The sequence below is a fragment of the Teleopsis dalmanni genome, chromosome 1 (genome assembly GCF_002237135.1).
Source record: "Teleopsis dalmanni isolate 2A chromosome 1, ASM223713v2, whole genome shotgun sequence".
In the NCBI taxonomy this organism is placed as follows: Eukaryota; Metazoa; Arthropoda; class Insecta; order Diptera; family Diopsidae; genus Teleopsis; species Teleopsis dalmanni.
This window is the reverse complement of record NC_051846.1, coordinates 75,302,659-75,432,063: the sequence shown is the minus strand read 5'-3', so window position 1 is coordinate 75,432,063 and position 129,405 is coordinate 75,302,659. Positions and strand designations below refer to the sequence as shown.

At 29.5% G+C, this 129,405-nt stretch overlaps 10 protein-coding genes and 2 long non-coding RNA genes across 20 annotated transcripts; 5 read left to right on the top strand and 7 right to left on the bottom strand.

The window, feature by feature from the left end:
- Positions 1 to 17,177: 17,177 nt before the first annotated feature.
- LOC119671923 (protein I'm not dead yet-like) lies at positions 17,178 to 20,829 on the bottom strand. Its single transcript, XM_038082808.1, has 13 exons — positions 20,741 to 20,829; positions 20,560 to 20,680; positions 20,387 to 20,503; positions 20,178 to 20,326; positions 19,977 to 20,091; positions 19,861 to 19,919; positions 19,676 to 19,798; positions 18,382 to 18,714; positions 18,222 to 18,316; positions 18,072 to 18,161; positions 17,626 to 17,819; positions 17,423 to 17,560; positions 17,178 to 17,354 (listed from the first exon to the last, which is right to left on the bottom strand). The coding sequence occupies exons 1-13, from the start codon at positions 20,746 to 20,748 to the stop codon at positions 17,241 to 17,243; spliced, it is 1,656 nt and encodes a 551-aa protein (XP_037938736.1). The 5' UTR covers positions 20,749 to 20,829; the 3' UTR covers positions 17,178 to 17,240.
- A 2,729-nt stretch (positions 20,830 to 23,558) lies between these two features.
- On the bottom strand, positions 23,559 to 33,456 carry LOC119671909 (protein I'm not dead yet-like). Of its 2 annotated transcripts, none has more exons than XM_038082787.1 (15): positions 33,349 to 33,456; positions 32,786 to 32,972; positions 26,473 to 26,507; positions 26,239 to 26,362; positions 26,065 to 26,181; positions 25,845 to 25,993; positions 25,645 to 25,759; positions 25,529 to 25,584; positions 25,125 to 25,247; positions 24,710 to 25,042; positions 24,543 to 24,637; positions 24,397 to 24,483; positions 24,134 to 24,327; positions 23,936 to 24,073; positions 23,559 to 23,887 (listed from the first exon to the last, which is right to left on the bottom strand). In XM_038082787.1, exons 3-15 carry the CDS (start codon positions 26,478 to 26,480, stop codon positions 23,771 to 23,773), a joined length of 1,656 nt encoding a protein of 551 aa, XP_037938715.1. In that variant the 5' UTR covers positions 26,481 to 26,507; positions 32,786 to 32,972; positions 33,349 to 33,456; the 3' UTR covers positions 23,559 to 23,770. The 2 variants fall into 2 exon arrangements, with proteins under 2 accessions (XP_037938715.1, XP_037938723.1); XM_038082795.1 differs by lacking the exon at positions 33,349 to 33,456 and adding an exon at positions 33,189 to 33,308.
- On the top strand, positions 28,162 to 56,058 carry LOC119671901 (mitogen-activated protein kinase kinase kinase 13). 2 transcript variants are annotated; one of them, XM_038082763.1, is made up of 7 exons: positions 28,162 to 28,357; positions 51,810 to 52,274; positions 52,336 to 52,527; positions 52,599 to 53,252; positions 53,310 to 53,463; positions 54,403 to 55,373; positions 55,435 to 56,058. In XM_038082763.1, exons 1-7 carry the CDS (start codon positions 28,218 to 28,220, stop codon positions 55,901 to 55,903), a joined length of 3,045 nt encoding a protein of 1,014 aa, XP_037938691.1. In that variant the 5' UTR covers positions 28,162 to 28,217; the 3' UTR covers positions 55,904 to 56,058. The 2 variants fall into 2 exon arrangements, with proteins under 2 accessions (XP_037938691.1, XP_037938702.1); XM_038082774.1 differs by lacking the exon at positions 28,162 to 28,357 and adding an exon at positions 33,610 to 33,712.
- A 4,425-nt stretch (positions 56,059 to 60,483) lies between these two features.
- LOC119671868 lies at positions 60,484 to 64,007 on the bottom strand. The gene is made up of 3 exons (XM_038082692.1): positions 63,767 to 64,007; positions 63,597 to 63,706; positions 60,484 to 63,443 (listed from the first exon to the last, which is right to left on the bottom strand). Exons 1-3 carry the CDS (start codon positions 63,856 to 63,858, stop codon positions 60,625 to 60,627), a joined length of 3,021 nt encoding a protein of 1,006 aa, XP_037938620.1. The 5' UTR covers positions 63,859 to 64,007; the 3' UTR covers positions 60,484 to 60,624.
- A 395-nt stretch (positions 64,008 to 64,402) lies between these two features.
- LOC119671860 (histone chaperone asf1) lies at positions 64,403 to 65,611 on the bottom strand. The gene is made up of 3 exons (XM_038082681.1): positions 65,452 to 65,611; positions 65,351 to 65,394; positions 64,403 to 65,279 (listed from the first exon to the last, which is right to left on the bottom strand). The coding sequence occupies exon 3, from the start codon at positions 65,202 to 65,204 to the stop codon at positions 64,497 to 64,499; it is 708 nt and encodes a 235-aa protein (XP_037938609.1). The 5' UTR covers positions 65,205 to 65,279; positions 65,351 to 65,394; positions 65,452 to 65,611; the 3' UTR covers positions 64,403 to 64,496.
- Positions 65,612 to 65,941: 330 nt separating this feature from the next.
- Positions 65,942 to 66,590, top strand: LOC119671853. 2 transcript variants are annotated; one of them, XR_005251845.1, is made up of 3 exons: positions 65,942 to 66,045; positions 66,122 to 66,249; positions 66,428 to 66,590. It is a non-coding gene; the product is annotated as an uncharacterized LOC119671853 (long non-coding RNA). The 2 variants fall into 2 exon arrangements; XR_005251846.1 differs by having other exon boundaries at positions 66,425 to 66,501.
- Positions 66,591 to 68,372: 1,782 nt separating this feature from the next.
- On the top strand, positions 68,373 to 73,414 carry LOC119671842 (trafficking protein particle complex subunit 8). Its single transcript, XM_038082656.1, has 17 exons — positions 68,373 to 68,615; positions 68,687 to 68,848; positions 68,900 to 69,194; positions 69,245 to 69,386; positions 69,468 to 69,635; positions 69,693 to 69,899; positions 69,960 to 70,063; positions 70,125 to 70,209; positions 70,268 to 70,431; positions 70,492 to 70,954; positions 71,035 to 71,178; positions 71,267 to 71,417; positions 71,476 to 71,622; positions 71,690 to 72,154; positions 72,218 to 72,652; positions 72,716 to 72,754; positions 72,816 to 73,414. Exons 1-17 carry the CDS (start codon positions 68,447 to 68,449, stop codon positions 73,391 to 73,393), a joined length of 3,918 nt encoding a protein of 1,305 aa, XP_037938584.1. The 5' UTR covers positions 68,373 to 68,446; the 3' UTR covers positions 73,394 to 73,414.
- A 69-nt stretch (positions 73,415 to 73,483) lies between these two features.
- LOC119671835 (glycosylphosphatidylinositol anchor biosynthesis protein 11) lies at positions 73,484 to 74,401 on the bottom strand. The gene has a single exon (XM_038082645.1). The coding sequence runs from the start codon at positions 74,333 to 74,335 to the stop codon at positions 73,628 to 73,630; it is 708 nt and encodes a 235-aa protein (XP_037938573.1). The 5' UTR covers positions 74,336 to 74,401; the 3' UTR covers positions 73,484 to 73,627.
- A 2,668-nt stretch (positions 74,402 to 77,069) lies between these two features.
- LOC119671826 (acetyl-CoA acetyltransferase, cytosolic) lies at positions 77,070 to 78,958 on the top strand. Its single transcript, XM_038082634.1, has 6 exons — positions 77,070 to 77,252; positions 77,403 to 77,524; positions 77,592 to 77,704; positions 77,765 to 78,194; positions 78,254 to 78,439; positions 78,517 to 78,958. Exons 1-6 carry the CDS (start codon positions 77,204 to 77,206, stop codon positions 78,796 to 78,798), a joined length of 1,182 nt encoding a protein of 393 aa, XP_037938562.1. The 5' UTR covers positions 77,070 to 77,203; the 3' UTR covers positions 78,799 to 78,958.
- A 118-nt stretch (positions 78,959 to 79,076) lies between these two features.
- Positions 79,077 to 80,842, bottom strand: LOC119671820 (5'-nucleotidase domain-containing protein 1). Its single transcript, XM_038082621.1, has one exon. The coding sequence runs from the start codon at positions 80,784 to 80,786 to the stop codon at positions 79,245 to 79,247; it is 1,542 nt and encodes a 513-aa protein (XP_037938549.1). The 5' UTR covers positions 80,787 to 80,842; the 3' UTR covers positions 79,077 to 79,244.
- A 3,187-nt stretch (positions 80,843 to 84,029) lies between these two features.
- LOC119671814 lies at positions 84,030 to 84,784 on the bottom strand. The gene is made up of 3 exons (XR_005251843.1): positions 84,585 to 84,784; positions 84,284 to 84,475; positions 84,030 to 84,227 (listed from the first exon to the last, which is right to left on the bottom strand). It is a non-coding gene; the product is annotated as an uncharacterized LOC119671814 (long non-coding RNA).
- A 2,909-nt stretch (positions 84,785 to 87,693) lies between these two features.
- On the top strand, positions 87,694 to 90,236 carry LOC119672222 (tubulin glycylase 3B-like). 6 transcript variants are annotated; one of them, XM_038083224.1, is made up of 4 exons: positions 87,694 to 89,070; positions 89,137 to 89,903; positions 89,967 to 90,012; positions 90,091 to 90,236. In XM_038083224.1, the coding sequence occupies exons 1-3, from the start codon at positions 87,843 to 87,845 to the stop codon at positions 89,982 to 89,984; spliced, it is 2,013 nt and encodes a 670-aa protein (XP_037939152.1). In that variant the 5' UTR covers positions 87,694 to 87,842; the 3' UTR covers positions 89,985 to 90,012; positions 90,091 to 90,236. The 6 variants fall into 6 exon arrangements, with proteins under 6 accessions (XP_037939152.1, XP_037939150.1, XP_037939148.1 ...); XM_038083222.1 differs by having other exon boundaries at positions 89,957 to 90,012; XM_038083220.1 differs by having other exon boundaries at positions 89,137 to 89,906; positions 89,957 to 90,012.
- Positions 90,237 to 129,405: the final 39,169 nt, after the last annotated feature.

The following is a 129,405-nucleotide window of genomic DNA, read 5'->3' as shown; positions in this document are numbered from 1 at the left end:
CTACACCAATATCATTATAATCTCTTAGTAAATTATCAGACATTGTTTAAAGGATGCTACTTTCCAAAAATTAAATAGTTTTGTCAACGATGTCATATATGTCATATACACACCTAATAGTTTGAATACCGAAAAATTTTTATTTTATTCTTATTTTTGCATTGTCTTATAATGAATTTACGTATAGAGCAGCAAAATACAATTTGGGGAATAACCGGAATTTTTTATCAGTTTTTTCTTTATCAAGTTGTACTATTTATTTTGTGCTAAAGCCACTTTTTTCTGCATTTTTTGCATATTTAGAATTTTTACGATTATTTAAAGTTGTTAGACATATGATAACAGTTTATTATAAGTCGCATGTATGTACATATGTATGTAAATATGTGTTCTATGAAATAGATATACTATGTCTATTGTGTAAAAAAGAGTTGGGTCAAATATAATATACATAATTATGTATATAGGGATGTTGTCTTGACTGCGTGTTTATATTGTTTTGATTGACTGGTTGAAAAATATATGCAGAGACAGTGATATAGTCATGCAAATATTATATATTGGAAAACTTTTTTAATATAACTGTTATAATATAACAGTTTTAGGGTAATTGTGATGACAGTGAAAATGCATATAAGAAGATAATTTCGCCTGTATTAAGATATTTTTAACATTAAATATGTTCATATAGATGTTTTTTACAGAACTTTTTTAATTTAAACTATTTTATTAATGATAAATATTTCGATTAAAATGAAACCTAAAAAAGGACACCATTAATATCTGCTAACTTTCTAAATGTTTATTTGATTTAAAATATAAATTTTATTTAATTGACTTGAATGTGATTTTTTTAATTGATTTTAATTTTAATTTAATATTAATTTTATTTTAAGTTTCAATTTTAATTTTAATTATAATTTTAATTTTCAATCTTATTTTATTATAAATAATTTAATGTCTCAATAGTTTTTTCAACAGCAAGGGCCTAGGGAAAAAATAAATTTAGTTTTAAGATTTGATTCACTTATTGTTAGTTTCGTTTTTAGAAAGATCCAATAAATAATTTATAAATTGAAAAGAAAAAAAAATGAAACTTACCACTTCTTAGATTTCAAAGGTGTTTTTTTTTTGTGTAAATAAATCCAATAAACTAAGTTATACACCCAATACCTAACATTGTATTATTTTCCATTTTTATTTACAAGTAGCTGGCTCTTTGACTTTTGTTTTCTGATGTACATATATATTTGAGTTTTTTAGGCTTTGTCAGAAGTTCAAGTTAGTTTTTTAACCTAGCTTGAACTAATAGACCTAAATATACCCTTAGGATCGCCGGAATAATCTTTTTTAATCTAATCTATATATATTTAAAAAAATTTCAATTTATCATATTATGAGCTGAAAAGATCTGAGCACCTGAGCGCTTCATAGTTATAATCTAAAATGTGCAAATATTATTCGTAAGTGATATGAATATAATTTAGTAGATCAATTCACATGTAGTGTGATATATTCAAAGTATGACTAATATAGTATACCGAAGGTTAAAGATAGTTTATAATTCTTTGCATTTTTATACGATAATACAATACGCCAATAGGTTTCAGTGGATCCGTAGGAAGACAAGCGGATAGTGTGAAACATTCAATGCATTCCTAATAAGGTTTACTAAAAGTTGAAAATAGTTTTAAAACCTTTAAGTTTTTATATGCATTATGTTTCCTAAGTGGATTCTTAGGAAACGAAGGTCTTACTTTGTAATTGATGTGAAATCAAAGTATGCCTAATAGGATTTACCAAAGGTTTAAGATGGTTTCTTATACGGTAACACAATGCGCCAATAGACCACAGTAGGTTCTTAGAAAACGATGGGTTTACTTTGCAAATAATCTGAATACAACTTAGTAGGTCAATTCACACGTAGTCTGATATATTCACAGTATGCCTAATAGGAATTACTAAAGGTTTACGTGATTTTTTAGTATATTCTGAGGAAACGAAATAATTACTTTGAAATTGATGTCAATTTAGTAAGTCAATTCACATGTAGTGTGATATATTCAAAGTATACCTAATAGAGTTTACTAAAGGTTAAAGATGGTTTTTAAATCTTTGAGTTTTTATATGTCTTACATTTTTTCATTGTATTATTGGGGTCGCACAATGCGTTTATAGGCCTAAGTGGATCCTTAGGAAACGATGGAATTACTTTGTAAATGATGTGAATACAATTTAATAGGGCTATTTATACAATATAGTATGTACTGTGACATATTCAATGTATGACTAATATACTGTTAATTCTGGCGTATAGAGATAAAATAATATTGAAAATAAAATTAAAAAAATATTTACTTTTAAAAAAGGATTTAGAAACATGATATTCACATGTTCTAAGCTGCTATTTCGACCATAAAATCAATAATAAAAATTGTTTTAAATCACATCAGAGCAATCAATTTTATTGCCGCAACAATTGCGCATCATTATTTCATATTATATACATATATATGTATATAGATACACAATTGTTTTTCTACAAATCAATATAATTTTTGAATCTAAATTTAAACTGTATTTCACAGCAGTTTTATGGAAAAATAAAAAAACAAACAGAAGTGAGTTTCTGATCAAAACAGGCTTAAATCCAATTTGAAATTTATTCCCTTTCAAATCATAAAATAAAGATACACATTTCATGAAATCTGATCACTAAGGCTAGAAATCTACCTGCGTATCCGATATCAATAATATTTTTCTACTGCAATAAGTAAACCAAATACTCTACTCGTACGGGTATATCTCAAATGGTTGACTCACACATTCCGGCGGATAAGAATACAAGTCGTTAGAAGCCAGAAGCCAAGCGCATAACACGCCGTCGAAAAAAAAGACTACAACTTTGCATGTAGTTATGTGCACATGGGTTCCGACGGTTGAGGAATATTAATTGAACACCAAATACGTTGAAATCAAATTAAGGTACGAGCATGTATTCCTGGTATGAAGCATGGGTATGAAGCATTTATGCGACCGTTTATAGGCGCAATGGCCGAAACATGTGCGCATGTTTGTTTAGTTTCGAGCATCGTTCAAGCTATGAGTCATCTTTATTTACCCTGGCTAGGCGCGCAACAGTCTGTATTGGAATTCTATATCATTGCGTATGTGTGAGTGTTTTACCTGTCCATACTTGCCATTTATGTATACCAGGTAATTACAGGAATTATTATCGTTCTCTTTGAGTTTTATCTAAACATGACGATGCTGGACAGGCAGTTTCTCACATAAATCACAAATAATTGTGAAAGGGCCCATAAGTTAAGAAAATAAAATTATTTTTGTAAAGAGACATGCACACACTTGAAAGGGATTAAATACATAATAAACAAATAAAAACCAAAAAAAAAAAATTATTAATAGTAAAACACACAAAAACTGTATATATTATTGGTTACATAAACAATCCCTTATCTTAGTGTTAACATTTCTTTTTTAACATATATCATTAGAAAAAAGAAAGGTTTTACATATAATAAATAAAGAGAGCTACAGGTAGGGCAATGGAATACTGAAAAGTCACGTTGTAGTAACAAAAACAATGAAACAATCTAACACCGTCCATTACGACTCCGTTCAAATAGTCATATAATGCCATAGGCATATGTGATTAGTCCAGTCTTACATAAAAAGGATCAGAATTACAGGTAGAATACTGAAAATCTGGAAAAATTTTACTAAAAGAGGGACGGAATGCCCTTCCGTAAACTAAGAGACAATATAGAATCGTGCGATTTCAAGATTGCAACTTACAATAAACACATGAGAAACATTGAGTACCCTAGACGTTTGTGACACATATCAATAAACTGCATACTTTACTCCTACAACATATTATTAACCAGTAATACAATGTTCAAAACCCACTAAATGTACTATTGCGTCCATTAATTGGGTCCCATTACTTAGAACCGCTATACACATACGGTTCTAAGTAAGACATTACTATTTGGTTAGGGGTAAACTCCTATTTCGGCTTCTTAGTAAGTATAGGTAAGTTATGTTATCATAATAGTAGCCTACATATACGAGTATGCAATAGCTAAGAGAAATTTTTAGTGAAGTAGTTCTAAACATTCTCTTTCCTACAAGCAACTCATAACCGCAATTATAAGATCACAGTTATTCATAAAAGCTGCCGTGGATCCCTGGCCATAAAGGCACACCTGCGAAGAAAGCGGCTGACCGAGAAACAAAATCTCTTTCAAACTTGAATTACTTTTAAAAATTAACGTAATAAATGTTTATGGTATATTATTTATTATTACTGGCTGCAGAGGTCGTAGACAATAAATTCTTATCTCGAAAATATACATTTTTTGTCATATGTAACATTCTGATCAAAAAATAAGGTGATATTGTTTACAACTTTTAAAATATTTATTGATTCTTCAAAATATGTTTCATCACGTCATAAGTACTTCTCACCCGCCACTTACAATTCACTTATGCCAACTTTTATTCCGATCCTGAAACCAATTTTTAAGGTCGCTTTTCGGAATGGCATTTAAAGCGCGCTCCTTAATTGTATTTATTTAAAAATAAGTATATAAACCATAAAAACATAAATATTTACATAAGATAATAAGAATATGATAATAGTATTACTATATAAATTGAAAATAAAAATATTGACAAAAATCGATTATATTTTCATTAAGAAATCTGTTTAAAAGTAATCTAAGATAATGATGGGCCAAGATATATATTTAAATGATAAATAAATATCATCTTTATCTAAATGATGAAATATATCATATTATTTATTATACTATTTTCTAAAAATATGGTATTAACCTTTGACAACCAGAGCAGTGACGACTGCTCTAAGGTGCGGAGGTGTGCGGTGAACACCCTAATATAATTTGCAAAATGTTAAATAACATAGGTATATAAATTTATTAAGTATCTTTACATCAAGAATTATTATTATTTATTACATTTCCATATAAATATATATTTTTAAAGTTTTAGCAAAAACAATTAAATATAATTGTCTATGAAAACTCAATTAATTTGCTTCTGTTAGCCGCTATACTTGTTAGTTGTGCTCATATATTTGCAGCTCAAATCACAGAACATTTCTATTATATTTCGTCTCTCCCCTTTGTGTGCAAAGAAGTTGGCCGCACATTCATACGTTACATATGAACAAAATAATGTGCGTGTGCTCCCGTTCGTAATATCAGAAATAGAGATTTATATAGTGGGAATTGTATGAGAGTAATTTTCTGTTCTATTCGAATATCAACTGTATGCATACGAATCCAACATGATGATTTGCCAAAGTGGTTGCATGAGCGGCTGAAGTTTGCAGCTCATCTCACCATACATTTCTATCACATTTCGTCTCTCCCCTTTTAACAGCAGCACCCACGAATTTCTGTTCTTATTGTGCGGGGTACTTGTGCGCACATTGCAAGTGGTTTCGATTTTGTTTGATCACTGCACAAACATGTATGTTTCTAAGTACAAACTCTTTTGTTTGAAAAAATTTGGTTTGATGTTACGAGAATTATGTGAAAAGTTTTGTTTCTTCCATATTGATATAATATTAAACTTGTATATAAATTATTAATTTAATTTGTTTAATATGTTATTTTGTTAATGAATTGTTAATATAATATTGCGCGAATATATTGTTGCCTTATATAATATAGTTATTATTAATAAAAGATCTCATATATTTTAATATAAGTGGTACATGTAAAAACAACATTAAAGAAGGGCCGCACACCCTTCCAGATAGGGCACGCGTCGTCACTGAACCAGAGTTACATACAACTATTGTATGAGATATATTTGAATTAAATAATAGTAATAAATAATATTTATATAGAAGCTTTTGTTTAGTTAAAATGTATAATATTTTTAATAACAGTTTTGGAATTTTTTTTTTAATATTTTATGAATGTCCTATAAATTTAAAACTGGTCAGATTGGTTCAGATTTCGATATACCATTTTCTTTTGGCAGGCATGTTAAAATTCATTTTTGTTTTAATTTAGTTTATAATTTCTGGATTAATTTTCAATATCTTAATTATTACATAATGTATTATAGTGCTTTTAATTTCTTTTTATGTAGCAAAATATTGAAATAATTTTGAGTAGTTAAATAATCTTTATATTATTGCATAAAACAATATATATAATAATTTTTAATTATCAAAATTTGTATATTCAATTTACTATAATTAAATTAATATTAATTTTTGTTTTTTGAACATACAATATTCATTTAAAATAGGTTGTTTATTTAATACATTAATTATAATAAAATAATATTTTTAATATACAAAAAAAAATGCACACAATAATTAATTTACACAATTAATTAACACAATAATTTGTGTTAAACATTTTTTATTATTTTTTATTTTACTTAATTTTTTAAATTTATTTTTCGACCTGTTCATTACAATGATTTTTTTTTATATTCTTATTCTCGCTGTAGGTCCCTTCTTGTTAAATAATAAAATTTTAATATTTTTTATTAAACTCTATATTTCGACTCTCCTTGAGAGTCATCATCAAGATTACTATTATAAGTTACTATAATTAAAAATACACAAACGTCCTCCTTTTTGTTCTATCGTCTATATTGTACAATATAAAGGAGAGTCGAAATATAGAGTTTATTAAAAAATATTTAAGTTTTATTATTTAATAAGAAGGGACCTACAGCCAGAATAAAAATATATAAAAAAACAATTTTTTATTATATTTTTAAAACATATACATATATAGGACGTGTGCGAGTTAGGCTACAGATATTCGGGTCTATTTCGTACTTTCAATGCACTAAAGTTAATAACAATTAATTATTTATTTATAATGCAAAAAAAAAAAAAAAACTATAAATGAATTCAATAAATCAACTAAAAAGAACAAAATATTTTATTATTAACAATACCTAACAATAAAAAATAAAAAAATTATTCAAATCAATTGCACGATTTGTTTTAGAAAAAGAAATAGAATTGTTTGGAAATAAAGCGATAGAAACCTTTTAAACTGATATAGTTTTGTCTTATTTCAGTTTTGTAGATTTGTATAAACAGAAAAAAAATTATATCATAATTATATAATACATATATTATATATATTGCAAAATAATAACAAATATAACTTCAAAGACAAATCATACTAATAAATAGCTGGGGCAGTTGCTTTTCTAGTATCTACATATCGTACTTTTATACTTTTTATTAAAAAAAAGTTTTTATAATAAATAATACTAAATATTAATATTAATATTGAAAATATTAAATAATTATATTAATATTAAAATATTATATATCCAATTTAAAAATAAGTAATGATATGATATGATCACACATTTTTTATTAGCGATTTCCCTTAGATAAAATCGTTTCTTACAAAACAAATAAAAATTTTATAAATGATTTAGTAAAATAAATTAAAAGTTGCTAATAGAAAAAAAATTATATGAAGTTATAATAAAATAATAAAAATCTAATTTAATAATTTCTCATTTCCTTTATTTAATATATGGTTTTTCAAAAGCTTTTAATTCCGAAAATATTCAAATATATATCAAGACTGTTAAGACTACGTTTTAAAGTAATATTTTTATGTTTTTATTTTTTTATATACAAAAATATAAAAACATAATAAATAAACAAAACTATTTGCATATTTTAAGTTTTCATTAAAAAATTAGGTAAATTTAATTAAGTTAAAATACAAATTAAGTACAACAACAGTTTAAATTTTTATTGAAATATAGAAACTCACCTCGTTTCGGAGTAACAAACATCGAAACACATTTTAAGCTCAAAATATAAATGCAAAAAAAAAAATTTTAAATTTTTGCGGCGAATTTTTTAGAAACACTTGTAAAATTTTTTTCGCATCTCTGTAGATACCTGAGAATGGTCAGAAGAGAGAACTTTTTATGGTTGCAGTATAATTTCTGTAGAAACGTACAAAAATAGCTTAACATGTTGGTAAGCAGTTCAGGTTTTCTATTTAATTTGTTGAGTTATTGCCCTACAGTAGGTATTATATTGTAATAATTTTAAGTCACCCCTTATGTATCTCTTATATAAATAATTAATTTTACATATTATAAATATTTTTAACAATCTTTTTAAATTATTCATAACTATATTCTGTTAATATTTCTTTAAATTTATATTAATAAAAAAAAATACAACAAAAATATAAAATAATTCATTTAAAATAACCTTAAAGCTCAACTGACTGAGAGTCAGGGTTGTATCCTATTCTTTCCTCAAGAACATAGGAAATAATTTGTTTAATTGCAATAATATTGCATATGTTTGCAAATTTAAAAATATAATGAATTCAATATGTCAAATACTGAGTTTTGAATCCAATAAAGATTATATTTTATTTGATATTACTGTTTTTTTATATTTCAAAAAAACTTAAACTAATAAAAACTAGAAAAAGCAATAAAAAATTTAAGAAATTCAATTGTAAAATTAAAGAGAAACGTAAAATACAATATTTTTCAGTCAGTAGATTTATATAATACTAAACAGTACTTTAAGGAATTATATATTTTATTATTAGCAATAAGTGTCCATTAGTTTTTATAGAAACAAATGTTTTTTACAGTATATATAGTGAATATTAAAAAAAATAATATATTTAACAAATAAAAATTATGCAAAAGAAACTAAACAATACGTATATGCCTACAAATACAAATTACTTATAATAAACCAGTGGCTTCAATCCTAACCTCAACCAAAAACCAATAAAAATAAATATTGTATAACAGTTTATTTCAGCTGAATTCCGTATAGTTGTTGTTTAGTCCTGTTGTTGTTTATTTTAGCTTTTCTTTTTTAGTTGGTAAAAGTTTAATGGATGAAAGGTGAAAAGGTTCGTACAGTCCTGTAGTTGATTATTCTAGCGAATTTTTTTTAATAGGTAAAAGTTTATAGGATAAAAGTTAAAAATCTTGTTTTTTATGAAATAAATTCGTTAACAATGTTTCTTCAAAAGAATAAATATCAAAAACATCTTTTTTGGAACTAAACCAATAACTCTATTATTTTTGTCGGAGTGAATAACTGAATCGAACGGAACTGAAGCCCTGATATAAAAAAATAATTTATTCTTTTAATGACCAAATTTAACTTATGTATTTTTGAAGAAGCTAGTTGGTTAATGTTAAATAATACATAACTTTTAAAGTCAGTTTTTAAAAATACATTTATTAATAATTTTGTTTTTTTAACGGGCTCATTAGTTAAATAATAAACTTTTTTAGAAAATTTTATTTGTTTTTAAAAGACTTTATTTCAACCGATATTTCGACTATAATCTATAGTCATCATCAGGGTACTATAAAATTTTAATACAATGTAACAATATTTTGTACATATCGCAAAGAAACAATTATAAAATACATTAACATCGAAACTTGAATTATTATACAACATTTTTATAAGTTGACTATTGACAATTAACCCGTAAAAAAACCAAAATTATTATTAAATATCTTTTGGTCATTAAAACAGTAAATTAAATATATTTTATTGTTACTGATATTTCGAATATAGTCTGTAGTCATCATTAGCGCATATACTACAAATTTTTATAATATAGCAACAAATGCAATATTTCGACTATAGCCTATATTATAGCCATCTTTATGGCACTGATATACTACAAATTTTTATAATATAGCAATAAATTCAATAGATTAAATAGTAAATAATATATATATTATTTAATAAAATATAATATAATAATAATATATAATATAAATAATAAAATATATTTCTTAAAGAACTACAACAACAAAAATTCTTTTATATTATTTTAATTAATTGAATTTCAATTATAATATAAATATAATATAATATAATATAAAATAATGTAATATAAAATAATTATATAATTATATAAAAATATAATAAATAATAAAAATAATAATATAAAAAAACCACTTTATAAAATATACCAGTTTCAATTAAATACTTTTCCGTCTTAAAAATGATGTTAAATTACAACTTATATTCAAAATATATTTTTTAAAACTAATTTAAAAAGTTATATATTATTTACAATATAACAATTAACCCAGCCCGTTTAAAAATATATGAAGAAATAATTTATTTACGTGTCCTCACGCTATAATTTAAGGCCGTTTAAATTTCGTATAAGCCGACTTTAATTTCTGCTTGACTGAGACTGTATTTTTTTTTAATAAATCGTGGTTTTTCTTTCGCTTTTTGTTTGTTTTTGAGTTTCTGAGAGACCAGTTAGTTTAGTATCAACTGAGCACAAGTGTCGCTCAATGGTACTTGGGAAATACACAAAACTTGTGCTTGAAAATTGCAATGATGTTGTGTTGTTGGCGTAGATTTTATATTCGCTGTGCGCTGAACTACGGTTGTTGGTTGTTGGTAGTATAAATGGTGGTTGCTGAAAGCATGCTAAGACCATGTTTTTACCAAGTTGAGCAATGCCAATTCATGGTGGTGTTTTTGTATAATACTTTTTTAATGTTGTTTTGTTGTTGCTACACATTAGTTGTTGTTGTTGTTGATGTTGATGTTATTTGTTATTTGTTATGTACAATGTTTTTTGTATATATTTTTCCATTTTTGGTTTTTCTTTTTAATTTTGGTTTATCTTTATTTTTCTCTTGCATATCTCGTCTCAATTTTAATGCTAACTTGTTCTTGGCTCTTTAAACTGGATTTGAGCAAAATACAAAATATAACACCAGCAGCAACAACATTACAACAACAAAACAGCAACAACAACAACAACAAAATGAAATAACAACAACAAATTGAAAAACAGCAACAGAAACAGAAACAGTAAGAGCAAAAACAACAACAATATGCTATTAACTGCTTTGGAAAAATGTTGTTATGTATAAGAAGGTCTTTTTTTAGTGACGTCTATTTGATTCCACTCTACCTCTCAGCGGCTTGTAGTAATTCTATACTGGAGTATTTTGTTTTGTATCTACCTTTGGTGCGGTCGGTTGCTTGTTCAGTAGTTTTATACTGTGAAAAAGAATAAATTTTGTTATAAAATTATTGGTAACAAGAATTGAAAAGGTGAAACGCAACGCAAAATACTCGAAAGCTTAAAATAAATGACACAACAGTTTTATTGAAAAAAGAATTTATTTGTATAATTTTATATGTTAAATTAAGATAATATATTTATATTGTAATAAATTGTAACATAAAGAAAAAACGTATTTCAATTAATGTGAACGGAAAAAAGTTTATGGTTTTATTGATTTTATGTTGTGAAAAAAAAATACATATTAACCAGCGTGGTGGAAAAAATGTTTGGTTTCGGTTTTCGGAAAGAAGTCCGAATTTAAGTTTATACGTAAATGTTGAAAATCTTTCTTTGGTGCGCGAGTTGAATTTGCCCTGCTAAATATAAAAACGTCTTTGTTTAAGTGCGAGGATATCTCATATTAATTATTTAATTAAATTATATTTTATTTCAAAATAAATAAAAAAAATTGAAAACTGGTGTATTAACGAAAAGTCTGATAATTAGAAAAGTCCATATATAAGTTCTATATCTAGAATAAATTAATGTGAAAAGTGCAAATTGAAGTTTATAACTATATAATTATTATACATCAGATTTTTTTGTTGGGTCTAAATACCTTAAAATAAAGTCCAATTAAAACATGTCTTAAACTATTACCATCATTAATCTGGGAAGTGGGATTTATTTTTACATAGGTAAGTTCACAAATGCTTAAATGGCATAAACAATTCTTTTCTATTCTGCAAAATATTTATGTAAGTACAACTCAACTCCTTTTGCTTTCAAAAGGCGTTCCTAACAATTTGTTAGCGCTCCATGGCATACGAAACTCTGGTTGAAGTTCAAAATATACCAGTTTGTGTGCTTGTGCATATGTGTTTGCCTGAAAAGCCCGTATACGAACGTGCTTTTTGCATTCGTTTGTTTGTATATACACACCAACAAATGTACATACAAATTTATGTTAAATTATTTTTACATTCTATGAAGTAGTCTGACGCCAGTGTTCCTTCTCAAGTTATCGATTTTGAATGCGCAGAAAAATTCTCCTTACTCTGTGGCTACCACATTATCAAATTATTTCCTGCGGAGAAGTATTTTGTAATACTGATTTAAATTCAAAATATATAATCGAAAACTTAGTTTTTTATTAAACGGTAAAAAAATTTAAGGAGTTAACCTTAAATAAAAACGATAACTTTTTATTTTCCTGTTCGATAAAAGGAAGTGCTATCAGTGTTATCATAAGGAAGCAATGATAAATTTATTTATCATTTATGTAAGATAATTTAAAAAAATAACAAAAAAAAAAATTCTTAAAAATTTTAGTATAGGAATAGGAATAAACGGGGTACTAGCTCCCAGCGATCAGATTGATCTTTTGTGCTGCAACAGACCCTAACCGAACAGAAGACATTCCGCAGAATGGCTTTTCGAATGAAAGCTCAAATTTCAGCCGTTGTAGACCTCCCAATGTCAGAAGTGGAGAGTAGTTCTAAACCTAGTGACCTCCTCCTGGTCCAAATCAAGGCTGGGCAATCACAGAGAATGTGACTGGCAGAGAATGTGACTCTGCTTCTAAGCAGAGTCGACAATATCTCTCTTTGTACAGACCCATTTTGTTAAGGTGATAACGTAGTCCATGGTGACCCGTTAAATATCCTCCCAGCAAACTCGACTCTATTCTGCTGAAGAAGGATACCTTCCCATAACTGTAGGTATGAACCAGATCTTTAGCCTGATCTAAATTGGAAATTTCATCGTTTCTCTTGCATGTTTTTGGGTCTGTTTTGGGTAATATTTTGATATCTGCTTAAACTGCTATTATTATTATTATGAACATACTGTGCATGCGCTGCGACCTGAAAGATCTTTTGTGCAGACTTTCGCCCAACTAGTCCAATTCCAAACTTTTTAAGAATTTTATTGCAATTGTAGACCGCATTTTAAATAGGTGTTTAGGGCTCAAAACTACACTGCCTAGATAGCTGTGTCTGTATCTTATCACGGCTGGGCAGGTGTTTAGAACGTGGTTTACTGTTTCCTGTTCCTCTTGACAGAGTCGGCAGGAATCGTTTTCTGATAGACCAAACTTTTTCAGATGGTATCGGAGTCTACAGTGGTCTGTTAACAGTTCCGTGTGCAGTTTTGTATTTGTTCTGCTTAAGTTCAGAATAGTTTCAGCCTTTATACCTATGTTGAGGGATAATAAGGCATTTTAACTGCCGCATGCTTTTTTTGGGTGGTCCAAAAATCAGTTAGATTTTGTTTTTCGCTTTCACGTACTAGGCTGATTTTGATGCTGTTAGCACCGCAGAAAGGTTCCGAGCATACAAAAGGTATTTGCTTCCTTTTTGAGTCAGAACATCCGCCCTTTCATTGTCTTCGTGCCCCTCATTTCCCGGTATCCATAGCAGAGCCACAAAACTCATCATTGCTAAGATGTTGAGAAAATTGAAACAATCCCAAACCAAATGTGATTGGAACGTGAAGGGCTGCTTGTGATTTTAAAGCTGCTTGACTATCTGAAAGGATGCACATGCTGGTCTCGCGAGTGTCCTTGCGTATGCATATGCCAAATGGAAGCCACTTGACCCAATGCTGCTGCCTTCTGGAAATTTGGCCCTACAATTCATATTCCAATGTCGGCGTCTGCTATATACGCGTGGGTTAACTTAAGCTCTATGCTTGAGGGTGATGTAAAAAGGTTCACAATTGAACAATTCATTTAATAATTAATATGTATACAGTTTAGCAGTTGAATTTTCAACTGAAACTAAATCACGTTAGTAAATAATGTTATATTAATTTTTTTTATAGGTGAAAAGGATCAAAAGTGAGATTTTAAGCCACTAAAAATACCTCTTAAGAATACATTATAAAAGATTTTACCCATTGCTTCTTAAATGTTTAGAACTTAGAATTCTCTTCCATCAGACAAACCAAAAAAAGCAGATGTCTTACTGAATGTAGGGTTAATATACTGCATATTTTTAGATATTTTCTTATTTATTTTGTAGTGCAATTATTTAAATTTTCCCTATCCATCGTTGAAGTAAGATCTTGTTGCAAACAATACATTCCTTTGAAAATTTTATTTCATAACAAGATAGATATCAATTAATTTAATAACTCAAAAACCAATTTTTATGCAAACATTTTTAAAAACTAAAAAATGTCCCCGTTTTTTAAATTTTTATGTGAATCGTTTAACATATGGTATGTATGCTTATTTGAATAAAACTGAGCTGAGATATTAGATATTATTCGTATGTATATTATATTCAGTTTTAACTAAGAATCTGTATAAACATTAAAAATTTAATTCTAGTTTAATGTTTAGAGTCCACGTTAGAGACATAGCATTCAAAAAAATACAATATATAACTGGTGTCTATATCACTTTCCTTAAGTATTAAATTGAGGATTACAGGATACGGATACTTGCTAACATTATAAATATGAAGGACTTTATTTTTAATAAATTTTAAATTTTAGGGATATTTTTTGGGATATTTTGCATTGCACACATTTAGCCATTTATCAACACGTATCGATACATCACTACATTATAACTTAGAATTTCCCTCATTTAGAATGCAACTTATCCTAACTCGCACAAGTCCTTAATACCAAAATTAGTTTCACGTTTTATATTTATTGTTCTATATATTTTATAAAATTAGAAGATTAATATTGACATTTCCATGTAGACAAATATTTGTCAAAAATTTTCCCATGATTTATATATTTGGTTATACTTTTTTAATCGTAATCGTAAGAACGTCATCAAAAGTGTTAAAAAATATATTCCTAACTTCATTTGATATACATACATATATAAGAGAGTCACTATGTATATTTTGCTTTATTGTTTCTCGAAGTATTCTTCTTTATGATTAATACACTTTTGCATGCATTTAAACCATTTGTCAAAGCATTTTTTCCAATCTTTCTCAGACACCTCTAAAACATGGTTTTTAAATGCATTATATGCTTTATTCTTGTTCGGAAAGAAGAAACCATTGGGTGCCAAATCAGGACTGTACCATCTATTCAATGACCGACTAATTCGGTTTTTTTAATGTTCAAATAGTTGGTTGTTAGACGAGATGTGTGAACACTCGCATTATCTTGATGAAGATGAAGAATGATCCGACTCTTGTCTTGATAATCCATATCCAAAATCGTAAAATTTTCTCACGTTAATTCCATTTCTTCGCGAACACTCAATTTACAAATAACTAAATATTTGTAACATAAATAACGTTATTTTGATAAAAAGTCTAAAGTAGGTTATGTTTAATAATGTCAAACTTTCGTATGGAAACGTCAAATGACACCTGTACACAATCAGTGTTAATAAGACTCAAAATATAATGACCCTCATTTCTTCTCTTATTAGACATATATGTACAGAAGATGCTAGATTATGAAAACTATTTAAAATTAGAAATAAAAAATTGATCATTATTTGCAGATCAAAGTAAACCTAGCCTAGTCGTCATATTGAAAAGTAACCCAAATAATAATTAATCATTATGTTGAATTAAAAGTTATATATACAAGGTGAGATGAAAAAACTGCAACCAACTTCAGACTGCTGTCATTTCTAAACCGCTCGTCCCACAGCTGTCAGATTTATTCTAGTGACAGCTCATTATATTGTTTACAAGCGCACAAAAGCATTTTGGTGGGAATTTTTCAAAAAAAAAGTTATTTGTGATGGAATTCAAGCGTGATAGTGTGATTGCTTTGCATTTGGCTGGAAAACCACAAGTGGCTATCGTTAGAGCCCTCCAGCATTTAGAAGTGAATAAATGTTTTGTGTCTCGTACCATCGCTCGTTACCATGATACTGGTAGCGTAGCCCGACGTCAAGGAAGTGGACGAAAAAAAACAGCAACATCGGCAGAAATGGTTCGAAAAGTGAAAAAGCGAATTGAACGAAATCCGCGTCGCAGTGGACGAAAAATGGCTCGTGAGCTGAACATATCGCAATATGCCATTCGGCAAATATTGAAAAATGAGCTTGGACTAAAGCCATTCAAGTTCCAAAAAGTGCAAGATCTTACTGATGCGCAAAAAAAAGTTAGACTCGAAAAAGCTAAAGAGTTGTTTCGCTTGGCCGAAAGTGGTGAACTGCCGAATTTGGTTTTCTCCGATGAGAAACCATTCGTTATCCAGCAGTTTGTAAACAAACAAAATGATCGTGTTTACTTGCCAGAGAGGTCAGCTGAAAATTTGCAACTTCGGTTGGCCATCACAACTCAAAAGCCGGCCATGGTGATGGTGTGGGCCGCCATAACAGCCGATGGTCGCTCGCCGCTCGTATTCATCGACCGTGGGGTCAAATTAAATGCGCAAATCTATCGCGAAAATATTTTGGAGGGAGTTCTGAAGCCCTGGGCACGCAAACATTTCGGCCGCAGACCTTGGACATTCCAACAGGACTCAGCACCATCGCACTCAGCACGCGCTACCCAAGAATGGTTAAGAAATGAGGTTCCTCGCTTCATTTCCACCGCACAATGCCCACCAAAATCTCCGGATGCCAAACCGTTGGACTATTGTGCCTGGGGTATTTTGGAAAGCAAGGTTGGCACTAAAAAATACCAAAATGTCGATCATCTCAAGCAAGCGCTTCGCCGAGAATGGGACAAAATACCGCAGAGCCACTTTCGGGCAGCGTGTGATGGTTTCATTGGCCGTTTGAAGGCCATAGTTCGTGCCAAAGGTGCCCAATTCGAACAAATCTAAACCGATTCTCAAATTTGATGTTATTTCCGACATTTTTTGCTTTCATTCAATAAAATTTAAAAAAAATGAAAAAATTATGGCGTTTTACTTTGTTGCAGTTTTTTCATCTCACCTTGTACTTAGCAAGGATATTTTATTGTTTGATGCTTTGTGGTATTACGAATATAGATGTTTTCTTTTTCTTAGATAAAGTGAAAAGGTGATTTTTCATATATTTTAGTTAAATAATAATATTAATTTTAATTTGTGTTTTAATGTACAGCTTTCATTTTAACTAATAAAAATTAAATTAATAAGTTTAACTTGAAATTAAAAATTAAAAGTACTTCTATCTTGTAGTATTAATATTTTCCTTTATATTCCTTTATATTTGAATCTTAACGATTATTTAGCCCAACTTGGTAACTCTAATCCAGGATAGATAATAGAATGCCAAGTCAAACCGTTTATTGATAAAAGCAAAATTGAAAAGAATGTTGGCAGTAGGCCAGCTATAACCTATGTAATAAATATGTAAAATTTTATATTAGTTGTTTTTTTATTAAAAAATTTCATTATATATATACCATATCTTTAGTCTTGATATTTGCATATCCCGAGACAATGGCATTTGCTGGCGTACTAACAGGTAAAAGAAAAGCAATACTGCATGCTAATCCAGTAGGGAATACAAAATACAATGGATGAATTTTTATAGCAACAGCCTGGAGATCGATACAAAAAAATTAATTAAATAATATAATATTTACAATGCGAGATATTTTATTACCATTTCGCTTACAACAGGAATAAGTATATTGGCAATAGCAACGTTCGCACTAAAGGCGGTAAAGAACACACCCGTGACCACACAAAATAATTGAACTATACTACTTGGAAAACTTTGCGCAAATTTCAATGAATTTCCAAGCATCTTAGCCATGCCACTCTGCGTGCTACCTTCTGCCAAAGCAAAGCCACCACCTTAGAAATATGATTAAGATTATAAGACTATTAATCATCCTGATTAGATTAAAATGATATTTGTTGATTTGATAAAACTATTAAATATATAAATTAATGATTGGAAAGTGCTAGCAATACTAGTTCTTTACTATAGAAAGACTATTGTAGCTGCTATTCTACTGAAACAATTAAATTCTAGAATATCGTTTAATAATACATTCATTTTTAACTATTTGTAGATCTATATAATATTTAAGGAATTACACTTACCAAGTAGAAAAACTAAGCCCCATGGAGTTTCTTTGTTTAAAAAAAACCAACTGATAAGCGCTGGAAGTTGACTCTTTGGACGACCCTTTGCTGTAACAATATAATTAATTAATAAATTTTTATATTACATGAAATTTTTCACCAAAATACCCTTTGATTTACAAAACTTCAAACAGGCACAATTTATTGGAAAAATAAATAGCCAAAAGAGAACAAATACCATTGGAGCAGAACTGTTAACTGCCCTGTTAATTAATATAAATTAATTAATATAAATGCATAAACATGCTTTCTAATATGAAATGCATACTTATCAGTGACAACTTCAGCCCAACCAGTAACGAAACCAGGTTTGCGCGTGAATAACAACACAACCATCAAAATAAATAATATCACTACTTGTTTTTCATGGCATGACATTGGTCCAAGTTCTTCATAACGCTGGTCGATGACCTTCTTAACGACTCCAGCATTTTCAGTTGCATAAGTTACTTGCTTACCTATCTCACTATTTGGACGAAACATACCAAAATGACTTATTTGCATCGAAAAATATAGGAGTCCAGTCATGATAATTACAAAGGGGAGTGCATAAGCTATAAATCCTGGAAAACTGATTTCATCGGTGGCTTCTGGAAAACGTCTATAAAGAATTAAAATTGTTAATTAAATAGTTATGTGATATACAAAATTAAAGAATTTGGTTTTTTATGTGGACTTTTTAATAATATAAAACATCGTACTCTAATTATGTATCAAGCGACAACGATATATATTTCACCTCCCCAAATGATTTGATAAGTATGAAATTAATTTAAATATTCATTAATATTTGATGATTGTCACAAAAAATTTACAAAGATCAATCTTATATGACGACACTAATGTTGACCCTTTTCCGAGTTAGTGCATCTGGGCACTTTTACTCTTTGATAGCTCACTGACTAAGTTGTGTAATCCTCATAAGCTTCGTGATTATTCAATGACTGATCTAAGATCTGCGTAATGATTACTCTGAGATAAGACAGTGTTAAGTAGGGCAGTCTGTCGGCTTTCGCATATAACTTCAAAGCTCTGTCCCTTATGTATTTTTTGAGCGGATCTATTCTAAGGTCTCTTAGCATGTCATTAGTGCAGATGCACCATGACACTTTGAAGAGTCTTCAAAGAGCCTGACTTTAAGCACTAATAAAATACATTGTGGAACGATTACTGTGGTTTACACGGCTTATACATCCAAAATCGTTTGTTCAGAATATGTTTGACTCTAAACTTAAATATTTTTCACCTAGTCTTATAACACTTACAACTATAAAGCATTGAGCATTTTGCTGTTCAGATATACACAGTAATTTGATCAATAATGTCTGAACATCATATATTGCACGATATTCATATACTGTAATATCCTCTCAACTATTCGAGTATTTAAATACCAACAGATCAACTATTCAAGTATTTAAATATCTTTGAGCTTTTGAAATCTAATCTAATCTATCTAACTGTTCGAATTCGAATGTTCAACAAGTATATTATTTAACCCAAATATATAACTATTTTTAAATAATACAGTTTAAATATTACTACTAAATATCACTACTTACGTATCATAAATTCCTTTAAAAGTCAAATTAGTTCCGGTTCCAATGAGTGTACCACAACCGCCAACAGTAGTTGCATACGCGCTACTCAAATAATAACCCAAAGCAATTGGCGAGGGAGATTTACTTAAAGAAACAACAACGTCTATATAATATTGATATTTAAAGATGACTTAAAAAAATCATACTCTCTTTCATCCATTTGCTTCTCATTATCTGCAGAATTGTAGATTTCAATAATATTTTGCTGAAATGATAAGCTTTAAAATTATTAACAATTTATAATCATTTGATGTATGTATACCCCCTTTAATTCATCCAAGACGGCACGTATAACAGGACACATCATAGCAGTAGTAGCTGCATTTGAAATCCACATTGAAATAAATGAAGACACCGCAACAAGACCAAAATGTAAACTTTATAATTACAAAAGTACAAGAAAAATATATATTTATTAGTGTAAAAGTCATATATATATATATATAAATATATATTCCCATACCGACGTGGACTACAGCCTATTGCCTTGATAGTTATCAATGCGATACGTTTGTGCAAATTGCAATATTCAATAGACAAAGCTATCATAAGACCACCCAAGAACATAACAAGTGGATCTTTGAAGTATTGTTTGCAAACAGTATTTGAATCCTTCAATAGCAAAAAGAATTTTTTTAATTAATTCACATGAGTAACTACTCATAAGCTTACTAGTATTCCTAGTATTGGAAACACAAACACTGGTAGTAAGGAAGTTATGTATAGTGGTGCTACCTCCGTTACCCAATAAAACGCCATAACAATAACGACGTACAAGCATATAAACTCCTGTATAATTTATCAATATATATGTAAATTTTTTAAAAATGTTTTAAAGATATTACATCAGATCGAAGCAGCACGGGTAAAGGTAATACAATTAATGGTATTAGAACAGTAAATATACCCTTCCAGTGATTACCGCAACATGACCCACAAGCAGTGCCTATACCAATCCTTTCATTCCTAATAGTTTAAATATAAGAATTGAAAATTTGGGAATGAAATAATATTTTAAATATATACTCATCCATGGTTCCGAATTTTTAAACTCAAGACCTTATTAAGAGAAATATACTCTAAATAGAATTAAAATTTGACAGTATTTGTGAAATCAATATTTTTGAAAATAATATAGAGTTTATCTATATAATATCAATTTTTTTTTTAGTTTTGACATAACATAAAAATGTTACTTGAAAAGAAAAAATATTATGTTTATATTCTTCTAAGGATTTACAAAGTACAGGTGTTCCTCAGGAATCTCCACTTTCCTCCACTCTCTACAACATTTATAAGTCTGATATCCCAATGTTAGGTCCCTCGACTTTGGCATTATATGTTGACGATACGTATATGCTATACTCGGATAAATATGCCCTCAACATAACCAACACACTTCAACAGCATATAAACCTCATCCTGGCGTATTTCCAGAAATGGAAAATAAAAATCCATAATGAAAAAACTAAAGCTCTATTTATTACGCGTAAGTGGAGGCAGAACCCGTCGACAGTGAAAGTGGGAAATATGGTAATAGACTAGGAAGATAACATTAAACATCTAGCCATCATGATAACCAAACGATTCACATGACTTGAACATCTTCAATTGAAAAGAATTAGCTGTACCAAAATTCTTTATCACCTACAACCGCTATTCAAATATAAATATCTCAATGCTAAGAACAGGAAACTGTTATATAACCAAACAATTTTATCGTCATTTCTATGTGGATGTATGGATGTGTAGCGTTCAGTAAGACTTTAAACATTACTATTCGCCAGCTAGAAATTGCACAAAGCCAGGCTCTGAGAAGACTTTTCAAGGTGCCCTAGTACATTAGGAAGAATGACATCCTCAGGTATCTCAAGATTGATCCGATCAAAAAATACATAAAGGATAGAGCCCTGAAATTATTTACGAACAGTAACTGGCTTATCAACATCGCGTTATCAAATCTCAGATTTTTGCTATCTGACTCAATCTGATGCCAAGTTTTTTTAATCGCTCACGCGTAGCTTCATTAAATCTTATTTAGCATCATTTAGCCATCTCTTTATAGATCTGCCTCTTCTTCGGATTCCTATAAAGTTTTTTACAAGTGCTTCTTTTACTGATCGAACTCGGTTCATACGCTGTACGTGTCCTAGCCATCTTAATCGTTATGATTTTATATGTCGTATTACATTCTGCTTATCGATTAAGTTCTCTAATTCGTGGTTGTAGCGATTACGATATGTACCATCATCTACACGTATTAGAATAAAAATCTTTCTCAGTACATTCTGTTCGTGGGATAACAGTTGGCATGTTTCGTTTTGAGCGCCCATACTTCGCAGCCGTACATCAGAACTGGTCTATTTAGGCATGAGTTCGTGTTTGAAAGGAGGCATTTGTAGCTAATTTCATTTTTCTGTATAGGCAATTCTGTAATTTGTCGCTCTTGTTAAAAGTTATATTGAAATATCATTAGATGATCCTTTAATTAGGCTGCAAAAAATGCCAATTTATGCGGTTTACGATTAGGACGCTATGAGTGAACGCCGGGAGTGAAGTAGTTTGCTCGATGATCGGCTAGTTGCAAAAACACTCCATGAAATATTATGGTATCGGTGCTGACAAGTCACCGCTTATTTGGAACGCATACAAAGAACTGGGTATGCTAATGATTTTTATTGAGGTAGAGGCTTTGGGAATAAAAAGAAAACTGTATCGCACCTAATGTCCATAGTTAGCTATAGGAAGATTCAAACTCTTTATGGCCTATTTTTTTATTGACCTGACATTCTTCAAAATTTTAAAAACATCCAATAAACCTGTCAAATTGGTTTTTTTTTTACTCCACTTTTTAGGTCTTTCTGTCTAGTGTGCTATTAACTTATTGTTGGTAGCATAATGTGCTATTGCTTATTTAAGTAAGCTTTAGTGGTCAAGGCTGTTGTTTTCTTTGCTAAAAATTATATTTTATTATACTAAAAAGGACGTCCTCGTAAATAATTGATGTCATTACTACAGAAGTGTTATATATCAAAAATAATATTTCTTTTTATTGAGTGGTTCAATAGGGTATGAAGCGGTTTCGAGTCCCCAATATGCGATTTGGAAATAAAATCGTGTGGCAAAATTAAAACAAATTCTATTAGCACAAGACATGAGAATGTGCCTAGAAATTATATTACCACATTTTATAACTGGAAAAACGCATTGATGCTGCAGAAAATGGTGATTTAAGTACTCTTATTCACATACTTTTTTGTTATTCTACATAAATGTGTTTTTTTTTACTGTAAGTTTAATACCATGATTCCTGAAAAAGTAAATAGAAAAACGGGGATTTTAAATCTCTTCAGCAAACATTAACTGATATTTAGTCTCACCGATTTTCTCACCATCTTTTATATAGAAATTCATACTATAACGACACTTGGTTTGTAGTATACCCCGTAAGGCGATAAAAACGTCTGCATCGTTATGTGGATAGCAATATTGCTGTAGTATTGTTCCGATCTTATTAAAACTCACAAAAATGTCAAAAGAGATTGCTAGAGATATAAACAATACTTCTTCTTCTTCTTCTTGAGTTAGTGCTATTACGCACTTTTACTCTATAATGGCTGGGGGGCTTATCTCTACCCCACACTAGGCTTTAACTAGGCTAAAAAAAAAATCATATCATTTATTTGTCTTTTAGTTGATGACGGACCTTAAATCAGCATATCTTCCTGAGAGTCTAGAAGTGGACTTGAGGATTGTTAGAGCAATACTATACTATACAATACAGCAACAACAATTATTTTTTATTTTGTATTTTTCAAGAAGAATAATTCATTTTCGCAGTTAGTTAATTTTTAAAACATTTTTTTTATTAGTTATAAACACTTTCCAAAAACTGAAACCTAAACTAATCTTTTAATGTTAAGTGGATGTACTTTATATTTGAAAAAATTTATAAATTAAAATAAAAACAAATTAATTTATAAATACTAATTAATTGTGAAGTAAAAACAGTATTTGTTATTTTTGGTTTTGGTTTTGAAAAATTGTAGTATATTTCTAAGCCTCGGCCCAACCAGGTAGATCTGTACCACCAAAAATCAGTACATGTGCTACTTGTCCATTTAAAAATAATAGTGCAATGCATATAATGGTTGGTCCAATACCGCAAATAACCTATAAATATATAATTAAGCTCTGTGAATTATAAAATTGTATATTTACCATATCTTTAGTCTGAATATTCGCATATCCTTGTACAATTGCATTTGGTGGTGTGCTGACGGGAAGGAAAAATGCGATAGTGCAAGCAACGCCTGTGGGAAATACAAAGTATAGAGGATGTACCTTTATCGCAACAGCCTAAAAATTAACGTTTAAATTAATTAACTGGCTTTATAATATAACTGATGCTCAGTTTACCATTTCACATACTACTGGTACCAAAATATTGCATATTGCAACATTTGCACTGAAAGTTGTGAAGAAAACCCCTGTTACAACGCATATTAATTGTACCATATAGTTTGGAAAATTTTGTGCGAATTTCAGTGAATTTCCCAACATTACAGTCATACCACTTTGCTTACTTGCTTCGGCTAAGGCAAATCCACCACCTGTAAATTAAGTTTAAAGTTAGAGAAATAGGACTAAGAATGTATTTTTATAAGTACGGAGCTATGTACCTAGCAAGAATATCAAACCCCATGGAACCGATTTTTCCAAAAATAACCAATCAACCAACGATATAGTTTCTCTTTTTGGATATTTGGCTACAAGTAAAAAAGTGAAGTTGTTTAAGCATAACATTAATATCATACACAATAATTACCTTTCCCTTTACAAAATCTACCACAAGTGTATTTTATTGGAAACACAAATAAAAAAAATACCGCAAACATTGTAGGCATAGAGCTCTCAATTTCACTATAATAATAAAAATTTTATAATTAATGTAAATATTCATAAAACAGTACCGAGTAACAGTACTCTTTTTACCTATCATTTAAAATATCAGCCCATCCAGTAAAGAAACCTGGACTACGCGTAAAAAGCATAGTAATCATAATTAAAAATATTATAACAACTTGTATTTCGTGGCATGACATTGGACCCAATTCATTATATTTTTGATTCATCAGAGAGGATATAGCATCTGCATTTTGAGACCCTGCAGCGACTTCCTTACCCTCCTCACTATTTGGGCGACCGAAGCCAAAATGTGTGATTTCCGTTATGAACCAGATTAAGACAGTTGCAATAATGCACATAGGCGCAGCATACAACATATATATTGGAAAGTCAAGTTTTTGAGTAGTTTCGGGAAAGCGACTAAAATGTAATTTTAAATAAGAAACTTTATAATGAAAACAACAGAAGTGAGTTGAAAGCCAAAATATAACAAAAAACTTACGCTTCATAAATAGCTTTGAACACCAAGTTGGTATCCGAACCTATAAGAGTAGCACAACCACCAATCGAAATCCCATATATGGTACTTAAGTAATAACCCACAGCAATTTTCGATGGCAATTTTCTTAAAAAATGTTAAATAGAATAATACTCTCTATAACGCGGTAGATTGGTTCCGCATATAACGCGGTAGATTGGTTCCACGTTATAAAGGTATTCCCGTATACCACGTATACACACGTGCAAAGTTAAGCAAAGCTAACTATGAACTCTCCAAATCCCCGCGTTATATGGGGGAATGCCCGTGTTATACGGGGGTTTAAAATCGCGTAATTTGAAAAGGGTACCGCGTTATAAGGGGAAATACTGTAATTTGAAACTCTGTAAACTTTATATTTCACTTACTCTCTTTCATTAGCTACATTATCAGAAGATGAATGGTAAATGTTAATAATTTTTTGCTGTAATAATAAACTCTTATTATATACATAAAAAAATATAAAAGTAATTTATATATCTACATCATGAAGCTCCATAAGAATTGCTTTAATTATTGGGCACATCATTGCAGCTGTTGCTGAATTGGACATCCAAAAGGATATAAAAGAGGCAACACACACTAATCCCAAATGTAAGCTGCGATCAACAAAGTCAAATATATGTATATATGTTCACACATTTATTACAATTGGTATTGGTATTGGTATTAATATAAACTTACCGTCTAGGACTACAACCCACAACTTTAATCGTCATAAGTGCAATGCGCTTATGCAAGTTACAATACTCAATTGCGAGTGCTAGCATAAGTCCCCCTAAAAACATAACTAGCGGATCTTTAAAATATTGTGCACACACGGTGTATGAATCCTAATTTAGAAACAAAAACAAAAAACCAAGTATTATTTTTTAATTAAAATAAATTATGCAATTAAATTTACCAATAAGCCAACCATGGGTAGTAAAAAGGCAGGTATGATTGATGTGATATGTAGCGGTATAACTTCTGTTATCCAAAAGATGCCAATAACACACACAATGTACAAACAAAGAAGTGCCTAAATTTTATATATAAAAATGTCAGTTTATATATTATAAAATCTGCCAGAACTCACATCGTTGCCCAGATTAAAGAGAACAATGGGGGAAAACGCCAATGGAATAAGAATCATTAGCATTCCTCTCCAGTGAAAGCCACAACAATTAACACATGCCGTGCCGCATGAAACTGACTCAGAACTATAAAATATATATATTTACAATTTTTATATAAAACTTTGTAAACAAATTCCTTCCCTCAACTAGGAGTGCAGGAACTGACGACAATAATGAATTTGTAGTGTACTTACTCGTCCATGATGCTGTTTTATTTTTTATGCATTAACTAAAATAAAAGTTTGTAAATAAATTTTTTTCAAACTAATTTATTATATTTTTTTTTATTTGACAGTATTTTTTTTTTAAATTAAAGTTTACAACATTTAAAGTATATAATACTTTGTCTTGTCAAGTTTGTCAAAAAAAAAACAGCTGACTATATAGAATCCGGAAATAAAGACTGCACTCAGAAAAATAATTGGGGTTGATTTAACCTGATTTTAACTAAATTTCAGGTTAAATCATATTGATTCAACCATACAACAAGTTGGTTTTCATGTTTTCTTTATGTACCCATGGGAACTGAACACTGGTTCAGTAAATCCGTATACATCTCATTTAATGTCTATTAAGTACGCTTCAACAGTAGCAATTAACATAGAGTTAAAATTGTACTATTCATATCTCAAAGTGCTTTGGGTAACAAAGGGCTTTGGAGTAGCGTATCATTGTTAAAACTGGCGAACGACCTAGCTCTCCAGCCAACCTTCAATTCATCCTTTTCGAAGTCAGAGAATGCATAAGCAGCTGAAGGGCGTAAACTGGGATATGCAAGCAGCACCCGTGTGTCACAGCAGATGAAGATGGTGAGGGTCATGCATGTGTATGGCTTAAATATGACCTCTGTTCTACATATTACGGTGATCATAAAATACAGCTCCACTGGAACGGTTCCAAACCGAGTCTGTTCTTCATGTTAGAAGCGGCGGAAACTAATGTGCTCAGTCACTCAAACGATGATAGATCCTACTAAGCACCGGCTTTGTGTTTATACCTATCGTGCGAAAATCTATCCTCTTGAATTAAGAGTTTAGCAAAACATAGAACAAAATATCACGATTACAAAGTTTCCAAGGGGTAATCGGGATACAAGAAATCCCCCTGCCTCGACAGCCTGCACACCGGACATGGAGCTAAAAAATTCATGTTCTCTTAGCAAAAATTCAAATATACCAGAAACCTAGAGGGACGATGCTCTAATGGGAAATACAGAAACTGATAACCATGATAACTCATATATCACATAAACATCAGCTAAGATTTCTCTAAGAAAATGATCAGGTCAATTTAACTAGTTTGTGGTGAAATAATGTGTGGACCATATTTTTCAGAGTGTGAATATATATCTTAATTTAATAAAGTGCTATATTTCATAGCAAAAAATAAATATGGAAATACCTTCAAGAGTATTTCTAGTTAATAGGAAATATGTAACATAACTGTGTATAGGTTATTGGAAGGTTCACAAAGGTAATACCAAACTTTTTTCTTGTTTTTAAAAATATGTTTTTAATATTCTGTTAAATCGAAAAAGAATTTATATCACTTGATCTTTAAAATATGAAAGTTATAATTAGAAAAATAATATAACTTGAATACATTAGAGATCATGCTGGAATCATATAACGCATATACTAGAAAATGGAACTAATAGGCAATAATTATGTAAAAAGTATTCTAAAATTTTGAAAAAAATTTATGATGTATCATTATTATTTTGGTTGCGTGATAATATTTTGTTGATTGATATTTTTTAATTTAATATGAAATAATAAATTTATATCTTTACTTTTTATTATATACATATTTATATTCAAAATTTTGTTGCATAATAAAAGTCCATTTAATTTATTTATTATTTATTTTTCAGATTTTTAATTTTTTAAACAAAAATGGCATAACCATTTGATAAGCAGTAATCAGATAAAGGCATAACATGAAACCATATACAAACAGCATTAGTAAAAGTCGAGAAGATTTAGTAACTCCGTCAAAAATTAGACAACATACATTCATACACCATCATGGCAGTAGTCCAAATCTCTATCAAGATCAGACGGATAACATCAGAAGAAGGTAAATCGAAAACTGTATTTCTCTACTGTATATGTATATATATTGCATATTGAATTGAGTTTATATATTACATTAATAAAGATAGACAGTATTTAATTCGTAAAATTAACAGCGTTGCAATTAACAGATAATAAGAATTAAAAGTACAAGTACATTAGCTGCCTTTGACCAAATTCTTAATCTATGTTAAGAGTTGCATATGTTTTTCTATATTATAGTTCGTATAGAAAAACTTTTCAACGGTGGTACTATGTTTCGTTCAGCCTGTTACCATTTTTGGAATCGCAAACTCAGTGTCGTATTTAGGGTTATTGCCACAGTAATCACAGGTTGCCGCCAGTGAAAAATTTGAATTTCCAATATATAAAGAAAAGAGTCTGAATACTAATTTTAATGCAAATTTAAATGTATCTCTGGTTTTGAAATTCTTTTGGGTATCTTAACAGCTCTCCTATTCTGAAGGAAGAAGTGTATCGGTCTGGACACATCCATATATGTATGCACAAAATTGTCGTTAATTCGTTAACACAATTAGTCGCCATAATCATGTAATATGGTTGAGCTGTACGATCTGCCAGTTGCAATCCTGTACTAACTTAGTTTACTGAGATACGATACAAGAGTGAACTAAAACTAAATGTAGTGTAAAGAACAAAGTATTATAGCTACCTGCATTCCCAGCTCTACACTTTTTTTATTTATATATTCTTATTTTATTGGCATCCTTCTGTGACAGTCTAATTCAGTGTGATCTGCGCCCTTCGCACCCACGAAGCTACGTCACTATCTTAATCTAACAAAATTAAATTGTTTTATTTATAACATACATATATGTACTATATTCTGTATAAGTACTAATGATTATGTTTTAGAAATTGTGAATAACAGAATAAAACAAAACATGGAGATAATAAATATATTTAAATTTGTGCAGTATCGGTATCAGCACCAGTAAAAGAAATCGCTAAAGCCATAATTTTTTCTTTCTCAGTTGTAGAAAAACAGTATTAAGTCTCGTTGAAACAATTGGCATTACTTTTAAAATATGTTAAAAGCGTTTTTGGCATATGTTTTTGTTGTGTAAAATATGAAATATAAAAATTGTAAACACTCAAAATTATTTAATTTAAATAAAAGAAAACAAAATAAATAATAGAAGAGTAATAGTAAGCACTTTTTATTTTATTGTTTTGATATATTGCAATTTGTTATTTCTGCTCATATGATTTTAACGGTAAACTGGAATTTTGCAACATATTTCCATTGAACATTCACAATAGACTGATTTTCAGATTTGACTACACTGAAACTTAAAGGTACATCTACACCAAAGTGAACGAACGAACATTCGCAGGTAACCGCAGTTCGTTCGTTCGCAAGCGTTCGCTCTGGTGTAGATGCACCTTTAGACAAAAGATTTTTTTGCCACTAAAATTTAACTCTGAAGATTTTAACAGCATTGTTGTTGCTTCACGTGTTTTCTTTTGTAAGTTGCGAGTATTTTTTTGCTACTCTGAAAGAAAAAATTATGGCTTAAATAACAGAATGGTACTTATTTACATATCTAGATGTATATATCATTCTAACATATATGTGTACATATATAACTATGCAATTAATAAAGTATTCTCTTGATACATTGAAAAAATTATGAATAAAATGTTCTTAACAAAAAAATATTTGTTAAGTACAAATAATATTTTTTTGACAACATAAATTATTTAGTGTGAAATATATTTATAAGGAATAAAAAAATATACGCAGAAAATTTAGAAACTTAAGCAAACTTGGATAAAACATGATAGCGGTTTCAGTCGACAGAAAAAGTGGTATATTTATTCGATAAAAGAGTCTGCAAAAATTTTAAAATATTGAAGACTTAGCAGTAGCCAAGTTAATATTCCCACAGTTTACATAACGCTTGCACAAATCAAGCATTACTCTTAATAAAAATAGTTTTTAAAGTTTCTGTAAAGAATATATCGCAACAAATACCAAATGAATTTGAAATAAAGTAACACATTTGCATGTCGTGAATAAGAAGAGAAATTTGAAACCATAGGCGTACTCTTTCAAGGCGCACAATATATTATGTGTATGTGTACGTTGGAGATATCTTTCCATGTAATATTATCAGTTGCGAATTATAGTGATCGAATTAAAATATATAACAGTATATAATATATTAGGTTTATAGAAATGTTTATGCTAAATTGAAAAAACATACTTTATTATGTAGTGAAAATATAGACTATGATCTGTTAAGTGATTTTTCATTCCAACGACAATTTCCATATGTAATGCCCATTGATTTAACTTCAAGAATAAAATTAGTCCCATATTTTGTTACTACCTAGTTCTAGCAACCAAAAAATATTCACATCCACTAAGAATAGTACTGAAAAGAAGCAATTAGCCAGATATATAAGCGTTGTATACTACAGAAATTTCTAAAGTGCTTACGTTCAGTGGTTTGTTACTCTAAACCATTAGTTCAGTTTAAAAACCGATTTATATACCATTACCTTCGGTTCAGAATTTGCAAAACAAATAGTTCAGTTCATTGTTCCGCTTTAAAACCGATTTTATTTAGAACTAGTTTATAGCCCTGATTTAAAAAATTATAGGTTCTACAGTTTCATGTACCGGTACACAAATAAATTATCTATTATATCAAATATGTTTTGAACTTAATTCACATAAATTAAAAATAGTTTTATAATGTCATTTAATGAATTAAACGTATTTTTCTTTAAGGCATATTTTATTGACGTTTCAGACACAACATTACATACTGCTTCAAATTAAAATTAAGCAATATTCCAAAATTTGCAGTTATGGTGTTTTCGATTGGTAAATCTGGGGTAACTTTTTTATTCGAGACTCACTTTTAGTGCAATTTTCATTTTCGATTGGTAAATCTGTCTAACGCTCGAGATTGATGTATAACACTTGAGATTAATTTATAATACTCTAGATATTTTGCCAGAGTAGCAAGATTACCCTGAAATGAACAGCTTTTTTATATGACGACAAGTAAATTCTGGTTTGGGTCGATATATGCATTTATAAAAAATATAAATATCTACTTAAGGATTACAAAAATTTAAGATTACTTTAAAAATTTTTGATGGGGCAACAAAATTTGACAAATCGAGAGTAAATCTAGATTGAATTCAGGTTTACTAATCAAAAACACCGTTAGTGTTACACAGTTAGTAGACGATGTTCAGATTAAACTTTTATTATATTATAATACTATGTGTGTGTTATAGAAAACTAAACATTTCTGGATATTTTTATTTCTACTTTATGACGATATCAATATTTATGTCAACTAATTCAGTTTTAACAGTTTTGTGAGAAATTTAGGACTTGGAAAACAAACAAATGTTTGTTTAAATTCGGTCATACCGTGTTCTGTGTTTTTACATATATATTTCCTTTTAATTTTGAACACAACCAAAAAGTACAAAAGTAATAGTAAAAAAACGAACTGATGTGACATTTTCGATATAACCCGAAAGAGCCAATTTTGATGTGCTCGTGCTCTATATTACATGGGCGTAACAATGTAAAGAACCACCAACTCTCCTAAAACGAGCATAGATCTATCTGACACATAAAAACTCTTTCAAATGCATAAATCAACTTATGCCAATGGAAACAGCTCAAATCTTAATTTAATTAATATAAATTGATTTTGCTGCAGTGGGAGCATAAATTAAATTGGTAATTATGTTTGTATGTATTTGCTTACATATTTATATAAAAATACACTTACTTCGAAATTTGAAAATGCTACACAGACCTTAGTGGCACATTTTACCATATTTCAAGTAAAATTTGTGTGATGTGTGAATCAGCTGTTTTCGTTTGAATTTAAAGTTTTGGATTGTTTATTTGCGCGGCACTGGTGTTCTCTTCAATATTAATTTTAATTTTAATTTTCAATCTTATCTTATTATAAATAGTTCAATGTCTCAATAGTTTTTTCCAAAGCAATGGCAAAGGGAAAAAAATAAATTTAGTTTTAAGATTTGATCGAAATATTGTTAGTTTCGTTTTTAAAAAGATCCAATAAATAATTTATAAATTGAAAAAAAAAAACTGATGTTCTCACCAAACTTTACACAAAGCTGTTCCATAAAAATCTGTGTAAAGAGCGTAATTTGGCACTTTATTTGTGTTACGCTCTCAGTTAGTACTTTACTTGTGTTTTACTACGAGTACTTAGTGGAACATATCTATTTTTATGTTTTTTTAAAAAAAAAGTAGACGTGAAAGTTTCCCAACAGCCGGTACTGCGACCAGAAGAGTCCTATTATTCCTATTGTTTATTTTATGTTAATAAAATTGTTGTTTTTGAATAGAAATTAAAAAAAAATGAGTTTGTAGCCTTCATTTTAACCTTTAAAGGGGCCTTACCTTCTACACTTTAGTACGCTACCGTCTGTTTCTTCTTGGATTCTTCTCTATCTCAGTAAATTTGCTGGTTAACTGCTTTGAACGTTAAAATCTCTTCAGCGAAAATCAGTTCGCGAATTTCGATCGAATCGTGGAGTTGTCGGCTACTGCTCGCGTGTTCTGTTGTGTTTGCAAACGTGTGCGTTATCTACAAAAATCTGTGTTTAAATTATATTATTTGATCGACGGTGGATTATTAAAATACAAATTGATTTGTATTTGAAATTTATTCAATTTAAGGCTTAAATGTGTAAAACACATACGCGCAGAGAAAATTTCAAAATATTTAATAAGCTGTGACCACAAATTACAGTAAATTTGCACGCAGCTTAAGTCTCAATATCGATTTCGTGTTTTCTATCACCTTGACGTCATTTTTTATATTGTTAATACACCATCACATCGATTTTGGCGACAACAAACAAGTTAAAAATAATTTTAACCATTTACTACTACCAGTCAGCAGAAAAATTAACAAAAAAATTAACAAAAGAAACAAAAATAATTAAATATAAAAACAATACCGTGTGAAGATATGCCGCCTAGTGTTGATATCGATAACGAAAATGGATATTTTTATGTTTTACTTCTTCCCTATAAAAAGAAAATTTAAAACTGTCAAATTTTTCAAATATATTTTCAACTGTCATATGTCAGTACAAAGGCAGTGAAAATTGCTATAAAATACAAAATACAAAATTCAAATAAAAACGATTACTAACGTAAAAAAATAAAAGGAAGTTTTGAGTAAATAATAATTTTACATATAAAATATAATAAAAAATCAAATATCAGAAGATCGGAGTAAATATTTTCAGAAATGGTATTTTACATATCATTTTTCAGTAAAAATGCTGAACCACCTGACAAAATGAATACAGATAAAAGGTAAACAGTGAACATACCTATATACATATATGGAAAGAATGTAAGATTTTTTTTCTCAAATAAAATTGATTTTTGAGTTCCACTTTATACCGCTACTATGAAAAAAATCCACTCACATTCATACAGATTTTTATGTATTAACTTTTCATGTGTATGTTACGTGTTTAAATAAAGACCCAAAAACAAAGAAAAGGCATATGAAATATATTGTACGTTATTTAATATTTGAAATTCAATGGGTCCAATGGCCTTTGACCTAAGGTTATTATAAAATTATTATTATCTATTGAATATTATATATAATTATGATATTTATTAAATATTACCTTTAGTATGAAGAATGCACAATTTCGTTGGTTCCGCTTATAGTGTCGATTTGCTAGGGCTGAAAAGTAAAATGTATTTATATAGGCCGTGTACGAATTCAAGTAAATTGATGGTAAATTAAGAGGAAATAGTAAATTATGTTGGTATGGCAACGAAAGTTGGTATTTACCAGAGTAGGGTAAATTAGATAAAAATTACGTAAATTAGGTGTTATTATTGTAAAAATTTTATAAGATATTTAATAAATAAATAAATAAATTTGAAAACTTTTAACAAAAAATAATGAATTAAGTGCAATAAATAAATAAATAAATATTTACATAAGTGCAGTGCAAAAAATCCCTATAAAATTTCAATTTACTCGAACTCGCACACGGCCTTAGTATGAAGTATGCACAATTTCGTTGGTTGCGTTAAAATCTATATAGAAAGATTTTAAAACTAACTCCGTAAAAATTCCTTATAACTAATTTTTAGGAATGATAACAATTTTTAGGTTTCCATAATTTGACCTAATTTGATTTTGATGAAATAGCTATTATGAGAAGTACTTTCACTGCATATACTCGGCATAGCTTATAGAGCTTTTAAGTTGTAAATTTTGGTTCGATTCCTATTTATAGGCGCATCGATTCGACAACGCGCAGTGTGCCAAAACAGAAATTAGACGATCAAAATTCTGTTTTTTTTGAAGCAGTAGAGATATTAAAATGAAATTTTAGGGATAATCAGCCTATCTGAACCGCTCCCATTTTGGGCTCAAATAGGTTAATTTTTACATTTTATTAACATACTTACCTCAAAAACTATGAGAGGTATTCCTCTTTAATGTTAGAAATTTTTACATTTTTAGCGGTTTTATGGACTTATGGTTTAAATCTGCAAAATTTTTGTTACCGAATTCTAAATAACTCTATGTAAAGAAAGCTAAGATTTATATAAAACTTAACTTCCGATTCTGTTTTTGTTTTAAATAAGCGTAGCTTTTTCATATAATATTTTGCATTGTTTATTTTCGAGATTGTGCAAAACGAGATTTATATACATATAGGTTTCAAAATAGTTTAATTTTTTTAATAGAAAAATCGTTTTTCAATATTTTATGATACTCGTATCATAGCCCGGATATCCGGGTTTATGTTGCTGCTAACTTATGCAATGAATGTTTAATAACCAGGATGTCGGGGCAAGTTATAAAGTGATTTACACATTTTGTTGATTCAATTTCTTTATATACGGCAAAGAGTGTTATCATATCTTAATTAAGATAATAGCAAACTATTACGTTTTTACAACATTGATGTATTTTATGGTACAACTTTATTTTAAGGCCATAATACGGTATAATTGTGTTTTTTTTTTCTAGATAAATTACATTAATTTAAATTTTTTGATAGTCAAGAGGTCTTACTAATGTTGTAAGAAAGTGAACAAAAAGGTTTAAAATAATTATTTTACATGGTAAAAATTCTCAACTTAAGAGCAAAAAAATGTATATATTATATAAAATTAAAGTATATCAAAAGTACATATGTTATACATATAGTTTTGGTATATCTTAATTTGAAAAATAAGAAAGTTCTTACTCGAAAAGTATTATCGAGTATTACTTTGTCCAGCAGCTTCAGTAAACTTTAAATAAGTCATTTGTATAGTTAGTAATACTATCTTTGCCAAAGGTTCTAAGTGGTTCTAACCATTGAGTTTTTAAATATGCGATAGCACAATGGGCCTTTAGGCCTGAGTAAACCGCCGGTATAACCTAACGTAGTAATACTATATTTTCGAATATATATTAACAACAATACTAGTTTCCAGTACAACAAATTGTATTTAAATAATTTGTGTTTATAGAAGTTGTTGTTAATTTTTAACTGATCAATTTTAATAGTACAACATTTTTAAAATAATAAATAAATTATAAACATGAGTTTTAATTTTCTAACTTTTTATATTAAGAGTAGTTTATTAATAGATTAATTAAATTAATTATTTATAAAAAGCTTGAGATAGTTTTGCATATTTAATATCTACATATCTCTAAAGTTTGAAAGCTGATATATTTCTTCGCAATCTTCAGTTCGGTAGAATAATCAGTATGTCGTCGGTTTAAGATTTTATTTTAATATTTCGTAAGTTTATTAATAGATTACTTAAATTAATTATTTGTAAAAATTTTCAGACAGTTTTACATTTTTTAAAATCTACATATCTCCATAGTTTGAAAGTATATATGTATATATGTTTCTTATCTATATATGTATGGATCTTATCGGTTTAAGATTTTATTTTAATTTTTCCTAAGCTTATTGAAATAATATGTGTTTAGGTATATAACGAGCAATATATGACTTTAGTTGGAATTAATTCCTTGTTTTATGTTCCACATTTCGATTTATATAATTATAATTATAAGTATGTCAAGGTCATAAATTCTTCAAAGTACAATTTCTTTTTCACAGATTTAATAATACAAGAAATTACTAATTATTTTTTATACTATACATATTTAATTATTTCTGTGTTGTGTCAGCCATTCAATTTTTTAATCCAAACATTTTTAGCACATATGCAACGTTAAGGAAAATGCACGTAAGGCTACCATTTAATACATGGAAATGTAACTAAAATTCCTCTTTCTAGTATCATTAGATTATGTGTATGCATATACAATACAAATTTTGAATCTCTTATAATAAACTTTTGTTTTATATATAAAATTTGTAAAGGTTTATTACCTTTCCCGAACACACAGAAATGACTAAAGTTCAATAAATCGTGAGAACAGGCACATGTGAACACAATCATAGTTTTGTGTCCGCTCTTTCACACACACATACACTCCATCGATTTTATGGTAGCAAAGCACTTCCTCATTTCTATACCATCTTGCCTTAACAATTTGTTTTTTATTTTTTGTTTAAAAATAGACTCAGTAAATGACGCACTTCTAAAACTGGTAAACTAACTAGTATTGGACCCATTTAACTAATTATCAAATTGGTTCGCAAAACAACAGCAATAAAAGTTGTACGAATTGGAATCGTTTTTTGAAGTGACGATCGAAATTTGAAATTATTTTTATCAGTGTAAAATAAATATATTAGATTTTTCTTTAAAATAAATTTTGTTTACATTTCTACACTAACTTGTGTAATGAATGTATAACAGCAAGGTATAATCAGTTATAATGCGTTGCTAAATGGTAGCTATCAGTTATAATGTATTGCTTGAGTCAAACTTCAAACTATATACAAATGTTAAAACGTCGTCATATGACAGACTATTAGAGCTACTATTTTTACTTCCGGTATAAATGCTGGTTAATCTGACTGTAGTAAATGGACGTTTTACAATACTAAAGCAGATGATGAGATACTATTTTATCTATAAAAGAGATAGTAAATAAAGTTATATTTAGAACATATGTTAAGTGTCTAATAGTGCAGTTACTACACTAACAATAATCACATTTCCCTAAATTTTAAATGGAGAAGATTTCGTTAGTTTAACTAACTAGAGGTTAGTTTAACGGTTACCAAAACCGTCAGATTTTTATCGGTTAACGAATGTTATTATATGAAATTTTGATTAACATTGATTCAAATCAAATTAAAAATTCTTTTGAATTTTATAAAAAAATTTTTTTTAAATAAATAAAAAAATTTTAATAATATAAAACAAAAATAAATTAAGTCTTAATTAAGATTAATAAATAATAATAAACTTTATTAAGATTTTCATATAAGATATATTAAGCCTTTTAAAACAAAACAGTGCTAGCCATTTTGAAAAGAAGAAAACTACAACAATAGCTATTGTTAGTAATAACCATCGGTTAACTAACCAATGTGCAAAAGTAATGAATGGAGGCATTGGAAAACGGTGGTTAAGAGAATCGGTTCTTAGTTTGTTCTGTAATGATCAACTATTTGTCGATTATTTGCTGAGTTTAAATGTCATCGTATGGACGCTGTATATGCTATATACATATACTATATGTCTTAATGCTGTATCAAATAATGACTCGTACTTTAAATTAGACTTTAGAGAGTTTAAATTGTAATATTAACAATAAATCAAGGTTCACTACTACTAACATTTGCTTAAAATAGCTAACTTTAGAAAATGGACGAATTCAAAAAATCAATACCTGTCAATTTTACACATCTATCGACACAAACATTTTCTAAGGAAAGTTCCAATCGAATAGGTCAGTATTTAAATTGGGAGATAAAAACAAAAGGCATACAAAGAAATACTCAATCCTGCTATTTAATCCTGATTAAAAATATTTGCATTATTTATGTAATTTTTTTATGTAATTTTTGTTTTTAACGTAGGGTCGCGAAATTTAAATGATATTTATTATTAAATAATATAATAATTTTTTGTTAAAAATTATAAAGACAACACAAAAACATTTTATAAATCTCTTAACAATAATCTATTTATTTAAATTTTTACGAGTATTTAATATTTACTTTATTTAGCTATATATAAATATAATATTTATGTATTTATATTTATATTTGTATTTATATTTATGTATATGTATTGCATATTAATATATATATAGCGAGAAACAAAACATAAATAAACTATATTAATATATGATAGTTAAATATTGTGTTTCTTGCCTTCCTTATCTTATAATTTTCTACACGTATGTTATGTTGGAACCTGGGGTCCTATTGCCCATCTTAGCAACTGTAATGATCTTGCGAAAGCACCATTTATGTTCAATAATTATAGTAAATAACGAAAATCTCCTTACAACATAGATTAGTTATTTTATATCTCCAAGTTGAATATATTAATATATTATATTGTAACATAATAATTCTTTTCCAAGTTGAATATATTGTATTAATATAATATATTTTTTTCCAAGTTATATTATTATTATATTTATATATTATTTTATAAATATAATATATTATAATGTATTCTTAATAACGCTTATTTAAAGCTTATGTATAGAAATAAAATTCATTCAATGTTAATTTAAAGAAATTCTACTACAAATGTATAAACATCTTTTAATTAATATATAATTTTACAATTGAATTTTCTTATAACAAACAATAAGTAATTGTATTTCATTAAAAAATATTCTCATACATTTTCTTTTAGCTGAACAGATATATATATATATATATATATATAAACTCCGTATAACTATTGTTAATCCACCATGCATGATATTTTCACTGAAACTAATAAATGTTAGATTTAGAGTCTAAGCAACTGTTATATAAATTTGAATATTATAAATAGAATCTAAATATATTCTAACAAATCTAAATGTTGTGATGAAAAAGTTTTTCGTCTCAACCCTGCTACTTAGCACTTAGTAAGAGCGAAGAGAATACATAGATCAATTACTGGAGGAAAAGTAATTTTGGATTTTCCAATATAAAGCAATATTTATCTGTTTTTTTATGTATTCAATATATTTTACTTTGTTTATTACATTTTAATATACTTAGCAATTACTACGCCATTAACAGTAATCACAAAATTATTTACACCCAGCATTTTATTTAATATTATAAATATCTATGTTCCATGTGATTAAATATTCGGAAAGACTTTTGTACTTTTTACACATATAGTGTTTTTACACATATATATAGTGCTTGGAATATAGTGAAGGAGACCCTTTAATGAATATGTCTTATCGATTTGACAAGACCAATCAGTTGGCACACGACTGTTGGTCCGTCAATTTATTGCAATCCAATTGAGTCTGTCAGTATTTGGGCCAGACGAATGAAATTTTGCATATAAATTTTTAATTTAATTTTTAATGGAATGTATATGTTATTGTTGTAGAACAGATAGTGGAAATTATCTATGGAACCCCGATGGGTGATGGATGGGCAGGGCTTGATCGTTTAACTATTTCATCCGGGAAGTAGATCTGGCCGATTATAGAATCATTGCTTGAGGGAGCAAGACACCCTTGATAACTCAAAAACTGTTCATTCGAATACTGATATTTAATTTATTAAACTTTTATGAATAAATGTGAGATAAATGTTCCTAGATAAAAATCCCATTTTTCGTAAACACAAGAGGTTTATCGATGACAATCAAAAATATAACAATTGGTTTAAAAAGCTATCGTATAAACGACTGTTTAAAATAGCTGCCTCAGAAATATTACCATTGTGAATACATTTTTCATTATTACTAAAAGCTGAGCCGAGCGGTTTTAATCTGCGTATAGCTGTCTAACTATATGTCATTTATTAGAAAACTTATTTATATAAAAAAAAATTTTTATTTATTAACCTTATTTTATTATATATATTAGTATTATTATTATTTAATAATACTTTACCTACTGTAAAGTAGGTTCTTACTACTTTTTATTGACGCAATGGGACTTAGAGAACTACTCTAAACTCAGAAGCGTGCACAATAGACCCGACGGGTCTAATGCTTGCACCCACCTTATCGATAAACTTAATAGTTGCAGTTGAATTATATATTGTTTTAGAGTAGAATATTATAATTACATTCCACATACAAGAAAAATAGATAGACAGGCGGGCGATTTCTGCTTTTCGACTTCAAGAATCTCACAATGGAGGATATGGTATGATTTTTAGTGTCTTTAGGAGGGCGGAAGGAATGCTTACCGGCTAGTTATAGTACATACCCAGCAGTTTATAGTGATCCATGCTAGAAGAATGATATAATATCGAAATAATGATATCGAAACTTTATTAACTCTTTAAGTAGATTTTAGGAATTATTGTGCGAAATTGATTGTTTTATGCTGTATTTCACTTCAATATTTTGGTAAAAAAAATTTTTTTTTCTTTTCTTTCCTGGGATTAATTTTTTTTTTTCTAAATAGAAATTGCCAATAAATTTTCGAAACTTAAAAAAACTATTATGGTCGTGTGCGAGTTAGGCTAAGTTGATGCTAAACCAAATGGAAGATTTTTTGGGATTTTTTGCACGGCTCATCTTAGAATTTCCCTCATTTAGAACGCAACTTAGCCTAACTCGCACACGTCCTATATATGCTATTGAGCTCTAGGGTATTCATATTTATCAATGATTTTCTTTTAAGGTGATTTAGTGCAATTGCAGAATATAAGTGTCGAACATGATATTTTGAATGCTAGTTGAGTCTTTCTAGGAATTGAGGTGTATGGCTAATAACTTCTTCAACAGTTGGTAGATTTAGGACGTGTGCGAGTTAGGCTAAGTTGATGCTAAACCAAATGGGAGATTTTTTGGGATTTTTTGCACTGCACATATTTAGCCATTTATCAACACGTATCGACACACCACTACATTATCGGCACAACTTAGAATTTCCCTCATTTAGAACGCAACTTAGCCTAACTCGCACACGACCTTAGATCTTTGTGAAGGTTTTTGTTTTTGACATACCACGGAGCGCACGTAGCTTGTCGGACAATTTTATTTTTTAATCTCCGAATTTTTTTCTATATTTGTGTTACACGCTGAACACCACAATTCTAAACCATAGATCCAAATTGACTTTAATATTGATTTATAAATTGTTAAAACATTGTGTGTTTTTTCTTATATATAAAAATTTTATTCAGTTCTTTTTTATATAATATTAATTTAATTAGCATTTAAAAATAAATATAATAATAAAATATATATATACATATATATATTCCTCACAAATTTATGTAAATGATTTTTATTAAGAATTTTTGATTCTTTGTTGATACTTTTGGATGCTTTGTGTCAGCGATAACGATTCCTCTACAACAGGGCTGTTCAGACAAGATACGAACGTGGGCCAACACAAATTACTGTACAGATTGGAGGGTCGCAGAAACAAATACAAACGTTCACAGTTGTTATTATAAATACATTATAACATTATAAATACGGTTATAGTATTAAAATAATGTAGTTTTACCAGTACAGCAAAAGAAAATTTGCGTAATTACATTAGATTAAAAACATGCCGCTGGCCGTACTTTGGACAGCCCTGCTCTACAAAATTATATGGATTTCACCTCATACCTTCTTTTACTTTATTATATTTAATGCAATAATGCTTTTAAGTATTTCTTAGTATCAATAAAGCATCAATGGTTTTTCTATGACATGCAATGCACAAAAATGCATTTACTTGGTATGGTAGTTGCATTGATGATTGTTTCCAAAGTATCAATGCATTATCATTGATGCATCGATTGTTTCGCCTGCTGTGTATTTAACAGGTGCACAATATCAGTTATCTTGTTAACAATATTACAGCGGCAGATAGGCTTAAGCCGGTAATTTATTACCGTTTAAGAATCTTCTATTTACAAATGCTTGTGACGATAGATAAAAAAAAATATATATTATACAGCTGTTTTACATAAAAATTTAAATAAACATATATACATATAATACCATGTTTAGACAGCCAAATTTTCTTAATTTCGTAAAAATGAAATTAAGTTCATTGCGAAAGTGTTCATACTGTCCCAAATTAAAGAAATCATACGTTTTTTGTTTACACCATTTGTATCTGGAAACTTTTTCAAAGTTAATTATAATAAGTATAAAGGATGGCATTCAGTAGTTTTATTAGCTTTAGTGTATTTATATATTTATGCTTTAGTGTAGGTATATGAATTATTATTTTTCACTCTATTTTAAATTAATAACAGTTACAGTTTTTTCTCTATATTCAAATTTAAAAATTTGCTTTTCTTTCAAAATATTTTCCCGGTTTTATTAAAATCAACTTTCAATCACATTTATTTGAAAAAATGTCACTTTTTCGTTATCTCAACTTTATCTTTTGCTTAAAATTTATCTTACGCATAGTTGCATTTAAAATGTCCCTTAATTTCGTTCTAACCTTAAAACTGAATTTTGTTTGGAAAAAAACAACTTAGGTCGTGTGCGAGTTAGGCTAAGTTGATGCTAAACCAAATGGGAGATTTTTTGGGATTTTTTGCACTGCACACATTTTGTCATTTATCAACACGCATCGACACATACCTACATTACCGACACATCACTACATTATCGGCACAACTTAGAATTTCCCTCATTTAGAACGCAACTTAGCCTAACTCGTATAAGAGCTTAATTTCACTGAAACGAATTAAGATTTTTGTGAAATTAAGGTTTGTCTGAACATAGTATTAGGATTTGCATATAAACGTGTTTTAAATTTTTCTCAACGAGTAAAAAATATATTTGAAATATATATAAATTTACTATATGTATTATCAACTATTAAGTTTTGTAGAAAAATCTCCTAATTTCAAAGATTATTAAAAAAAAATTTCTCTGGTATAAAGAATATCAACTCAAATTTCCATATTTACACATTCTATTGTGAAATTAATTTCTATCGTGCCAAACACCGAAATCGCCAATTAACGATACTTGCCATTAAACCGCTCAGGTGATATTTTGTTCACCTGCAAAAACAACAAACAGTAAACAGAAAAAAGTATGCGAGTTATGTTATCTTATCTGAAAAAATGTCCCATGCCTCGTGCGTCTCTGCTTTGTTCAATACATCTCCCAACAAGAAACAAACAACCACGTACGTACCACGTAAAATAAAAACACGCAACCAACTGCGGTGTTTGTATCGCATATTCATGTGTTTGTGCTTGTGCATTGCGATTTTTGCCAACACCCAGCGGCACCATTATGCCAGCGCTGAAAAAGTAAGCGAGGAGGTAATAGCTCTTTGTTTTTATTTTTCTTTGTTTTCGACATTTGTGTTCGACATAGGCAATTTCGGGGTTGAAAATATAAAAGAATGAAGAAGAAAAGCAAAGGAGTATTAAGAATTTCTTGTTTTGCCTACATTGTATACATTTAGTCTGCTTTTGATTTTAGTGAAGTACGTGCAGTGAACAATTTTTAATTTTTAAAATCAAAATAAAATCAAAAATATAAATAAAATATAATTTGTGAATTTATCATAAACTCACTGTAAGTATATGCAAAATTAAGTAAATATATTTAAAATGATAATTGAAATTTTTGTTTTGTATTATATAGATGCTACTGCGTCAAGAACGATTAATTGAACAATGTGCTGCGAATGCAGTCATTCTAAAGCAAGGGGTAAAAGGTAGTCAGCTGTTTCAATTGGAAAATTTTACAATTCAAACTGAGGAGGATTTAATTCAATTTAATGAAGAAATCACTGCCGTTGTATTAGTTGTAAGTTAAATTATATATGTTTCTTACTTTCAATTTCAACTTGTTAATATATTCACATGTAACAATTTTACTAATTCATATATTTCTTTTCATCTATTACGTTATTTATAGACTGCATCAATGAGACGCGTTATTAAAAAACAACCAATTACGCGAAAGATTTCGTGGAAATTTGGAGAATGGTACCCAAGGCAAGAAGTCCTTAAGAGCGTTAGAGAATGTGACAGCAGCACTTTTTGGTATGGTATATTGTACATAATTAATTTTAGCGTATACAATAACATACTTTTGTATTTACAGATGCTTTAAGTACAGATGGTAAACCGGAACAAGTGATCGAGTTGAGTCTGGAAATCTCTTCAAGGTTTTAGTAACAGTATGTTATATTTTTTTATGTAAATATTAATATTTTAATTGTATAAAACATAAATATGAAATATAATTTATCCAAAAAAATTTATAGTATTTTATTTAAAAATCAATAGCATAGGTAAAATTTAAAAGGTAAGCGAACATGTCAGCGCTGATATGTTGCATTACAAATTCGAAAAGGTAAGCTAACATGTCAGCCCTGATATGTTGCATTACAAATTCGAAAAAGTAATCGAACATGTCAGCGCTTATATGTTGCATTACAAATTCGAAAAGGTAAGCGAGCATGTCAGCGCTGAAATGTTGCATTACAAATTTGAAAAGGTAATCGAACGATTCAGCGCTTGCCCGCAATGACATGTACGTGTTAAAGTAATTAGGAGTTTCATTTGAATAATCAGCGCTAGGCATTACCATTCAGCGCTGAGGGAATCGATTCCCTCAGCGCTGAAAGTCCCGCTGGGCAATTGCCAAATTGTGTTGGTGTTAGTGTTGTATTGTTTAGAGTTCCCCAGTAGCAGAAATAAGGAGTAAAAAGGCCTTTTTAAAGGCATTTTTCTGCAGTAAGTAGTACCTACACACTTGTATTTTTTACTATTTCTTTTTTGTTCTGGATGAGCCAATATCGGAGGCCTTACACACTCGCTGTGTAGAAAAGGCCTTTAAAAAGCACTGCAACACAAATTCTGAGGAAGGCCTTACACACTCGCTGTGTAGAAAAGGCCTTTAAAAAGCACTGCAACACAAATTCTGAGGAAGGCCTTACACATTCGCTGCGTAGAAAAGGCCTTTATACAGCACTTAAAAAATGCATATATTTGTAATTAATTATATTTATTAAAATTCCAATATCTTTTATATTATAATAAAATTTATTTAAATTAAAATTATTAACATGATTATAAATTAAATAATATTAACATTTTTTAAACTAATAATATTATGAAACTATCTATAACTATACCTAAAATTTATTTAAACTTAAATTAACATTATTATAAATTAAATAATATTTACATTTTTTAAACTAATAACACTATAAAACTATCTATAACTATACCTAAAATTTATTTAAACTTAAATTAACATTATTAAACTAATAATATTGTAAAACTATTTATAACTACATCTAGTTAATCTCTTTTGTTGATTTTTTTTGATGCAAGCCACTCTATAATATCTGTTTTTTGCAACCTTAAAACCCTTTTTTATGTCATTCCTATAATTTTCTTCACTTAGGACTTCAGTATCTGCAGCTTTTGTAACATAATGCAATATTAGACAATGTATATGTTGTTTAATTTTAACAAAAATACTAACTGAAAAAAATATGCACTAATGACAACTTTAAATATAATTCCATACAGGTATAAAAGTATACTTACAATTGTTTTGTTACAGTTTTTACGCACAATTTTCCACTGTTTTGCACTATTATTTAATATTTATGGTTCAGTTGTCTTTTCATTTATTTTAATTAGTTTATATATTTTTATTACTTTTAATAAGCACTATTTATAAATTATTTCACTCGTGATCAGCATATTTTCGAATTCACGAACGGACTAATTTTGCTAGAATTTCATAACTTGCAATAATTTAACTTAACAAAGAAGAGACAGTAGTCTAGACTACAACGAAATAAAGCAAAGGTAAGCCAAAACGAAAAAAAAAAACAGATATACTTAAAAACAAAACATGCAAATATGATTTGAACACCGCTTGCGTGTACGCAATGCGCATCAACTCCTTTAGTGACGCCTTCTTAGTAAAGGCCTTTTTGAAGTACTTTAACAAAATGCATGTGAATTTCATTACACCTTCTGATGGAGTGCTTTTAAAAGGCCTTTTTTTGACAAGGCCTTGAGTATTCTGCTACTGGGTCATTTTACTTTTTTTTTTTTTAATTTATAAAGTTGTTTTGGAAAACAACAAAAACTAATAAAAAATAAACTTTAAAAACTTCGCTTATGTTAACGTTTGTTAGTATTTGCTTACTACTACTTAGAAGCATGTGTACATAATTTGTTTATAAAAAAACATGTGAAGCTTTCGCATGGCAGTTAAACAAACGCAATAAACAAAGTTTGTTATTGTTGTAAATGTGCACAGTTGTTGTTGGTGCGATTTCGTATGTAAATAAAAAGACACAGTTATTATTGATGATCTTTGCTATGCACATACATAAATATGTGTTATTATTATCAATACGCATATACTATCCGCAATTTTCTATATTTGTATGTATGTATGTTTTTATTCGTACTCAAATTAATTTGTTATTGTTATTCATAGATAGATAGGCTCATTTCATTGTTTGATTTGGTTGTTTTTATCACCTATCAAATTGCTTTTCAAACTCATTAAAATATGTATGTATGTATGTTTATAAAAAATAATATGTACTAAATTCATAAATAATATATTTGTACATATTATTTTGTTATTATATTCTGAATTAGTAACAATCTACGATTGTTCGGTTTGGATTCTGCAAGTGCGAAACTGAGGTCAGTATAGTTCATCTTTGTTTTTCTTTCTTACTTACCTCTATGTTTATGTAAATGAATATACATACACATATGTATGTATGTATATCTAAATTTTTTTTTTGATATTGATAAGAGATAACATTATTCCATTAATTAAGAAATAACAAAAAACTCTTTAAATATTCAGATATGTTTTTGTATACGAAAATAGTTATTTAGCTTTTTGTATTGTTCTTCGAATATTCCTCTAAATAATCTAATTCCAATAATTAATAGTTTAATACAATAATGCTATGTTCAGACACACCTTAATTTCACAAAAATCTTAATTTAATCTTCGTTTCAGCGAAATTGAGTTGTTTTTTCCATACAAAATTCAGTTTTAAGGTTAAAACAAAATTAAGGAAAATACCCTTACTTTCGTTGAAACGAAGGATGAAATTAAGAGACATTGCAAATGCAACTGTGCGTAAGATAAATTTTAGGCAAAAGATAATGTTGAGATAACGAAAAAGGACATTTTTTTTAAAATAAATATCAGTAACAGTTGAATACAATGAAACTGGGAAAATATTTTGAAAGTAGTGCAAATTTTTAAATTTAAATATAAAGAAAGAACTGTAACTGTTATTAATTTAAAATAGAGTGAAAAATAATAATTCACATCCCTGAAATCCACTAACACTAATAAAACTACTGGATGCCATTCTTTATAGTTATAATAATCAACTTTTAAAATTTCCCAGATACAAATGGTGTTTGGAACATTCGATTTATGAACAAAAAACATATGATTTCCTTAATTTGGGTCGGTAACTTAATTTCATTTTTAAGAAATTAAGGAAATTTGGCTGTCTGAACATAGTATAAGGGATGTATTTTTTGTTTTCTATATTATTATGATATGTTCCAAGAGTATATACGATAATAAATTGATTTTATATCTAAGAACTTCGTCTATCTACAAAAAATTTCCAGTTTTCTTTACTCCATGTCATGTATCTAAGCTCTTTAAATGATTTGGATGTTTTGGTGAATACTATTCGCCTCCATATTGCTGTTGGACGTCCTCTTCTTGATCCAGTTGGATTCTATTCTAAGGCTGAAGAACCGAGCCAACGATATTTTCTTTTTTTGAAGTTGGTGACTCATAAACTTTAACATAACATAAATATCATATCATAACTAACAACCATAAACTTTAAAGGCAGATAAACTTTGACTGCAGAGACGCATAGCTTTTGATTTTGACGTATTAATTTTAAGACCTGCTTTCACAGAGACGTTCGTTAGTTCGTTAGTAAGCATCTTTGCATTTCACTGTGATTAGAAGAAAGCAACACAACATCATCGGTGTAAGCCAAGTGTTTTAGCTTTTCATATAACTTAAACTGTATATCTCGTTCTTTAAGTTCAGCCTCGTTAAAGATCATAACTAGTGTCGTTATGAACAGTAGTTGGGAGAGAGCACAACCTTGTTTAATTCCTGATATTGTTGGAAAATACACGCTTAGTTGACCCGCATGTAAAACTCTACTTGTACCATCAAATGCTAGTTTTCTATAATAGTTAGAAATAAATAAAAATAAAATTATATTAAAATTATATAAATAAAAATAAAATACTAACCTAAGAAGTCTATCAACTTGGCCAAGTCTATAATATTGCATGATGACAGCTTCGTCAGGTCGGTAAAAAAAGGAACACAAAAGTTTTAAATCGAATGATAGGCACTAATGCGTGAGGTGAAGTATAGTTTTCTCCTCATCTGCAGAGCCACAACCCCGACAAACTACATTATAAGTTAGTAGTTGTTATATCCTTTTATAATTAATAATTAAGACATGCCAACTTAACTGATTGTCTTCTAGTTTAGAATGTAGAGATATGACTCTTAACGAATTCATTTCTATACTAATATAATAAAATATCGATTGTGTAAAGTAGAAATATATGTCTTAATTTAATAATTAGGCCACAATAGTAGTCTGATACGCAGAGATCATGATATCTGATCGGATAGATCATTTGCCCCAGTTTATTTAGCAATAATGAATGTTTTTTAACTAAATACTTATAAATTTTTACGTCTATAAACGTCTATTTATACTGTTTTTAGAAGTAATGTATTACTTCACAAATACTATAGAAAAGGAATATATGAGAAAAAGATACAGCTTCCAAGTTCTCACCGTTGACCAATCATCTGGAATAATGCAAATACTTCATATGTTTGAAATAGTATTAAAGTGATTGAATGTAAGATATCGTATTTTCGTTTGCTACGTTGGTCACAATTAGAATACTTATATTATAGTGCTGGTTATAATTTTTAAAATAATTTATTAATTATAATCCAAGTTCCTCACATTTATTTTTCCCATACGTCTTTTTCCTATAAATTTACCATTGACATGGTAGACATGAGGTAGAATTTGAGGTTCTATGTTCCCCAATTAGATAAAGGAGCTAACAACACAACATATGTAGAGTTCTGAGAAGATTATTTAAAATGACTGCTAAGTTTAATGTACCATCCTTCCTCCCGTGATATTACTTAGTCAACTGCCTATTAATTTATTCGTTACAGCTTTACTTATTTTTTCCACTTTCAAGAAAGCATCATCTGCAAAATTATAATGACATGAAATATAAACAAGACACATTACTGTTTATTTATTTTTTTGTTTTACTTTGTACTTTGCGTTTTCTGTGCATGTCTTTTATAAAAAGGGCTGCTATTTGTAGTATATTATACAGAACTGTATAATATATATGTATGTTAAACATGCTGAGATCTGTAGATCTAAACCAGTTTAATTGCTGCCATTATCTTTCTGCTATAATTATTATTACTGATAATACTATTTGTAGTATCTAATAGAACAGAACTGTATAATATATATGTTAAACATGCTGAGTTCTGTAGATCTAAACCAGTTTAAGATATTTGAGGTGTTATAATCATGTTCTTTTTTTGTTAAATTATTTAGACAAGTTGAAAATAAACTATATACTTTTAGTTTTTCGATTCGATTTCATCAGTTTCACATCTAGTAAAGCAAAACAAGTTAAGGTTGTAACTTAAAATTATATTTAATGTGTGAGCTACATACCTTAAATCACAATTCCGCATTTGTTGTATTTTGTATAAAGAAGTTCTAACATAAAAACTTTTAACATATTTTTCATTATACTTTATTCTACTCATCCCTTGCTCTCGACATAGTGTAGTGTCATGCTATAAGTCATTTTGTTCTATCTCTTGCTAAGGTAACGCTTCATTTACATTAAGACTGAAAAGTTTTCGGAAATTCTCATTTAAAATTCGCGCGCTGTATATTTTTCGATATTTTAAGTTTATGTAGTTTGGCAGCACTGTCCTTAATTACTATGCCAAAAATGAGCTCGATCTGTCAGACAGTTCGTTTACGGCAGCTGTTGAAACCAGTTCACCTCAGTAGTGCGTTGCGAAATGTCTTCGACGGTCGTACGACCGTCCTGGAAGGCTTTGTACCACTCATAAACTTGAGTTTTCGATAAAACTGATTCCCCATAAGCCTTTTGTAGCATTCGCAACGATTCTGCACACGAAATTTCGTTCGAAACACAAAATTTGATGCAAACTCTTTGTTCAATATTTTTTTCCATTGTTTTTTTCGCAACGCCCTACTGAGGTGAACTGGTTTCAACAGCTGCCGTAAACGAACTGTCTGACAGATCGCGCTCATTTTTGGCATAGTAATTAAGGACAGTGCTGCCAAACTACATAAACTTAAAATATCGAAAAATATACAGCGCGCGAATTTTAAATGAGAATTTCCGAAAACTTTTCGGTCTTAATGTATAGCTTTTCCGAACAAAGATTGTGTATAATCAGCTGTTCTAAGATTCTTGATCGTATAACTACGCGACTAAATCCAATATACATTACGTATTATTTTTAAAAATCTGATTCTCTATGACATTCTTGACACTCACAGTTCTAAGTTTAATTTAATAATTATTATTTGGTGCTTCATCTGTATAGGTAGCTATTGTAAAGATAATCACTATTTACTAATCAAAGGTTTGTATATTAAGTGACGATTCTTTATCGTTCCATATTTTAATGCAATATATAACCTTTGTTTAAGCCTAACTAGATCATAGATCAAGTATATATATACATACATATATATGTATACATATATAAAAATATTTTCTTCGATAACCCCAAATGTCTTTCAATTTTAATAATAAAAATGAAAATTGTGGAGAGCATGTTAGAACCCATCGTACTTTAATTTTATACTAAGATCTTTTGTGCTCCCGTCATAAAATCACGTATTGTTCAACATTATTTCGAATATATATTTTTTTAAGTAATACTAAACATACTATGTCTGCAAAAAGTAATTGTTTATCTCAATGAATGTTATCTTAGCAAAATGTTTAAATATTCCCACAAGCATTTGAATGAACTTCTATTTGATAATTTTTTTCTGCCTTTAGTTTTGAAATTTTAAAATTATCTTTAATTTTTTTTAAATATTGTGGCACAGTCTATAAATGCGAGCCTTTTATTTGAAACCCAAAAATCATTTATCCTAAAATACAATTCTTAATTATCTTAATTATCTTAAATTTAATAAATAAAATTAGGTATTTGATTCATATTATTAAACCTACAAATTCCCTTATTTTTCATTAAAAATATTTTTTTCTTTCAGCATGGCCTGCATTCAAGATGAACTGGGACACTTAGGACTAGCCGCTACAGACTTGCCATTTAAAGCCGATACACCTCATTTACCACATACCAATATTGATATAGATGGAACAGACAGCAGTGCTGAAAATACATGTCAACATCGATGGCCTCCCAACTCGGGCACCTTCGGTCATAACGATAAGCCAATTGGTTGGATGTACGGATTACTCGGTTGCATGAAACCGGTTTTATCGTTTATAGGCAAAGCTGGTGTTATCGAAATTAAAAATCCGAAAAGTGAAGATTGGGAAATACCTTTTGAGTCTATAACTGATTTAGAATGGCTGGGTAGTGGCGCACAAGGAGCAGTATTTAGTGGTAAATTAAAAAATGAAACTGTAGCTGTTAAAAAAGTAAAGGAATTAAAGGAAACGGATATAAAACACTTGCGAAAACTAGATCATGTTAATATTATTAAATTCAAGTAAGTTATACTATAAACCAATATTATTACTAAAAACTAATGATTTATCTCGAATTCATAGGGGTGTATGCACACAATCACCAGTGTTCTGCATTATTATGGAATTTTGTCCATATGGTCCATTGCAGAATATTTTGAAAGAGAATGAAGTTATGTTACCCTCTCGTTTGGTATCATGGTCAAAGCAAATAGCAAATGGCATGCAATATCTGCATTCTCACAAAATTATACACAGAGACTTGAAAAGCCCAAAGTAAGTTATTTACTAAAATATATTTTATTAAATAAAACATTCTTATAAATATATTATTGATATATTTTTAGCATACTGATAAGTACAAATGAAGTGGTAAAAATAAGTGATTTTGGTACTAGCCGAGAGTGGAATGAAATAAGTACAAAAATGAGTTTTGCTGGTACAGTTGCTTGGATGGCACCGGAGGTTATACGCAATGAACCATGCTCAGAAAAAGTTGATATATGGTCGTACGGTGTTGTACTTTGGGAAATGTTAACCTGTGAAATACCATATAAGGATGTTGATTCATCAGCAATAATTTGGGGTGTAGGCAATAATTCACTTAAATTACCAATTCCCTCCAGTTGTCCAGAAGGTTTTAAACTATTAGTTAAACTTTGTTGGAAAACAAAACCTCGAAACCGTCCCTCATTTAAAGTTATTTTAAGTCACTTAGACATTGCCGGTCCAGAGTTATTACGAACAACTGAAAAGCAATACTTTGAGACTCAAAGATCATGGAAAGAAGAAGTTCGATCGCACCTAAAGGAAATTACACAAAATGGTACAAGCATACATAAATTTGAACAAGATTTAATTAAGCGACGAACAGATGAGTGGCGACATGCAAGAGATATACGTATGGTGTACGAGGATAAACTCGAAAAAACGAATCGACTTTATCTAGAACTAAGTGAATGCATGACACAACTACAAGAAAAACAAAAAGAAATTGCAGAGTAAGCTAAACATAATGAATAAATGCAATTAATTTTATAATAATTTCATTGATTTAGGCGAGAGAAGAAACTTCCAGGGTACAAACCAACAAGACGATTGGGAAGTACACTTCGTAAAATGCAGTATTATAGAAGGAGGCTTAATGGACCAGCAATCTTAAATAATGCTCAACAGCAATCGTCAACTCCAGACCCAGAAACTACACCAGAGGTATGCTAATTTATTATTACTGTAGCTAATGTTAGTGTTGTAACCCATGGAAATGTATATAGCAGATAACGTGAAAGGAATTACAAATACTTATAAATGTGTTACGATATGGTTAGGTAAACCAAGTATGAAAGAGGAGAGGATTATTTGTTATTTGTGCAACGAAAGTAATTTGGGAATGAGTGGAAATTGAAATAGTACCTTAATGGGGTTTATTTTCTGTCTTCATCGTAAATTGTTATATGTATTTAGATTTTATTTAGATAACGGGTAAATTAGATCACTACATAGTTATAAAATTCGTTTCATAACACTGTTTCATAATTTCGTGTGTTTTTCTCATGTTGAACGTCAATGCTTTATTTCAATTAAATTCAAGTCTGTGCGTCCAGTTAAACTTGAACGAAGCGGTGATAGTATAAAAAGTATAAACTTCACTGAAATCTCTTTTAAATTCTATATTTGTAAAACACATTTAAATCCCTTGTGGTCGCCGGTATAACTTAACCTAACCCAAAACACATTTAATATTGGATATATACAATATTATATTATATTATTTTATTAAATTGTATTTTATTTATTTTATACAATATAATATATTATATACAATATTATATTATTTTATTTTATTAAATTGTATTTTATTTATTTTATATTATATTATATATTACTTTATATTAGATTTTATATAAATTATACAATTTATATATATATTATATATATATATATTATATATATATATTATATATATATATATTATATATATATTATATATATATATGTATATACATGTATATAAAAATATGTTTGGTTTTATAAATTAATATTTTTTAATTTTGTGTTTGTACTTTGTAAATTTCTACTTTTAATTTCCATAAAAATTTCATTTTTATTTTACTTTGATAATGATTTTAATTTTTATTTTATTTCTTTCAGAGTCCTGTTCAATGCGTATTATACGCACAATTGGATAGTTCGAATCAACCAAAATCTTTTTGTTTATCTAACCAAAAACAGAAAAAAACAAGACACAGAAGAGTTGGTTCGGGAAGTTTTGCAGCCGTTCCAAAATATAGTCCTTCTAGAGATAGACGTTATCAAAGTGAACCGGAAAATCGAAAAGTTAAATTAGTTGATACAGAAACACAAACTGATGCCATGGACGTGAGTGAAACAGATGCAAGTCCAAGCGCATTTTATGAGTCACGCGATATATCTATGATGCTGTCGAATAGTGGTTTCGTATCACCAATTGATGTTCCATTATTAAATGAGCGCTTGAGGCAACGAATTGAAGCTCATATAATTTCAGCACCTAATCAACAGCAGCAGCAACAACAGCAGCATCAGCAACAACAACAACAGCAACAGCAATCGTCTTTTACCCCAACACCAACAAGCCCAAATGGAAATTCAATGACAACGAGTGATATAACATTTCAGGATGCCTGCTCTAGCCCAGATCAATTAATAGATGATGTTATGAACAGTAATGAAAGGCTCGACATAACGGAATGCTGTAGTGACAACGAAAATCTCGAAAGACTTGGACGTAAAGTGATCGAATTTATTACCGAAAATCGCTTATGCATACAGACAAACGTTAACGGACAGTCAACAACGATAGCTACTAATTCAATTGAAAATGGCAATGGTATGACACAGTGCAATGACGAAGCAAAAACAACGAATTCAATTTTAATAGAAGGTCAAAAAATAGAAATAAGCACAAACGAGATCAGAAGTCCACGTTCCCTTAAGCATAATCGGCATATTAGAGTACAAAAACAAAATAGTGATTGTGTATCGAATGCAAATGGTGAATCGAATGAAGAATTTTGTGATGATAGTTGGTCTGATGAAGAAGGTGAAGATACAGATTATAACTATGCTCTAAGAAGGCGAAGGTACATTTTACACAATTATTTAAAATAATTTTATTTATTTAATTTATAAATTTTTTTACAGTATTGGCCGGTTACCAATTGGACGTGGTATGAGACCACGACGCTCTTACAAAGCACCTCCAGCAGTAAAAATAGCTATACATAAACGATCTATTGTTATTGTGTCCGATGAAGAGAATACTTCAGAATACAGCCATTCACCCTCCAGTCAACATTCAACACTTGAAAGTAATCCTGATGTTCCAGAGGCATTAAAAATATTAAAATCTACAGCTACAAATACAACAGACTCAGAGGAATCCAGTGATCCAGAATCCTGTGGAGAAGATTCTGATGAGTTACCTACAGTATCGACCGTATCCAATCAATATAAAAAGAAAAACCAGACATCATTATCAACATGCAATTCAAATAATATATTACAAAATTCTTCCGTAACATCCTCGCCCATACCAATTAATAAAATTAAGAAAAGCGACATTATATCAATACAGACTTTTGAATCTGATGGTGTTATAAATATGGTTTAAGTTTTTAGTTATTTTTAGTTATTAGAATTATTATTAATATATTCAACGTTTACGTAGGTGTATGTAACGTTTATAATATATGAATTATATATACTCATTTATAGGCTATATTAGCAAAAAAAAAAAAACAAATAATAAAATAGATCAACTTAACTGGTATAACAATTAAATTTTTATATAAATAATTTAATATAAGTACATACTAGAAAATAATTTTGAATATTATAATTATTGATATTATCTTTATCTTCTACTTAAGATACAGGTAGAAAAATATGTATTAAAAAATTTATACAAAAACTTAATTGAGTTACGCTAACAGTTGGTTATATTATAATATAGCATAAAATTAATTATTGTATTGTACACCATAGCAGATTAACTTCTTTGCAAATATATATATATATATATATATATTTATGATTACACAAAATATGCATATAAAATATGTACCGATTTAATGCAAAATTATTTAAAGTAACATTACACTTTGTAGTGTAAACGAAAATTTGAAACTGGCTTACAAATTTTAAAGTATTATATTTTTAATATATTATGTATTTTAAGTAATGTAAATAAATATATATTCATTGTATATAGAATAGACATATAAAAGAATTGGAGCAATTTTCTTGCACGGGAAACGATTTAATATTGTTAAAAGAAAATACAGAAAATCCCGGGTACAAATAATAAACAACATATTTAGCTCGAACGTTATATATATAAAACTTACTTTCACTTAATTTTAAAATATGTTATTTACAATTTTTAAGAGATATGTATCAATAGTGTAGATAATACACTTCAGATAAACCATATAGTTACAGATATATAATTAAACATTTATGTATTTCAAATAAATTCTTTAAAAAGTTTATAATAATAGTGTGTTCTATAAATAACAGTGCGAAATTGGAATGCCCTGCGTAGAACACTACTGTAAACCGCTCCGTTTTGCGGTTGCTGTATCCAAGCTTATAACGATTCAATGCAACTACAAAAGTTCAGCTGTTTGAAGTTTAAATAGCAAAATGTTGCTTTTTTCGAAAAACATTCTTCTTCAAAAAAAACATTCAATATTTTATTACAAAATCAAACAATTACTTAAAATTATACATTTTATGAAAAGAATTTTCTTCATGTTCATTAAATCTGTTGCTCTTAACAAAGAAGTTCCATTTATAAAAATTTAACTATACATTAAAGACAACATAATATATTTGAATAATACTTTCAAATATTTAAGTTCTCATTTCATCTGTATCAATGTCTTGTTATTGAAGTTCTAAAAAATCAACATGTTAACTTATTCATCTGCGATAAGATATATACTCATTTGATACTTAACAAGTTAAACTCTTTATAAGTCCATAAGTTAAATATTATATATAACGAGCTAATATTAAATAAATAACTTAATAGTTTTGAACAATATACGACACTCTAAACATTTAAAAAATATTTAAAAGCCCATAAAACTGAATAAAACAAACCAAACTTTCACAATATAAAGAATCGAAAAATCAACTCTAAGAAACTTTAACATTGAATAATTATATATTTATTGATTATTGAGAAAGTAATTTAATAACGAGAAATCTAAAAAGTAATTAAAGACAAATTTCATATAAGTAAGAATACACAGTAGACACACATAGAAAAAAATTATTATAACGAGAAAAATCGTAATGTAAACATGTTTTTGTTCTGTTTTCTTTTGAAACTATAATTCTATGTTTGTTTAAATTATTTTTATCTACTAATTAACAACTTTCCAGTTAAAATTTAATAATATAATTTGCATTAACGAAATTATTTAGTTCATATTAATATTTCTAAAATATGAATAGTTAAAAATTTAGGAAGCTGCAATCTTTAATAATTTATTTTTAAAAATGTCAAAAACAATCTATTATTTTGGTCAAACTATTATTTAAGTAGAATTAAAGAGAAAATTATTGTTATATTTATATTGCTTTCAAAATATGTGGTGATGTGTTTATATAATATTATTCCTGTTATTAACCAATAAGAAAGTTCATTAAATTACATTTTTTAGTCATGATTAGTAATAGTTGTAAGCCTAATTTGCTTGTAAACGGATTTCGAATTTTTTTTTTTTTTTGAGGAAGTCAGTCGTTTTTTCACAATCAATTTATGTTTAAAACAAATTAAAATCACAGATTTACATTAAAAGAAATAAGTACAGTAATCCCCCCTATATTATCCCTCCTATACACACGTGCAAAGGTACGTGGAGCTGTATAAATCCCCGCGTTATATGCAGAAATGCCCCGGTTATACGTGGGATTGAAATCGTGTAATATAAAAACGCTTTATAAGGGTACCGCGTTATAGTGGAATTACTGTATTGTGAATTATTTGATTTAGAACTGTAATTATATAACAAAGTAAGTTTGATATAGCAAAGATAATAGATGAAAGAAATTTAAAAGTTTAAAATTAAATATATAATAAAAGACTAAGCTTTCTGTGGAGCTTATCTTTAACTAGTACTCAAAATCTTTGCTTACACATACACATACATATTATTTGCATTTGTAAGAATTTTAAAATACAAAAAGAAAACATACACTATATTATTTCAAAATTGTCTACAGAAAGGAAAATATTTTTTATTTATAAAAAAAAATTAATTTAGTTTAATAAAAAAGTCTGTTATATAGTTTTTTGTCAGCGTATCGATTGTATTCGATATCGAATTCAATTCTGTTAATTATTATCAATATTTAATGAATATATATTAAATCATTTTTTATATAATAGTTTTTGTCAGCGTATTGATTGCACATAAGTACAGCCATTAGTTTTGATATTTTAGTAATTTATTTAAATAATTCTGATTTTAAAAATTGTCTATTATTAAGTTATAACTCATACATGTAATGAACATCATATATATATACTATTATGAGAAAGTATATACTACTTAAATACAATATTATTAGGAAGAAACTCTTATACTCCGTAGATATATGAACGTTTATGTAAGTTTAGTATTAATTAAATGTTATTTAATTGTATTTAATGTATGTAAAATGTATGTGTTATTAAAAATGTAATATTGTTTAAAATTGTTTGGCTAAGAAACTCAGTCAAGTTGTTTATTATTTGCTTAAATTATAAATATATTTACGTAGCATTTTTATTCTCTGTATAGTTAAACTTACTCAATATATAGTAGAGACAGACAAAATTATTCATAGTACAGTTTAACTGAATTTGTTTGTTTAAATTTTGCACAAATTATGCTTCAGTGCCTTAATGCTAATACCAAGTACTACCTATCCCACAAAGCAAACAAAATATAAATATTTATACATATGTGCTAGAATTCAAGCTATTGTACATGATAGATATATATGTATTACCATCTAGAAAAATGCTTATTTTTTAATTAACTTTACTTTCTGCATATTATTAAGTTTACATTAATAATAATCTGTAAGCATATATGAAAATTATATATATAATATATATATATATATATACATATATATGATTATAAAAATAAATAATTAAAACAAATAATAAAAAAGTTATGTATTTATTAGTAATTGCTTTTCGAATGTTATAGGTGTATTGTTCCAATTGTATGAATTGTTCCAAGAAGTGAAGAGTTGGGTTAGATATTACAAGGAACAAATCATGTCATAAACCAATACGTTTAAATATACTGACTATATCATCATCATCATCCGTGACTATGCGATCCATGTAGGACGTAAACCTATTGTTAAAACAAGCTTCCATGCTTCTGTTTTTTGCTTCTGTTTTCCAATTTCTTATGTTAATTTCTTCCAAGTTCCGCAGCACAGTGTCTTTCCATAATTTTCTTGGTCGCCCTCTTCTTCTTTCGGTTCCTACTACGTTCTCATAAATCTTAAGCGGTACTCTAATATCCGTCCAACCCAACTTAATCATTGCTTTTTCTCGATTTTACACATTATGCAAAAAAAGCTCTAAATTGACAATTGATTAAAAATAAGTTTTAGTAGCTACACCCATTAAATCTGAATGGGTCTTCACTACATAAAAAAATAATATTATATAAATTGAAAAAACAAGTGTAAAAAATGTGTGGATATCAGTGGTAGTCTGCCCAAAAGGAGATAATCATACTTAGACTTAAATATGAACAGAGTGTATAAAGTTATCACAAGACTTGTATAAAATAATATTAAAAGAATAAATTTCCTTTAGCGATTGGACTGTTGAATTATTCTGTCTATTAATAATGGTCAATATTATGCCTAATATGGTATTAAATAGATAGTGATAATAAATAACTGTTATATATCCATTTACTGTAGAAGTCTATACATTATATGTACGTATTCTTCATAGAGGATATTGATTGGCAGATATTTATATTAGCAAAATAAAAATGCTTCTTTAAACTTGTCGAAAAAATATATTTATTAATTTTTAGTTAAGTTTAGCGTTTTTTAAATCATAACTTTCTTCAAAATAATATATTCTAAACTAACAAAAATATTTAAAACAAAAAATTTTTAATAGTTATCTACATTATTGGGATTTATAACAAAAAAAATATTTCTCAAATATATTACAATTATATATAAAAAGATTTTACTTTTAAATATGGATATCTTATTCCATATATAAGCGTGGGAAAATACAGATTATAACACCAATCTGAAATTCCGTTTTAGGTAGTTATTATTCTAAACCATTTATTTACAACAAAATTCATTGCAAATTTCTTGCACAATATCTTTTCGGCCTCTCTTAAGGCAATCTGGAACTTTTCTTGCGTCGATTATATAGCAAACGACGGTATGGAGATTGTTGAAATTTAGCAAACCTGCAGTACCACAAGCAAGATTTAAATGTCGGAAACGATTAACATTGCATGTGCAGCCGTCAAATAGAAAGTAGATCTTATCAAACATTTTATAGCCTCGAAATACAACATAATTTCCCCATGGAGTCATTGTTAAAACACGGTCTGCACATTTAAAACCAGCACGCAGAAGTTTACAGATACTTTCATATGAACCATTTTCCGAACCAACAACTGCCATTTGTTTTGGAGTTTTGCTAAATCCTGGATATGCGTTAGGATTATAAGTAATATCTCCATATTCACGTGGATCATATTCTCCGTCTCCTCTATAGTCGCCACCAAATCCACTTTTCTTATCTCCTTCACCTCCAAGTTTTGCAAATTGATCATCACCCTTGGACTTATCGTCATCTGATGACTTATCACCTTTCCTTTTTTTATCTTTCTTATCTTTCTTATCGTCCTTTTCGTCTCCCGGCTTCTTTTTCTTATCTTTCTCAGGTTTTTGTTTTTTCTCCTTTTTCTCCTTTTTCTTTTTCTCCTTTTTCTCTTTTTTCTTCTTTTCCTTTTTCTCTTTCTTCGGCTTCTTTGACTTTTTATCTTTCTTTGGCTTCTTCTCTTTCTTTTGCTTCTTTTTTTTCTTGTCTTTATCGGACTTCTTCTTTTTCTTCTTATCTTTCTTACCTTTTTTCTTACCTTTCTTCTTATCTTTCTTCTTGCCTTTTTTCTTGCCTTTTTTCTTGTCCTTCTTCTTCTTACCTTTTTTTTTGCCTTTTTTCTTCTTGCCCTTTTTACCCTTCTTCTTTTTTCCTTTCTTTTTGCTTTTACCTTTTCGTTTCTTACCTTTTCGTTTCTTACCTTTTCGTTTCTTACCTCTTCGCTTCTTACCTTTTCTTTTACGAGAACGAGAACGACTCTTTTTACCTCTTCGTTTTCTTGATTTACTTCTGCCTCTCCTCTTTTTTCTACCTCTGCTTCTGGTTCTTCTGCTTCTGCTTCTACCGCCTTTTCTCATCCTACCACCTCTTCTTTTTCCTCTACGTGAACGAAGACCACCGCCACCACCATCGCTAGTGTCAAATCCACCAAATTCATCCAGTCCGCCTTCTTCTTCACCCATTGGTGGTTCTTCTTCTGATTCATCTGTCTCACTCTTAGGCTCTTCGGTATCAGATAGAAGTGATTCATCTTCATAGTCACTAATCTCTGCAAGTTCTGGTAAGCATTCAGTTTCATCATCATCGAAGCAAATATTTTCGTTCAAAGAAATAGTATCACCAGTGCTGCATTCAACTGGATGCACTGCCGGTACTCCTTCAGTAAATACAACTTGCTGTATGCGTGATACTTCTAGTTTATGTATAAAAAACCTGGATGTTCGGTTTGATTCAAGCAATATTTGCGTTAAAACACTTAAGAATGTATCCATATACCTAAACATTCGTAAAGTAGCATATTTTTCACTTGGCGTTTCACTGCCAATTACTCTGTGACGGTATGGATCAAAGAAATAGATATAATTATTTTTTTTCATTATAGCATACATCTGTTGATTAATTTGCAGTAACAAATTGTTATGCGAATTTTTAAAACTTGTCTCTATAGCCGTCTTAAGTTCACTCTTTTCATATCTTGGTACACATTTCCATGTACCTTCCCACAGTTTAGGAGTTAAAGAGAATTTCAGTGCAAATTGTCCGATTTTAATTTCTTGAGGAAGTTGATCAAATCTTATTTCATCCGTTGTGTTTAAAGGTTGTGGCCAACAATATCTGAACAAATTCACACCATAGCATATAAGTTTATCTAGAATTTTTTCCTTCCATGTACCGGGATGATCTATTTTTCCTGCCAGCAATACTGCTATTCCCGTTGGAAAGGAACTTCGATTTCTTAATGGCGCATTCCGGTTGAGGGACAAATGGAGAGCAGACTTTAAAAAAGCATAATCAGAACTTATGACTTCATATTGATTTGGGCGAACGCCAATATCCATTGTCATAACTCTGCCATCTGGACTGACCAGTTTTACAACTTTTACCTCGCGTAAAGTAAATGTTGAATTTTCTGCCAAATTGCTTAAATTCGTTACTAAGTGGGAGATATTATCAATACTTTTTAAACATAGCAACATTGCAAAACCGTTATCACGATTTGAGACAAAGTTAACGGCATTCCTTCCATTGAAATCAAATATAAAATACACTCCTCTCGATTTCCAAACTAACAAATACCAAGAACGAAATTTAAGCAAACCATATTTACATTTATGAAAAAATGACTTTAAAATGGACCGAAATTCTGATATATTTAAATCGTTTTCTGGATTCTCCCCTTCTTCAATTTTGTTTACTGTGAATTTATTGTCTGGTTCAGTTAACTCGATATTGAAAACAAAATCACCTACGTTGAACGCCCGACTTACTTTTAATTCTGTTTCAGAATAGATTGAAGATGACTCGGCTTCATTATGCTCGACTCCACCCTTTATTGATTCCGTATATAATATTTGTCCTTCTTTTAAAGTAGCGTCAATTGCCGGAGTATTCCAATCGCTTTCAGGCATTATATATGTTTTCGCAAAAGCTTTTAAATAAACTGCAAAACGCTGTGCTTGCATTTTTTTGTCATCTGTAGTTTTGAGAAGAATTGATGATTTTACTAGACCAATAGGGGACCCCAATGAGTTGTCAATTCTTCGCTTTTCTACAATTGACAGAACAAGCGAAATAAGAGAATACGCAGTATATAATTTTCATATGTCATTTTTGTATATATATATATAATATATAGAATATACGATACATCAAAGACATAAAAGTACACGGTGGTTAAGATGTGATGTAGAAATATACTTACTTGCAGGAATGCATTTATTGTCTGGTTTATATTCGTCATGTATTCCAAATATATGACAGTTTTTCGGTGCACATATGGGAACTGGTAAATTTTTTGGTTCGAGCCGTATACTTAAATATATAACAAAATAACTTGAATATTACTAAAAAGGACACAATTTATCAACTTACTCATCGCATGTTCTCGGTGTTGTACAGGCTGGACAGCCTGGACACCCTGGTGTTACACATGTATTTCCCCCGCATTGATTGTCCGAATTCATTTTTTTTTAATTTATATTTTAGAATTTTGTTAGTTTTCTTTATTGTTTTACTTATTTTTTTTTTATTATATTTTTATTTGCAAAATATATGCTTTTTTCAAAACTTGTATTTACCCATCGACTTTAAATTTTTATAAGTAAAATTTTTTTTTTACTTTTATAACTAAGATATGAAATGACAATCTGACATTTATTTCCATGTCAATTGCTATAAGAAAATTAATATTTCTATATTCAATTTTAAAAACACACATAAACTGCTGAGATTAAAATGTAAATTTTATTTGACACCAAAAAAGAATTGTTCATCCGTATATGAACTCTTTGTAACCATGATGCCTCACACCAATCATAAAATTACACTTTGATCAAAATAACTCATACAGTAAAAGAAACCACTACGTGAATATATTTAAACAATTCAAGTTTATTTATAAAATTATGAAATAAATTTATTTCGCGGCAGCATAGTATGGCTAACCAATATTTTTATTAATTATTTTTCATTTGTATAATTTTAGTCTTTGTAAATAGTATTAAACTTAAATAAACATTAGTATGAACTTAAACAATTTTCAATTTCATTTATATTCAGTTGAGAACTTATTATTAAAATTGGCATATTATTAAACGACATACTAGCACTCCATTGCCAACGAATTAGAGTTGTCGTTTAAAGCAGTCACACCATTTTCTATTGGCATTGCCAAACTGTTATCATCCATTGTTCCATCCGGTGTATTAGAATTTGCATGTTCTCCTATATTTGTTATTCCAACGGCAGCAGCAGAAGTTGATGGTCCGTCTCCGCAATACATTTCATCATCGTCCATACAATGTGTATTAGTATGTCCGTTACCATTAGCCAAACCGTTTGTTGCATCGTCCCAGTTTATTTTAAAACGCGTAACACGTGGCTTCGTAGCAAGTATATTGCGAGTCAGTTTATCAAATAATGGTTTTGTTGGTGGATTTTCTTTTAGTTCAGGGTCAACGTAATCATTATTTATAAAATATCCTACTCTAACAAACTCTTGGCCGCGATATGAGCACGTTAATAACACTATTGTAACACCAACAACGTCCTGTTCTGGTATCTTTGTAACATCAGGTGGATCAGCTTGAAAAACAAATATATGACGACCTTCTGGCACCGGGCCAACATATATTGTGTCCAATACTTGGTCGTACTCCTCTGACTCAGCCGAACCGACGTAAATCATTTTCCATTCTAAATCCTCCTTCAATTCTTCAATGCATTCAAATGTCAATTCGAACTGAAATGGATTGAAAAAGCTGCTTGGATTGTCCAAAACGACAACATTTGTTATGTGTACTTTTGCCATCACAATTTCGCAATATGCGCTGCTGAGAAACGACAAAAGAAAATTCCGAGTACAAGCGGCGCGACAAATTATTTGCTAAAATAAATAAAGTTACAAATTATCGAAATTAATATAATTATTGTACTATTGATATTTCAAATACATACCTCAAGAGTTATTTCCAAGGATTATTTGTTGATATTAACAATTCCTAAGAATATAATATTAATAAATTTTATAAACACTCAGAAACAAACAAAACTTCTACTTCGGAAGAGAGATGCCAAATTGGATTCATTTTGGTGCGAAAAACTAATCGGATAACCTCATTTCCCGCCAAACAACACTGTTATCGATGTGATGCCAGACTTAATACTTCAAAATATGACAAGGTCATTCTTACGTTATGGCAGTAAAGTGGTGATACATTTTATTTATTTTTACCAAAGATTTAAAAAACTAATTGAAATTATTTTTGACTGTATGATTAAAATTTTTAACACAGTTTTTTTTCATACCAAGGGTATGTTCTGCAGAGTGTCTTGGGCACTGCAAAATTCGCTCTTTCGGGTTATGCCGAAAATGCATGTTATGCCGGGTGTCACATCAGTATTGCCAATTTTGTATTTTTCTACTTGATTGTACCTAAATTTAAAAGGAAATTTAGGTATGCTCACTTTCAATTTGTCACCAATAACTTGCAAGAAAAAACTCATAGGGGCTGTACTAATGTTAATTTATCATTATATTATCTTATATTAATTATTAACAGTACTTAACATGACTTACGCCTTGATGAAAGCTTCCGTTACGCTTACGGAAAGCTTCCGTATGAATCGCCAATGCTGGTGGTGGATTATAGGTAAAATTTAATTATATATATATTTATAGATATATATTATTGTTATATATTGTTATATATATATGTTTTTTTTCAGATATTAATTTATTTACATAAACGTCAGAGTGCCTGGCCGTTGCAACGACTCAAGAATTTTCAAAGACCTTTCCAATGACAACAACCCACAAGCAGAGGAAATAAGAAAAGCAATAGCTGATTATTTTGGTAATTTTTATTTTTTTTATTTTACCTTTTTTTTACATTTATAACTACAACTATATATAAAATATTTACATATTATTTACATTTTGTATCAACATTGTATCAATTTTTCCTCTTTCTAAAAGGATAGCTTTTTCTCCTTGTTCGAGCATTTACAATTTTATTTTCTTATTTCTAGCAGTTTCTTCACATGCATCTTCAGGTGGTTCTTCAGACGATTATGAAACGCGGATGGTAATTGATCCACTATCGATTGGAGATGATAAACAAAACCAATGATGAATTAACTGCAACAGACATAATAGTTTAATATATAAAACATTTTCTTAATACGTACTTGTAAACACTGTAACATATACTTATAAATTAAATTATTATTATAATTTAATTTATATAACTCCAATAGGTCGCATTCATCTTCCATCATCCACGGAGAATGGCGCTGTTTGTTATTACTCCTGTAAATTAAATTAGATTAAATATACATCTATATAAATATAATAAAAACCAAATAATTTTCATATAAATAAATTGAACTGAATTGTAAATTGAATTAGATTAAAAATATGTGTATGGTATATAAATATAATAAAAACCTAAAAATTTTCATATATTTTACATAAAAAAAAATTTATTTACATATTTCTTATAAGCAGACGTCAATACAAATTTAAACAAACAAAAGTGTGAAATGTCATTTCGCCATTTTAGTACTAAAACTTATCGATAACGCATCAAATTCAGCACTGTATTCAGGAAAAGGTATTAAATGAAGTCAACTTTCGGTCAAAGTTCGAGGTTTGTTGTGTCTACTTTAATATGGCAAAATCGACTTTGCTTGCTGGTTTTGCGCTCAAAGTCGATTCCAGCCAGCAAAGTTCGTAATGTAAACATAATATAACACTCTGTTCTTGTACAGAATAGACCTATTTTAAAAGTTAAGCCAATTTGTTTCAATCAGACTTAATGCAATTTTTTTACAACTCTAAAAGAAAATATTACAACTATTCAAATTTAATTTTTCTTAAGAGTTAAATTGTCATATATATATATATGATTAATAATAATATTAATTAAATTGGCATAATATAATTTTATGAATTTATATACAAATTTATGTACAAATTGCCGTCAATACTTTATGTAATGTGTTACATAAACAATGAAGCCATGTAGTCAGTTACTGTCTTAATACTTTATGTTAAATAATTATGACCAACAATAAAAAATAGTTAATAAAAATAATAAATAGTTTATAAAAATTTTGAAGTAATGTCGGTAAATAGTTATCAACGAGGTCATGCTCTTGTACGACTATACTATACTCTATTCAGCTTAAGCATGATATAGACGATGCAGATATGTACTGCACACCAAGTATGAAGTTCAAGTATTCGCTTTGCTATACACTTTGAAACAAGGTATGCAGACTTCAATTTGATTTATTTTCTGCAGCGTTCAGAACAAAAGGGGAGCAAGTACAGAGTGGAAATAGTAATCGAAACTGAAGGAATTGCGATGATGATAATAGCAACATGTTATTTATTTCATTATATAAAGATTTCATATATCTTAGAATTAAACATAATTTCTTATTTTAATTCTTAAAACTAAAATTATTTTTAATATGATTCTTTAAAGTATTGCATTTTAATAATTTTATTCACAAAATAATTTTTAAAATATAAAAACTTACTTAAAAAATGTTTTTAGCACAAAATAATTTTAAAAATATATAAACTTATTTAATAATTGTTTTCAAATTTGCTTCTTTTAGAGAAAAAAAAATGTCTAAAACTTTTTCAATTATTTCACAATTTTTTTCCGCAATTTTTGCTCTTCCGACGCTCACCAAAATTCTTAAATTATGAGAAGTCTGTAGATATCGATATACACAAGCAGACATGTGTGCAGACTTAACAAACAATTGAAAAGTTTTAATTTTACCGCATACATGTCTCAGACCGAAATTTGGTATGCAAACTTAAATACAGACGGTGAGATTTAGTAGCAGCATACCTTGTCTGCAAACATGTAGCATTGTCTATATCCTGATTTAACAATTTATAAAATATGGTTATTCCATGAACCGATTACTGAATTGTTGCAAGGAAAGTAAATAATTATGCATCACTCGTTGTTGTTTTGTTTTTCTCAGCTGGTTGAATTAAAAACTATCTATTGATTTGCGAAAAATTGTATGATGATACATTTAACTGGACATAATTATAATGCTCGTGAAACGATACAAAATATATTTTCACCATTGGTTGGTGTAATTACAAGTTCTTTAGCTGATGATGTTTGCTACAAAAATAATTTATCATTTGTTGAATTATTACAACCATTTACTAAACTGCCCAACGATGGTATGTAAATTGTAAATTAAAAGTTATTGCGTTAATGTGCTTAACATATATCATTTATTAATCTATTAAAGCACATTTTCGTGACGTTTCCGGAACAAGTGTTTCGATACGTGGATTGCGTCTTAACGTATGTGACGTCAACTGGCGGCCACCTCAAACAGTTTTAGCACGTAAAATGCTGAATGAGGCTGTGACAAATGCACATAATGACAAAACTAAATTTGTTAGCCTAGGTATTACATATATATAATCAAATGTTTTTTATATATATCGAAATGTTTAAGGATCATTGGATGTGGAAATACCAACATCTGAACCTTGGTTTGAACATTGGCGGGAGAGTTTTCTAACAGTACAATTTCCAGCTGACCACGAATTCACACGGCATTTTCTTAGTTGCTTAATTGTTTTGTCGAGTGCTGACCCCAGTATTGTTGACACGGCACATAAACTAACACAACGTGCGCAACAAATGCAGAATGTTACACCACAAAAACTTCCAAAGTGGTTTCATCCAAATGATGTACTTAATAGTTATGTGGTTTTACATGAAGGCGGTGCCAAAGGCGATTTATCTAAGTCAGTAAAAAATTAAATTAAAAGCATATAAACTAAACAGATTTTATTAGAGCACAACAAAGTTATGAACTATTGAAATCTACTTTCGGTGATAACAAATGTTTTCTAATACAAATAAACTCATTGGATGGCTCGGGAACAAGTGAAGTACCTGATTATTGGGCAACTTATTTAAAGCGTCATCCAAAGATTGTATGACAGAATATTTTTATAAAATTAAATAGGTATATAAAAGTGTTAATTGATATTTTTTTCGATATTTGAATTTTTTAGGATGCACAGTCAGAGCAATTTAGTGCGTCGAAAACTCCACAAGACTCCGTTTCTGCGATATCAATGCCTACTATGCAAATGTCTGCACTAGCTGAAGCTGCTGCTGAAATTGAGCAGTCAATTGTCCATCCACTAAGTCCTATACAGGAACATGCAACAGAAGCGATTGTATGTATGCATTTATCAAAACCATTTTTGTTCTCATAATTTTATTTATTTTTGTAGAACTCAAAATTTTCTACTAGTAGCGAAAGTATTGCCTCACAAAATATTAACCCAAACGTTTGGGGTACTGATTTGGATAATGACGCACCTCGTGGTTGTAGTCTTAATTCTATGGATGTAGAAAATTTGCGTCATTTTATACAAGACTATGCTGTACGTGCACTAATACCTTATATAGAACATTTAGTTGCTTTATTATCCGAAGCGGTATATGAAAAATGTTACACGTTTTTGCTTTCAAGATAATTTTCGTTTTTGTTTTTTTAGATAACAAATAAGAAAGGTGTTAGCAAATCATTGTTTAGCGCTACTAAAAGGTGGTTTGTTACCAGCAAACCAGGAGCTAGTACTAGTAATCAAAATGCTGTTATGTAAATATGTTAAATATATAAATTAAATGTTGAAAATTATATTCTATTATGTTTTTAAAAGTTATACTAGCGAATCTTCTGAATTACAAACACGAAAGTTAGGTGATCTTTACTTTATGTTTGGTCATTATAGCTTAGCTTTTCAGGTAAAAATTTGTTTAAAACTTTAGTTTTATTATAAACATTCGACAATACATTTTTTAGGCATATCATCAAGCTAAACGAGATTTTAATGCTGACTCAGCATGGCAGTATTATGCGGGCGCTTTAGAAATGGCAGCAGTTTCAGCCTTTATGTTAGGAACTGCAAATCGGAAAACATATGATTATATGGAAGATGCAATAGTTTGTTATCTTACTGTTTGCAAGTAACTTCTTATTATATTCATTGTTCATATTATTTGCTATAATTGTTAATATTTTGCTAGGTTACAACAATTTGCTACACGTGCTACACTCCTCAGCATGGAGTGCTTAAAAACTGCACGCTTATATGGAGAGGCAGCAAAACAACTTGTTCGAATGACTACGGAGGAATCTGACTTACGTTCAGCTTTACTTCTTGAACAAGCAGCGTACTGTTTTTTATCCTCAAATCCTATGATGTATAGAAAATATGCATTCCATATAGTGCTGTCGGGGAATCGCTATTCACGTGTAGGACAACGTAAGCATGCATATCGCTGTTATAAGCAGGCTTACCAAGTTTTTCAAGATCGTGGTTGGAGCTTAGCAGAGGATCACATACAATACACAATGGGGAAGCAAGCATATATACTGAAAAAGCTTGAAGAGGCTAGTCGCTCTCAAGCGCATCTTTTACGTCCTGGCAGTTTGCAAAATGCTTTACAGCAAACAAACTTTCTTAAAGAATACATACAAACACAAAATGTGCGTATTAAAATTTGTTTAAACTGTTTTAACTGTTAAAAGTGCAAAAGTAATATAATAATTTGTCTACTTTCATGTAGGAGTTTATTAAACGTAGTCCCAATTATGGTTTGCTACCTCATGCCGTACCTCAAGTACTACAGGATTCTATTAGAGTTCTTACTTCAGCATATTTGCCTGCTACTAATTCCAATTTCGAAGCTGCAAATAATATTGACATAAAGGTACAGTAATACATAGGAGAAATATATGTATATTTAATATCCAAATAAACTTATAAATAAATAATTTTTAATTTTATAATTCTTTTAGTCGGATCTATCTGATGAAAGTATTTGGCATAAATTAGAAGAAATGGCTTTTAACACAGCCTTTTTGAATAAGCCTTTAGTATTTAAGCCGACTCGTTACTTATTTACAAAAGATTGTCCTACTACCGAGCCACCTTTGGCTGTGCAAGGCGGTATTGTTATATATTTTAAAGTTTTATAAAATAACTCTATAAATTGATCCCCTTTCAGAGCCAATTGAGCTAGCTGTTACGTTGACGAATGCTGTTAAATGTAGTATAAGCATGACTGAAATTGATCTGCTGTGGAAATTGAAACTAGATAATGATGAGCAACTTTCGAATGAGTGCCTATATGAGAGTCCCAATGAAAGTTCAAGTAAGTGCGGTTAAAGTAAAATATTTACTTTAAATTAAATAATATTTTCTTGCATTCTGAAATAAAGATAAAACTGCCGTAACAGCTGCACTTAAAACAAGTTGCAGCCAATCGCTTACATTGGAAGAACGAGCGGAAAAGACACTATTTTTTAAGTTAACACCGAAATTACACGGTCAATTAAATATTATCGGGATTGTTTGTCAAGTTGCGAACACATCTGAGTCGAACGTAAAACTGATGGGCTCCTTGCAATTCGAAACTCAACGTATTAAAGCTATTGGAAAACAAACAAATCAAACTTTGTATGACAGCAAGCTTTCCATTAAAATATTACCACCACAACCATCACTGCATGTCAGTTTCTTATCGTTACCGAAAGATATTATTGTTGGAGAAGTGTTACCTGTGCAGATTTCATTGCGTAATTTAGGCATAACACCAATAACAGATGTATTTGTTGGTTGTGATAATCCACGCTGGTTAACATTAATGGATAAAAATGAAGACATTCCGTTATCGATTTTACGCTGTAAGTATTCAATTAAAATTAATAAATACTTTTTAATAATTATATTTGTAAATTTTGTTGCAGCTGTAAGAGATCTTTCAAATGAAAAATTAGTTAAAGATAAAGAAATTCGTCGTCAACATGTTTTTCGTATGCTAAAACCAACTGACGGAGTAGCTTTGAAAGCACAGGAGTCGACTATTATACCTATGCGAATACAAGCTCCTTTTGAAAAAGGAGAATTTACATTACGTTTACTTTTCTACTACGGACTTTCCACTTCAACAACCGGGGGTATGAAGTACCGAATTGTGCGACATACCTGGAAATTTAATGTTCATGAGTGCTTGCGTACAGATATTGCTTGTGTTGTTGCTAATAATGTAAGTGGTGAGTTAGGTTTGAATGTGAATGTTAAAAACGAAAACGAAATGCATCATCCAGTAATGGCAGAGGTATACATCGATTCGTTGGCATTGTACTGCGAGAACTTTATGCTTAATCCAGAGAAATTTTACGGTAAATGTTATTTAAGTATTTCTGATATAAAAATAAGTAATATTATCTTAAACTGTTTTATAGTAACAAACAATTTGGAACTTAGCGTTGGTCAGCTAGGAGGTATGCGATAACAAATATGACAACTTAAAACTGAATTCAATCGAATATTTAAACTTTTTAGATCACTGCTTGAAATCATCAAAATCAGCTAGTTTTCAGTGTCGGTTACTAAAATCATGTGTTAATGGCCAAGAAGATAAATCCTTTTCAGAATTGCTTAAGAGTAGATTTTCCGAAATTAATGTGATGCCAGTTAAAAATTATAAAGAAGGCAATCACTTACCACTTCTTTATGATACTAATAGTTTTCTCGTCAAACAAGAAACTGTGTTCTTTAATTCAAATATCAGCACAGAGGATTTTAACGCACTAACAACTAGACAAGATTCCCACAGTACTGTTGCAATTAACTGGACAGCAAGTATTGTACACAATTCTCAGCAAAGAATAGCACATGGAACACATTTTGTTACGTTGCGTTATTTACACGAATATGAATCGTGCCCAAGTTTAAGTCAGATACCTTACAGGAAACAGGAACACACCACACGTTTAATAGACTTCTACAATCAATTTAAACCGGAAAACGAAATCGAGATTGCTGAAATAGATGAAGATTACTGGGAAGAGAACGATAATTTTGTTGGCAGTCGTTGCTTATTAGAAGACGAAAATTTTCTTTTAACAGTTAAGGCATAAATAAATGAAATACTATAAATGTTTACAATAACAATAAAATTTATTATTTTTAAGTTATTTAACATGTTCAAAAGCTTGAATTATAAAAAAATTGTGTTTTAAACCAACGTACATCATATTTTTCACATTTATGTAATTAAATATATTTTATGAAATTTGGTAAGGATTTGGTTGGTTATTGAATGACTAGCATCGGTTCAGTGCGTACAGTAGCTGGATTTTTTTAAAATGTATTTAAGACCTCTTCATGTTAAGATACACTTTGGCAGTGGCGAGTAGGACATGAGAACATGCGTAAATATTACACAAAGCAGTGCCCAGTAATGCACCTACAACGTTTGGTACAGGATATACTTGCCAATCACGGTCCCAATCCAATGGGGCGACCACAGAACCAGCCCATGCACCTAGTATAGCACCAATTGCATTATATTTAAATAGATGCAATGCTGTCTCTTCACTTTTGGTAACAAAATCCGGTTTTTCACAAAAACACACCTGCAAAGCCCCGCCTGCACCCAGTAGCATGACCGTTGGTGAAACCGTCAATAACGTTATTAGAAGCGATAACACAAATGTTTGTTCATAGTTTTGCAAAACTGGAGCGCCTAATATGATGCAAAGAAATGATATCAAAAGAGTACTCAAAAATTGTAGTAGTAAGCCGCCAGACAGTTCTCGTATTGAAAAATATGCCGTTTTCTTCTGCCTCTGCTTTTGGTTTAGTACGCTATCTTCAAACTTAATATAATAACGTGCTAATATAACTTTTAATATTTCCCCAATGAAAATTACTGGTACAATTAAAGAGCTCCACAAGTTGCCGATCTGTGACCAATCATGCAAATAGTGCATATAAGTCATGCAAATAAGTATTATTGCGAAGCTTATTGATAGATGAAATAATTGCTGTTTTGTCTTTTGCTGATCAAATTTTGGCATGATTACTAATCTATATTTATACAATAATATCAAAAATTTACTAAAAATAATTTAATTCTTTCGATATTTAGCAGCTAACTAATTTTATTGAAGACAGTGTTGCCATGGCACAGCAATTTTACAAGAGCAATATGTTTAAACGGTGCATATCTTTGTTGTTAAATGTATATATTGTGAAAAGATAAATATGTTTTCCTGTCGACTATTTTTCACTCGAATAGTCTTTATTATTGCTTAGTATATATTATTAAAATAATTTTAACGCTCTCCATATCAAAATTTATTGTCGTACTTGCGACTGATAGGCTTTGAATTTCTAGTATGATAACTGTTTCCTGAGTACCTCAACACTATCGATTCAAAATATCGGATTCTTCAGATTTAAACTTTTTTAGCTTCCTAATTTTATTATTAATTTGCTAATACCTGAAGACAATTAAAATATCTACTTTGTTAGCAATTAAAAGACACTAGAGACAATCAAAATCAAAATGCGTTTTCGGCTTACTACACATACATTTATTAAATATTAATGGAAATATTTTTGAGTGTCTGTTATTGACTCGTGCCAAATTGTGCAATGAATTACAAAAACAATACTTAGGCACCATACTTGTTCTTAGCGGTGTACACAAATTAATTCCCACTTTTTGCTTTTTATTCGTTCACAATTTGTTAATTTGTATGTTTCAAATTGTCAGAAGTGAAGGTGTAACATGTTGTGTTGCTCATTGTGAAATTAATTTTTAAAATGATTATAGGTCTGTTCCATGAGCTACTTGTAGTAACTTAGACTACTACACGAGAGAGCGTAACATCCATGTCGAAATTTGAAAATGTTATAGATATTTTACTTCTACAGTTTATTTCAAGTAAAATTTGTGTTGATGTGTGAATCAGCTGTTTTGGTTTGAATTTACATTTTTGTACTGTTTATTTGCGCGGCACTGGTGTTCTCACCTGATTTTGGACAAAGCTGTTTCATGAAAATCTGTGTGAAGAGCGTAATTTGGCCCTTTATTTGTGTTACGCTCTCAGTTTGTACTTTACATATGTTTTACTTGAGTTTTACTACGAGTAGCTTGTGGAACAGACCTTATGTTTGAGTGTCATTTATTCTGCGTGTTATACCAGTGCTCTTACTTTTGAATTTATGTTTTGTGTTTTTGTGGCATGAATTGGCATCTGTCTTATGCCTGACTAGCATTCACATAAAAACTTGATTGTATATATGTACAGAACTAATTTTTTCTACCATATCTAAATGCATAAAAAATATTATAAAATCATATACATAATAGGGGTATTCACTCTCTCTTGTAAACTCATTGCAAGGAGCACGAAATGCAAGAATGCTATACAAAAACTGCAAGACTGCGAGAACACCTCTGTTGCAGAATTGCATCATCAAAATGAATCAGCTGTTTTTGCAGCCGTATCAAATTGAGCAAAGAAAAATAAAAGTATAACAATGCCGCGAACAAGTGAAATACAAAAATGTATAGATTTTTTTATTGAAAATAGTGCTTTTAATATTCTGATTGAAGGTATTAACATGTTGTTAATGTAGTTTTCACTACTATATAGTTTCTATTTGTTAGATGATACAAATTACTGGGAAGTGATGGAGCAATTAAATGAAGACCTTTTGCTTACTTTAGTAAACCATCACAGAAATCACCAACCCGTACCAAAATCTATTCAATGGAGATCTACCATTCTCTAAGAATTTGATGAAGGCCGTTTTTGTCAGATGCTTAGAGTAAATTGGAACGTATTTTCCTTAATAGTCTCACTAATAAACTATTAAGGATTGCTATTGTTTTATATCGTTTGGGTTCATCAGGCGAAAATGCGGCTATTCGTAAAGTCGCTACATTATTTGTTGTTGGAGATATATGTAATAATAATATAATATAAAAACAATTAGTATAATAAAAATATAACTAATTCTTAATTTATTATTGTTATTTGTTATATTTTTTATCGAGGGGGGTAGTGGGGCTTTGCACAGCAGAACGCACGACTTTCGGTGCAGAGCTGGATGATGTGTTGTCTGCAGACGATTCAATAAAAAAAACATCGTTGCCTAGCGCAGAACTAGTTGGTGCCTATGGCAATGTTCCCGTACAAAATTAGACATGCGTCCAAACACTTCATTCAATAGTTCAAAATGTGAACAAATTTTCGTAAGTTTCGCTGAAATTGATAAATAGATAAATTAATTCACAAATGTATATGTATATAATATTATATTTGTGAAAACTTAATTAATGGTCAAATCGATTTAAATTATTGAACGAAACGCATGTATATAGCATAGCCATAGATTAACATATCTCGAAATTTTACTAACAGTCAATTCAAATTTAAAAATGAGAAGCAACAAATGACAAAACAGCTGATTTCCGCCATTTCTGGTTTGTTGCAAGCAAATATACATAGGTTTCAGCATTGGAAGATTGCACGCAATTGCACGAAATTTTGTGCGTGTATTTTGTTGTTGTTATTTGCATTCTCGTACAATCTGTGCATTTCGTGCACCTTGCAATGAGTTTGCAAGAGAGAGTGAATACCCCTAATATGTGTATAACATACACAGCGATATGTAATTATTTAGTTCTAGAAGGCCTGGCAACTCTACAAAATAAGTATGCATTTCGTAGCTGGTGTATGCTTTGAACAGCTGATATTTTACGTGGTTCTTAGCTGTGCGATCGTAATGAAAATGTGAATAAGTAATTAAGAAAGTTTAGCTAGAAAGCTTCAATTTTATAGCATGGTTAGTTGATTCTGCTCCATCTGAGCGTTTGGTTGTGCGGTTTTTCGGTTCAGTATTTCTTAGAACTAAGTTCTTTTAAATTAAGTATGAATGCTAATGATGTTTATATTGTTGCTGCTGTGCGCACTCCAATAGGTAAATTACACTTCTATTTTACGTCATGGATAACTCAAAAAAAGAGGGATGGGCATTTTTGCTATCTTATCAAAACTTGTTTTTTTTTTTAATTTTAAATAACTTTCTCCACTTACATGTATTTTTTTACTACTTCTTCATATACGTAAGGTAATTTGGGTGGTACACTTTCCCAAATTAAAGCTTCCGATTTAGGCAGCATTGTTATTAAAGAAGCTCTAAAGCGTGCCGAGGTAAAGGGTGAAGATGTAACTGAAGTAATAATTGGACAAGTAAGTAATGCAGTCATGCAGTCTTCTTTACATATGAGTAAGTAAATATATGAATTGTATTTTTTAGGCCTTAACTGCCGGACAAGGACAAAATCCAGCTAGGCAATCTGCTCTCAAAGCTGGACTGCCAATAGAAGTGCCGGCATTTGTACTAAATATGCTTTGTGGTTCAGGACTTAAGTATGTTTTGTTAATTATTGTATTTTTGCTAATTTTAATTTCATTGGTTTTTTTAATTAGGAGCGTTACTTTGGGCTATCAATCTATACGTTCTGGTGACAATAAAATTGTGGTCTGTGGTGGACAAGAAAATATGTCATTAGCGCCACATGTAATACATATACGTGACGGTGTAAAATTGGGACCTGGAACTATGGTTGATTCAATGGTACATGACGGTCTTACTGATGCCATGTATAATATTCATATGGGCATAACAGCCGAAAATTTAGCTACTGAATATAATGTAAGTCGTTCAGAACAGGATGTGTATGCGGTACGTTCTCAAAATTTAGCTGAGGCAGCACAGAAAAATGGATATTTTAATAAGGAAATTGTTCCTGTTGAAATTAAAGATCGTAAGGGAACTATAATATTCGACAAGGATGAGTTTGTTAAGGCTGGCTGTACTGTCGAATCATTTCAAAAAGTCAAAACTTGTTTTTTGGATGTAAGTTTGAAACTGATTTTTTACATTTGTTCCGATATTTCAATATTTTTACTTATTAGAATGGAACCGTAACCCCTCGTAATGCCTCCGGTATTAATGATTCAGCTTCTGCTGTCATTTTAATGTCGGCAGAAGAAGTGCAAAAAAGATCGATTAAACCACTTGCTAAAATTGTTGCTTGGGCTCAAACTGGTATTTGTCCTAAAGTAATGGGTATTGGTCCAGTAACTGCTGTTAATGCTGTTGTAAGTTGTGAAAGTTATAAAGATTTGTATTTAAATCGTATTCTACTTACAAAGTTTTTTGTTTGTATTTATTCTAGTTAGCTAAAGCAGGCTGGTCAAAAGATGAAGTTGATCTTTATGAGTTAAATGAAGCCTTTGCTGCACAAAGTTTGGCAGTTTTAAAATGCCTACAGATTGACCAAAATAAAGTGAATATTCATGGTGGTGCTATAGCATTAGGTCATCCAATCGGCGCCTCGGGCAATCGCATTTTAGTAACGCTTTTATATGCACTTGAGCGTACAGGCGGTAAAAAAGGTGTTGCGAGTCTTTGTATCGGAGGCGGAATGGGCATTGCTATTGCAGTGGAACGCGTTTAAAATTTTAAACATATTTAACATATGTATGAATTTGCAAGCAACTATTGTATTGAAAACAAATTGTTTGTGTGGAAAACGGTTAAAGTTCAAAAGTATTTCATGGCCTTATATAAATGTACTTAAAACTATAAATATGCGACAAATAATATATTTATGTTAAGATGCAAAAATAAATATTTTTATTGTTATCAAAACAATTTAAACACAAAGGAAGTGTTTTTAAATTCAGACACGTTTTTTACTGACTAGTTCTATGAATATATAAAATTTATCTATAAAAATATAACTTGTGCGGTTAAAATATTGCATAACGTTGATAAATGAGATTTTACAATTTTACTTTGTACTTGAGCTAATTTACTTATACATACATAAACAATAAAGTGTTTTTATAACTTTTAATTGATACTTTTTGTTATATCACCACTTCGTTATATGTACTTAGTTCATTTTACTTGTTTTTCAAGTGTTAATGGTGGTTCAGGAAAATACCCGTCAGTATTATAAGAACAGAATACTCTATTTAAATCAGAATCAGCGATAGTATCGATTAAAGGTACACATAATTTTGCATATTTCTTGATTATACTCGACCAATATGTTGGTTTATCCGTACAAAAATATGAACCCCAAAATGCAGATTGTAAAACATTGCTATATTCGTAATTCCAACTAGTATAGTTATCTTCGACTAAGAGTTCTTCAGATAAACCAATGGTATCTATGTTACAACTTTTTATTGCTGTTGGAGCATATACATCTTGTGCGAAATTGTCGCCCATATAAAGGCACCGTACTTCATCCGGACTTTTGCAAAGCTTTTTAGCTAAGGCTGCTTTGAGCTGCAACCAGTTGCCTTGGGAGTAGACTGTATTTAAAGATATTTCTGCATCTGTACTGATTTCACTACCAGCCACCTCATCCAAGTCTTTAACTTTTAGATAGGGTCGTTCAGATGTAAAAAAAATAGGCTTCCTGGCGTAACAAACTACAGAATCAAATAATTTTTGCCAATCATTGCCAAGCGCATAAGATGCAGTAAAATTTGCAAAATCTATATTCGAACCAGTAATCAAAAATACTGCCTTCCCTGATGCTCTTAGTGTCTTTAACCATTGCAATACTTTATCACTGGTATGTAAAATATATCGTTCAGGTTCGGCACGTAGTGCATTAAAATATAGGCTTTGTCCATTGGAAAAGTTTTCACGTGCAAATGTATGCATAAGAGATTCTCGGACATCCGGCCATATATTATATACATCTGGCGGGCATTTGTTTTCTGTTTTTGCTTCGTCATCTAAGAAATCAATAATTTGAGCAAATAGCATTGCCGCTGGTGTGTCAAAGCAATCAGGCAGCATACGGAATTGTTTGGTAAGCGGACCGTTCCAGTTAGTCACTATGTCTTGAAAAAATTCTGTTGCAACACTCCATTGCCGTTTTTCACCATAAATATTAATTATTTCTTCTTCGGTTAGCAGTTTCGTACCATGAGTAGCTCTAAGTATTTCTGTTTCTTGGCCAAGTTTTAAGACATTTCCCCTTTCGCCATCTAAAATTAGTCCTTTTTGTAGAAACTCACAATTTAATTTGCACTTTAATAATATTTTAGGATACTTTTTTACATCCACTAGAAAATGCCTCAGACATTCGTACTCGAGCGGAAGCATCTCACTTAAATTGTAGCGCAGCAAAGTTGCATCTAAATCGAAGCCAATGACGTCATAATCGTTAAAGCAAAATTGTTTATAGTCCTTCATACCAGCACTATTTGAGTATTTATAATATTGATTTTTACTATTATTATTCTTATTAACTAAACGAATTGGTTTCCCATGCGAAGAAAATAAGGCACAAAAATTTCTACACGTGTGTGGCGCCAAAGTTGTCCTATATTCGGGTGCAAAATTACGTAGTCCAGCACATAAATTTTGATTTTGCTTGTAATGACTTAAAATTGACTTATTAATTATATTAGTAAACATTATAAATGTTTAATATTACATATTACAATATTAAAAAAATTTGAACTTTGTAAACTTAAAAATAACAAAAAGCAATTCTTATCAAATGTCAAGTACATAATTTATCAAGAAGTAAACAAGAGATGTGACGTCATGAAACAGGGTTGCAATAGTATAAATTTTACTTCATAAATTTATTAGGATAGTAGCTACGCATTAATATGCAAATAATAAAAATTTCAAATTATATATTTGTGACATTAACTATCATGTGCAATGAGAATAATTTAGTTAATTTATGCTGTTAAAATCATAGTTAATTTCATTCGTTTTTTATTTAAATGTGAACGCTGGACTATATACGTTTATTAATGAGATATAAAATAGATACATTTGGTGGTTGACAATACTTTCTTATGAAATTAGAATTACATTTTATAATAGGTATATTTTCGTATTTTCGCCAGAACAAATTAGTAGACGAGCCCAAATAATAAAAATTTTGAAGTTACGTGAAATAATTTCAATTGAAGGCAATCGGTAAAAACTAGAAAAATAAATTAAATAATTAAATTGTATCTGGTAAAAAAATGTCACATAACAAATTTAAAATTGGTACTGTCAAATTATTGTTATATTTTATATCCTAATTTAGTTTTTAACCAACAAACAATTTTAAATTCAGTGCTTATAAAATATTTCATCAACTTCATTTATTTGCTTTTTAACTTTAGATAAATTTTGCTAGTAAAAATATTGCCTGTAAAAATAAGCAATCTGCGGCATTTTGTCTTTACTTAACATTTTTCCGATTGTGTTCTCTTCAGCTCACTTTTGGTGTACGGAAACGGACAAATGCACAAAGACAATAAAAAAGTGTTACTAATGAGTACTTATTTTTCTATACCAATGTCTTTTGCGGAAGAGTACTGACAAGAAAATGTTTAAAACGATTTTATTTTAAATTATTTAACTACGTACCAATATTTCATAACATTTAACATTTCAGAGATTGAACATTAATTCAAATAATAGGCTTAAACGGGTCCATGAATAAAAACCGTAAAGAATAAAAAATGTTGGTATTTACGGACCTATTCTGTGAACTTGACAAATTTGTCAAGTATTGACAATTATTCACCATCTTGCTTATATGTCAAGGTTGACAATTTGGCAAAGTTTTGGTATTCTTACTATAAACAAAAAGTTCAGTTCTTCATAAATTGTCAAGATGACAAATAAAATATATACTCCTTACAAGCATTTTTTATTGTTATTGTATGCATGACAAAATTCAAAATAGCAAATAACGATTTAAAAAAAATAATAGCAATGAGTCATGATATGAATATAATCACTAATCGATACACTGCTTTTGATTTTGATACAAAACAGTTTTCACTATAGTGTGGTGAAAAGTATTAGGCACTTGAACTTTAAAATTTTTCAAGATTTGCCCAGAATAGCAAAAAGTTTTTTGGTTGATAAAAATCTTGACTAATTGTCAATACTTGACAAATTCGTTAAGTTCACAGTATAGGGGAGTTATTATATAGTAGGGGCGTGACAATAGTTGTTTATGACACAATTTGCTTTTAAAGGAGTAAAACGAATATTGTGAATATTGTCAGTTATTGAATTATTTTAGCAAAAATTTCAAAAGTTAAACAGACATATTTGGTTAAGACAAGACAATGAATGGGCCCGCTGCATTAATATTTTAAAAGCGATTCCAAACAAAACTCCTAAATTTTTAAGTAATTTAAATTCAAATTCAAAGATAAGAAATGCTCTTCGGTTAAAATAAATTATAATGAAATTTATCACCTGCAGCGCTATTAACACAATAAAAAGTGGTCTTAATTGTGCATTTAATTTTATTTTCTTTTTCTTTAATTGTTTCCTTGTAATTGTTCCCTGTCACGTCAAAAGACATGACAGCCGATATGCAAGCAGTTATCATTACAATAAATAAGTTTTCAATAACCGAAATCGATTTGATTTGATTAAATTCTAAATTCCTATATCACATCTCGAAGTTATCTGTTGATCTTTTATGTCTGTTTGCATTACTTATAAAAGGGCAGCTCTGTGGTTCTGTGCCTTTTTTTATCTTTCCATATAATATTCCATATGACAGGACAGGGAACATGATCGAAAATATAAGTAGTGTGTTCATTTTATTACCTTTAAAGTTCATACTAAGGTTTAAGAGAATATATAAAATCTGTAAATATAAATATATTATAATAAAGTATCACACCTAGATATTTTATTTTTATGTCACATGGGGTTTATATATTGTCAAGTTTGGCACAGCAGTGAAATTCGATAAAATAATGGCATTCGTTTCTTAGTGACGATAATGACGATAACGAATACTTTAGGGGTAAAGGTATAGTCCTTTTAAAATCAACTAAGCAGTTTGCATAAGACTATATGGTATTCTCTTAACTATTTTTAATGTGAACAAAGATATTTAAAGAGAAATTTATTGTAGGTTGTCCGTACTTGGTATGGAATATAATTTTTAAGCTATTATTTAAATGTTAGTTTATAAAATATAATTAATGCGCTAATTGGAATGTATAAGAACTTAAACCGGCAGTATGGAAGAATTAACAAATTACACTGTACTAAATATTTCAAGACAAACTAAGCTTTTGTGAATTCAATTGCAGTATCATATCAGAGCATCTGGAGCATCTGGAGAACTACTAAAGGAATTATTAAAAAATCCATTAACATTTGTTAATCGGTACCGGACATGAATTTTTAAAATTTTTTAATCGAGATATAAAAAAATTGATTTCAAGTGGATCTCACAAATAAAAAAGAAAGCAAAATAAACCCAAAAATATTGATTACGAAATTATTTGAAATAAATTGAGTTAAACAATTTATAACTAAGATCTTTCGCTGCAAATATAAGTCAGTGGTGACAACTCTGTATGTGGCTTAGTCTCTAAATAAGAGGGTAAAGTCTTTTGTTGCCAACAACAATGCAAATGTATAATAACTCCTAAGCTTTAAGCATTTACAAAAATTAGTCATTTAATTACATATATTCAATAGCTATTGAATAAACGATTGAAAGTAAAAGTGTTGATAATAAAACCTGTTTAAATCACAATAAAAAAAGTTTCATTGATAACAATTTCGCAAAAGCTAAAATTATATATTTCATATGCAATATGAAAATAAAAATTTACATTTTAACATATTTTAATCATCTTTTTTTTAGTACTTTTATGTAGTAATATTAATAATATTGGTAATAGTTTTTTTCGATTCGCCTTTAGAAAAACTTTAATCCATAACAAAAAACTTTATACCTATAATTCAATCATCATCTGCTTGCGCTTTTAGATGTGCTATAGCCTCGTCGCGTGAAAGGTTGAATTTCTTCATAAATAGGCGTAAGATCCATTCATCTTATATTTCACATATTGGACCGGGAAACTGAAGTGTTTAAAGTGAATATATGTTTTTAATAGAGAAAATTTGTTAGTACGAACATGTAAAGAACTCCCGTCATAATAAATGTCTTGCAGGATATCAAGCGTAATAAACCCTAATTCTCGATTTAATAGTAAAAAGTATTTCATATAAGTATAATTTTGATGCGGGTTCGCAAACACAGCATCAAGAACAGGTAGCAATTCATCCAGACTATCGTGAATATTATATAACGTTAATCCTTTAGATCTCTGATATATAAAATTCAATAATTGTATTTAATGGGAAAAAAGTATATATTAATATGTATAAAACATAACATAAAAAGCTTTTATGTAGTTGACACTGGTTTTTACTTACTTTTTTTCCACTTTCTTAGGTGTCATTTTCAATAGAAATATTGCTTATAACTTCACCTGAACAATTTGACAACACGATTTCTATTCTTATTTATAACTGATAATAACTGAGTACAATGAAGTATAAAATGTTCTTTGGTTTAGTAACTTTTGTATGAAGATCTTCAAAATGTTTGCATTTACACTGTAATTCTTGTCAATACCTTTAGTACATTTTAAATTGATAAAGCGTGATTGAATAAATCATATTTTTTTATTTTTATAAAGATATACTGACAATATTATTCAATTGTAATATTTGTAATTAAAGTTTTTTCTAAATTTTTTTATTATTAAAAATAATTTATTTTGTCTGTAATTTTTGTTTTTTCTCCAACTTATAAAGCAATAAAACTATTTTTACAACTTCATTTATTTATTTATCTTTTACTGTTTTTATTATTAAAGTGTTTTTAAAATAAAATCTAAAAATAATTTTTAATTTATTTAATAAAAATGTTGTAGGAGTTTCCTGTCATGTGAGAAAAACCTATATATGTATATATTTTTAAGTAATATTGGCTTGAGTAATATTTTTATTTATTACATATCTATATAAGTTTAGAAATAAAGTTGCTAATCTATTTGCATGTCTCTGCGTGACTTCTTCTTTTTTAGCATTAGAGTCGTATATTTTTACTCAAAATAGTTGAAAAAGTATGCAAAAGTGCGTCTACATATTCCGTATTTTTCTTGTAAACGCGCTCTGCAATTGTGGTTACAACAACCCTTTGCACAGAGTTTACTCTTAGTCAGTAATTACTACCTATCAATAATATCCTCCCTTTCTCCCTTCACTTATTAACAAATTTGAATTAGATATATTTGTTGTTTAAAAACTAAGCTTTCTGTACTCCAATGTCTATTTTCCCTTGAGAACTGGAATTGGATTTCAGCTTTTAATCTTAATGATCTAATAGCTGAAATTTGTCTATTTCGTATTCCTAGGAGGTGCTTGTAGTGGGTTCAAATCTCACACTGTGGCTTTGAGCTTTCCACCTACTGAGAAATCAAAAAACAAATGGATTCAAATAGATACGGTAAGGTACAATCTAAAACATTCCACGGTAATGATATCAATAAGATAATACTAATATTTATTTTAAAAATACTTTAATAAGAAAAACAACAAATGATATATGTATAAATAAATGAAGTTGTAAAAATTTTTTTTTATAGAATTATGTATATTTTATATATAAAAAAGTTATGCATTAAAAATTCTTACCACAAAATTATAATTTATGTAGTTTTGCGCTGACAAATGCTGTTCTGCAATTACAGAACATAGGGTTTTCAATGCTAATACCATGTTTCCACTGCTTACTTAGTAAATTATTTAAGTAATTTTAAAATTTTGTCGTATCCATTGACAGAAGCAAAAATAATAAATGCTAAAAGATGTCGCAAGCCACTCTTAAAAATTTAGAATTTTTACCCAAGTGGACAGTCCGAGTAAAACATGGAAATATAAGAACATGTAATTTGCCTTTTTTAGAAATATGATGAATTCTAAAAAGGTACACGCAATGGGAAAAACATGTCTGTTCAAACATAAAAACTGTCGAACTTATGTATGATCACTAATATTTTGTTAGTGGAGTCAACAATGATACTAATAGCGAACATAACATATTTTGCTTGCATAAAACCCTATAGAAAAAGCTCTAATATCAGAGCAAATGCACACATATGTTAGCTTCTAGTTCATGCGTAAAAAGGGAACCAAGGAAGAAGTAGAGTTATTTGGTTGTGAATGGACTGACAAACACCAACAATGCATAACTTTTTTATACAAAAAATATATAAAGTTTATTTAGCTCTGCCGATAAAGATATTTTTTAAAATTTAGAGAGTTTCGAATAGCAAAGAAAGAAAGGACAAATACAAAAATAATTTATTAAAATTTGGTGGACCATACAACGCTGTTTCGAGTATTGCCAAGTATTTATCATCAGCTCCATAAGGGGAGGTCCGCCAAGGTAGGATCGAGTGTCTCTAAACCTTTTGATACTGCTCGAGGCTTCAGACAAAGTGAACCCTTATCATGTGATCTTTTCAATTTCCATGCTTACGCCGACAACATTGACATCATTGGGCGTAGCTAGCGTAATGTTACAGCTGCTTTTGCTGCTATTGAAAAGGAATCTGCAAGAATAGGCTTAACGGTGAATGAGGGCAAAACGAAGCATATGTCGGTTACTGGTAGAAATGTGCGCCACTCGTACGTCGAGCTAGTGATTGGCGACTATACTTACGAATCTGTCTAGGATTTAATCTACCTTGCACCGCCGTAACGACCATAAATGATGTCAGCCTGGAGATAAGGTGAAGAGTCACCATTGCTAATTAGTGCTACTATGGGCTCAGTAGACAATTGACATGTAGAGCTCTCTCTCGACAAACGAAACTTACGCTCTATAGGTCGCTTATCCTGCTTTTGTATGGCGCAGAAGCATGGACGTAGAAGAATGATGAAGCAGCGCTAGAAGTGTTCGAGAGAAAAGTTCTTTGTTAGGTCTTTGGTCCTCTACGAGTTGGCGACGACTACCGCATACGAATGAACCACGAGCTGTACAAGGTTTATCATGACATTGATATAATTCGACGAATGGTTGAAGATGCTCCAGCGAAAAAGGTGTTTGAAGGAGTTGTTGGTGGAAGAAGACATGTAGAGGTACATCGTGTCTCCGTTGTAGTGATCAAGTTGAGCGAGCACTAACTGGACTTGATGTACGAGATTGAAGAAGGCATGCACTCAGCAGAGGAGCCTGTGGAGACATACTGCGTCAGGACAAAACTCGGCAATGTGCTGAATTAATAAAGTTAATTTATTATAAATCAAGTACGTATTTTTTTTATTTCCAAAAATACCATGACTTTTAAAGTTGTAGTTATTTTGTTGAGCTTTGAAGTAAATAAAATATTTGAATTTTGTTTTCTTATATAGTCAAAATCAATTTTAAGACCGATATGTATGGACTAAAATAGAATACACATACATATACATTTCTAAAGCATGCTATGCATGTTATGTTTAATAAAATTAATGTTTTCCACCTTTTTTAGATTTAGTAAAAATATATAAAAGAGGAAGAGCTTAAGTTTGTTAAATCTAAGTATACGTATTAATATATGTATATCAAAATTATCTGTTCTATATTTTTCTGCAAATAGTTGTTAAAAATTAAAAAACCGGTTTCAAAATTTTTTGTTTGTAATGGAAGGAAAATCATCAACTCGAAACTCAAAAAACGACAAAAACTACAATCATATTGGAAAAATTCAAGAAATTATCCACTACTTGGACGGCGAAATACATGATCTTGTACCGAAATATCCAATTAATACGGCCCTATTAGGAATCAGTGCACAAACGCACGAAAATAAAGATAGAAAAAATGTTAATGATCAGGAATGCCCACTCCCCATAAATATTGATGTACCCATTGATAAGACCGCAAAAATTGAGGTGCGAATGCTTTTAAGTTTCTATAGTAAACAAGCTCATGAAGCTTTTCAAAAGCGACGCCTTTTTATAGTATATGGAAATTTCTACACTTTACGTCACTCCTTACTAAAACGTCGTTGGGTAGAGAAACTATCACGAAATCGATATGCCAACTTGCAAGCTCTTCCAAATGAAACATTAATAAGATACGTGCGCCCTGGAAATGAATTTGAACAGGCTGTAATGTCGAACTTGGTTAGTCGTTATCCACCGTTCTTTATATGGCAACCTAAAGCAATGAAAGATTCCTACGCAGAAGAATTACCTTATCGTAACAGAATACGCCGTGGGCGTACATTAGATTTTTCTACAAAAATTGGTTTAATTGGTTGTTCCGAACAGGCATCTTGGTATCGAAAAGAAAACATATGTGGTATGAAATATCCAAGATTTTATCGCCTTGGTGGAACCTCAGCGGAACGTTTAGCTTTTATTGATGACTTTTGTCAAACACAATGTCGTAACTTTGTACGTTTTCTGTGGAATAACTTTTATTATATTGATTTACTTATTGACGAAGAACATGGAACAGAACCAGCAGATACAGTGAATTTCGCAATAAAAAATGTAGTGAAACAACTCAATGAATTTTCACACACGGATCTCGATGATGAATCTTGGAATCCTGAAAACGATAAAAATTTTCATATATGGCAAGATTTTTTAAAAAGTTCAAACAACATTATTTTTAACAGATCGAAATTAAAAATGAATCGTGTTGAATTTTCGGAAAGTATCAAAAGTGGTAAATTGTATCTGCAGAAAATATTTAACAAACATCCAGATTTTCATTGGGATGGGTGCAGAAATCTTTGGATACTAAAACCAGGATTTAGGGGTTGTGGCTTTGGCATTATTGTAAGAAACGATTTAGATGAAATTCTGGAATTTGCAAGTATCAATAGTAATAGGAGATATATTGTGCAAAAATACATAGGTAATTTCAATTTGACTATACATATTAATTTTTTAAAAATATTATTTTTGTTGTATATTAATACAGAACGGCCGTTGATAATATATAAAACAAAATTTGATATAAGAATGTATATGCTGCTCTCAGTTAACCAAAAAAATCTATCAATATGGTTGTATAAAGATTGTTATTTGAGATTTAGCTCTCAGCAGTTTGATATGAGTGATCTCAGAGAAGTAATACATTTAACTAATAACTCTATACAAAAGAGGTATAAAAATCCCGAACACAGAGATAAACGATTGCCTGGGAATAATATGTGGTCATTAGCAGAGTTTAAGAAATATTTGAGCGATCTACCAGAAACCGAAGAAATTTGGAATACGAAAATATATCCAGGGTTTGCAGCAAATTTAATAGCAGTGGTGATGGCTAGTCTTGAAGATACAACGTTCGTTGAAAACGCTTTCGAACTGTTCGGTTGTGATTTCATGTTAGATGAGGAATTTAATCCCATATTAATAGAAATTAATGCAACTCCAGATTTATCAAGGTCGACTAAAGTAACTGCAACCATCTGCCCAATGATGTTAAAAGATATGGTCAAGGTTGTTGTGGACTTACCGAAAGATCCATCAGTAGTACCAGGTTTATTTGAATTAGCTTTTAAAGTGCGTTACGCTCCAAGAAAGGATTTTCAACCGAATTATTGCTTAAGTGTCTCAGGTATACAGATGCAAGGGACTCAGAAACCAATCGAACTCAAAGTAAACAGCGTAACTACGCCAAAGTCGATGTCAAAGTTAACCCAAGCAAATAGCAAGCAAATTCGTTCACCATCGAAGATATCGAAAGTGGTAATTTTTCTATTTTAATTAATAAAATTATATATATATTTTTTTTTTAGGTTAGTTTAGATAACAACAGATCAATGACGGAAAAGGAATAACAAACAAATTGTATGTAAGTATTTATTTGTACATTTTATTAATGTTGTTTTTTTCGGTGTTGAGATAAATAATTCAATTTGCAACCCTGAAGTAGTTAACTAAATCCCCTTACCGCAAGTCATTTATAATCAATGAAACCAAAGAGTTGGATTTGGAAAATCTTTGTAGTATATTTGAATTTTTTTCTATACACTAATCGAAAATAAAATAATCAAAATTAAAGAAAGTTTTATGAATGCTGCATATATATATATATATAAATTTAAGTTATAAAGTTTTAATGGTTTATTTTTTTGGCACCTTATGGCAGTAATAAAGTAAATAAATACAAATCCATATAATTGTTTTCATATATTGAACTTATCTAGAAAAAAGCAAAAGTAGCCTGTAATTGAAGAGGTTTTTTATAACAAAACTGTTCACTAGAGTAAAATAGAAAGCAAAAGAAAAAGGGAGCATTACTGACTTGCAGCAGATCATGGTACTGTGACCATGGCTGATCTTTTAATTTTTAATGGAAACATTACGCCCTTTAAACAAAAACTAGAATGTCAACAGTTGGGAAGATTTTAGAACCAGATGAGATTGTTTCTCCCGATGCAACAATCTCCTCTTGTGAGAATGTGAATTGAGATCTAATTCACCTCCAAGCAAAGTCAACATTCGGTTTCTTTACATAGTGGCTCATTTGCTTAAGATGATAATACAGGTCATTATGACTTGTCAAATAACCTAAATATATCAGCTCTGTTCTACTGAAGAGGCACAACAAAATAGTAAAATAGAGGTGCAAGATAAACGAACACCCTTTGAACGAAAACTAGACTGTCAACTGGGAAGATTCTAATACCAGATGAAGTTGGTTCATCCGGTTCAACAATCAGCTCTTGGTTAAGATTAAAACCGGACAGTCATAGAGAATGTGAGTTAAGATCTAATTCATCTCCAAGCAATATTAGCATTCGGTTCCTTCACACTGTAACTCATGCTAAGATGATAACGCAGGTTATTATGACCTGTTAGACAACCTAAACACATTTGCTCTCTTCTACTGAAGATGGATAATAAAACAGTAAGATGTGCAAGATTCCAATGCAGAAAGTATTTTAAAGTAAAAACTAGTGTTAAAAAATATGTCGATTTGGAACAATTGGAATTTTTAAGATAACTGACATAGAATACCGCAATTTTAAAGGGTACTAAACAGGTTAAAATATGGTATTATTAGAATATTGAGATTAATATGATATTTTTAAAGATTTGTTTCTTTAATCATCTAATGTCTCAGGATTTCTCAGGCGAAAAGTTTAAGTATGAATTTTTGACTTTATTTAATCCGTTATTCTCAGTAATCAAGATGTCTAGTAGAAAAACGGGTTATAGATTTGAGATAAGTGACTCCTAATCAACATAACGACATTGAAAAGTAAAAAATAAAAAGAATTTAGTCTCGCATAGTGTAATAAATATATTATTGCGAACTATATTTATTTAAAATAAATTGCATTGGAATCCAGTTTAGTTCATTAAATAAAAAGAAATACATTAAAAAATTAGACTTTCATTACGGCTTAACTCGATGATGTGCGAATTAATTATTTTAAATTAATTAATTAATATATGCAATTTGCAATGAGTGCAGCATTTATAAGTTAGATAATAAGATTGTAAATTATTGCGTAGAAAAACTTAATTTAAATTAATTAAATTTTGCATAAATATGTAATTTCGTGATGGAAATTTATTAATGCAATAAAAATGCAATAAGTAACAATTTGTATACGGCATTTTAAATTAGAATTTAAATTAAAGTCAACAAAAAAAAGTTAGTAGGTAGTAATGGGTATAGTATGAATATGAAATTATCATGAGCTCAGTAGAAAATTATTTGAGTTTGATTTCGTTCTACTACTTGAATAATAATGGCATACGTTAAGAAGAATATCATTAAACAGAATGTATTGTTATATGATCTTTCATACTATAGTTTTTAAAAATCATGTTTGATAAGGTATCTTAGTACTAAAGAAGATTTAAAAAAGCTACGCGTGAGCGATTGGAAAAAATTGGCATTGAATCGCGTTAGATGGCAAAAATTGGTTGAGGAAGCAATGGTTCATCCAGGACTGTTATGCTAATAAAGAAGAAGAAAAATTTACTTAGTAAATTAAAATGTTGTATATATCTTTCAGTGTGAACTTAATTGCTTAATTACTTAGTTTAGATATAGATAAAGTATCAAATCGATACATAAGTTCTTGTCTTTGGATCCTTTAACATATCTCTATAAACATTAAGTTGACGGTAAATATTTAGTATAAAAATTAAATGTATGGAGGCTAGGCTATGTAAGTGTAGAAGCAAACTAGAGTTGGCTTAATTTATACTAATTCCTTACAGTTTAAATCAAATAAGCATAAATTTTAATAATTAGATATACAGTCAAACTTCTTTATAATGAAATCTCTAATGCCTGCTGTACGCGAAAATTTGTTTGCATACCTGAAAAAACTTCGTTGTAGAGAGGAATTCGCTATAGAGAGGTTCGCTATAGAGAGCTTCAAATATATGAAAAAAATTAAAAATCGTTGTGTCTTCAACAAAAGTTCGTTATAGAGAGAAATTTGTTCTAGGAAGATTCACCGTAGAGTGGTTTGACTGTATTTAGAAAGAGGATTAAATATGCTGTGAAAATTGGTTAAAGCAACGAAAACACCTAAATTCTTTGCAAGAATACATTATTTGACCTAAGAATCTTAATTTAACCCTCGTGTCAAATTAAATCTATCTTAATCAGCTCATAAAAGTTGTTTTTACTTTTTTTAAAGTAGGTGATGATAATTTTATCCTTAACATACGTAAATATTTTTATATATGTTATAGTATTTTATTTCTTTAAATATTATAATCCTTCGAATATTCTATTGCAGTTTTTAATGCAACATAAATATTGATTTATGAATAGACTATGTTGTGAGACAGCTACAAAATGTTTCCAATGTTGTTCGATTATATTTAAGTTAGTTTGAAGTTACAAAAATCTTCAATTTTAGTAGTAGATACAAAGTAATAATTTATGAGAAATTCACTTTTGAGGTACTTGAGGGATTTGACATTAACGAAGCAATTCATAAACTTGGGAACATGTGTACTTTAACTCCTTTCATAGGACCTACATTTTTGCAGAATATTCATTTATCTGACTGCGTTAGTAATTAAAAATTCCAAAAAAGCTCAAAAATCAGTCGGCATCTGTATTCAGAAAATATCTTATTAGGACTAAAAACAAAATCGTTTATAGCTTCTTCAGATTAAATAGATCTGAATTCTGATTAATCAATGATATCTTAACTAAATATGTTTCTGTAAACTACCAACTTTTAATACAAACATAAATACCAAAGTATTAGGTTTAATAGGTTTGGCACGAAACATATTCAATATATTCAATTAGCTTGCATTACTTCGATTGTGATCTGGAATTTAGAATCCAGAGATATTATTAGATTTATCAATTGTCCTAATTTGCCTAGAATAGCTTAAAAGATTTTCTTCATTATCTTTTCTAATAATAATATGTCAAATTATTTTGGTATATTATATTTAAAGAAGGTTATAGTAATCATTAATAATAGTAGAAGACACTATTCATTTAAGCGACGTTTACATTTGTATCTATATGCTGTTATAGACTCTCAGTTTTTTGGTGGATTTGTCTCAAAAAAAAAAACTGTGAAACAGACTGTGGTTCATTTAAGAGGCAGATTAGTGAAATCGGTGTGTGATATATTTGGATTTTTTATCTAAAAAGTGTGTACGAGAAAAGGTGCATAAAAATACTGAAAAAGAAAATACCACTATTTTGAAAAGAATATAATTTTCTGAAACTGTAAAATATTCAGAAAAATTTAGTTGAAAACTTAATAATTTCTGAATCCATTTTGTACGAAAACATATTAGAGATATGTATAATTAAAAGATGTTTAATGGATTATAAAATTATTAGTGTGTGATTTAAATTCTTTGTATCAATTATTGTGGGAATATTAAGTTTTTTTTCTGGGCAGATCCAGATGGACCATATTTATCTCGATCAATATTTAAAATGCACCATCCCATTCCATGACTCCTTTTTGTTTTTGAGTAATGAAACATTTCTATAACTTCATTAAACATAAATTATTACTTATTTCATGTAAGGTAGAAAATTACTTATATAAATAATACATATTTAATTAAAACTAAGCTTTAAATAAAATATTTTCTCAAAGTTAATAATTTTTTCCGAAAGCTACGCTTCTTACGACGACAAAGAAGCTATTTTTAAGAGTAAGAAGGATTCGAATAGTAAAAAAAATATAAGAACAAAAATTTAGTTAATTTATTGAAATTCGGCGTTGTTAACCAAGTTTCAATAAATAAACTAAGTTTTAGTTCTTGTCTTTTTTATGCTATTCGAAAGCTTTTAAAAAGTTTGCTCTTTACTTTCATCTCATTTTTTATTATTATTGCATAATAAGTTTACTGTTACTTTCTTCAAATAAAAATTCTTTGTATCCTCTTAAATAATTCTCAAAAAATTATAATTTTAAAACAGCAGAAAATTTAGTTGTTAATTAATTAATTATTTTCATCTCAAATTTTAAAGTCGAAATTCATATTTTCTTGTTGTTTACAATTTAATTTAAAAATTTATTTTATCCAAAATTGTAATCTCGTTTCGATGCTATATTTTTTTATTCAAAATTTAAATTATATGAAATATGGTAATTTTAAATTTCAGATTTTATTAAAAAAAAGATATCAAACACTTTGAACAGTGTGGAGACAAATTGAAATATGACAAACATGGCGTAAATCCGGCTCATTATTTTCCTAAAATAGCCACAAAATATGAAATACAAGTTCCGTCCTTGTTGGTACTCGTACTTATAAGACTGACGATGATGTCGACGATGGCGACATTTATATCGAAAGGAGGAGAGACATAACTTGCGGCTACAAGCATCATTTTGTATTCATACCAAAAGCTTAGCAGGCTTTCAGTTTACAACGGCCTACTGACTAGCCAGTATAACTGAGTATGGTACGTTGTCATATTTTTATTACCGTCAACAAAAAAGCTTCTTCCTTTCAACATTCAAAGGATGAGTTATAGTATAGTTTCTTTCTACATTAAACCATTTTTTAAAAAGAAATTGAGACTATATGGTTTTGATACGATTTTTAATCACAATACCAATGTTAACAAAAAGTTGGTTTTTTTATTTTTTATTTTATAATTTATTTATATAAATTTAAAATTATCACTAATTTTTACTTATATTTATATTTTTCATTCAACTTTAAATAGCGTGTACGGTTTAAATAGCAATATTTACTAACTATCTCAACAATTTGAAGTTGAGGACCTCATCTGGTGCCAACTGTTTCTGTATAACCACAAGTGGTACAGGTTACGCACCCCTTCTTGAAAATTAGCCTTCCAGCTAAGGTTAGAGTTCAGGATAAGATCTAGATATTCGATATTTCTGTTTAAACCAAGTAAAAGACATGTCGTTCGTTTTTGTAAAGCTAATACTAACAACGAAATTACAACACCATTTTGACTCAGTGAAATGTATTTATAAATATTTGACAATATCTGGAGAAAATTTTAAAAGAGATAACGATAGTAGTGTCATCTGCATAAGAAACAACGCTGCATTCGAATTGCTTCAATTATTTGATTAGTATGTTCAACGCAATATTTCACTAGAGAGAACGCCTCTTTGAGGCGCTTTTCACAATGAAGCACTACATTAAACAATTTCGCTACCAAAGGTGATTACTCTGACCGTGAATCGAGATTAAAGTTGAAGTATTAAAGGCGCTCTACCTTTTGCGACGCCTACCGCAAACCAATAAACTGCAAATCAATGTCGAACTTTATTACGACATTGATGGCTTGGTCGTGTCGTGAGAATAAATAGAGATGCTTTGGCAAAAATGGTATTTAAAGTAGTAGTTGTACGAAGAAGGTAGAGAAGGCGTGTCTCCGGTAGAGTGATCAAGTTGAGAGAGCACTAATCGGACTTGATGTACGAGACTGAAGAACGTGCACACGCAGTATAGGTGCCTGGAGAGACATGTTGCGTGATTCCGAAACCGGGTAAAGGGTTGTTATGGTCAAATAAGTAAGTAAGTATTAAAGGCGTTCTTCATATCAAAAAAAAAATTGTCTGTATTCGTTGAAAATAGAAGACTTTTAAACTTGCGATATTAGTGCATGATATGTTGTCTTGGCATAAGACATATTGAAATGGTTTAACTGTATGGTTTGGTGACAATTACTTAGAAGACAGTATTATTGCCCAAAGACTTGGAATTACTTGCCCAAAGTAGCTAACTAAGTCTGAAAGAATGCATGATTCGTGAAAGCTACACACTCCTTATATTTAGTGTCCCACTAATCTCCCACATTAAAGACGGGAATCATCAGTTCTCTAAATACAGTCAAGCATCTATTGGGTAAAGTTAAGAATTTTGTGAATTTTATATCGTGGTATTCTCTCCACGATATACTTTTGTTTGCTGACACGTTTTAATTCTCACAGTATATAGTGATAGTGTGGTTCACGTTTTCTTCATAAAAGATCATTATATATCTTCATCTTCTGAAGAAAGATGAGCGTTCGTTAATCTTAACATGTACCTTACGTTTTTTACGAGTATTTACACAATTTCCAAAGCTCTTTGCGGAGGAGCGATCTTCTTGATATCTATATAGATATTGACGTCCTATTTGGGGTGCGAACAAAGCTAAAGGTACTGGATGTTGCCGAAGTGTTGCTGGTGGACTTTTGCCTGACCAGAATCAGGCACAAGAGTTAAGCGAAGGTTTTGTAGACTTTTTATTATAATCAGAATTCATTATTAAGCAGCGTTCACTAAAAAACGCTTTTTACATCCGCAGCATATATTAATGACAAAGGCGGTATGGTTATTTATTCATAAACAGAGAGGGCATGCGAAGATTGGCATAAGCTATTTCGCGAAGCAGTGCTTATTGCAAGTCTAATGCCACTTTTCACATATACTAGGTACTTGATTATTTCTAAAAATTTATTAGTTAGTCGTATTAATAATATTTAATCATATATTTCTGTATTTTACTGTTAAATTATTTACCAAATTTTTTTTCTTGTTATTAAATTTAATGATTTTATCATTGGATTCACTCAATATAACCAACTTGTATATTTCTTGCTTTTGTTACTGACTCATTTTTGTTAAAGTTTTAATATCTTTAATGGATATATCTAGAAATAAGAGACGTGTGAATGAAACGTCTCCTAGATATATATATAAAGAATGTGAAAATGGCGTACTTTTGAGCGCGTGGTTGCCTCAAACTCATTTGACGACCACAGACCGTCTTCTGCGAGGATTCTTTTATTTTTTTATTATGGTGTACTTGTTTATTGGCATGGCAATAATTGCACAGCGGTTCTTGGTGGCAAGTGAAGTAATTACAACTGCAGAAAAAAATATAATTGTAAAACTTAAAGATGGTACCAAAACAGTTCACAAGAAACGTGTATGGAATGAAGTTATAGCTTCCTTAACTATTTCAACCTTCGCTTACAGTTCTCCTCAAGTTGTTTTGACTTTATTAGATATAATTGGAAATGATTTTAATGGTGGAAGTTTGGGTCCGAGTTTGGCAGTAGGATGCGGAATGTTTAATATTACTGTTATTCTTGCAATTATGGTAGTGGTTGTACCTAAAGGAGTGTCATTACGAATTAAAGATTACCCAGTGTACTATGTGATATTGTTTTGGTCTTTTGTTGGCTATTTATGGATGTATTTCATTATTGCGGTATGGGAACCTGAAAAACTTTCAATATGGGAATGTATGGTACTATTATTAATTTTTCCAGTTTCTGTTGTGTGTGCATATATAGCAAACAAGCGAATGTTTATTTTCAAACTATTTCGCTATCCTAGTACAAGTGGATTTGATTTGCACGCTGCACAAGTCAGATCACAATATCAAATGGGTGTGGAAGAAGATGTTGACTTTGAGCAAGCGCGAAGCGAATATATTACAACCTTCAAAAATCTGAGAAGAGAATATCCAAATTTTGATATAGAACAGTTAGAACTGATGGCGCATGAGAAAATTTTGGTTGGTAATCGAAAAACACGTGGTCTGTATAGAGTAATGGCAACTCAAAAAATGTTTGGAACAGGCGGACTAGTAGAGACGGTACGTGAGAGAGCCGAATTAGATTTGCAAGAAACAAAATCCCAGTTAATGCGAATACAAATTAAAGTATTAGATGAAAATGCACAAATTAGTTTGTTTTTTGAACCAGGACACTATACAATTATGGACACTGTGGAAGAATTTGAATTAAGAGTTGTAAGACGTGGCGCTTTATCGATTTTTACATCTGTTGACTACAGAACTGGTGATGGAACAGCAATTGCAGATCTAAATTATGTTCCAAAGGTGGGTACTTTATTTTTTCCAGCTGGCGTACACGAGCAACGATTTAAAATTGAAATTTTAAATGACAAAAGTTTTAAGGAAGACTTACAATTTTATGTTAAGCTAAAGGATCCACAAAAACCTGCGGTTTTATCGACACCAAAAATGGCTACCGTCATGATTATAGATACCAATCACTCTGGTGTGTTTGAATTTAGTCAAGAACTTTATAACATAGAAGAAAATATAGGTGTGTTAAAAATACCAATTTTGCGAACTTGCGGTGCACGTGGTGAAGTTAAATTGCCATACAGAACACTTTCGGTTACAGCTATACCTGATAAACACTATGAAGACAAGTCAGACAACCTTTTATTTTTAAATGAAGAAATAAAGCAAACAATATCAATAAAAATTTATGATGAGAAAAGTTATGAGAAAGCAGTAACATTCAGTGTTGATCTAGGTTATCCTGAAGCAGTATCTGAAGTATTTTCAGATATTGAAAGGAAACCGATAGAAAGACGTTCGGAACGTGAAAGTGTTTTATTATTAGGGAAACCTAGACTCGGTGAAAAATCGGTAGCCATGATCATTGTAAATGAAAGCAGTGCATTTAAAACTAAAGTTGATATGCTTGTTGATAAAGCTAACACTGTTATCTTAGTTGGAGCTTCGAATTGGAATGATAGTTTTAAAATACATAGGAGACAATCTGCAGTTGTCAATTCCGAAACAGAGGATGTAGATGAAGGTTGGCCTGGTATTTCTGATTATGTCATGCATTGGATTACAATGTTTTGGAAAACGGTTTTTATGGTTGTGCCACCCACAAAAATTGCGAATGGATATTTGTGCTTTACTGTTTCTTTGTTGATGACTGGTATAATTGGTACTCTTCTGATTGATGTCACTTCACAGATGGGATGTACACTAGGCATTAAAGATATGATAATGGCTGTGTTTTTTATTGTTATTGGTACTATGGTACCAGATATGGTAGCTGGTGAATTATGTGCGTTACATAATCCAATAGCAGATGATACGGTTTGTGGCTTATTTTCTGGGAATACAGTCACCCTTTTCGGTGTTGGTCTTGCTTGGACAATTGGAAGTATACATCACTACTATGAAGGAAAAAAATTTTATATGGCAGAAAAGAATTTAGCTTTTATGACAGCAATATTTATTCCTACTCAAGTTATTGTCGCGATTATAATATTTATAAGGGGAAAGCCACCCATTCAAGCAATATTAGGTGGACCAGTTCGAATTAAATACATAACGTCTGGTATTTTATTTTCATTGTGGTTAATTTTCATATGTTTATGTATTTTAAAGGCTTATACTGTAATTTAATCAGAAGTTTGAATTGTTAATATAATCGAATTACAGATTACATTATTCATGTTTCTTAATCTCCAGTTATCAAGATTAGATCGCATTATTCATGTGTCCAAACTTTCAGTTATCTATTAACTGGAGCTTCGTCACTGTCATGGCTCTACATCCATTTACATGGTTATAGACCCATACGCACGGTGTATTTTCTACTAACAATACTAGATTACATTAATCATGTGTTCAAACCTCCACTACATACGTACAAATTCAGATTGATATGAATTTGATATTGTTTGATATATACCACTGAATATACAGGCCAGAATTTAACGGATAGCTTTAAAGAAGCGCGGACTACGGGGTTCATGAGACCTGCGGCTAATTTTGGTGTGGCCCGCGACATGTTTCTAATCTATCACAATAAGACAAAAAAAAAACAACATTATTTTTTTTGTTTTATAAGTAATTTATTACACATCACGTTAATTTACTTAATTAATAAAGACTAGTATATATTTTTTTATACAACTGGTTCAAAAAATTCGTAGCTAAAATACCGTAAGTCATTATATTAAAAATAAAACAGTTTTCGTATGAGAACAACAAACATTAATAATGTATTATTAATAAGATAAATTAATAAAGAATCAATAAAACTAAATTTAAAAATTGTCGCGCTATTTTCATTTTCCTGTGGCAATATTATTAACACTTGTATTTTTTTTTTGCGGCCCTCAAACCTATTCAGTATTTTGAGTTAGCCCGCGGTCCTATTTGGTCTGGACAGCTCTGCTCTGAAAAGAATCTTAAATAAAATTTAAAAGAATATTTTTATATCATAGTTAAATAATATGATTATTTATTATTGTGTTAAAAATTTTAATATAATACGATTTTAAATAATGCATAAAAGTATTATTGTACCAACTTTACAAATAATTGATAAATAAAAAGAAACCTATATTATATTAAAAATCACTATCTTGAAATGCTCTATGTCGTCTAGTCTTCAATTTTACACTCACTTATAGGAATTTTTTATGTCTCCAAAAAACACGAAATGAATCACCAAGCACAGGTATGTCAAGAAAACTCGAACCACTATTTAAAGAACTGTTTGTAGTCACCAAAGTCCTTGACCAAGATCGGTGTGTGGTTGAAGACCTTCTACAAGCACCTCGAACAAGGAGGCACTGTAGGAAGCATAAAGAATATTAAAACAATGGTATATATTATATTTAAAGTAATAACTTAAATAGTGTGAAAAAGTAATTAAGATCTTTGAATAAATATAACATATTGAAAATGTGTATGTATCTACATATTAATATTCTAACAGTTTAAAGTTTATTTTATATAAGAAAAAATACAAAACTAACAATAATGTATAGCACTTCAATTATACGTTCAAATTCTAAATTTCTCCCTTAGCTCCCGGGCTTACACCTGTTAGGGCTTATACATGTAAGTTAGTAATAGTAAATGTTTACATTAGCATGACTACTTAGGTACGCTTTTTTGTATAGAAAAAAGTTTTGCAACTCATCAAATTTATATGAGGCTTAAACCATAGCTCGGTTTTCCCATTTTTCCTTTATTATGCTGTCAACGTATAAACTGTAAGTCCTTTGTGGCCAGTGACAAATGCTGCCTCAACAATTTACATGCATCCTTGCCGCCTGCCAGTCTTCATTTTTATGCAGTTGACAATGCACTTCCAACTTTTCTAAAGTCACTTTAGTTTTTCACTTTTTCAGCTTTTTTGATTATTTTCTTATTTTTCATTCTTAACAAAGTAAGTTTTGTAGCTTCCGGCATGTGCAGATACATATACATTTATATTTTTCGGTACAAATCGCCTTAGTTTCATATCAGTTGTTGTTCTTGTCGTTGGGTTTGTAAAACATAAGTTCCGCCTTGTAGTTTTCAATTATGCAAAAGGTATGTACGTATGTATGTTTATTTCTAGTAAAATATTTACGTCAGTTGTGGAAAGTGTAAATCACTAAAAATAAACTTGCACTCAGTTTCCCCGATGCGGGATTGTGGAAGCTTTTAACTAAAAAATTATCATTTCTAAATTAGCTACTAAATGGTTTGGTGGTGATTAAATTGTCACATTTACTTTAATTTGAAAGATAATTTTGTATGATGTGTTATTGGAACACAGAGCTGTCACTTTAGAATAAATTCGGATACGAATATAATAACTTATCTTACACCCTTCATACAAATGTAAATTGATATTAAATTTTTTATGCTGTTGGCCATAGTAATATCGGATACCGAATAAACTATCGCGTAAGATATTGTTGTTACTAGGGTGTACGTATCCATTGTATTTAGTTCCTCTTAAGGTAGAAAATTGTTTGTCACAATATATATAGCTAAACTTATAGTGTAAAAAAGATAATAATATATATATAATAATATATATATAATAATATATATATAATAATATATATATAATAATATAATAAAGATCACCATTGTTAAGTTCTTAGGTTAGATTAGGTTATACCGGCGATTCCATGGGGATCCAATTAGGCCGATAGGCCCACTTAATAAAAAACCCAAATGCTAAAACCATCTAGAACCTTTCACAAAGCTTATGTTGGTATTTACAGAGAGGTCTTGAAGTTCGTCATGAACCTCAAAAAAGAAAGCCCCTTAAATGTTAAGGCTCCGTCGCGCATTTGCCGGACAGAAGCAAAGCAGGCGGGAGCTCACCACAACTGAGGCAGATATGGTTGAAAAGAAGATTTAGTCTCCTAGCATGATTACCTAGAATACAATAACCTGTTACTAAAGCTACTATAAGACTGATATCTCTGCAGGGCATCTCTATGAGAGAGTTCAATTTTTTTTATTGGTATGTGGATATATTGCATACACATGCCTACTTATCGTAGAATTTACCCATCTTTTGTTAAAAAGTTCACCATAGGAAGAACTCAATACCAATTTGCATGATGTTAACGATATGTCCATATTCATTAGGTGTTCCGAGTGGTTTCCTGAAGCACCCCGTCTGGCTAGCTCATCTGCTTTGCAATTGTCGAAAATATTCCTATGACCGGAAACCTAGATTAGAGAAAATTGAACTGCGTCGACATATCATTTAGAGATGTGTAGCAGTTGATTCAAATTCAGTTTACACTATCTTGAACTCTCATGAGCGTGAAATTTGTTTTTTTTTTTGTGTAAATGTATAAAAGTGCAGAGCATTTCATTGCGTGAAATTCATGAACTCACATCACACTCTCTTCTCTCTCTCATCTATCGGTAACTGGTTTTCAAGTTCATGTTCATGTTACGTTCATGATAGTGTATTTTGGCCCATTAGGTTCTACTATTTCAATATAAATATAGTTACACCAGATCACTGCATTAAAACTAAGCAAATGTTTTGCTTTACTTAGGGATGCAGTGTTCAACGTAATTTAGATATGGATAAATTCGGCAACACTGTTTTTATTAAGACCTTTGGACAATAGATTCTGTTTGTAGAATGTTTAACATTTAACAAAGCCAAAACTAAGTTTTGTATTTATTAATTGGTAAAAAATTATTTTAGGCAGAATGTCTAGTTATATCAAAAGTAATATATTGTCCAAATATTGTATAGCACATATATATTTTAAAATTTATTCAAAATTATGTCGATTTGTAAAATACAATGAATTTCATTTTGAAGTATTTATTTAATTGAGTAAGTTTAGAGCACTTTGAGAGGAAAAGTTTGTTCTAAAACAAACTCTTTGTTTTAAAGAAATTTATTTCATACATACATTTGAACGTATACGTAGGGAGTGTGAAAAGTTTTGCGGAAAATCTTGACTTTAAATTGCTTAAAAATACAAACGTCAAAATTGTAAGGTTTTTTTACTGGTGAAAATAATTGTAATAAATTTTTTCAGGTATTTTTTAGTTCTGGATGCACTAAAAGGGTTTTGAGGAATAGTTATGGCGGATTACTTTACGCCTGAAGCCATAATAGTTGACATTCGGAGGTTGAAATGTTATATACATGAACATTATTTGATTGTATATAAATTGCCAGTATAAAGAATTTGTGAAGTTCTTCGAAATCTTCAAGTTATAAAGCAACAACTCATACATTTAATTGAAAATGATAAATTTATTTTCTGTTTTTGACCCTTGTTCAAGAATTTTTAATTTTTCTATTAATTAAATTAAAACTTTTTTGATTTTATTAAATTCTCAACCGCAATAGAAGTGGTTAAAATATAACTCACAAAAACTGAAGCAATTTTTTGAAAAGTGTTATAAATTTCGCTGTCCACTCAATATTTAGTAAAGTTGAAGGCGACATTGTGCCTAATATATAAGTGAAAAAATGTGAGTAATTGACTTTAAGTCCAGTTAACTCAATTTTCCAGATGAATAACGTTCTGGAGAATCAAAAACTGCTAACACTGACGAAGTGTTATTGAATGATTCTCAATTGAAAATCAAAACTTAATACAAACCATAGGTGGTTTGTTTCTTTTCCATACACTTAAAACGAATTCGCTTAAATTTTTCTAATAATCAGTTAAAACTGTTTATACAAAACTAATTACACTTTTTGTACATTTTCATGAAACATGGATCCATTAATATAAGACAGAAAAAAATATTTAAATATTGTGTTAAAAAATAAAAAATCAATTGCAATCGTTTAAATTCATGAAGTGGTTGTCATTTTGAATGGGTTGTCAATTGTATAATTATTTACCACAAAAGTTGAAAGCTTAGCTGGGAGTACATTAAGTGTTGTCACACACAGTAAGAATGTTTAAATCATGCTAATTAGCCAGGCTAAAAAAGTTTGTGCAACGTTGCGAAGGGCTGTCCAGACCAGATATGTTCGGGGGCCAATACAAATTTCTGTGCAGAAACAGGTATACACGTCTATGGTTTGTTTGGAAATACGGCGATAATGTTCAATTTAATTTTATTAATTTATTCATTTGAATTTTTTTGTGATATGGTCTCCAATAAAATAATGTAATTTTTTTATCAAGGGAAAATTTACGTAATTGTGGTAGATTAGAAACATTTCGCGGGTGGCACATATATTATTCGCAAGCCGTGCTTTGGAAAAAAATGTGAATTTAAAATTAAACAAGAAAATCTAAAATTCTCGTTTCATAACTGCTTCATTCATTGTCTGGTGTGTAGTATTTCCCACTAAATAATAACAATAGTAATCATAATAATAATTATCTTAACTGCAAAACTTTTCCAAACCCCTCGTACTTGTAATATAATTCTTGGTCTATTGTATAATACAATAAATTAAGCCAGTTTAATTTTATGCTATAATAAATTTGGTAGTATTTGAAAAATCAATCAATTATATACGTGTTAAAACTTTCTTAAGAACTATAGTTACTTTATAACATAAAGTGGCAGTGAATTTAATTTATACTTTTGAATTTAAGTAAATATAACACAACTATGTAATGTCACTTCTGACTCTTTGTCACCTTTTGTGACCATGTGAAGCTCACTATAGAAGCTTAGTAATTTAGAAACTTCTCCTAACACTTGCACATAAATTCTAGATAATCTTTGTAAGGTACTTATTCTAACACCACAAAGTACCTATGCAGATATTTATATATTTGTGTTCATGTATTTATAGTGGTTTGAATAGCAAAACCTATTTTATTTTCGTAAACGTTTATCAAAAATATACTTAATATCCTTTCTTTACAATCCTTTGTTATTGGTGGTTATTTTTGTGCCATAGGTACTGCATCCTTTTCCCATAAACTAGCAAAGAGTGCCAGGTGTTATGCTATGAAGTTTTTAGGAAAGTGTATAAATAGTGCCATAGAGTTTGTTTTTCGTTTTTTTTTTGCTTTTTGAATTGTCTGTCAATATAATGACATCATAAAGAACACTTCCTTCAATTCTGATAACCAATTTCTTTCAGTAAACTGTAATTTTAAACAAACTTTTAAATTCTTAAATTTAAAAATTTTTTGAATTTATTTATCGACCTGTTTTTTTATAATGATTTTTATATATTTTTTAATGTGGCTATAGGTCTCTTTTTCCAATATTGACGATGGAATAAAGAGTATGACGTAGATATAGTTTTAGTAATAATAATTTATGCTAGATCATAATCCGGATGTTGACTCTCAAGGAGAGTCGAAATAAAGAATATAATAAAAAATATTAAACGTTGAATTATTTAACAAAAAGTGATCTATAGCCGATTTAAGAAATATATAAAAATCATTCTTAAATTTTCATTTATTGTATTTCGAAAAAAGGAATATATGTATATAACAATTCTTTTTTTTTTAATAATTTGTTATCCTTACTGTTTTTAAATTATTCATACTCACCATGCAATGACCAGCAATGGATTTTTTTAAACATTTAATTATTTAGTGTGGAATTACAATGCAGTGCAGATGTGAAAGTAAAGCAATTATACACGTCACAATTACTTCATTGTTCAAAGTAATTTTCTGGTTCACTTACCTTGTAATTGGTGAAAAATTGCATCCAGGCCAATTAAAGATGAGCATCAACAGTAAACATTAAACTGAATGAGTTCAATTGAGTGAATGCGTTTGTTTTTCACTCAATTCGATTTGCTGTCGCCACTGCTGTTTTAAAATATTGTATATTTATATTTATAAAAGCCTAGCAACCAACAAAAAATTAATTTTTTTTATGCAAAAGTTGTGTATATAGAATCTTTTTATTCTTTATTTGGACTTATCGTTTTTTCCTCTAATATTTTTTAAGTTTTTCCAGGAAGTTACATCAGATGATTGATTGCTGACATAATTTTTTTCTTAACAATATTTTCTTTTAATGTTTATTTTAGCTCATATATTGATCAAAATTTTATTATAAACAAACTCCTTTATATACATATGTAAATATATTGAGTGAATATGTAGAACAATGGCGCCTATGATTTATCTGAAAATATAATATTGAATGTCACGCATCGACTTATGTTACCCTAAACTTTATGCCAACGTTTATTAATCATTGTTGGCAAGTTGTTCTTCGTTAGTTTATTGACCGCAAACAGAAACTGCAAACTTTCTTAATAGTTTTTTTTCACAAGTTTTAGTTTTATCTTTTGATGAAAGAAAATCATGGAAAATTCTTATAAAGTTAGTCAACTTAGTAAATTTATTAATTCTGCTGTAAATTTTGTCCTTTATGAACATTTATTTTATTTAAAACTGTTTTGGTGTAAGATACCGGGTGTTCTATAAGTAATACCTTATATTAAGTTAGAAAAAGTAAACTACAAATAAAATTGAATATGTATATTTTCTGTTTCTGAATATTTAAAGTTAATTTTTTAAGAAAAACTTCACAATATGTAGATTTTTGTTTTTTAAGAAAAATTTTTTTTGAAAAAATATTTTAAAAATATTTTGTTACTCATACGCACAGGTGTCTGTAAACAACATGTTAAGTGAAGAGTGATTTGCCTTTTTAAACATTAAACAAAAAATATCAATTTAGAACAATTAACAAAGAGAGTTTGAAAATAAACTAAACAATAAGATTGTTTAATAATAATAATAAGACTAAAAATCATCACAGGAATCCTAACAGGGCACTATAAACTAAAATACCAACTTACAAGACTGCGTATTCTAACGGATGCAAACTGTAAATTCTGTGAAGAGGCGGCTACACATGTGGTATTAAAATGCCCTGCGCCAATGCACATACGGAATAGGTGCCTGGGAATATATATTCTTACGAAAGACACAATAAAACTTTGTAAAGTATGTTCTATACTACTTTTTATTGACGCAACAGGGCTTAGAGACCTACTGTAAAACCAGAAAGGAGCACAATAGATCCGACGGTTGCAGTGCCACATCACCTCACAATAATAATAAAAGATTAATTAGTTTTGACAATTTAAGATGATTATGTTACTTAAACGCAATTAAGGTATTTTAATTTATTTCTCTAAAGTAGAACTTCTAGAGAGAGATGAGCACTTGTAGACAGACTAAACTCATGATACCGAAACCGTTGGCCAGGAAAGCGACAAAAGTGCTTAGCTAATCCGCGGGACGCCTTAAGCTGACTGACCTTATGGATTACTGGTTATAGAAACTTCAACAATTATCTCAAAAAGATAATTCTTATTGAGGAAGACATTCCAGACTATTCTTAGAAGAGAAGGAGACGGCGGTATATATTGTGCCAATGTCAAGCACTGACAAGCAGGAGAATGACTGTCTTGGCACACCATTGGATTGGTGATGACTGGGCAGGCAACCTCAAGCCAAATGAGCTGCTTGCAATAACAAGAGATGTAGTTATGAGAATGGAAGTCACTCTAGCTTTAGCTCAATAACAATATCCGAGAATCGAAGGACAAAAAGGGACCCAAGTAGTTTTATGGATTACTTCGGCTAATCCTTCACTTTAGTAGGAGCACTAGCTGAATAGTGCGGTGTCCCAATTTCCCACTATATATATAAAGTAGAACTTTTTATTGTTTTGAGCAGGAATTTTCAGACCAGATAAGATCGCGGGAAAATACAAATCAAATGCGGTTGGAGAGACACACAAATAAATATATACGTTCATAATTAGTTGTTGTCATACGAAAAATATTTGATTTTATTATAATTTTAAATTCATTTTATTAAATTCATACATTTAAATTCATTTGGTTGTGTTGTTATAAAAAAAATATAATGTAATGGTAGTAAAATATAACAAAAAAAATTTGCTTAATTATGGTAGATTAGGAACATGTCGTGGGCCGCACAAATAATAGCCGCGGGCAGCATGAGGCCTGTGGGCTGCGCTTTGGACAGCGTTGGTTTTAAGTTTTAAATAAGATTTTTTTCAATTTGATGTAGATTATGACGAAGGAAATAAATTTATAGAAAATATTTTTCAATAACAGTAGTCAATTACAACAATAAAATTTTTTGTTTTCAATTAAGTCAAAAATTCAGGCTTACCATACAGCTGTTTCGATTATTGCAAATAACTCATCATCAGTTGACTTTTTGGAAATATTTCTTGTGTTAAATATTCGTAAATAATTTTTTGAGACTTAAAGCACCAGAGATTACTGCAAAATTTGAAGATCAGAGTCAGTGGTACTTTTTTTTTTTTTGATAGGATTGGTTGGTTGGTTGGTTGGTTACAGTGGTAGGCTATTGGATAACTTCTATGTACCTCAATTGACGATTTATCGCCGTTTTGTTATCAAATTGCTCGCAAAAACCCCTAGTATAAAAGAGTAGAGACTACATCCATCCCGTCGAATTTTTTTGATGGGCCAATTCAATTGAAAACTTGTTTATCGTAAGAAATGTAAATAACGAATCAACTTAAATACAATTTAAATTTAATCCTCTATAATAAATTATTGTATGAAATAAATTTTGTTAAAGTATATACTTTTTAATAAATTTTAATAAATGTTGGTGAAAAATGTCCACAAATTAATTGGCAGTTTCTTTCTTATATACAAAATCCATTATGCTTTTATGAATTAATTAGTGTTAAGAGCACCACAAACCGAAACAAGTAAAAAATTAATGTATGAAAAATCAAACGGTTTAACATATGATTCCTTTGCAGTTCACAAAGGACACGAAATTGTTTATTCTTGTAGAATTTTTTGTTACGGTTTTCGTTTGTTTTTGTAACCAAAGTGCAACCAAGTGGCACCACTTTCACAAACGGTTACACTTGTGTGCACAACAACCGCAAACAAGCGGTGTTTTTGTGTCGTTCCATATTTTTAGTCCACCAGAATGTCATACAAGGCCACCTAACACCGAAACATGCAGCAAACTCAAAACATAACAATGGAACAGGAACTATCAAAAAGGCGAAATTTGCACAAATAAAAGCGCAAAACACTGGAAACATACAAAGTTGAATATGAGCATCGAAGACGTGGAAAGCCTGTTCTTTGTCAACGTTCAAAAGTTCTATATTAAATGTGTTTGTTAGTAACTTTAAAATTTTAAAATATTAAAATGAATTTTTAAATTTTTTTTGAAATTTATGTACATATACATATACTATATACATTATTCACATAATTTAAATTAATGCTCATAATTAAATATGATATATGCATGTGGTGTGTCATTAAATTTTTTTTTTGCCATTAATGCTGTAGTATTATCATTTTATGTTCAGTTTTAATAGAAATTTATTAATATTCCTCTTTTGAGCTGCCTTGTTTAAAAGAAAGGCCGTGCTTTTACTTTCCAAAGGTCGGTAAGAACAAAGGTTAGCAACTCGCCTTTACCGGCATAATTTTGAGGACATCACAATGGGCATGTCTTCGCCTCCGAATGGAAATGCTAGCAACTGTTAGCACGTGCCTTTTCAATCTAACCTAACCTACTTTCGAAAAACAAAAGAAAGAACATTTTTTTATATAAATCAATTATACAATTTCACTGTTGAAAAATTTAAACTATATTAAACATAATCTAAATGAAAAGAAAGTAAAGAAAAAGCGATTTCTTTGCAAAAGAGATACGTATATAGCATTGCTGGGTGAAGAATTAATGGCTTTGCTGGTACGTTTGGACAAAAGTTTTGTACGTGTTTGTGTTTATATTTCCATTTATATTTACTGGAACATGTATTTTACTATGCACTTCAGAACAGTTTGCTATTTTCACAAACTGTTTTATCACCACGTCTCACAAGTAAACGTTAATATTGGGTCGACATTTGTTCTGTAATGATGAATATTTATTTATCCATTCAGATTATGATTTTAAGTAATCTAAAACTTTAGTTAAATCTTTTAGATTTAGTAATCTAAAAGTCATAAAGTAATCTATTTTGTTGCATTTGATTTGTTTCCTTGCTAACTTTATTGTCTCAGTTTATAGGTTAGGTTAGGTTATACCGACGAACCCTAGTTGTTCCACTTAGGTTTATTGGCCCATTGTGTTACCGTATATACAGGAAAAAAGCAGGGTTTAAAACCACCTAGAACCATTGGCGAAACCTGAAATGCTATTTAGTGTCAGGTCCTGTAATTGGTCAAGATCTTTAAGAAATGGGGCTCCTAAAGTATTGAATTGTCGCCGTGGATGAGCTGGGCAAAAACATAGTAGACAGGCTGTGACAGGTTTGATAACAAGGGAGATCACATCTTCTAGTTACAGTAACTTGTAAGTAAACTTATAAAAATACCGATATCTCTATGGGGTATCTCAATGAGAATTTTGGATTTCTTTTTATCGGAACATGGCCAGATTGCATACAGATGCCTGCATAACGTTTAGTTTTCTCTTTTTTTATTAAAAATTTTAGTATAGAAGGAACTCAGTAAAGGATAGCAGGATAACGATGTCTGCTACGTATAGTTTAAATAAGTTTTTAAATGCTGGTAACATAATATTCTTATTTTTTATTTAAAAAATTTAAAAATAATTCTTCCAGAAATTTTTTATTTTATTTTAACAATTAATGTTACCACAAATTGCTTACAGCTGTGCATCCGTCAACTTATCTTATTAGTTAACTTAGTTGTTTAAATGGATCTTAGACTTTATTATACCGTACGTACAGTAAAATTATCTTAATTTGAAGTAAAATGAATACTAATGAATATGAGATATGTAAGCAACGAACTTTACAATGCTTATGGAAAGGAAACATTCTAACCACATCTTTCTACAAATGTGGGACACATATAAGTATTGTTGCCAACGAAACTTGAAATGTTTGGTAAAAACCATTCTCTCCTTTTTTTTACTATTTTGTGTTTAAAAACATTCTGGTACAGGAAATAATTAGAAAGTTTCTTAAATGAATAACTTTTAATAAATTAGTGCACTTAAATACTTGTACATTCAACCGAAGAACTATTCATTACGATTTAATTCTTCAATTTAGATAAAAAATATTCAATTGCGAAAATATGGTACCAATTTTATCTTTAGTAAAAAAATATCAAATCATCTTCAAATATTTATGATTGCAAATAAATTGTATTGAATAATTTTTAAAATTCAATTATGAATTATTAATTAATGTTTCAGATTTGATTATAAATAATTTTATTTATAACAATAAAATTTTATTGTTTTTATTCATTAATTGAGTTTTTGCCTGACTGTACAGCTGTTTCGAGTATTGCTGAATACCCATCATCAATGGTTTTGGAATTATTTCTTATATTTAATAATACGTAAATAATTTTTTGAGACTGCAAGTACGTTGAACTCGTGTCCTCCTAATTTGAAGCTAAGAGTCAGTGTTCATTAGCCAACTGACAAAACCCTACTTGACTTGTGTGTTCGAACTTGACGTTTTATTAATTTGCTTAGAAACTTCATTAACATGATTTATTGTGCATGATTTTATTACCTTTATTACCTCTAGTATTCGCAACACATCCCTATTGAAAACAATTATTTATATTAAGAATTTAGTTTCTTTCGTCACTACTAATGTTAAAATTGAATTGCTTACTTAGTTGGCCATTACAGACGTAAGTTGTCCTTGGCCGCGTCATGTAGCCTCCGCCAATCATCCCGATTAATTGCATGCTATCACCAGTTGGTAGTACTGAGCGCCACAAAATCGTTGGCAATTTGGTTCTTTCATCGAAGATGCAAACGTCCTATGCCGCGTTATCCACCTGCGGGCACCAAATCAAACACTTTTCTAGCCGGAGTCCTTTCTTTTAATCGCACAACATGGCTAAGCCAGCGATGCCGCTGAATTTTTATGCACTTAATTATAACAATGCCGCGGTATAGCTCATACAGCTAATCGTTCCATCTAATTCGATACACGTCGTCAAGGCATAAGGGACTATACATTTTCTGAAGAATTTTTCTCTCGAATGCGTTTAACGCCTTCTCATCACTGTTGGTAATTGTTCAAGCTTCTGCACCATACAGCAGGACAGACATGATAAGAGATTTGTAGAGCGCGATTTTTGTTTGTCGAGAGAGGGCTTTATTGAATAGCTGTGTATATTATACAAAATTAAAAATATCTGTATATTAAGAATTTCTTTAAAATCTAAAATTTTGATAAGAGATTATTACTCTAACAAAGTTTTTAGTAGTGCATCAAAGTAGTGTTCCAACTTATATGAGTTCAAAAATTTGGATCGAACGCTTAGAATTTCTCGTTACTATATTTTCGATCTACTATATTTGAAGATTCCAATAGCTCAAATAATATTTGAAGCAGTAGTTTTTAGTGATTTTACAGATTTAACGTAATAGTTTTATGAATTCCATAAATAGTTTATATTAAATATTAAGAAATGTTTTCAGAGTTTTTGGTTTCATTATTTTTGAACTGCACATCCTCTAAACAACGTAATCATTTCTGTCAGCATCTTGCGGTTCAGTGTGTGAACACTGGATGGATTTTGCAGTGGAGCCATTATAAAGCCATTAGCATTAAGGATTTTTCATTTTCCTGAGTGATACGCCTCATCAAGTCTCTTACTTACCAAAATATGAAAATAAACAGTATTGAAGAGAGAATAAAGCAACTTGGGAAATGTTGACAGGAAAGAGCTGTTTACTGACCGGACGTAGTTATTTTTACACTTTTTGGGGTGTTTCAACGCTAATCGATTGAGTGCAAAATAATGTTATTTTCATTATTATTTTGGTTAAAGTTAAAGCTTTTTCTGTATTAGCTTTGAATTAAACAGAAAAAAATTTTATATACAATTTATTGAAATTTCATCAATAACAAAGTGAAGGCAAATTTACAAAAGCGAATGATTGTTTCAAATAAAATTAATTAAAATTTTTTTACTTAAATTAGTATATGTGTATTTTTGATATTATAAATGGATAATATTAAATATAATTACAAAATAAAAGTTTATTCACTTGTAAAAATTGAAATACCTATTAAGGTTTGAATGAAAAGCTAAAATAATTGTTAAAATGCAATTATTTAAACCAAATAAAGGAAGTTAAATTTGTGGATACAGTTTTTTATTGAGTTTAGTTTACAAATCAAAGATTTTCAAAAATTTTAGTTTTGTAATTTAAAATGAATTTCTAATTTAAAATTAATTTGTAATTTAACTGCAACATAGTTTAAATGGAATAAAACAATTGCATCTAAAATTTAATCTGAATCAATAAATGTGAAAATAATTACAATAGTAATAATACAAAGGAAGTTATATTGGTATGTAAACAATAAACTGTTATGAATTGTTAAACATTCAATAATATTTCTTTATTTCCGTTAAATGTTATTTAATTAAAATTAGATACAAAAAAATGTTTAATAAACCATTTCATCTTCCAACAATTTACTAGAGATGAATTTAAAAGCGCTGTAAACAGTTCGCTTTCACTTTTTGTCCGACTTCAAGATTGTAGCTGTCATCACTTCCAAAAATATAGCATTTCGTAAAAATATCTCGATATCTGTCAGAGCATAAACAGCAAAACTCTTATCAAAAGCAAGTTGCAGCAAGTCAACATCCGTAAAATTTCGGTCTATATTTCAAACATCGAAAGTTGTTGGTTTGAACCCTTAAATATGGAACATATATTTCAAATCAATTTCATCATTATTTTTAAAGCAAACCTGTCATTTTATATTAATAAATTTAGTTAAAGAGATACTCTGTGGTACTAAAGAACAATTAAAGCAGGTTTATTAGACCAATAGTCTTTTAATGAACTATAGTGATATCAATAAAATTAGAGTTCCAAGAATTCTTTTAAAAGTCCTTTCTTTTATATGAAAAATACTATTTTTTATTGGGAAATCTTGTTTACTTAATATTCATGTTTACAAATTCAGTGTTAAAAAGAATTTGTCTTTCATATTTTGAAATAATACTGCCTTACTTTCGTATCTTAAACAATTACTTTATGTTAAATCTATCTATCTAAATCGTATCTATTTAGAATCAGCAAACTTCTTTAGAATTACCAAACTTCTTTAAAGATATATTAATTAATATTTTTAGTTGTACGTTTGATGCTTTTTCCGATGGAAATTGATTAATCGCTCTCAACTACACTAACTTCGTCTTGTGCATCAATAAAATCTAACATATGTCACTACATTAAATGATTAGTGGTATTCTACAAAGAACTACAAACTATAAATAGAACACTAAACATATTATTATATAGAATGATCTCTTTGGTCATATTTTCTTCATACGTGCAGCATTTGGTGAAGCAACAATAAAAGTAACAACTCTATCTACTACTACTACGACTGGAACTCTTTTTGGAATCTAGATCTCTTGATCTAGTTGAATTGATGTTTTATTCTGAGAAAAAATATTTTTATATTACAATTTGGATTTAACCGATTGTTTGATTTGTAATAATTTGCCAAAAATTTAAAAATGTGTGGTTTATCCATTGGAAATGCAACACCTATGTGAAATAGGTGCGTTCAAAATATATTAGCTTATAATGTTTTTTTTTATTGCAAAACTCAATAATTCCCAAAAGAAATTTTTAACTCAATTATATCAATAGCTGCGCAAAATGAACTTGATGGATGGATTAGGTACACTACTCGTAGAAAACAGTAAGTACACTACGCGTAGACGAACACTACGTGTACTAACCACTAAACCAAAGCTTACTTTATAAGAAAAACAACCATAAGACTATAATTAAGCTGGCATAAGACTTTACTGCAATGTTTTTGTTTTGAAATTTGTATTGTTTTTTTATTGCTTTTTTTAATGCTGACATGAAATAAATTATAACAATACTAGAAAAGCTTTAATTTTTTTTATTATTAATAACACTTTCAAGATTTTTATTTGAAGAACTTTAACTCAAAAATAGCCTTTAGTAAGCTCTAACTTAGGCCCAAGTACTGGAGACAGTGAATTTTTTTATTTTATTATATTTTATTGAGTTCTGTCACGTAAAAATAGATAATTAACAAAATTTAAGAGTAAGTGACTAAATACTTAATATTTCTGTTGGCTTGAATGGAATGTGCTCAGTAGCACATCTGTCTGTTTAAGTCAGTCACAGATTAAAGTTCTAGTGGCGTTTGTTTGCGGAGACGAATGAATTTTCTTCCTTCTGCTATAAGTCTACTAATAAAATGAATGATATTGCATACGTTGTTTGTGATTTCTGGCTTGGCTTTTTATAACATCCTGAACTATGGGGATGTGGAGAGAGCGTGCAACAGATTAATTTTGATCTTGTTCAACTCCATCATTAATAGCAACAATATTTCAGCCCAGTATGCATTTCGCTATCTATGCCTTAGTACATCTGTGTTAGATCAGTTTTTTCAAATTTCTTCACAGTTTTACTTTTAGTGTATATAAATCGAAAATTATATCGATGATAATAGAATTGTATTGTATGAACTGGACCTACTAAACAATTATCATTAATTTATATAATCAAATACTCTCATCCAAAGATATGTTGGATGAGAGTACTATGTCCCTGGAATGATACAAATCAGAAGTACGAAGTGAATAACTCTTTAATGTAAATAGTATGTATTTACTAAATACATTAGGTTAGGTTATACCGGCGATCACTGTGGGGACTCACTTAGGCATATTGACCCATTGTGTCAATAAGTTACATTAAATAATAACTTATTTTTTATGGTTTTATTTGTTTTCCTTGACTTGTTTTTATTTTTTTTAGCGAAAACAGTTAAATTATTTTAAACATTGTGACATAAACATTTAGAATAGTAAGTTTTATCAGAGCAAAGTCTACTAATCCCTAAAAAGGTCATTTTCGTAAACTTAATAGTCATCGTTAAATCAATTTAAAAACCAACTATTATAAAAACATATTTCACATATAATAATTATTTTTTTTGTGAAAAAAATAAATAAGAACGGTTTATACCTACTAGTTACTTTTTGTAATGTCAGTGCAAAAAGTGAGAAATAAATAAATAAAAGCACGTCATTTATCAATTCGACACAAAATATGTCAACACTTTGTTCGACCCACATATACACATAATTCCTGATGAGTTCCCAAAAGAGATTCTGATTGTGTAAATTTATTGCCATAATTAACTTAACTATCTCAGCAAAAGTAATATTTTTTAAACACTTCATATAAATATTTGCCACAATACAATAAATTTTATTAAAGTACAGAAAGTGAGCGTGAAAACTTTTCCGAGCAATATTGTTAAATTGTCATAAATCAAATATATTCAGAACGAAAAGCTATTGAGGGTTTGAAGTAACCCTAAAAAATAAACTCTCAATAAATAATATGTAACTGAGGGGATAGCATGGCACTTATTTCTGTCTTAAGTTAGAGATTTAATCTAATATTCATAACTTTTTCGTTGTTCATAGCGTAAAATTTGTCACAGCAGCAAAACTTTCACAATAAAGTATATAATTCAGAGAGAAAATTTGCTTTTATTTATTTTCAAAAAAAAATATATGAAACTTTTTACCATCTTTTTGTATTTTTTACTTTTTCATATTAGAAGTTTTGCAATTCTTTTTTAATAGTCACTAGTTACTTATGCAATTTTATTTAAATTTTAGAGCTTATTTATTAGCAAATAGTACAGTTAAGAATATATACTATATACGTCAGATTCCTTACATGGTATATTAAGAATACAATTTCTTCTGAGATGCCATAAATTAAAGTGGTAAATCTTGAAGCTTGTGCAGATGAGACCAGCCTTTTATGCAAAATATAATTCTAATATAAACATTGCACAGTGCACTCTTATATTTTAATTCGTAAGTCTCCAGTGAATTTATTTATGCATATTTATTCATATATATGTAGTCCCATAAACAGCACCATGACCCAGTTTAATCCTATCTGCTGCAATTCTGTCCGCAATGTACTAAATTTTCTTCATTTTATTCCTTTCGTGGCGATTTAGTGGCACATCTTCTTCTTTATTTAACTTACGAAAATGTGAAATTAAAAACGCTCAAAATCACCTTTTGTATCTTGATTAAAATAAAGTTTCTTTGCTTTCTTTACTTTCGTTGCTTTCTTAGCATAATTTATGTTTATTATTTAAATTTTTTTTTTTTCCAACAAAAATATGTTAATATGTTAATTTAGAAAAACTCTCTTCAAAGCTTTTAAAATGATTGCTAATTACGTTTCGTTTTCCCTAATTCTGCACTGAACGCTTTAATTGTAATTTTTGCCCTTTAATACTCGTAACCGTTGACGAGCAAATGGCTTTATAAGCGCATAAGTGTAGCTGTGATGAACGCCAACACGTTGGTACAATATCCTGCAGGAAGTTGTTTTAAGCAACGTCATCAACATTAGCCTCAGACAATATGGCATTTTCATGCAAATAAGTTTTGCTTGCATTATGGGCACCTCCTCGAAAATTCGCACACACTTCAATCTCATCTGTTTCATGTTTGCATAATTTAGTTTACAGATAAATTTGAAATTTTCGTTGGAGTATTTCATCTTTTTTGTTGTTCAACGGCACAATTGCACCGTAGCATGAAATCACGTTGCATGCACTATATCATCGTACAATATGATATCAATTCTACATAACAAATCCGATAAGATTTAATACTATGTTCAGACAGTCAAATTTCCTTAATTTCCTTAAAAATGAAATTGAGTTAATTTCGAAAGTGTTCATACCGCCCTAAATTAAGTAAATCATATGTTTTTTGTTTACAAAACTTTAACACCATTTAATGTAATGTTAAAAAAAAACGTGCTCCTAACACTATTTGTATCTGGGAAATTTTAAAAGTTGACTATTATAACCAGTAGCGAGGCGTCAGCTTTTTGGCAAGGTGTTCACAATTTGATCAAAACAGAATTCCGACTATAACGTATTCCCCCCTACTCCTAAGTTTTGTCCTTTCCACAAGCAAATAGAGTACAAGACCAACAAAACAATTTATTTAAATGTTCGCATCCTGTGATCCACTGATTTTTATGGTAAATAGCTGTAGGAAAACGGCAACTTACCACAGATTTCGACATTCTTACATCAGGTACCAAATTCTTCATATCTGGAGTTGGTCTATTCATTTTATGAATTAAAACCTTTTTTTCAGAAGATCATTTAAAAAAAGATATTTGAATAAATCTTTAATCGCACATTTATCCATTTCTAAAGATTATTTTTCACTTCAAAATTCTATAATTTTTTTCTTTACTTTTATTATTTGCTAGTATAAAATTGCAATAATAACTTTGTTTTTGGTTTATTTCCAACCTCTATATAAGAGTAAGAAACTCTCATGCATTCATTTACTCTTTTACTTTGCATATACTATACGCCCATATAAAACGGCAACCGTGACTTTGATTGTATTTGCACGCTTTGTATGAACTTGGGGTTCAGTTTAGTCGACTGAACCTCTAGTCAAATGTAAAGCGATTTTCGCTGTCATTTCTTTTCTCTTTTGTATTTACTTTGCATAACATTGGAGGTTCACTTTTTTTATTGAACCGCTTGCACGCATTAATTTAAAAGTTATGATTATTTTACGTACATATTTTGCGGGGCTTGTTTTCTCTTTTATTTTTATATTTGTTTGTATGTTTTGTGTTTACTCAATATTAAACATAGTCCCAATTTGAATGTTATTTCATTTGCATGCTTTGTAAGCAGCGCGGTGCAGTTTTTATTCTGAACCTTAGTATATTTTAAGAGGAATGTGTTTTCTCTTTTATTAATTATAAGTAATGTTGGATGTAACTTACATATGTATGTGTGATTTTGTTTGTATTGCACGTTTTGTGTTTATGTTAATCTGTTTGGAAAAGCTATTATAAACAATGTTAAGTAGCAAAATAGCGAAATTATTTACCTAATAGAAAATAGATCTAAAAAGGTAGCTTTGTTAAGGTGTTCAGTGAACACTCTGAACCATTCGACGCCTCGCCTCTGATTATAACCATAAAAGATGGCATTCAGTAGTTTTATTAGTTTAAGTGGATTTCTTGGCAAGTGAACTTTTATTTTTTACTTTATTTTAAATTAATAACAGTTACAGTTTTTTCTCTATATTCGAATTTTAAAATTTGCACTACTATCAAAATATTTTCCGGATTTTATTAAAGTCAACTATCACTGACATTTATTTAAAAAAAATGTCACTTTTTCGTTATCTCAACTTTATCTTTTGCTTAAAATTTATCCTACGCATAGTTGCATTTAAAATGTCCCTTAACTTCATCCTTCGTTTCAACGAAATTAAGACAATCTTCATTAATTTCGTTTTAACCTTAAAATTGAATTTTGTATGGAAATAACAACTTAATTTTGTTGAAACGAAGATGAAATTAAGATTTTTGTGAAATTAAGGTATGTCTAAACATAGTATAATACTTCCTCTATTAATTTCGGACATGTTTCGACTATTTGAATGTGAAATAATAATAGAATTTATTATAATAAATAATAAATATAGTTTTCGATGAGAGAAAACTTCTCTAAATCTTAATAAATATGTTATACTATATAGATTAATAAGTATCTGACTTTACAACAAGTGGCAACGTCGCAACAAAATCAACTATATTTTGTGTATCTAAAAAGTTTTAAACGATAGGTGTAGAAGTTTCGACTTTATCAGATATTTGATAATCTTTTTGCAAATAATTGAAATAGTGCACCTTGGTGATATTTTATAAAAAGAAAAAATTAAATACGAGTATCTTTCAGTAATAAAATTCCTCCCTTTGAGGAATTCCTCCATTCCTACTTTAACAAGTATTAAGAGTTCCGTTTCTGTTTATTTGACTTTTCAACATAGTGACTATATCATGCTATATTGCATTTATTATATATATAGCACACATATATAATACTACGTATATACTTGTGGTCACAGTATTGCCACAATATAAGAAGTTATTTATTGAGAATAATTGCATCTATACCTCCATAAAATAATAAATTTAATTGTGTCTCTACATAGACAAATTAGAACCCAATTAATTTTTGTCTGCGTTCTACTATTATAATGAGCTTTCTGAATTTCGATAATGCATACTGTCTTTCTGGCACTTATATTTTTACTACTAATTCTTACTATTTTATTCTCTCCTAGTTATCACTTCACAAAAAAGTAGTACGAGTAGTAGTGCAAGCAGACCGATAACAACAATAACTATAACATAACTATAACTATAACAGTTATAACAACTTAATATGTATTAAAAAAATGTTTTCATTATATAAAACAGCTAGTGAATTTGTTAGTGTATATCAACAACAAATTGAAAAACTCCAAATTAGAAAAAAACAATTCAAAAATGGTTTTGGGTTAGACGGTTAATAAACAGCTTGAGTCAGAGCTTTAAATTAGATAGAGCATAAGTTCAAACTTTGGTATCTGTAATCTGAAAAAGTATTTACGAATATTTTAATTCAAAAAAAATTTCTAAATATTACCGATTATTTAACGATATTTGAAAAAGCTGTACGTTAAGCCAAAACAAAAATTATTAATTACAAATAAGATTTTGTTGTTGTAATTCACTATTATTCAAGACTTCCTTCATAGTAAAATGTTTTCTTTACTCATAATTGACTTTTAAAATTAAATTTTTGTTTTTGAATTCTTTGAGTATTCACTCTATGTAAAATAGGCTACATCTTGCAGTATTTGTTGTGGTAACAATTATTAAAAATTAATAAAATTTTAAAAGATAGTGTCAAAACATATTGTGTTTATTATATAGTATTTAAATAAGAGAGAGAAGTCGCTACTGACGCGACATTCCAGGTAACAGTCAGTCTAAAGAGCTGGTTCATCTCTACAGTTATGTTAAGGTGTCCTTCTTCAGCAGAACAGAGTTGAGGTACCTGGTGGAATATTTAACGAGTCACCATGGACTGTGTTATCACCTTAACAAAATGGGTCTGTCCGAAGCGATAGATTGTCGACTCTGTTTAGAAGCAGATGAGACTTCCAGTCACATTGTTTGTGACTTGTTTGTGAGAATTACTCTCTCCTTCTGACAGTAGGAGGTCCTCAACGGCTGATATTCTGACTTCCATTCGGAACGTGGAATGTCTTCTGTTCGATTAGGGTCTATTGTAGCACAAAAGATCAATTATGGAGGCAGTGCTCCGCTTCGTTGGGAGCTAGTACCCCGTTTTATCCTATTCCTATGTTAAATAATGCTCTTCTGTTTTTTAAAATTATATAAGACTGCTGCATAAATTTTTTATTTTAGGTTTTCTTTATTAGAAATTTCTAGTAATTTTGAGTGTTATTATTATAACTCAACTATTTTAAATGTTATAAGCATCGGAAAGTTTCAATAAAGTAATCTAATATAAAACAAAAAATAATGGCTTCATTAAAAGATTTTTTAATAGAAAAATACCAAAAATAATATTTTTTATTTAATACGATATCCTATTATTATTTTCTTTCGGGAGTAATAAATTTTTTAAATTACGAATTTTATGACTGCAATTACAGCAGTGCTTGCTTCTTTTGTCTTCAATATAAGCAGCAAACCGTAAGGGAACCAGCATAAAAAACTAATTAAATTAAAGGACTATAAAATTTTGTCTACTGCGACATTAAATCAATTGCTTGTACTGATCGACTATAATGTTTCGATAGTAAAAATATAGAATAAAAGACATAAGACAGTAAAAGACAGTAAAAATCACTCCTGTGTACCAGACGATTTATATGCACAATTTGGTAATTATATGGTTTTATTATAATTTTAGGAACTGTATAAAAAAATAACGACTTCCATATGCTCTTCCAACATTAAAAATCTTTTTATGATGATAGACTATATTCTTATTATTTAAATCTTAAACAGCACAGAGAGCGTTTCCTTGCTATTCATCATGGTGTTTGAATCGCATTTGAGTTGAGAATATGGAATCGATTGAATCGATAGTATCGGATTCATTGCACCTTTACCTTATTTTGAAATTTAAACGAAACTAATTCTTAAATTTTCTGTTTTTTGATTTATTTGTGAGCTTAACTATTTGAAATAAAGTTTAAGTGAATTTAGCCCTTAAAAAAAAAAGGAATACAAAATTTCCATTTAGGGTTTCTGCTTGAAAGTTGAACAAAATTTTTCGACAAATATTGTGCAACATCGTCTTGAAGCATCTAACATATATATGTATATATATATAGTAAATACTTGTTTGTACGTGTATGTACGAGTATAACAAATTGTTGCCATTTATCAAACTAACTCTGAAGTATAAATTTTAACGAAACGTTCTTATGCGGGGCTTATGAACACTTTCCGTTTGAGCACATATTGCATATATTTTCCATTTACATATCTACATATCTACAAATCTACAAATGTTGTGTGATAGATACAAACGCATTCACATATTGGCGTTCGGATTAAAATTTTGAAGTGTTGACAGTAAATGCATCATCGTGGAACAGAAATAAATTTATGATGTTTCATTTTAGAGATTTAATACATTTTTTATTTATTTTTAATATATCAGTTAAGTAACACTCTTAACTGCAACAAATACTCGTATCTTATAAGCCATATTGGCAACCATTAGAAAATTATTAGACATCAAGAAATAGACAGATTTGACTGTTATCCAATTTAATATTAACATAGGCAATTAATTGTAATTTTTGGTAGTATTTAAACTGATCTAAAAATGATGAAAACAAACATTGATTGAAAGACTTTAAAAGTTGTTTTTTACCAGGGCTGTCCAAAGCACGGTCTACGGGTTTCATGGGTTATATGGGGTTGTTGTTTTATAGCTAAAATCAAATCAAGTGAAATAGTGCTGTTGCTATTAATGCCCGGAGCTGGGTTACAGGTCTATACGAGTTATTTCACCCCTGGCATGAACTATGGAATTGAAATTGATTGCGTTAGGCTTGCGTTTGTAATTAATAAAGTGTGTGTGAGTTGGAGTCAGTTAAATCGCTTAAATCACATTATATCACATTACGAATAACAATGGTCGTAAATTATTGGCCTACGCTATTATTTGTAGGCTAATAATAAACGTATTTATTATTTTTAAGTTAAAAATTATGTTTATTTCTATACGTTGTATAATTGTGCATCTTTCAATGTTGATTTGCAAAGCAATACTATGCTAAAAACAAGTGCCATTATTATCTCCCCTATATAAGTTGGTTAAAAAGTATGTACTACTAATTTGATAATTTTGAGTAATTTTAATAAATTTTAAGAACCAGTTGGAATGTTCTGGTAAAGACAATTTGATTAACATAAATTAAAAAAAAATTATTTTAAAATTTTATGATTGCCGAAAAATTTTTCTATGGATATTTTTGGTATTTTTTAAAGAGTGTGTATACGTAGTTATTGCTATCAAATTTTTGAAGTGAATTTTTAATATTTCTCATACAAAGGTTTATAAACCGTAAAATGCCATCATTATCAAGAGTAGTTCATATGGAGAAATAACTTTTACGTGCCAAAAAATGCGAGCCATTAATCGGTTCAAGAGTTCGCTGGAGTATGTAAATATTTTGAGAGCAAATTTAAATGAAAAGGCTTTTATGTGCTATGTTTACACTCCATGTTCATAGAATGGTTGACATTTTGTACGCTCTACTGAAAATAAAAAGTTTTCAAAAAAAAAAAAAATAAATAATTCTGGCCAATTAAGGATATGCAATTTCTTTATTTATTCATGAAATACTAAAGGCAACTACATATTACATACCTACACTTATGCTTAAATATCAAATAGGATTCGTTCATTCCTAAAAATAATAAAATCTGGTTGAAGCATTAAAATTTGTGCATAAGAGTCGTTTAATCGTTCTATAAAAGAATTTCTGTAATTCCAATAAAATCAGAAAATAAAATCTATATTTTTTATTACAAAATAAAATAATTAAAAGAATTTCAAATTATTTTGAGATATTAACTTTTACAATTTATTTCTTTGGCATTTATGAACTGACTATAAAATGAATCTAAAAACTTTTATAAAATATTTAAATAAACAAATAACTTTTCAATTTTATTGCAGATTTTACCCATTTAGATCAAAGAGCAAGTTGGAGATTTGGCACGTATACTCGAATTAACCTTCAGAGATAAACTTTGCGGTAAATAAACTTTATTTAATTTACTGATGCATACATTGCAAAATTTAGTCAAAATATGCCAGTTTGATTGCTGCAAAATTGAAATCATTGACTGCAAATATTCCGACTGTTATGGAGTCGGAAAATGTGATGTACCCCTCTTTTTATTTCAAGACGATCTTTTGAGTTTTTATGGACTCTAACTAATGCATGTTTACAAAATGTAAAGAAAATGTTTAAAAATTTATAGATTTTTATGGTCCTACATAGTAAAAAAATGGCATCAATTTAAAATTAAAGACTTAAATTACCTATTACCTATTAATTTTAGGTCGTTTAATAAATATTCAACTTCATTCATTTAAGCCGTCTGTGAGTTCAAGTAAATTGAGGTGAAGTAGATTGATATTTCCTAGGGATTTTTTGCACTGCACTTATGTAAATATTTATTTATTTATTTATTGCACTTATTTATTATTTTTGATAACAAAATTTTCAAATTTATTTATTTATTTATTAAATAAATTATAAAATAAAATTTCCACAATGGTTATATCTAATTTATCTATTTTTTATTTAATTTACCCTACTCGAAATTCTGGTAAATACCAACATTCGCTGCCATACCGACATAATTTACTATTTCCCTCAATTTACCATTATTTTACTCGAACTCGCACACGGCCTTAAATTAAATTAATATCATATTATTAAGTATTTGCTTTAAATATTAGTTATAAAAAGAGTACTTATTATCTAAATTATCTCTTATAGTTATTATTTCCTTAACAAAGTATAATGAATTTTTATATTCATATTTTTACAATAAACTTTAAATATTTGTTGTCATATGAAATCACACACATCATGAGTTCCCATTATTTATAGCCCAATAAAATCAAAATTTTATGGACAATTGAGCACATAAGGAAATCATGAAATATATTTCAACAATTCAATTTCTCAAAAAAGATATTTTTCGTACTATAAATAAAAAAATCTTCTATAAAGGAAATAAAAAATTTATAAAGGAACTCAGTTTTTAATACTAAATAGAAAATTAATATGAAAGTTGATTTAAATTATCTTTTTTCATATTAATATTTTTGAAGCTATATAAATAATTAAGAATTAAATAATAATAATAAAATATGTGGAAACAATTTTGTTTGAAGTTATGACAATGGTTTTAACTAATACTAAGCACATATATATAATCTGTTAGTAGCTACACAAATATTAACAAATGGTTTAATTTTTTAGAACTTATATTTTCCATAAAAACTTAGGCGAGGCAATAACAGCATTTGCATTCTTTTTTTAAATACTAAAAATTTTATTATTTACTAAATTATAATTATAATTTGTTGGCTGATATCACTCTCATATGGGTTCCTGGACAAAGGAACACCGAATGGAACGAGAAAGCTGAGAGTTTAGCCTTCTATGGTGCTTCCCTGTATGTGTCACTGGCGGTACCGGTTTATATTACCCTTGAGATCATTCAGAGATCATGATACTTTCTGTAACATGCTAATGTGCAACTTCCAGGTTAATATTGCTCACCTATAAAAAAAATAGATCTTCGGATCTCAACAAAAGAGACAGAAGATAAAGCTTTTTAGGAAGACACTTCTTTGATAGTTTATCAGGCTGTTCTTCGGTAAAGACGAAAGACCTAATAAATTATCTAAATTCGGCGCGATGGATTTAGTCTCTACTCTTTTAACATATAATAGGGTTCTTGTTAGAAATTTGTGAGCAAAATGGCGAAAAATCGATAATTGAGGAACATGGAAGTTACCATGTTATTATTTAATTCTTACATCTTATGATACAGGTTTCTTTGTGTAGATGTTAAATGCTATAGTTTATCAATTACATCATATCGATAGAATGGCCAGATCTACTTGTGTGGACAAACAAATTAAAATTTCTTTTAGAATGTAACATACCTTGTGATCAAAAAAGAACTTATTCGTTCTTTTTTTGAATTCTCGCGCTTATCCAATCGGTAAATTTTTTTATTTTCACGCTGGCAACACTATTATGCGCATTCTGTCAAAGTTTAACGCATATCGTACGATTAGTTTTTATTTGGCGTCTATACAAAGATGTCGAAAAATTTTCGTGTGGCGATTTTTAGCTGAATTTCATTCAAAAAAAGCTTCGTTGTAATGTGGCCAAAGAGATGATTTCCACTCCAGATAGTGACCCCACATTCATCGAACGCACCATAACTGGTGATGAGCCATGGGTCTATGAATTTGACATGACCACCAAACAACAATCGACCGAATGGTGCTTCGAAGGTGAGCCGAAACCGAAAAGAAAACGCCAAAGTCGGTTCAAAATTAAGGTTATGCTGACTGTATTCTTCTATATTCGTGGTGTGGTGTATTATGAATTCCTTCCGGACGGTCAAACGGTCAATAAGGAGTATTATTTGGCCGTTATGCGTCGTTTGCGTGAGGCCATTCGCAAAAATAGGCCAGATTTATGGAAGGAAAACTCATGAATTTTACAACACGATAACGCACCGGCTCACACAGAGTTGGCTGTGTCGCAGTTTTTGGCCAAAAACTGTATCAATATCATCCAATCACCGTACTCTCCAGATATGGCCCCGTGCGACTTTTTCCTCCTCCCCCGATTCAAATTGACATTGCGAGGACGATAGACGCGTTTTGAGACCATAAAAGAGAATTCGCTGCGTGAACTAAAGACCATACCTTTGGGGGCCTATAAAACTTATATGAAAAATTGGATCAACCGTTGGCATGCATGTATTGCCGCAGGAGGAGAGTGCTTTGAAAGCGATAATAAAGAAAATTATTAAAAATTAAAATTTTGCGTGTTTTTTAACTTTTCGTTCTTTTTTGATCAAATGGTATGTGTATAATTATCCATACATTGTCTAGTTCAACCCTGTGGAATTGTACCAAAATGTATGTTCACTAAAAATATTTTTGAAGAGCATTATACTATGACACTATGAGATTCATATTTTTCTCAGACTCTTTGTTAGAAAAATTTATCAGATTTGGAATAAATGAGTGATCCATTAACTACGACTATTGGCTTTTATTATTCGAAAAAGATGTTTCAGATTTAAGGAATTTTCGCTAAATGTTTTAGATTCTCATCAGTGTCATAAATGTCATCTGAAAGTAATCTTTTCTCGTTTCACTGATTTGTACAAATTGTTGTTTTGCAGTTTGAAATTCCACACCATTTCAACAAACACCCTTAAACAAACTAAGAATGTGATTATATATATATATTTAGAATAAGCACAAAAATTTGTTTTAATTTTTACTTGAACGTCTGAAATATGTATGTATAATACATTTAACAAAATATTATCTACAAATAAATATAAGATATAATCGGTATTTGAAAAATTTAACGGAATAATTTATATTGTACACAACCCAGTATAGTCTTTGAAGACAATAAACTTTTTGAATAACTATTATTATAATAATACTCTTACAATTCCATTTCAATACTTAGACTAATAGGATTTTTGATTGGTACATCTGGGATCATTTTAGGAAATGAGATACTCTTTAATACACTTTTAGTGCAATTTTATTTTCGATTGGTAAATCTTAGACAAAATGTATAACACTTAAGATCAATTTATAACACTCTAGATATTTTGTCAGAGTAGCAAGATAACCCTGAAACAAATGTTTTTTATGATTTTACAGATAAGCAGTAATTTGACTCGATATATGTATTTATGAAAAATAAAAATGTTTACTAACACTACTACAAAAATGTTAAATTACTCTAAAAATGTTCGATTGGAAAACACAATTGAACTGATCGAGAGTAATTCTGGATTGATTCTGGATTTAGCAATTACAATGTGAGGGTACTTCCACAAAAATTTAAAAAAAATATGTTTTTTTTTATCAATATTAAAGATTGTTTTAATACAAACATCTTGAGTGGCTTAACATAAAAATCGAATAAAAATTTCAGAAGTTATTCGCCATTTTCCTAGTTTGCCCAAATTAGTCAGAAAAATCATTTTTGCGAAATGTAGGTATTGTCTTTGGAAATTTTTGGCTATAAATTAGTGTAATTAAAGTTAAAGTTAATAACTTAAGAAACTATTTTAAAATTATGTTATTTTATTATAATTATTTATATTTCTAAACGACTTTTAACCTGCATTTATATATATGTGGGTTATATGTTACCTTCCAATGAAGGTAAATATATTTCACAATTATTTCATTTATGTACTTTTAATACAAAAAGATAGGGTACACTTAATAAAAGAATAGCTTGAATATATCAAATATTAGAAATCATATTCCAAATTTATACAAAAAAAAGATTGTTTTATGATACTTAAACAACTTGTTCAAATGTTTAAACAATGTTTTATCAGTTGTTTCCGAAGATAAAAAAATTTAGTCGACAAAGAGAATTAGACTTAAGCGTACACGATATACGTGCTAAAGAAAGTGTAATTTGGAGGTGTAAATATTGTGTTGATAATAAATATTAGTAACTGA

Bases quoted from the DNA above. Each gene is read 5' to 3' on its own strand.
- LOC119671860 (XM_038082681.1), bottom strand. From the start codon at position 65,204: ATGGCAAAAGTACACATAACAAATGTTGTCGTTTTGGACAATCCAAGC.
- LOC119671868 (XM_038082692.1), bottom strand. From the start codon at position 63,858: ATGAATTCGGACAATCAATGCGGGGGAAATACATGTGTAACACCAGGG. The intron at 63,707-63,766 runs GTAAGTTGATAA...TATATATTTAAG, and splicing joins ACACCGAGAACATGCGATGA to TATACGGCTCGAACCAAAAA. The intron at 63,444-63,596 runs GTAAGTATATTT...TGTCAATTGTAG, and splicing joins CAATAAATGCATTCCTGCAA to AAAAGCGAAGAATTGACAAC.
- LOC119672222 (XM_038083220.1), top strand. From the start codon at position 87,843: ATGGAAGGAAAATCATCAACTCGAAACTCAAAAAACGACAAAAACTAC. The intron at 89,071-89,136 runs GTAATTTCAATT...ATATTAATACAG, and splicing joins TATTGTGCAAAAATACATAG to AACGGCCGTTGATAATATAT. The intron at 89,907-89,956 runs GTAATTTTTCTA...TTTTTTTTTTAG, and splicing joins CATCGAAGATATCGAAAGTG to GTTAGTTTAGATAACAACAG.
- LOC119671909 (XM_038082787.1), bottom strand. The intron at 25,585-25,644 runs GTAGATATATAA...TTATTATTACAG, and splicing joins TTCTTATGGAGCTTCATGAT to CAAAAAATTATTAACATTTA. The intron at 24,484-24,542 runs GTAATTATTGTG...TTTTACTTGTAG, and splicing joins TAGATTTTGTAAAGGGAAAG to CCAAATATCCAAAAAGAGAA.
- LOC119671826 (XM_038082634.1), top strand. From the start codon at position 77,204: ATGAATGCTAATGATGTTTATATTGTTGCTGCTGTGCGCACTCCAATA. The intron at 77,253-77,402 runs GTAAATTACACT...CATATACGTAAG, and splicing joins TGCTGTGCGCACTCCAATAG to GTAATTTGGGTGGTACACTT. The intron at 77,525-77,591 runs GTAAGTAATGCA...TGTATTTTTTAG, and splicing joins CTGAAGTAATAATTGGACAA to GCCTTAACTGCCGGACAAGG.
- LOC119671820 (XM_038082621.1), bottom strand. From the start codon at position 80,786: ATGTTTACTAATATAATTAATAAGTCAATTTTAAGTCATTACAAGCAA.
- LOC119671842 (XM_038082656.1), top strand. From the start codon at position 68,447: ATGATGATACATTTAACTGGACATAATTATAATGCTCGTGAAACGATA. The intron at 70,432-70,491 runs GTAACTTCTTAT...ATATTTTGCTAG, and splicing joins TGTTATCTTACTGTTTGCAA to GTTACAACAATTTGCTACAC. The intron at 71,179-71,266 runs GTACAGTAATAC...TAATTCTTTTAG, and splicing joins CAAATAATATTGACATAAAG to TCGGATCTATCTGATGAAAG.
- LOC119671835 (XM_038082645.1), bottom strand. From the start codon at position 74,335: ATGCCAAAATTTGATCAGCAAAAGACAAAACAGCAATTATTTCATCTA.
- LOC119671901 (XM_038082763.1), top strand. From the start codon at position 28,218: ATGAAACCATATACAAACAGCATTAGTAAAAGTCGAGAAGATTTAGTA. The intron at 28,358-51,809 runs GTAAATCGAAAA...TTTTTCTTTCAG, and splicing joins ACGGATAACATCAGAAGAAG to CATGGCCTGCATTCAAGATG. The intron at 55,374-55,434 runs GTACATTTTACA...ATTTTTTTACAG, and splicing joins TATGCTCTAAGAAGGCGAAG to TATTGGCCGGTTACCAATTG.
- LOC119671923 (XM_038082808.1), bottom strand. The intron at 17,820-18,071 runs GTAAGTGTAATT...CATATTTCTAAG, and splicing joins GGGCTTAGTTTTTCTACTTG to GTGGTGGCTTTGCTTTGGCA. The intron at 17,355-17,422 runs GTATATATATAA...TTTATTACATAG, and splicing joins ATATCAAGACTAAAGATATG to GTTATAGCTGGCCTACTGCC.